The 134,867-nt window shown below is 39.0% G+C and overlaps 9 protein-coding genes and 1 long non-coding RNA gene across 13 annotated transcripts; 6 read left to right on the forward strand and 4 right to left on the reverse strand.

Annotated features, from left to right (window-relative positions):
• Positions 1 to 2,509: 2,509 nt before the first annotated feature.
• On the reverse strand, positions 2,510 to 15,292 carry lamp2 (lysosomal-associated membrane protein 2). 3 transcript variants are annotated; one of them, XM_063494512.1, is made up of 10 exons: positions 15,122 to 15,292; positions 12,122 to 12,234; positions 10,199 to 10,409; positions 9,944 to 10,105; positions 9,514 to 9,854; positions 9,306 to 9,416; positions 8,895 to 8,949; positions 8,641 to 8,808; positions 4,713 to 4,887; positions 3,602 to 3,711 (listed from the first exon to the last, which is right to left on the reverse strand). In XM_063494512.1, the coding sequence occupies exons 1-9, from the start codon at positions 15,159 to 15,161 to the stop codon at positions 4,745 to 4,747; spliced, it is 1,344 nt and encodes a 447-aa protein (XP_063350582.1). In that variant the 5' UTR covers positions 15,162 to 15,292; the 3' UTR covers positions 3,602 to 3,711; positions 4,713 to 4,744. The 3 variants fall into 3 exon arrangements, with proteins under 3 accessions (XP_063350581.1, XP_063350582.1, XP_063350587.1); XM_063494511.1 differs by lacking the exon at positions 4,713 to 4,887 and having other exon boundaries at positions 2,510 to 3,711; positions 15,122 to 15,288; XM_063494517.1 differs by lacking the exons at positions 3,602 to 3,711; positions 4,713 to 4,887 and adding an exon at positions 5,036 to 7,484.
• A 1,047-nt stretch (positions 15,293 to 16,339) lies between these two features.
• Positions 16,340 to 32,770, reverse strand: cul4b (cullin 4B). Its single transcript, XM_063494533.1, has 20 exons — positions 31,844 to 32,770; positions 28,168 to 28,283; positions 27,975 to 28,078; positions 27,820 to 27,889; positions 26,347 to 26,420; positions 26,095 to 26,257; positions 25,796 to 25,885; positions 24,532 to 24,614; positions 24,381 to 24,448; positions 22,985 to 23,103; positions 22,700 to 22,892; positions 22,488 to 22,592; positions 22,294 to 22,404; positions 22,097 to 22,182; positions 20,400 to 20,507; positions 20,189 to 20,302; positions 19,992 to 20,097; positions 19,727 to 19,899; positions 19,490 to 19,642; positions 16,340 to 17,662 (listed from the first exon to the last, which is right to left on the reverse strand). The coding sequence occupies exons 1-20, from the start codon at positions 32,310 to 32,312 to the stop codon at positions 17,567 to 17,569; spliced, it is 2,601 nt and encodes an 866-aa protein (XP_063350603.1). The 5' UTR covers positions 32,313 to 32,770; the 3' UTR covers positions 16,340 to 17,566.
• Positions 32,771 to 35,776: 3,006 nt separating this feature from the next.
• mcts1 (MCTS1 re-initiation and release factor) lies at positions 35,777 to 39,460 on the forward strand. Its single transcript, XM_063485923.1, has 6 exons — positions 35,777 to 35,956; positions 37,991 to 38,143; positions 38,399 to 38,496; positions 38,601 to 38,734; positions 38,833 to 38,900; positions 38,990 to 39,460. Exons 1-6 carry the CDS (start codon positions 35,946 to 35,948, stop codon positions 39,069 to 39,071), a joined length of 546 nt encoding a protein of 181 aa, XP_063341993.1. The 5' UTR covers positions 35,777 to 35,945; the 3' UTR covers positions 39,072 to 39,460.
• Positions 39,461 to 43,063: 3,603 nt separating this feature from the next.
• c1galt1c1 (C1GALT1-specific chaperone 1) lies at positions 43,064 to 45,990 on the reverse strand. Its single transcript, XM_063485936.1, has 2 exons — positions 45,871 to 45,990; positions 43,064 to 44,673 (listed from the first exon to the last, which is right to left on the reverse strand). Exons 1-2 carry the CDS (start codon positions 45,971 to 45,973, stop codon positions 43,709 to 43,711), a joined length of 1,068 nt encoding a protein of 355 aa, XP_063342006.1. The 5' UTR covers positions 45,974 to 45,990; the 3' UTR covers positions 43,064 to 43,708.
• A 2,573-nt stretch (positions 45,991 to 48,563) lies between these two features.
• LOC134636119 (uncharacterized) lies at positions 48,564 to 50,749 on the forward strand. Its single transcript, XR_010094998.1, has 4 exons — positions 48,564 to 48,741; positions 49,584 to 49,632; positions 49,801 to 49,863; positions 50,246 to 50,749. It is a non-coding gene; the product is annotated as an uncharacterized LOC134636119 (long non-coding RNA).
• A 2,887-nt stretch (positions 50,750 to 53,636) lies between these two features.
• On the forward strand, positions 53,637 to 56,406 carry urp1 (urotensin-related peptide 1). The gene is made up of 5 exons (XM_063483141.1): positions 53,637 to 53,739; positions 53,893 to 54,021; positions 54,137 to 54,177; positions 54,388 to 54,493; positions 56,207 to 56,406. The coding sequence occupies exons 1-5, from the start codon at positions 53,637 to 53,639 to the stop codon at positions 56,236 to 56,238; spliced, it is 411 nt and encodes a 136-aa protein (XP_063339211.1). The 3' UTR covers positions 56,239 to 56,406.
• A 112-nt stretch (positions 56,407 to 56,518) lies between these two features.
• clic2 (chloride intracellular channel 2) lies at positions 56,519 to 62,079 on the reverse strand. The gene is made up of 6 exons (XM_063494546.1): positions 61,783 to 62,079; positions 59,628 to 59,737; positions 58,916 to 59,041; positions 58,724 to 58,824; positions 57,800 to 57,981; positions 56,519 to 57,128 (listed from the first exon to the last, which is right to left on the reverse strand). The coding sequence occupies exons 1-6, from the start codon at positions 61,834 to 61,836 to the stop codon at positions 56,967 to 56,969; spliced, it is 735 nt and encodes a 244-aa protein (XP_063350616.1). The 5' UTR covers positions 61,837 to 62,079; the 3' UTR covers positions 56,519 to 56,966.
• A 5,148-nt stretch (positions 62,080 to 67,227) lies between these two features.
• On the forward strand, positions 67,228 to 74,203 carry si:ch73-335m24.2 (protein eva-1 homolog C). 2 transcript variants are annotated; one of them, XM_063485965.1, is made up of 8 exons: positions 67,228 to 67,390; positions 69,198 to 69,403; positions 69,527 to 69,650; positions 70,964 to 71,116; positions 71,359 to 71,502; positions 71,615 to 71,686; positions 71,773 to 71,853; positions 73,003 to 74,203. In XM_063485965.1, exons 1-8 carry the CDS (start codon positions 67,294 to 67,296, stop codon positions 73,386 to 73,388), a joined length of 1,263 nt encoding a protein of 420 aa, XP_063342035.1. In that variant the 5' UTR covers positions 67,228 to 67,293; the 3' UTR covers positions 73,389 to 74,203. The 2 variants fall into 2 exon arrangements, with proteins under 2 accessions (XP_063342035.1, XP_063342027.1); XM_063485957.1 differs by lacking the exon at positions 71,773 to 71,853 and having other exon boundaries at positions 67,229 to 67,390; positions 73,003 to 74,200.
• A 1,636-nt stretch (positions 74,204 to 75,839) lies between these two features.
• Positions 75,840 to 94,517, forward strand: ocrl (OCRL inositol polyphosphate-5-phosphatase). Its single transcript, XM_063494558.1, has 24 exons — positions 75,840 to 76,244; positions 76,752 to 76,831; positions 80,187 to 80,278; positions 80,637 to 80,675; positions 81,003 to 81,116; positions 82,850 to 83,017; positions 83,107 to 83,350; positions 83,477 to 83,650; positions 84,188 to 84,289; positions 84,402 to 84,516; positions 84,716 to 84,832; positions 85,137 to 85,318; positions 85,539 to 85,650; positions 86,433 to 86,542; positions 87,056 to 87,191; positions 87,328 to 87,438; positions 87,517 to 87,682; positions 87,986 to 88,221; positions 88,930 to 88,953; positions 90,956 to 91,075; positions 92,971 to 93,055; positions 93,262 to 93,389; positions 93,494 to 93,605; positions 94,015 to 94,517. Exons 1-24 carry the CDS (start codon positions 76,203 to 76,205, stop codon positions 94,137 to 94,139), a joined length of 2,934 nt encoding a protein of 977 aa, XP_063350628.1. The 5' UTR covers positions 75,840 to 76,202; the 3' UTR covers positions 94,140 to 94,517.
• A 1,886-nt stretch (positions 94,518 to 96,403) lies between these two features.
• On the forward strand, positions 96,404 to 122,678 carry vimr2 (vimentin-related 2). Its single transcript, XM_063485978.1, has 10 exons — positions 96,404 to 96,513; positions 98,627 to 98,771; positions 98,877 to 99,035; positions 99,227 to 99,346; positions 102,566 to 102,661; positions 108,241 to 108,369; positions 110,356 to 110,481; positions 114,918 to 115,028; positions 115,121 to 115,245; positions 121,762 to 122,678. The coding sequence occupies exons 1-10, from the start codon at positions 96,404 to 96,406 to the stop codon at positions 121,802 to 121,804; spliced, it is 1,164 nt and encodes a 387-aa protein (XP_063342048.1). The 3' UTR covers positions 121,805 to 122,678.
• The last annotated feature ends 12,189 nt before the right edge of the window (positions 122,679 to 134,867 follow it).

Consider the following 134,867-nt stretch of genomic DNA (forward strand, 5'->3'; position numbering starts at 1 on the left):
TCAGACTTTTTGAATCGTTAACCACAAAAATTGAATAAAAAGCACAGGACATGGAAGCAGGTTGAAACATTGGCTAAAGAAGTCCTGAAATGGATAAGGGTAATACAATTGCAGGCATCCAGGAACTGAAGAGTAATAAGAGATTAACAAGAGGGGGCTCTACCAAAGGGAGTATCGTGTTTTATTTTATACTTCTCTCTTAGCTTTTCATGCCCCAGTGCAGCAGCTCTTTGTCTCTCTTTTGTCAACCACAGTTGTTGAAAAAAAGAAGGGGTACCACTCAAATGCTTTTTCTACATTTTTGCTTCAAGGTCAGATAAAATGTCAGAAACCCATTTATACAAAGTCAACATTGATACTCGTCTCCATATCAGTTCAGCATTGTGCAACTCCAGGGTCAACTTGTTTTCATGTCAGTAGCTGGCATGAGAGTCCCGGCTGTGTGTGCTTGTTACAGGTTATAAAAAGCAGGTAGCCAATCAAAGTCAAATGCACAGTTTAGGCCATTTGATTGTTCAACAGTGTGAATGTTTACGCCCGTTAACCTTTGAATGCAGTTTAGTCACAAGACTCTCGAGCTTGTAGGGAAAGTTCCTACGACACTGGCAATAGTCACCTACAAGTTCTAATGATGTTATCGAGCACATGTTTTAATTAATTAATTATTCAAAGAACACAGAGAGGGTAGTTTATTTTTCTTTATATAATGTTCCTAAAATGTTAAAAGTTAAACTAAGACATCACATTCTCCCTGCAGCATGTTGAGGATGGCTTGGAGTACCAGATTATACTCTAATCTTTTATGAAACATTCCCACAATGATATTAAGGTGGGAAAACATCCTCCAAACAACATTATGAAATGAAAATGAAAATTAACAGATTGCGTTAGAGCAGTGGTGTCAAACATATGGCCCAGGGGCCAGAAATGGCCCAGCAAGAATGCCAATCAAGCCCACTAGATGGCTTTTTATAACATTTTAAAACATTTTCAACTTTATAACGTTTCCAAATGATAAAGGCCTCCACCCTTACTACACCAAAGTAATTAACTAAAAGATGATCAATTAAAGGATAGAAAATTTCCAGTTTTTTTCTGAAAAAAACATTTTTCTGTCAATTTACAAAAGAAAAAACGTTCTATTTTATAATGACAGGATAGTCCGGTGAATGAGCAATTTCACACATTTATTTCTTAGCAGCAGAGATGATTTGCATTTCTTTTTTGTGTATTAAGATATCTCAGGGATTACATTTGAAGGTAAACATCTTAACCTGACAGAAAGGAGTGTTTTGCATGTCTGGCCCACTTAAAATGAAAGTGGGTCGTATGTGGCCCACAGTATAAAACGAGTTTGATATCCCTGCATTAGAGGAATGTTTTTTTAAACTAGCATGTTGGTGATGTAGCAGCTCATGAGGTTCACAGGTTATTTTAATTTCTTAAGTACTAAAAGTAGGGTAACACGTTTTCTTGTCACTGGTTGACAAGAAACTAATCAAAATTACAATCCACTGACACACAGGTTGGGTGAAGTCCCATTAGGTGTTCAGTGTGTCTAAGGTTGAATGAATCCTGACCATGAAGCTATGGTGATAGGTTGACTGATGAGGTCAGGCATGAGTCTCTGTGGACTATGATGTTTGCAGATGACATTGTGGTCTGTAGGGAGAGAAGGCAGCAGGTGAAAGAGCTTGGAGAGATGAAGGAATGCTCTGGAAAGAAGAGGAATGAAGGTCAGTGGAAGCAAGACAGAATACATGTGTGTGAATGAGAGGGAGACAGGTGTAACAGTGAAGATGCAAAGAGTAGAGGTAGTGAAGGTGGACAATTTGAAATACTTGAGGCAAACCATCCAAAGCAATGGGGAGTGCATGAGAGAGGTGAATAGAGTGCAACCAGGATGAAGAATATCAGGGCTGATTCATGACAGAAGAGTAGCGAGACCAGCTCTGATGCATGGTTTGGTGATGGCGGTACGGCCAAAATGTCAGGAGGCTGAGCTGAAGATGAGGGAAAGCGCAGGGTGAGTGACTTGGAGACAAATTTAGAGAACAAAGCCGAGATGGTTTGGATGTGTGCAGAGGAGGAACAGTAGATATTTAAAGATGGAGCTACCAGCTAGGAGGAAACAAGAACGACCACAGAGAAGATTCATGGATGTAGTGAAGGAGGACATGCAGAGGGTTGGTGTGACAGATGTGGAAGATGCTCAGGTGATCCGTGGTGGCGATCCCTAAAGGGAGTAACTGACAGAAGTAGAAGGTAATGTTTGCCAACTTTGTGTGAACATTTTCTGAAACATTCTTAGTTTTGCATGATTACAATGGAAACAACATTATCACTGAAGATTTTTTTTTTTAAAGCAGGTTATCACCAAAGACTTTAAAATGATCCTGCTTTAAGCATCAATAGGACAGTCAGGACATGAGTTTTCTAGCTAGGTCTGCACCTTGACAAGTAAAGCAAAGTAGAAACAGTTTAAAAAAAAAATAAAAAATGACAATGATACAAAACAAGAACCAAACTTTATTTAATTTGTTCCCCACTTGTGTCAAACAAGCTCATCACATCACATCACATTCTTCATCAGATGGAGACAAGCTTCAAGCAAGCAACTCGAGAGGTGCACAACAGAAAGGCACGAAACTGTCGGGGAGTGACCGGACGCTCAGAATCACATGAACGAAACTGTGCGACTCGAGGAAACGTCTTCACACCTGAACTTCACCTGTCGTTAGTGTACTATGACATGGATGGGGTAGTATGCGGTTTGATCCGGGTGACCGGTGTAAGCCTGAGTCTACTGCGTTTGTTGAGCTTTTTCAAATATCACAGGGTTACGAGGGAACACCACCATGATTAACTCACCAAGTACTCATGTGTAAACAAATGTACATTTCAGGAAAATATAAATCTCCTACCATGAGTGAGAAACAACTCATTAAAACAAACAAAAAAAAAAAAACACAAAGGTGGTCCCAATGCTGGTTAAGTGTCCTGTTATCGTCCCTTTAATTGAGCTACAATTAAGTGACCAAGTGTGTGCATCAAAAAGAGGTTCATGTTACATGGAGGTCAGAGACTCAGTGGAAAAATATGAATGTCTGGGAAATTAATGACAGTGTCTCTATTAGCTTGCTCGTACATTCATGTCATCAAAAATCAGTGTCATTCATTCTATACAAGAGAGTAATTTACACATATACTATTATACAGCACAGAAACCGAGAGCAAAAAGCCTCTCTGGGGTGGCGGAAGGGAAGTGAGGAGGAAGTGGAAGGCTAATCACAGCCATAAATTTAACTTTTAAAACATGCAATCTATAATCAAACGATGCAATATCGATCATAAATGTTTTGGTACTCTATTCAGTCACTGGCATCAAAGCAAAACGGAGGGGATAAATTTGAAAGTGGGTTTGCGAAATAAGCTGAAAGGTTATTTATTTTTTTAGGAAGACGCTGCCTCACGGGAAACGGAAAAGAGCATAAATCTGGGCAGGAAAGTGCTGGGAAGGTGTTTTTTTTAAAGAGCTGTAAGGGGCAGAAGACGCAGCGGGGTTGAATTATACGGACTGGTAGCCAGTGCGACTCTTCCTCCGACCAATCAGGTAAGAGATAAGCACAAGGATGATTAGGAAGCTGAGTGCCACGCCAACTGCGATGGGCACCAAAAAGCTCAAATCTGAATCCAGGAAGCACTCTTCAGCTGACAGAAAGAGAGACACACAGAAAGGACAGGTTAGTGCTTTAGGAGAAAAACACTCAGAGGGGAAGTTTGGGTTAGAAATGCAGCAGGAAGCAGGGAGAAGAAGAACTGCAATCAGCAACACGACAGTAGTGTTGATTTTGGTGGTGGTGGTGGGGATAAATACGTCAAAACACACAAAAAGGGATTTGAGTCAGTGTAATTGTTATTAAAGTAAGTGCAGTAAGTGATGGAGGTTTGGAAAATACACAAAAACGCCTTTTTGCCAAACCCAATTAATGCCGCTCTTATACCTGCTGATACAAAGCTGGTCAGCACAGCTTAGCATAAACACTGGAAACTGGTCATGTCAGCATCTTTAAAGTCCGCTCATTAACAGGTTAATCTGAACAGACCGTTAATGCAACCTGTGGATTTTAATATGTACAAGTTGTTTGTTGCCATGAAGAGGGAAAAAAAACCAAACAGGATTTCTGAATTAATCACACCCAGCCAAGAAATTTAGTCCCTCAGATTTATTTATTCCGCTTAATTTGTGCATCTTAAACATTTGATTTTTTTTAAAAACCATTTTCTGCAAGAAATGGTCTATTTTGTACATGGTGGCACTACTGAACTGCCTGGTTTAAGCCATGATGGGTGAAGTATGCAGAACATGGCACTCATTACATTAGATCAACATCACACAGCCTTTTTCCTGAGGAGCTGGCAGTTTCTGTATCAGCCAAAGTGTGGCAGAGTTCAGGGTAGGAATCATGTAGAAAACCAGCTCAAGTGATCTTTTGAGCTGCTGGCACATAGACTTCTGTTAAATCTAAAGATGCAGTCTCACCGTTTCCAGTCTTTATGCGAGGCTAAGCTGTAGTTTCAAATTTACAGACAGAACAGCGTCAACTTGGCTCTCAGCAAGAAGGCAATCTGAACACCTGTCAACACTACATAGACATCAATACAACACATAATGGTAGTTTTTCCCACAATTAGTCAAAGGCAGCAACTACCCTTTGTATAGCTGAAAGCTCTAAATGAGAAATTAGAAAGACTGATAGCCGGTGGCCATGCTTCTCCTTCTTCCGATGAAGTAAGCCAGCAGAACAATAAGAATGAGAACAAGCAGGGCAACTCCGACAGCTATGGGAACAAGGAAGCTCTCCCCATCAGCCAGGCATTCCTCAGCTAAACAGGAGTGAAGAGAGCAGAGAGGTGAATGTCTCACAGGCTTAACAGAGGACAAATATAATATATGGTTACTGAAAGGACAGCCGAAAGAAGTGGTCTGACAAGGAACTCTCCCAGGTATTAAAAGCATAAACATTTACTCAAGTGGGTCAACAGCACATTCTTTTATTTCTGTAGAAAACACTAAAAAGCTCCGCTGACACAATTTGAAATCCAATTTATTATAGCTAACAGCATGAGAGAATGCAGAGGAAATCAGTTGCATCCACATAACACACAACAACAACAACAACAACTGAGATTGTCTTGCAGCACAGATTCCCTTTATGTGTGTGCGCTCTCCTCCACGAGTGGAGGGAAATTAAGCAGCCAAAAAAAAAATCACGCAGCGAGTAAGCAGTGAGTTACTGAATGCACAGGACAAAGTTATTGAGCAAAGCTTGTTAGATGATTTGATAGGTGTCTAATTAAAACTCTTAATGCTGCAAAACCATCTTCATCATTAAGGCAACTTGTACAAAGCTGAAATACAAACAGCAACAATCACAAGCAAAAGTCAAAGCTCTTATTTAAGTGCCATTAACTATACACATATACAGTGACCTGGGAAAAGCAAAATTTCACAAGCATCTTGGAAAAAAAAAAAAAAAAAAAGTAATGATTTCTGGCTGCGACAAGCTGGAACAATAAACAGTACTCTGCTTGAATTAACATACAGCTACTGTTGTGTCACACAGCCTGTCTGTCATTACAAAGAACACATTCTGTGGCCTGCAATACGCAACTGTGCTACTCTGCTCCAACTCCCTGATTTGAAAGGTCCTGAAAACCTACTTTCAGCCTCTTTAAAAATCCATTTAATGTCAATTTATCACTAATTTCAGCACACCAATTAAAGTTATCCTGGCAGTTGTGTGGTTGTTTGCACATTTATTAGAATAATCAGATGAAACTACAGCCTGATGAGGTCTTAAAGAGACAGGTAAGCTGAAACCTAACAGAAACAGTTTGGCATTTGGAAAACTGGACTGACTTTGTTAAGAGTTGTAGCACACAGATTAACCAAACATGATATGAACGTGTCAAGTTGTGAGCTAGAGAGATGCAAGAGAATTGCAAGTTTCCCCAACACGTCAAACCATTTCTGCACCATTTTTTAATCATTCCTACTCAATCAGTTCAGTGACATATCTAAAGATGCAGAGTTCTGAACCCAAAGTTTTCAGGGGCTTTAACACCCACTGATCCAGCAGCAGCCACCTGCAGAGCTCAGGCCAAAGCCCAGAATTTTACACAGGTGAGATCATGTGACAGCAGAGTCAACGTAAGAAAATATAAAGAGTGTTTAAGTGCATTTACATGTAAATATCCCCATTTCAGAATCATCTGTGCTGAAAGCGAATATCTACACAATAGTACGATCCCTTTTCTAAACATAATGCCAAAATGTCTTCTGAGGGGGAGGAAGAGAGAAAACCGCCCCACACAACTTTCAGTTTGAACAGAGCATGTGCAAATGTAATGACTAACAATGACTTCATCACACACAGGTTTGTCACTCTGGGGGTCTTCATAACAATCTGTTGGTGAGCCATTGTTAAAGTCATTAGCGCCATGTGTGCTTTTACTCTTACTTGATATGTTCAATGACATGACTGGAGCCACATAACCAGGACAAATATCTTATGTTTCTCCTGCTCTACAGGGGCAAACATGGACTAAGGCATATTCATCTACAGCCTTTTAAAAGGAGCAGACATTCATCTGTGTTAATGAACTTCCAGGGAGGGAGAAAAAAGCGAGGGAAAAAAAAAAAAAAAAAAAAAAAAAAAAAAAAGCTGCTGTGACATTGTGGAAATCAACTGAAAACCTCAAATTTTCAATGGGGGGTTTAAAAAAAAAAAAAGAAAAAAAAGAAAAAAAGAAAAGAAATCCAAACAAATGTGTTTTAAAGACAAAAACAAAAAGGGGAATGTCTGCTGAGCGAGTGCAGGATCCTACAGAAACCAATTACATGGTCACACATCTTGTGCTAGAAATGTGGAAGACGTTCAAGGGGCTTCGTTTATGAAAAGGTAATGGTAGGCTTTTGCATGATCAGCTGTCCAATTTAAACAAATGCTTGATGGATCTTGCACTTGCCCATTAACAAAAAGCACAACAGAAAAGACATTCAGGGGAAAACAAAAAACAACATGAGGAAACAAAAAGACACCACAAACACTTGGGGGTAGACAAGTCTGGTCCTTGAGTGAAAATCCTGTATCTTTATGAAATAACCAAAACTTTACACCTCAATGATCAGACAGTAAATTTTGATTCCCCCTCCACACTGATGCCATTTCACAAAACTGTAGATTTAGTTTTAGACCAACTCCTGAATGTGTGACCATGAAGGCCAAGGACCAGGCTTGGGAACCCCCATAACATCACAAGATCGACTGCAATATGAATTTAAAGAGTCTGATATCCAACGTAAGTCTTTCTTCGACCAATCACGTAAGCAATCACTACAATGAGAATCAAGCCAGCCAGAGCAGCGCCAACAATGATTGGGACTAAGATGTTGGGGTCGTCCACTGAACATTCATGGGCTGCAGATAAAGAGAGAGTCAGTCAGCAGGTAGAACAGTGTGTTTGTGATTTAAAAAAAAACATTGTTAGACAGACATGTGAAGCAGCAGGACAACAGGTCAGATTATCTGTAGTTTTTTGTTTTTAGAGCACACAACACCAAAGTCTCATTTCTTTCAACTCAAGACTTAATGACAGATGTAATTGTAGATGTTTATGAAGTAATTAGGTGGATGAACCAGACCTCATTTTCATGTTGTTTAGTGCTTTAATTTCAGACTACAAAGGCAATAAAAAGCACAGCTTCCTTCAGTGATGTCAGTAAACTGCATGTATAAAACTCACTCTGGGGCACCCAAATTCTTTCTATATGCAGGAAAACCTGATATTTAAAGTGCTAGCACTGCCTGTAGTTCTCAAAAAGAACCAATATTGATAGTAGTTACGATTAGATATTGATTTGCAACAGCACGGATCTTTACCTCTTCCATCTGGAATTTCAATGCAGTCACACAAATGTTAACCTAGCCAGTGCACTCATTAACCATCAAATATAAAACATAAAAGTCAGTCTGTTACAATTAAGAGAGCAGTAATGGCTAATCGGCAGCAAACATGTGCAACAGTGAGTGTTAAATTAACAGGATAACAAAACTGTGTGTCTAAAGGTGTTGTGTTTCTCCTAGATTGGATATGATGAAAGTCTTCCAGCAATTAGACATGGTGGCGATTACCTTAAACATTTTATCAGCAACAAAAATGCAATGCACCAAAAGCAAAGCACTACACGGGAGATTTTTCAGCACTATGAAGAGAACCTTACAGAGGTTCCCTTTTTTTGTTTTGTTTTAAATTATGCAAGACAACTTTTGTTTTAAGTCACCAATCTTATGAAATTGAGGTCTGGGTCCAAACTCCAACAGGTAAAACTAGCATGTCACAGATCCACAACTACGCACAGTTGTGTGAGCCTGGTTTGGGAGAGGATGATTACTGAACAGTTCTCAAAACACCACTAAAAAAAATAAATAAATAAAAAAAAAAATCCTAATGTCTTCCCTAAATAATAACCCGTTAACCAGCACTGATAAATCCATAAAACATTTGCCTTATTCTGATCATGATCACAGCCACTGTCTGTACACCAGGTGATAAGAGATTTCAAAAATAACCTACCTGTACTGAAAACACCTTTGTTCACTCCAAAGGGCTGCACATGCAGGCTGAAGGTGTAGATGGTGAGTGTGTCGGTGAGGTTGAAGGTCTGCTCCTTGTTACACATGTAGGAGCTGCCGATGGATGCCTCCCACAGATTGAGGCTGGAGTTCTCGGCAGAAAAATGACCTTCAAGGAAGAAAGACAGCACAGAGTTGGCCTTCTTCTCAGTGCATTGCCTGGTGTATGTGATTATACGAGAATCTTTTAGTTACCAGAGCCCGTGCTGACACTGATGTTCAGAGCATGCAGACGGAATTTCTTTGTGTCCTGTAAAAGTTTAGAAACAGAAAACTGAAGGCTTCATTTTGAAGTCAACGGCATTCCCCAAAAGCTCTTAAATACCCGTCACTGACACGGAGTTTTAAAATAAAAGCACTTAGCATTTTTCCTTTTAATTAATGAGTTGTATAACTTCAGGTTTTCATACTTCCTGTCTGTGAAGTAAACACTGATAATACAAGGTTACATAACCACCCTTTACTTTTTCTTTTCCTGGAAGTGGAGTTGTCACGTTAAGGACAGTAAAACAGCTAAGAAATAAGTATATGTGCAGTGTGACTCTTAGAAAGTTTGACAACATTGATCTACCACATGAATAAATGATTTTACCTCTGAGGACTTACATTGGTAAAGGTAAACTTGATAGTCATTTCTTTAGATGCCAAGATAAGCTCACTGCTGTTGACAGCACATGATCCAGAGACATTGGCCGTATTGGGATCCAAATTCATTTCCTGTAAATTTTAAGCCAGACAGAACAGAAGCAAACTCAATAAACGATAAATTATCTGTGAAAGGCGGGGGTTACAATTGTGAGTATATGAAACCTACCTCGCCCTTAATACCAATGCGCAGGCCAAAGTTGGCCAGCAGACAGACTGTGCCATTTTCATCAGCCCTGATGCTGTAGTTCCCAGTACTGGGTACAGGGAGAGTGGGTACCGGGGTGGTAGTAGGGACAGTTGTAGTTGTTGTGTTGGGGGCAAGTGTAGTTGTATTAGGGGCAATTGTGGTTGTGTTGGGGGCAAGTGTAGTTGTATTGGGGGCAATTGTGGTAGTATTAGGGGCAGTGGTAGGGACAGTTGTAGTTGTGGCATTAGGGGCAGCGGTAGTAGTGGTATTTGGACCAGCAGTTGTACTTGAGACAGGTTGATCTGCAGGACAGGAGCTTACTGTGCGAGGAGAAAACAGAAGAACACGTTAACAGAAATGTACAAAACGCTACAGCCAGGATGAGCTGCGTCACAGCACGCGTACTTACTTTCAGAACTCTTGTTGCCATCACTGATAAAAGCCTGTATAAGCACATCCCACAGCGTCACGTTGACATCACCACTTTCGATCAGGTATTCACTTTTGCACGAGTAGCAGGTATCCATGCCTATGTTTTTAATGTCAGGAAGCCCCGTTGCCACACTAGGTTCTAACAAATCCAGAAAAGTCCAAGAAGTCAGTAAGAAGATCTGTCACCAAGGTTTTTTTTAAATAAATACACATCAAGAGATGTAGACGTTACCTTTTGATTTAGAGTTAGGGAAGTGGACAGGGTCGCCGAGATTGTAGGTAAAGGTGATTACGTCCACCTCGTAACTTTCTCCAATCTTGGAAAAGCTCATACTAAAAGAGTGACCCTCTCCAAAATTAAGCATCAGCACTGAGCGCGTGGCATCACATGTACTTTCAGTTGAATTGGCGTCATCAGTTAAAGCAAACACAGCTGTCTGAGTCTGAAAGACAGTGTAAATTATCATAGGAACTTAATCTGAACACACTTGACAAGTTTAACATTTAACTTCTGAGATGGGCAAAACAGAATACATTTCAAATTAATAACAAAATGAATCCACAGCTAATCAAGCAAGGGGTAAGCTCAGACAGTATAAAAGATGGATGCAGGTCATCAGAATGGCTATTGTGAATCCTCAAGTTGAGTGCTGTCACAATCACAACCTAGGCTGAATAGTCATTCTCCAGGGATCGGTCATTGACTAACCTTTTGTGACCAATTACCAAAATAAACTTCAATCACATGACAGTGTTAGAAACCATGAAGTTATCATGAAAGCGTTTCCTGATGTCACAGAGCAAGGGACAGAAATGTTTTCAACCAGGAGGCACCCCCTGCTGGTCATTAAAGAGAAAGCCGTGTCAAGGCATTTCTGCTAGGGCTTCCCTTTTTAGACTCAGAAGCTGCATCCATCTTCTATACAATCTATGAGCAAAACAAGAAAGCTAATTTTCAGTCAGTGATTATTGACCACCTCCAATCAGCTTTAGATTTTAAATTATGCCAACATGTCCATATTTTTTTCCCCTTTTTAAAAAACAAATACAGATACAAGTAAAACATACAGTCAACGCCAATGATCAGCACAAAAGCAGATTCTGAAAACCACAAGTCAAAATTAAGGAACCAGTTCTGTCGTGTGCGTTCATAGAGATTAGAAATGAAGCTTATTTAACACTAGCAACTACTAGCCAACAGTAGCCTAGTCTATTAACACTTGACAGGAGCAGTTTTACATTCGTTAAATCATGACTAGCACCCATCCTTCATCCTGCAGGCTTCAAGAGCAGTGGAAATTCGTTTAAATTTCACCTGCCCTGACAAGCCCGAACAGCACAGAGTTTGTAAATGCCTCCTGATTTGCAAACAGGGTCTCTCCCCTCCCCCGTTGATTACAGTCTTTAGAGGCATTTTAATGGACTGATGTTGACAAATGTAGGAAAAAGTACAAGTTTTAAAACAAAAATCATTTGTGGGGATCTGTTTTTTTGTTTTTAAAATGACAAGCTATTTAAAAAAAAAAAAAAAAAAAAAAGTGTGTGTACCATGTTTACTTATCTTTGTGGGGACCGAAAATTGGAATGTTACTGTACTTATGGGACCAACAGCCCTTACGGGGACAAAACGACTGTCCCAACAAGGTTGAAGGCATTTGAAACTCAATAGGGTTTTAGTGTCAGGGTTACAATTATCCTAAACCTAACTTTAACCTAAGGGTTAAGATTAGGCATCCTTTTTATGGTTAGGGTAAGCAGCTAGGGAAAGCATTATTTCAATTAGATGTCCCCACTAAGATATGAAAACTGTGTGTGTAAAAAGTAACATTTTGATAAACAGATCAGATTGTAGGGTTTAAAAGAAAGAACAAAAATTAACTTTAAGAGATTACTTAAACAACACCTCACAAGACAACACTGCAAGAGCAGGATATCCACCAGGAAAACACACCAACTAAAATACTGAATAGCAAAAATTTGTTTTTTTTCAGGGAACCCCCTCATTTCCTCTTCACATGATGACTGGAAAAAAACACTGTCACAGCTAAAGTGGTCTGATAAGAGCAGAGCTGCTATCACACGTCAGCACAGTATTTATATGGACTGCTGTAGACTTAAGAATCGTGATTCACATCGCTAAGACAAAAACACTCACCTGGTTGTCAAGATCTTCATAGGTGACTGAGAATGTGACCCTCAGATTGGCATAGAGGCATAACTTTCCATCTTTTGTGACATTGAACTCAATGCCATGTGATAGCTGGAACACTGGAAAGAAAAAGAGTATACTTAGCATTTTCTTCTTCTGTACAAACAATTCTTACTCATAAGAAACATTAATTGTGACATTTTATGCTTTAAAAGGTCGATGAGGGGATGGGAGTCAGTCCCTTCAGACCAACAAGTGGGCAAAGTTATGAAGATGACATCACTCAATCACAGGGTCTCACAAAAGCCACACCAATCCACCCTCATTTAAAAAAAGAAAAGAAAAAAGAAGTCCAATACCAAGTGTGCTGTCACTTTAATGTGACTGGTCATGTGTTCAGGAAGCAGAAAGCTGTGGCTCATGGAAAATGACCAAAAAAGCAAAGCACATTGCAATAAAAGTAAAGCAAATGTGTAAGAGCGCCATGGAGCACACACACTATAACAGTTTCATAATTTAATGATTAATGTTGATCATGTATGTCTGCTGTGGTGGAACTACAACACTGATAAGATGGACTACAAAAATCACCATGTTGTTTTATGCAGGTCATGTAAACATAACTTTATCAAGGCTGGGATCTCAGATAAATAAGACGTTTTCTAAGTTAGTCGTTCATCCTGTCCAACCTGATTTTGTCATCCTGCTGGAGAGATGACCTATAGTAAGACCTGTCTTACAGCCTTCTCTGAATGAGGTCAAACTCATGATGACAGATGTACAGCAACAGATGTAACTAACGCAAGCCTAATCATGGCAAACCTTAAATAATAATTCCTCTTCTTCTTCTTATAATAATATTCTTCACCCTTAGAAGCAGCTAATTTTTAAATCACAGTAGCTTAGGCCACCAAGCTCGGGGTTTAGCAAAAAAAACAAAACAAAAAAAACCAAACACAAAAACACACCCCCCCCCCCCCCCCCAAAAAAAAAAAACAAAAAACATTTGATTTAAGACTTGCTTAAACTTGTTCTGCATCACCTATCAGTTAAACTGATAGTGTGTTTTCCTGAGCGGTCTGACAGTATTATCTGTTTTCCTTCCTAAAAGATGGTTCCGTTTAGTATCTGTTAAAGCACACACTGAAGCACCTTTTCTTTAACATTTAAATACCAACAGCTATTATTGCAGGGTAGCCATGAACTTTCCAAAGCATATATAAATATTTAACTCCAGCCTAGATTTTTAACCCCCCCCCCCCTTTAAAAAAAAAAAAAAAAAAAAAAAAAAAAAAAGAGAATCATGCGACTCCAGAGTGTCAGCATTATTGTGTCCAAAGGTCTCAGCCTCTGAACACAGTCCTGGCCTTTTCAAAAAGACACACAATATAGTGGCCTTGAGTAATATTTCTCCAAGTTTTCTAAAAGTCTTTCAAAGTTTCTCTTTAGACATGTCACTCATTTGTAGTCCAGTTCTTAAACTTGACCATTTTCAGAGAAATGCTTGTCCTTTGTGAAACCACCTGACACTGACCTATGAATCATCCAAGCATGACAAACAAGTCACCCGACTCAAGAGATGAACCAGTGTGGTGTCTACACAGACAACTTAAGAGTTGCTTTCTGAACACATTACTGGTTTACTGTCATTTGAAATCATTTTATGGTGAAATAATGGAAAAAAAAAAAAAAAACCAACCCTCCCACACAACTACAAATACAGACTTAAATGTTCAAGATACTCCGGACCACAAAAATGTGCGTGCAATTAAACAAAGGCTGAAGTCCAGTTATAGGCCAACTATGGTTTTAACAGCATGCTCTGTCATCATCTCAGGTCTGCAGGTAATGTGATAAACCTATAAAGTCCACAAGACACAGGTGTTTATGAAATCTCTCTTACAGGCAGATATACAATCTCAGCTATACCTTAACACAAATTTCAGGGCACTGAAATACCCCCAGTATTATCAGAGTAAGAAAGTACACAGCATAGTTGCAACAGGGCTAAAAAAAAAAAAAAAAAAAAAAAAAAAAAAAATCCGATAAGGTGGCATATTTTCGTATCAGCTTGCAATAGATGAGAACTTTCCAGAAAAACTACTGGAAAACTATTAGACAAACAGCGATCTATCCAGCTAAGCCCAGCAATTAGAAGTTATCGTCACTTCAAATAAGCGTCTGTAAAATCAAAGACTCTTAAATAATCCAGATCTGTAGTTCTACTCTGTATTTGCTTAGCTTTTTATGCTACACTTTAGCTCTACGGTAAATCGTTTCAGCTTCACGGTCACGTGCCAATTCCCAGCAAACTGTCAAAGAGCTAATGCTAACTATCGGAGCTACGGCTCGTTTCATGTCGCACTTTCTAATGCATTTCTGCTCTTGTAACCTTGACCTGTTTTAGGCCAGTATTATCCAGCAGAGGATAGGACTCCGAAGGGTTTAGGCTTCATGATTAACTGGAACTTTCGCTTCCAAACCTGGTGTTATCTAATCACCAAGTCATCAGACACCAGCGATAGTTGTCCAAAACATTAGCTGCAAAATTAACGCGGAAACAGCTACTTTTTATTTCTGAGTTTTGTTGCTTTTTTGTTGTTGTTTTTTTTCTAGTAATAAAACAAGCAGCAGCGCTATATATATATATATATATATGTGTAAATTTGAAAGCTACATGCGACCGTTTGGCTGCGTTTCAGTTTAGTGTTGACGTATGTAACAATTAGCCATGAAGCTACGACAGCTAGCCATCACGACTGAACCGCTTAAGGCCTGTACTTTATACTCACTCTAAGCAAACACGTTTATGTCTGTGCAGTTGAACACATATCTTCAACTACGTTTATACTCTGCAATTTTCCTTTCCAGAACAGCAGTAAGATTTAGCCCTGAAGCGACAGGCCCGGCGTGTCCCAGAAGTTTAATCACGCCACTTCTCAGAAACAAAGTGCGATTTTCCCCCCTGCCCCCTTCTTTACGTTAAGCTATTTTGAAGATACTTACCGATTCCAAACACAAAAAAGAAAAGGCAGCGAGACATCATGGCTGGGCAGTTTGCAGGGTCAGCCACTGGAGAGAAAACAACCGACGGAGACGCTCAGTCAGTGGTGTTTGGATGCAGCTACCACCGACGATACCAGGAAATGACAGTCATATGACAGACACCGACGCGCCAGCCCTATAAGAGGTGTGGAGCCAGGCCCTATTTAAATCTCGTTTATGGAGACTAATTATTGGTCCGTGTGCATTTTAAAGCTCACACGAACCTAAGTGTTTAATGGCGCCTCATAAAATCTTTACCAATGATTTCATACTATTATAATTAGGGTGACTAGATATCTCCCTTTATGCCGGACTCGGCTTCTCAGTTAACGAAAGTGAACTCTCACGAGAAATACGCTGCTGTGCAAACGTTTTGAGCTAACCTGCATTTCTTTACATTTTGGAATTTTTCAAAAGTGGTCTTGAGTAATAGTTTTCCAGACTTTCTGAAGATCTTTCAGAGTTTTTATTTGGACATTGACCGCCTTTTCACTCATTTTCAGTGCGGTTCCTGGCTTGTTAAGCCACTTAACACTGACTTATTAATTGTTCAAGCATAAAAAGGGACCTAACTCGAGGGATAAACATGACAACTTGGAAAAGAACCAATTTCAAACTGTGTCTTTAGGCAGCTTGTTACTAGCAGCCTGTCAAAAAAATGCATATCATTTGTTCTCGTGTCTTTAGTTGGATCTAGAAAAAAATGCCAGTTTGGCATGCATAAAATTGGATTTTTACACCGACGAGATTCTAATTCTCAAAGACCTATTAGCTGAAAAGTTGGTATATCTCGACATGGTGAGCAATGTCCTTTGACAAAGATTTGAGCAAATTGGACTAGTGCAGGACTAAACAACCTGGAGGCTTAAAACTATCTACAGTCAATGGTCACAATCTGAAAGTCATGTCCTTAAGAAAAGGAAAAAAAATTCCCCTTATTAACTGTATTTCTATGTATGTTTACTGCCTCAATAAATCACAGCACCTATTTCTTACCATGCCTCAAGACCTTTGCACAGTACTGTATGGCTCAAAAAAAGAGATGTTATTTTCTGTGGATTGATGGATAACAGTTATTGCAAAAAAAAAAAACGTGAGCAGACAATATAGAAAATGGGATTATAGAAGCCATCCCATTAAAAACAAACTTTAGCTTCTATTTAAGCTTATGAGGTGTAAATTGCTTTAATATAAAATATTCCATCTGTCCATCACATAATCAGCATCACACCGATAGCATCTGTTTAACTTAGACTCTCTTTCCAGCTTTAGTACCCAGTCTCACATAGTCATACGCTGAAATAGTTGGGATCTGGTCACCCTAAATATAATTAAACGTGTTTGAAAACCAGTGATTGAACATGACATAACCCACTGAAACAGTTATTTTAATCTGAAGAAATCTAACAGACTCATACAAACAACGGCATATCTGATCAATCATTGTCTGCCTCATATGTTGAGGCATTTTTCATCCACTTTTCAGTAAGCCTCATAGGGAGACTTAAGAAAAAAAAGTGTGTAGTAATGACATTGAATGTGGACTCTCATCGTATTGTGCTTTTAGTAAGGGTCATCAAAAACCTAACACAAAGTGGACTGCCATGTCAGATTATTTAAAATGCTTTGTGGTGCATGTACAAAAATGACCTTCAAAGAAAAAGCAAGAGAAACTTAAATGTGTTTACTTATACAAGTGGGCTGCCTTAGCAGCTTCATTATAGCCTATAACAACAAGAAGTGCTCCATTTTTGGCACATTTTGTGTGATTACAAACATAGCTATATAATTGGGCTACATGGCCTTGAAACTGTAAAACTTTGCTGATGCAGGATCACACATTTGCCACAGAAATTCCCCAAATTACCAGTTCCCTACTTTAAATGTTAGTCCCACTTTTGACACTGACAGAAGAAACAAGCATCAGTTTAATTTTTATCCTTTTTTCTCTCTCAAACATGTGGTACATTTAGAGCATTGTTAGGTGTGTTAGCATTTGCCTGGGATACTGGATGAACAAAAAGGAAGAAAAAAAAATAGTGACTTGATAACAAAGAGCATATTGATTCAAACCATGGACAAAGAAGAATCTAAGTTTGAAAATAAATACTTTTCCTCTCCATTTAAAAAAAAAGAGCAAACTGAACAATATCTGTGTGTCTTCTTTGTCCCAGCTCTCTCAGAGGCACTGACAAATATGGACAATATTCTCTTTTCAATAGGCATGCAGTCCACAGGATCACAAGACCCCTGACGAAAAACCCTGTGGAGCTATAGCCATTCAGTTGTCGGTCGCTGGGTTGAAGATGATAATGGATAACATCCACTGGAGCAGACGATTTAGAGACCGAACACTCAGAACGGCTTTCATCCTGACTGGACCACCTGCATCCACCTTTCTTTCATCTAAGCCACGTAGTTGTACTGGTTGGAGTTCTCCTTGTCACGCTCCATGTAGTCCCTGTCAATAAGAGACTCTATCCTCTTTTTCAAGTCAGCAGGCTGAGAGGAGAGGACAGAGAGGAGGCATGAGTTAGAACATGAAAAACATGCCAGCATTTCATATTTTGATGTGTGATATAGAAAAAAAAAAAGAAGAAGTGAAAAGGCAGATTCATGTTAGTCTTCCCGAAATTTATTATAAAATAAAAAATAAATTAAAACACCTTCTCCTTTTCCTCTAGACCTGTATAAAGGTGACCCTGTTATAGGTTGTTTTTGTTAGTTTTTTCCCCCTATTTGATACATGCTGTTACACTGGAGGATGCTGATATTAAACACTACCAAAGTTTAAAACCCTAACCCCCTAAGAACGTAACAGCAGTGTCTAACATTGTTCCCACACAGAGCTATGGAGACCATTATTTACATGTTTTAGGAGGATTAAAAACATGTGAGACAACTGGTCTCTTGACACTCTTTGTTTGTGGCATAGCTGCTTCTTTAAAAAAACAAAAACAAAAAACAAACAAAAAAAACAAACCATGGAAATCCCAGACTGTACAGTTCCTCTAGTGGTCACCTGAGGCTGGCACCCAAAGCAAGTCAATTCCTACAGAGTCCCATCTTAAAATGCCCAACTTTTCAGCATTAAAAACACATTTACAGCCTTGTAGATAAACAAATTTTTTTTTTCTCATGTAGAACTAATTATCAAATATTTGTGTCTGTGCGGCACACCCGTACTGCATACGGCTGCAGCTTATAGTTCTTACGAGAAGAAAAAAAAAGAAAAAAAAGAATAAAATTAAACAGTACAGTGGCCAAAAAACACCAAAGTTAAAGCTTTTAAATGCAAAACTTAAAACCAATGGGTGACCTCACAATCATGTGAAAAAGCGCATTTTTATAGGAATGGAGAGAGTCCCCTGAAAACTTTTTCACATGACTGTGGATCTTTTATCCTGTACGTGAAGAGCACACGTGTTAAAATACAAAGAACTTCTTTGCTGTGAAGTGAAACTTTCAATGCAGCCACTATCTCGGCTTCTCATTTTGGCTTCTTGATCTCTGACTATTTTTCCGCACTCCTTCCTCTTTGTGGTAAACACTGAAGTCACCCCCTATCATGTCCAAGCAAACTTTTAAACCGAATCAGCAATCCGTCACGCTGAAGCGTCATTGCTGTCTGGCCAAGTCCTAGTGGGTTTTTTTTGGTTAGATCTAGTTTAGCTGAAATTGTCGACTGTGGAAGAGCGGGGGTCTGTCCAGCAAATGAAAGAAACTTCCTTTACTGGAGGACTGAAAGTAGACGAAAAAGGAGAGGGACTGAAATGGTAAGTGAAAGTAGTGAATACCCAATACAATATTCACATGTAGGGAGCCCCACAGCCTGTAAGGTTTCAAAAGCTACATTCGCTTCTCATTATTTCTACTACTAGATCATGCATTAAACCCAGTGTAGTCCTTCTGTATGTTAAAAATACTGGCAACTACCAGTGCTATTTCAGCCTCCTAGTGGACACACCTATGATATCAACTTAAAATTAGCTTATTCTCAAGTTATTGCATTTACAAGATTTTCAGAAAACTAAACCTTCAGGTCGAGGTCACTGAGATTCAAATTCATCTGAGACTTGTAGTAGTTACACCTATGGTATCAATTTTAAAATCCTACGTCGCTTCGTTCTCAAGTTATTGCATTCACAAGATTTTCAGAAAACTTGACCTGAGGTCAAGGTCGTAGATACACTTATGGTGTCAATTTTAAGGCCCTACATTGCCTCATACTCGAGTTATGGCATTCCCCATCAGTTTTTATGACTGAGTGGTAAAAAGAAAAACAAACAAACAAGCAAAACAAAACAGAAAATCAGTCGTGATTATCACCTTGACGGGGAACTTCAGCTGACTGTACACTTCAGACATCAAAAGATTATGGGTCAGAGTCTTCCTCATCTTCATGATCCGCACAATGGCAGCATCGATCTGGTACTGACGATCCTGAAAGACTCTCTCTGTGGTGCTGGCTTGCTCCTCCACCTGAGTAAAAGAGGCAAGTTAAAAATAATTTTCCAATCCTTGAAAGATAATTTAGGCTGCAAAATACGGTAAGAGCAAACATACTGTTTCTTTCATCTGGATCTGGTTTATTTTGATCCTGAACAGCTTGTGTCTGAAGTCGTCATTGCAGGAAAACTTGTCCCCATCTTCCACATCTTTGCTTTTTGGGATTTTGGTGAGGACACGTGCTTTACCACATGCAAGTGACTGAAGAGTCCGTCGTAGCTCACTGTCCTCTGTGGAAAGGCCCAAAGATCAGTGTGGCTGGGAAAAAAAATAGAGGATCCCATTTCTTCATGAAAAAGTGCTTTAATGTGTTAATACAAACCTATTCCTGTTGCCACTTTGATCTCTTCCAGGGTGAACTCCTCTCCCTCATTAAACATCAGTAAGACAAGGGTTTGGAAAAGTGACACCTGCAGCTCCTTCTTGCCCTTTTGCAAGAAACATCAAGACGATTAGCATTAAACTTGGCTCACTGAGTGAGCAAAACACACAAGGTCATTCTTAGAAAAGAGTTCAAACCTCTTTAAATTCAGCTTTTAAGACACAGTGGCCTAACGTCGACTGCCACTGCAGCTTCCTGCCACTGTGTTTGCCCAGGTAGAAAGTCTTGAAGATCTCCTGCAGTCGCACCATCTGGACAAAGATAAGAGAGGTGTTACAAAGCGATGCTCGTTATATTGAAAAGTACAAAATCATGTTGGAAAACCCTCAGTATTTGCTCAGGACTAACCTCAGGTGGCAGGTGCACTTCCATAGGGACGTACGTTGGCCAGTAGCCCATAGTGAGGATATTCACTGTCAGCTCGATATTGCCGGGAATGTTTTGGCACTGCATATACTACAGAAATACAAAGACATGAGTTTTTATCTACCCACAAAGAAGTTTTAATCTCAGTAAACTGAAACTAGCAGGAAACTGAATCCATTAGCAGGATTTTAGACTGAAAACAGGCAGTGTTGGTGAGGGTCCACCCTTTCAGTTTTATTGTAATTACACAAGTCTGAAGACATAAAATCAAACTACAGTGTAATTATATGAAGAAACACTGAATTTTACAACACTGGATACTAATTTCACCAAACCCTCAATTTACAGAGCTATTTTAGTAACCAGGTATAACAGAGATACTTCTATTTTAAATGGCTCTATTTGTGTTTATCCCCCCCCCCCGGCTCTGTTTCCTTTATATATGTCAGATATTTTGCAATACTTTAATGTTAATACTTTCAGTTTTCATTAATCTTTATACATACAGGAGTTTTTGCCTTTTTCGTGTGTAGAGAGAAAAAAAATTAACCTAAGCTATGTTTGAGTAACTGTATCGTAACAGCAATTTAACACCAATGACTCTGTCACGCACAACAACAAAGTACAATGAAGCCATCATAGTTAGTGTGTTTTCATCCACTCTCACATCTGTCTAAAACAAAATTTATACAAACATCTTGTGTCTAGTTTCAAGCTGTGTGGCTCCCTACAAGTGAATGTACCAACAAATTAGAATAAAATCCAAGCATGTAATGCTAAAGAAGTTCCTGTTTCTATAAATAAAGTAATAAAAGCTGCAGCAGGAGAAGAATCTCATGTCAGACAAATGTACAGCTGGGGTCACATTATTCAGACACCGCAACTCCTCTTTGCCTCGTCAGTAAGGCATCTGTGTTTTTTATGAGTTTGTCATGTTAGTCCTTCTCGTGGTGCAAATACAGTCATCCAATTCTTGTAGTCATCAGCTGAATGATGACAGTTTTTGACATAAGCAACTACACTGCTGCTACTGTTAACAAAAGATAATATTGCTGCTATTTTTATACATGAATTCTCATACTAGTGTCTTTTTTCCCCTCTTTGCACTGTAATGCATACATCATATTTTTTGGAGTATAAGGCGCACTTAAAATACTTTAATTTTCTCAAAAAAATGACAGTATAATTCAGTGCGCCTTATGTATAAATTCTGCACCAATAGCAGGAAAAGTTTGTTGTCTGCATTTTTAATACGTCAGAGTTTATATGCGCATCCGTCCTGGCTGACTGTAGTTGATGGTTGTCTTTCTGACGCACCCACAAAACAAAACGTACGTTAAGCCAGCTGCCTACTGTCTCACACCCCTTCCATGAAACACGTTGTTTAACTGGAGGACTGGTGCAAACCACCAGACACTATTCTCAGACTGAATGTGCCCCAGGTTTTATGTTATGCTGACAGCTGAATTACATCTTTTTGATTTACCATGTCTATATTTCAAGCCCTCAGGGAAAGCAAAGGTAGGCTAACATTTTGGTTGCATTGTCGGCATTTTTTTCTTTTTGATAAAACTTCAATGAAAAGATTTGTCTTTTTTCACCATGTAATGCTTCAATATGTGTGAACAAAACCTTTTCCATAACGTCATATTTGCCTATTTACGTAGGCAAAGTGTTACCTGTTTGAACTGCACCATGATGTCCTTAGAAAGCTCCATGTCCTTGAACATCCCCTCCAACTTGCTGGTGAACGCTGCTCCACATTCTGAAAAACAAATGTTGTGAGCCAAAGTTCAATCAGTCACTGTCAGGATTCCATCATGTAGTGCCTGTGTGTACACGTGCTAAGAAATGGCACTAAGGTATGAAAACTGACCGTGTTTAAGCTTTGACAGCATTGATTTTTCAGCATCAACAGAAGCACTTTTTCCAACCAGCAACCTCTTAGCCAGGTCCTTTTTGTAAAACGCCTCGAAAACATCTTTTCCTGCAAGGGCATCAAAGTCTCACAATAAAGGCCGCACAAAGGACAAAGTACTGTACTTACACAAATGTGACAGTAAACATTACCATAGATGAATCTAAAGATAATCATGATCTTATCCAGCATCTTCTCCAGCTCTTCATCCGTGGCCTCTTTGTTTCCTGCCCTCAGCTTTGAATCCACATGTTTTGCTATAGAGAAATGTTGATTATTATCATGTTGGCAGAAATGTTGATTATTGTTATTTTTCCCCGCACTGTGTGGCAGTTATGAATGGGGAACATGCTTAGTTACAGACCTATGAGCTCTGCAGGTTTATTTGGCCTTTTGTTGATGAATGTTTCAAAAGCTTCCTTCATGGCATTAACAAATTTCTCATTCTTCATGAAACACACATCGATGATGTGATCCACTTTATCTTTAAAGTCCAGCAACTCCTGCACCATGGTTTTGTCTTTTTCCGGATTGATTACGATTGTGCTTCCAAAAGCCTGAATAAGTATTTTCAAGACATTAAAAACAATTAGAAAACAGTTCATTGATTCTGTCTTCTCTTCAGTCTTTCATTTAAAAGCTGCCATACCTTTATGTATTCTATCCAGTGCTGCAGGAGCACCTGAACACCACCACGCACTCGACTGAAGAGCTGATAGAGGAGAGACAGATCCTGAATTCTGTTCTCATCCAGCAGGTTGGTCAGTCCTGCAAGTTTCAAATAACAGTTAGAAGTCAATCAAGACTCAGTATGAGGTGCAGACAAGACAGTCACATATCAGGTACTTCCTGAACAGTAACTTATGCTTCACTAAGAGTAAAAAACTAGGACAGCAGGTTGACTTTAATTTCATTCCTACCGACTGGATTCATTGCAATCACTCTTAGACTGATTGCCAAAGGTTTACAAATAACTCCAGTCTAATTTTTCATGCAGATTGCAAACATGTTGCAATCAATATCAGTCAGTCTGCGCAGATGAGTGCAAATCGCTTGAGGTCCATCTCTTTGTAATAGAGGACTCGACTTAACTGGTTGCATTCTGATTATATTCCCACAATTCCACATCAAGGTTACTCGGCACCTATGTCATTTTGCATTTAAACTGCCATCCTGCAGTAACTACAGAACTATTTGTGAAGGAATTTTTATTTTAAATTTATGATGTTCTGGCTAAACTCTGAATGTAAGTAGTGAATATGATTTTCTTTGTATGTAGACAACAGCAGATTTGTTTTTTTCCCTCCTAACTTATCACAGTTCATCACTGTATTATCACAAGCAGATTGCATGTAATTGCTAACTTGACTCTATTCAGTTGCATACTGATAGTCCTGTTGCCATCTAGATGCACAAAAGTTGTTTTGAAGACACCGACTGATTGGTCAGAGTGCTCATAGACCTGGCACCCATTTTTGAAGCTACCATATCATCACAATCACTGCACACAGTTACAATAGGTCTCTTTTTCTATACAAAGCGGTGAAAGACAAAGAGACTTAAACAAAAAACTCTGGTTTTTGCATTTATAAAAATTACACTAAATATCTGCCTTAATGAGGACTTAAGATTTGCCTGCTTTTTTGTAAACCTTGTTGTTCATTGACTTTCATTCAAATTCTTCACAATGAACATTACTGTCTGTTACCTATGTAATTGATTTAAATTTGCCAAATATTGTGAGCTAAAAGGCTGTCTTTATATTCTGTCTTTAGATTCTGACACCCTTTTAGGACCTAGAACTGGTCCAAGTTTAAAAAGCTACTATTCATATAAACAACATAAAAACAAAAAGACTAATGCAACATTATATGCAACTAAAAATGTCTTAAATCAGACACACTAAAGAGAAAATCTTGTTATAAAAGTGCCACAATTTAAAATATGTTGTAACAATGACAAAAAGGTACATTTAATAAGCTAAACCCTCATTTGTTTTACAATAATTTATTATTATATAGTGAACGTTTATATCAAGTGTTTACCTTTTTGCAGAGTTGCCGTGAGATGTTCACCAAGCAGCTGCTTCTCCACAGTAGCGATGAGCGGTTTTCTGAGAGGAGGAAAAAGCTCAGGTTACGCATCAATCTCTGTCACCGTTTATTTGCTAAGTGGACGCTTCAGTCCGACACTCACTGTGTGCTCTGGTCTAGGTACGTGATTACTCTGTCAGCCTCCTCCTCCAAGCGCTTGTTAACATGATGGAGATATTCTGGTACCTAAAAAACACATTTACATTCACACCACAGCTTTTAATGCTTATTCTGTAATGCAGATGAAAACTACCCATCAAAAGATTACATAACAACATATAGAGTTTTTTTCTTGCATAGAGGATAATTTGGCACTCTTCCCAGAGAGGTTTGAGTCAAGGCCAAAGGGGAAAAAAACAAAAAATAAAAGAACAATAGACACTGCAGCAGTTTCATTAATCTACAGCAGCAAAATAGACACTTTTTGTTTGTTTATAAAATGGTCAGAAATAAGAAAATGTACATATTTCTTTCAAATAAGGCTCATAGGATCAGCTTTAGCTGTAAGCAGATTACATGCAGGGTCAAAGCCCCCACGGGGGCACTATAAACCAGGAAACAACAAATCAAATGGAACACTTACAGGCAGAAAAATGTATCAACTGAACGGGTATGAAAAGATTATAAAACGTCAAGAAATACAAAAGGAAAAACTCTACTTAAGTCAGAGATAAAAGATAAACCTGTGAGAAATACACTTTATGATTATAATTCACTTCTATCTGCATACATGTAGTTTCATTTTCCCTATAGTTTCTTCAAATTAAACTATAAGAATTGAGCATTTGCAAAACAAAGTCTCTACGCTTCACCTTTTGTAAAAAAAAACAAAACAAAAAAACAAAAACAAAAAGTCCACATAAACTAAGCTTCCAGTTGCAAAGTGAATGTTTTATATACGTTCTGGTTCAACCAGGCAAATGTTTTTTTGCTAAAAGCTTCACTCAAAACACGTTTACTGTGCCAGACCTGCTTTCCGCTTTACTAATGCTTAGTTCAGTGGCTACATCTGTGTTCCTCCTCTTCTATAATGAATTTCTTCATGTGGTTAAATGGTTGGCTTTTTGTAAAATTTCTAACAACATCAAAAAATATTGAATCCCTTCTGAGGCATTAGTTACTTATTTATTCCTTAGAAGAACCAAAAAGGCTTCAAATCCTCACATCTGACAAGACAAACCCAGAGAATGGCTGGATGTTCTGTTAGAAGTAATTAACAAGAATTCTAAGAACAGCTGCCAAGTATTTTTCATGGGTTACTAAACTAATGACTTTAACAATCGGTTTAGTCAGCTGATCAATGAATCGTGGATAACAGACGACAAAATAAAAAGAATGTGTTTTGAGTATGAGGTTATATAAATCACCTCTCGCTCCTGCATCAGCCTCTGTCCCTCTGCAGCGTACAGTCGATTAGTTTCCTCCAGAAAGCGTTGCTCAAAGGACTCTTGATAAATCTGCCAAGGAGGCCGACAGAACACAGGTTTCATTAAAAATATTTGTCAACAGGAAACACACACCCGTGTGCAGGTGAGCCATGCAAACAACACACTTTTGTTGTGGTACAAATAAACGGAAGAAATCCAAACAATCTGTGCCTTCAAACACACATTTACACACTCACTACTTAATATCTGGATTATTATTTGAAGAGTTGCCCTATTACCTGAAGGTCAGAGAGCATGCTCAGCAGGCTCCTCAGCAGACTGCGGTCTATCGCCTCTCCGTTTCGCTCCCTCTCAATGAGCCGCAGAATCCCGTCGATGGTTTTGCTCTGAACCTTCAGATCGCTGATGATGTAGAACCGGAACAGCTCCAGACCCATGTCCCTGAAGACCACAACAGCCCGTTCACCATATAATAAAACAGAAATCAGCCCGAGTACGAAGCTAAAACCACAACATGGCTGATCACTCACCAAATCGATGGCAGCATGGAATTCTGTAAAACGTAGGTGCGATCCAAAAACAGGAATATACTCCTAATCATGATCTGTGGAACAAAGATACACAATTAATCACGCTTTCAATGTTCAGATGACCTCCTCCAATCTTACATATGACGTTTAAAGGTCCTACAAAGCCTGCTGAGATTTCTCAGATGTTGCAGCTTCATTTGTTGATGGTTAAAAAGTTAAGAAATGGAACAGAAATCACTTTAAGACGGATAACAGATCGTTAGCTCTTTCAGTTTGGGGGATTTTAATTCCCTGAATATCCATGTGTTGTTTAGGATGTGAAGAAATCAGTCAGAAATCAGGATGTGCACATATTTCTATACTCATTGCCTTAGCTGTAAGCAGACTAATGTTGCTTTTGCACATAGTCTGTCCCCAGAGGCTCATTCTGAACCAGAGAACAGTAAATCAAATTGATAACTCATAGGCAGCAAGTTTAAGACACATATGAGACAACTTGGCTCAGGATAAATACTCGAATAAATGTATATATTGTTCAGTTAGTAACTCAACCTGCCGGGGAGATTGAATTTCAATCAATATAAAATCCTTCGAGCAATAAAATATGGTATTACAACCTTGGGCCAGTAAAACTAAAAAGTGGATCTGTGCAATCCTTTTTACTGTTGAGAGTAGTAAGAGTGCTGTAGAGGCAGTAAGAGTAATGTATTGTGGTATTAGTGTTAGTGGAAGGATTTGATAACCTGCAAATAGTAAATTTATGGATAACACATGGGTTAACTGCTGCTGACTACCCTAAATGTCAAAACTATCATTATGGGCTGGATGGTCTGTTGTGTGGTGGCATTATAAGAAAATTCTAATTTTTTACATTACATTTGTTTCTCTCTCTTCGCTGTCAAATACTCTGGTTAGCACAGATGCATCTGCTCCATACTGCTGTATGTAAATTGCCTACTATTATTGCAGTTTCATATGCTTGTTATGCTAGTTTTCAGGACCACACCCACTTCCTTCGATACCTGATCACTTTCACTTAAACAGCTTCTTTTTTATACAAGTGTGTGATTAAGAAACCGTTACTGTGCCAGCAAGCTGGATGCCCTGTAGCGATTCAACTTTAAACACTAGCGTAGGTAGCAGACTTAAGATATTCTATAGTAATGTTGTAAATTTCCATCTCCTCTAGCGTGTCTCACTCTGCTGGACTGGCTGCTTGCAGGCATTGCACAACTAACCTCATACAAAATCCAAGATAGTAATATTTGCAAAACAGTCCATTTACAGGGCCGGGGTGGGGGGGTGACTAATGACAGATGCATTTGAGTTGCACTACTTGGAATGTAAGAGCCAGAACACTTTGTCTATGTTTATAATCTTTCATTCACAAGCCCCCCGACCAACTCTATTATAAATCAGTTTTAAAAAATTGCTATGTTTAACAGTTTTTAAGTTTAACAGTATAAAACATACCATTTGTCTACAGTGATCTTGCCAGCACTTGTCAATTTTCTTCAGGAAAAGCACGCTGTCCAGGGCATCCGTGAGAACAAAGTTAAGGCAACAGTGGACACAAAATAACAACACCTTCTCTATGCGATTCAGCGAGCGAGACCATGAAAGGATATTCTCTGAACTGATCGATTTGTGCCTTGATGTGGTCTTCACACACGGCCCTCAGCTGTTTGTACAACTTGGCAGAGATCTTATGGAAGCAGAGGTTTTCCACAGCCTGAGGGGAGAAAACAGGGCTGTCGGAATAATGATAACGGCACATTTGCTGTTTGCAGATGGGGGAATTCAGCGGGTCTGTCCTGATACCTGGTAGAGCTCCTCTAGATTGTATTTGATTGACGTGCTGTTCTGTATGGCCTCCACCGCCTCCTTCAACTTCTGCCAGGTCTCCTGCGTGTAGTTCTCAGGCAATTTGGGCTTTTCTGTGAGAAAAACAAAAACAGAACTGTGTTACCAGTCTCACTCACACTCAGAGGACTGATTATGAGTAAGCATAATCAGTCTGTCTAAATGAAAGTGAATACGTCTGTGATAACTTTTTAGACTGAATGTAACTTATTTTTGGTAAGCTAAAATCCCAATTAACTAGAATTAAATACTAGAATTAATTAAATTCCAGAATTTTCATTGGTGAGAGAAAAATGCATTTACCAACCAAGAAAGATAAATTCATTTGTGAAATAAGTCGCAACCAAATTTGGGTTCCTCAACACAGATTTCCCTCTCTTGTTTCTGTGTCCTTCTGCATGTGGTCTCTCATGTACTGATTTATGTCCATGTACGCAAAATTACCATTTTTCCACTCTTGCTTTGGAGAATGATTCATTCTGCTCAGCTCAAGTCGTACACATGACAGATTTTTATGGATTATTTTTAATATACATTTAAAGAATGTTATCATTATGAACACAATCTGGTTTAGTTTTGGGCCAAAATACCGAGGTTGCCACGGTGATACGAACCCCACTTTGTAACATACACGTTGCTAAAATGAGGACTACCTCTTATTTAAATAAATGTTACAGTTCATGTTCATAAACACTAACAGACAGACTTTTTCACGTTTTGCTCTGAGACCACACTGTAATACTCCTTTTAAAATTTTCTCTTGATTCTCTCATTTCTGTCTTATAAATATATAAGACATCCCATGAGAGCACTTTAAAAAAAAACAACTAAAAAAAGAATTGTCCAAAACTTCTTTGCAATATACTTTTTTAAATGTTTGAGCAAGATTCTCACAGTTTAAACTTCTTAAATCTTTTTTTTTTTTAACTCTGTGGTTTGATTTGCTGTGCTTGTGTTTTTGTCTGGTCACCTTAAAGTCAAAGATGGTTTAAGTATTTATCACAGTATTAATCTGTTTTTTTCCACATATTACACCCGGTCCCAGTCTTCATTTACTCATCGTTGGCCATCTATAATAACTGTACCATACAAGCTAAAACCACAATATGAATTTTAGTGTATTAAAAAAATGCACCTCAGTTTTTCTCAGTTTACTGATACTCGGCCAAATATTGTATTATCAGGTCTGTGACACACATTTGCACCAACAAAATGTCAAACCTAAAGACTTCAGTTCAGGTATCTTTAAAGTGAAGATTTCTTTGTTCTCATGGAAGAAAAATGGGTTGGGGTGGGCAATCAATAACGCAGTTTAAGAGAGTAAATATGTTTACTAATATATATACAAATATATTCCATATGTACAAATGGGTAGTTTTTTAAAAAACTTTCCAGCAATGTATCTGATAACTTAGTCGCCTCAGCATCACTGTCTGTAATAAAAAACTGAATAAAATAAAAAAGAACAATATTTATTTATTTGATATTTGTCTTGGTTAAAACTTGCTGCCTTTGTTTCTACAGTTTGAATTATTTGTTTAACACGTGTAAGGTAGGATGCTACTCTAACACTGGTTACTTATTGGTGTCTTGTAATCCAGTTTGGGCTGAGCCTGAAGACTACAATAACAAAATACAATTAACTGATACTCTATGTGTGCTGCAGCCCAGATTTCAGGGTTTTTCCTGGCTTAGAAAAGACCATCAAGGTGTGACAACCAGAGCTATTACAGTGTTGTATTCTTTTTATTAATTTATTATTACTTTCCATTTTGAATTTTCATTTTGAATTTTTTTTAAGCTCGGTTAGCTTTTTATAATAATAATTATTATTACTATTATTTGAGAACGTTTAGTTTTAGTTAATTTTAGTTAATTTTCAGTGTTTGTTTTAGTCTGTTTTTAAAATATATATATGTTATTAGATTATTTGCCAGGGGTAAAATTCTACGAGTTCAGACCAAAACACTTGACTTACAGCTAAGTGGGCATCCCAGTCTCACTAAACAGCTGCATGTGTTGACCATATTAGCGAAGAGCAGATTTTTGTTTGTTTTTTTTAAGGACAAAATCTTGAATTAGTCAATTACACAGAAATTTAGAATGTAAACCCATATAATCGAATACACATAAGTATGGACAAGTATAGTAAGCTTGTCTCCGTGTCTAAAAAACATTGTTATTTTAGGGATCAATAAGCCACACTTCCAGGTTATCATTTCAAAATTTTGAATTGGGTTCTTTAAAATTCTCAACTTAGTTTCAGCCAGTAAGTCAAGATTTCGAGATAATAACTCCTAAGGTCAATTTAATGTTCACTTTTAGTTCAAACTATCCACACAAGCGGTTTGATGAAAGACTAATCGATATTTTAATGAAGACACTAATCATACATGACGGTACTGCACGCATAGGGAAAATATGGCCCGAGGACAAAAACTGCTCTGGGGGCCGACTCCTGATGTCTTTAAAGAATAATCAGACCCGGAGCTTCTGGAAAACAAAGTACAAAAAAGATTTATGTTCTTGGATTTCAAAACAACGACTGTGAGAAGTCAGTGCTGTTATTTCACTCGAGTTGAACAGACGGCACTCCACTGCAAACAACTGTTCTGTGATGAAAAGCAACACCTTCAACCTAATGGTAAATATATCAAAATACCAGAAGGCCGTACAGCCTTTAAGAGGACTGTTTTATTTCAAATCTAATACTTTACTTGAATCTATTAATAGAAACGCCACCAGTGGCCCAGATGGACTTGAGGCTGGCCTAACATAGTTTGTTTTACAGCCCATCGATGGCATTGAACCCTGCAATAATAGTCTGTCAATGTTTACCATTACTTTTTTCCCTGGCCATTTTATAAACAAACGTATTTTATGCTCAAATGAAACTTTAAAAAACAAAACAAAAAAACGGTTAAAGAACATGTTACACCTACAGTCATTAATATTTGCCGTTTGGTGGGATGTCCACATACCTAAGTCCTCTTTTTTTTGGTATGTAAGTGGAAATGGGCCTCTACTTAAACAAGTGATAATGTCCTCCAGTGTTCAACTTAACAGGCCAACAGATTAGACTGTTACTGCCCCACAAAGAGAAGCCAATTCAATTATTTTAGTGGAGTGGAGTACATGCTTTTCCTCTCTTTAGACTCACCCCTCCATGGTGCAGGTACTGCTGTTGGAAAGAGAGGATGGCTGCTGTCAGCTCGCAGCAATGTTTACCAGAAATCTGCCATATTTAAAGATCTGGCAGATTTAACTTTAGCTCCTGATTTTGGATAGGGGCAAGTGAAACCCATTTATAGGTTTAAACTATCCATACAGGTGGTTTGATTTAGCAAAATCAAAGGGACTTCTTAACTTATTTTTAGTTACCAAGATTACTAATCAAGGAAATACACATTTTTCCCAAGTTTGCCAAAGCCTGTGATATCTTTGTCCTATGTTATGGTACAATTTTTAAGCATTAAACTCTAAGATAGCTGTTTAAAATCAGCTCTGGTCTCTGTTATGTGTCGCCAGCTGGGACAATATCATTGTGATATAGCAGGGATTTGTAAGTTTAAAGTGTGTTTTTTTTTTCTCTTTCTTTTTTGGAGCTTGGACCCCATCATCCACCAGTGTCTACCTCTGAAGTTCTTGATGACTAGTTTCTTGGCAGCACCGGGTTTACTGTTGGAGAAGGTGGTGGATCCTGCAGTTTTCGTCAGTCCGTTTGCGTGGTGCCCCACGCCGCCGGGCAGGAACATGGCTTTGCTTTTGTTATTGGAGCACGAAGCAGCAGCAGCAGCAGCCTCCTCAGCCATTTTCACATCGAGTCCAATGAAATCCACTGAATCCTCAAACCTCAACTTCTTCTGAATGTGCAGCGGAGTGGGAGAGGAAGAGGAGGAGGAGGAGGAGGAGGAGGAATTCAGGGTCTTTGGAGGCGAAGAGGAGATCGTGTCACTAGTGTCTTCCCTCTCGGAGCCGTTTATTTTCCTCTTTTTCGTAGATGTGATGTTACCGCTGTCGGTTTTGACATCAGTAGCCGCGGGTCTAGCCTCCTGGGTTGGCGGTGGTGGGGGATTAGGGGAAGATAAACCTGTTGGAAACATGAAAAAACGGGAATACTAATTCTTAACAGTCAGTCTTCTGATCGGAAACTTCCAGGGTCGCCGGGAGGGGGAAAAAGCTCAGCGTCCGAGAGCTTTTATCTGCCTTAACGCGGAGAGGTTAAACCCAAATCCTCTATCCTGTATAAAACAGACAATAAATCACAAACTACAGAAGCTCCACTTGAACCTAGCCTCGTCGCTGTCTTGTTATTGCTGGCAGGAGACGAAAGATGGTTGGCTATTGCTTCCTCTTTTGCCTCGCTTGTCTAAGCGCGTCGCAAAGTCGTGCAGAGAGTGAGCGGTTTGAGGAAAGCGGCTGTTAAAGAAAAATATTTACAGGAGAAACGCAGAAACTACGAGAACACGCTCACATGGGAGGAAAACAGCCGTTGGCGAACACGGGAAAAATCCGCTCAGAAAAGCTAGTCCGTGACCCCACCGGAAGTACTTTGTACAAAAGTAGTTTTTGCACAAGCGTGTTTCTTTTTTTCTAAACCAACCCAAGCGCTGTGATCGTTTCGGCCACAAGATGGCGCCCAGACTCGACGTTTGACGTAAGTGTTCACGCAAATAAATAAAAAATAAATAAATAAATAAAATAAATAAATAAAAACTTTAAAAATCGATGAATTTTTTTTAGTTTTGACCCATGACAACTAATTTTCTTGTTTTTTTTGCCCTATATGTTTTGAATGGTCGACTACTTGTAATAAAGTTAATTTCAATTTTTTTAAAAACAAACAAAACAACAACAACAAGGACAAATAAGTTTCAAACTTCTGCTTCTTTGTTATCCGGTCTTTTTTGTCTTTATTTAGAAATGACATCAGTTCAAACGGCACCTTCTGTAATTCCCACACTGAGAGTGCAGTCAATCTTTTCTGGGAAAGTACCCATGAGTTTTGGCACGGGATTTGTATATTTATCTTGGATTGTATTACTTGCAGCTTTAACTTTGGCTTGAAAAGCTTACTTTGTAATATATCTCACAATATTTCTGGCAAGATTTTATATCTATAAATGTACAAATTTCCAGTTCATTCATTTTGGTTTTGGGTTTCTTTTTTTCTGTCTTCCCTGATTTTCTGTCCCCCTTATATTAACAAAGTTAAATATTTTAACTACAATGTTCTTTTTGCACTGTGGTGCGAATGTTAAAGTAATCAGAGTGAAGTATATATAAACTGAATTTTTATTTTAAAAAAAATATGTTGAAATGATCAGGGGATTTGAACCAGTAACTTTTGGCTATGAAATGATAGTACTAACCACTGCACCAGCAATACTTTTCAAATAGAATTTACTAAGTAAGACTTGACTGCATTCAAAATTGATATTGATTATAGATTTTACCGCTCAGAAACTCTAGATGTTCAAATAAACATCTGTGATACAATATTTTATTATTCAAGATGAAATTATGAAGAACACACCATTTATCATACAAGTATTTTTTTAATGAGGGAAAATTCCAATTCATGAAAGACTTTCAATATAATACCATCGCCATCTTAAAATTCAAACAACAAACATTACTTTATTAAATGATTATAATATGCTACAATATATGGTAGGTGACTGGCTTTTCTTTCATTTTAGCAACAGGTATTTCACAGAAAAGCACAGAAAAGAAGATCAGACACCAGCTAGGCAGGATAAGAAAGACAAACGCAACAACATTGTCATCCCCTATAGCCGGTGTATCAGAGAAACTCGGGAGAGTTTTCTCCAAGCACGACATCCCAGTTTACTTCAGACCCAGCAACACACTCAGACAGAAACTGGTTCATCCCAAAGACAAACTTCCTAAACACAAACTTAACAATGTAGTGTATGCTGTACAGTGTAGTGAGGAATGCCCAGACCTCTACATTGGAGAGACCAAACAGCCACTTCATAAACGCATGGCACAACATAGAAGAGCCACCTCCACAGGACAAGACTCGGTGGTCCTTCTGCATCTAAAGGACAAAGGTCACTCTTTCGAGGATGCCAATGTACACATTTTGGACAGAGAGGACAGATGGTTTGAAAGAGGAGTAAAAGAAGCCATCTATGTCCACTGTGAGCGACCATCTTTGAACAGAGGCGGTGGCTTACGACACCAACTGTCTGCCATCTATAGTCCAGTTTTCAGATCCCTTCTCAGATGCCTTAACACCCACTCACATCCTGGGCCATCTGACCTCAGGAAACCACATGATAGGGTGGGGCTAGGTTTCACAATGAGCTCACCTGAAACCTTGGCTGATTGCGACCTACACCCGTTTTCACACCTTGGCTCATGTGATTAGGTAGAGGATCATTAGGGGGTCCATTGTCCCTCTTGGGGGGGACACTCCCACATGGCTTAAATCTGGGACTCTCCACCATTTGACCTTAGAACTGAAGAAGCTTCTCGGATGAGAGGTGAAATGTCTTCAAGCAACTTAAAGAAGTCCAGAACCCAGAACCTTCACAGACATGACACATGTCTTTCATTTTGTAATCATTGTTGAGAAATTTCACATCCACTAGTCAATACAGTCTGGCCCCAAACCCTTTACCTTTACTGCAGCACTCAAACAGTACACCATTGAATATGTGAAAAAAACAAAACACTTCAGCAATATTTTAAAGCAAGTACATTTTTTTATAGCTTGAAAGTTTCAGAGAGACTTTGGCCTCCTCTGCCTGGTATACGTTTTTACATGCTTTTATAGGTGTTGTTAAAACTATATACATACTCAGTTTTTTAAATGTTTCTTACTTATTTTCTCTATTTCTATTCCTATTGTTTTTCACCAGTGTAGTTATGCTCTTTATGAAAATCAAAACAGTTGCAGAAAAGTCCATTCTGTACATTCCCTAATAATGTACTTCTGAGTTAACAAAGAGGACACAGCTTCACAACCACTAGTGAGCTTCACAACCACTAGTGCATTTTTTCCTGTTGCGCTCCATAAAAATATCTTCTCATATACTTTGTAGTACTCTTTAAAATCATATTATTTTCCACAATATATTAAGTTTATATTCTTATGACGTTAGAGGTGGTTAGGGGAGAGGGCAGTGGACACAACTGTAAAAATTTTTTTTAAATAAATAAATAAATAAATATATATAAATATATATATATATATATATAGGGGATAAAGCTAATGAACCCCACAGATGCAATGTTTGGATTGAGAGTGTAGCTAAAGAATACAGAGAAGCTCAGAGTTACAATATCTCTTTATGGATATAGAGAAAGCGACCTCACTAAAAATTACAATTGAAGTTATTAATGTGACTTACTAAAGCTGCTCTGTCACCAAGGAAACACATGCAAAATATCACACTTATTCCTGGTTAAACTGTTTAAAATAAAAATATCGGGACTTTGTCGTGATAAGAGAAACGGTTGTGTTACGAATATTACCTAGGTGACGCGCCTTTTGACCTGATTTGCCGTGTGACGTGAAAACTGTCGCAAAGTGGCGCAACCCACACACCGCTGGCCCTCCACTGCTGAGCAGGCGTGGGGTTGCATTAGCTTTACTTGATAGATGTTTTTGTGACTTTTATCTTATTTCTCTGAACGTAGTCTAAAGCAGACACCGTGACACAATTTGACCCACTCGAGGAACGCTGTAACGACGACCAACGACGATGTTTAAAAAGTACGTTATTGGTTATTTTAAGTGTTGTAGTTAGCAACAGCTAGCTCACTGATTAGCATCCTCGAATTTTTAAGTGGGCTCAGCTAATAAGACAAGCAGGCTCAACTTATGATAATATGTGAGATATTTTGTTGTCGATATAAATTTTAGGCTGCGGCGGACTAACAGAAAATAAAGGTTGTTTAAGGGTGCTGTGTGATGTCTGAAAATATGCAGACGCATATGGTTTGCCTGTTATGACTGAGCTGATTGAGTTACTTACAGGTCCTACTTGTCGCTGTGTGCTGAAAGAACGTGAAAAGTGACATTTCAAACACTGAAACTAGAAGTGTTTTGAAAATATCCATGACCATTATATTAATAAATTTAAGCAGATTTACGTCGAAAATTTTTACTTGAGCTTACACATATTGGCGACGAGGGAGATAGATGGATGGACAGATCGAGGTACAATTACTTTATATGATAAAATCAGGTGTAAGTTGTTGACGTAAACAGGCCAAGCAGGATGCCTCCTTAATCACTTTTATCTGCTCTCTTCTCATGCTGACTGTGTACTAGGGGGATAATAGGTTTAAGACTGTTTATAGATGCATTTGGATTTTGAAACATACCTCCTGTGAGGAATCCATGGAAAAGTTCAGGGCTGGGGTGTAATCAGCATATGAGAACATTTGTTGCCAACTTTTTTTCAGTTGCTCTCTTTTAGGGATTAAAACAGCACGTCTCCTGTGTCACACCAATCCCTTGCATGTCTTACAGTATAAATCTATGAACCTCCTATGTGGTCTTCCTGTTTTCTTTCTACCTGCCAGCTCTATATTCAGCATACTCTGGCCAATATATCTACTGTCCTTCCTCTGCACATGTCTAAACTATGCCAGGCATACCATACATCATAACCCCAAGTTTAAGATAAGATAAGATAAGATAAGATGACCTTTATTAGTCCCACACGTGGGAAATTTGTTTTGTCACAGCAGGAAGTGGACAGTGCAAAAGTTATGAAGGACAATTAGAATAAAATAAAATAAGAATAAATACAGTACACATCTGTACAGAATAGAATAAAAATAGAATACTATATACAGTAGAATAAAATAGAATAAAATATACAATAGGATAAAAATAGAATACAAATGCTATATACAACAGAGTGAAAAATACAACGGTGCCAAAAATACAACTGCCGCAATCCAAGATAGCGGCAGTGAACGTAGTAAAAGTGTAAAACTTTTAATCTCTCTGCCACTGTTGTGCATTTGTGACTCACTAAATAAACTATGTGGATCACTAACCAGACCATGAATGTACTGCAGCAGTGTCTTTCAGTGCAAGTCGCCTCCCACAGAAAGCATTGTGGGTTATTGCCACGATGCTGATGAATGTTGCTTGCTTGCTTATGAGCAAAGCAAATCCAGTTTTTCGTGCTTTTCCAACCTTGCTAGTGGAACGTGCTACCTCGGGAGTGCCATCACTCAAGTTCTGGCGTCTGAGTTCTGGGATAACTAGAAAGCAGCAGTTAGACTTCACTCTTGCTGCTAACCTTCTGGCAAAAATCGCCCATAATACTTTCCCCCCACTCCTGCCTCTTCTTCAGTTCTCTTGTGTACCGTCTTTAGTTTATGGTAATTGACTTCAGGGACTTAAACTGATCCACTTAGTTCCAGAGAACTCCCAGCTATGGGGACCAAAAGCCAGCACACTCATAGGGGCCATTCCAAACCTGGATAAATGTGGGCTGTGTTAGGAAGGGCATTCAGTGTGAAATCTTTGCCAGATCAAAGATCACAAAACAGCTATTGTGTTGACAGCAAATATTTTATTCAACATGATGTATATCTATAATGTGTAACATGGGTCGAGAGATATTGGTTGTTTTCTAAAACCATGTTTAAAAGGTATAAATCTAATTTTTAATGCCTGCATACGTTCCTGATGTTTGCTACAGCACAGTGACTAAATACTTTAACTTAAGGCTCAGTTTCAGTGTTTTTTTTCTAGAGTTAAATGTGTTACCTTTTCTCCTTTCAGATTTGATGAAAAGGAAAATGTGTCCAACTGTATCCAGCTGAAGACATCAGTGATCAAAGGTATCAAAAATCAGCTGTTGGAACAGTTCCCTGACATCGAGGCATGGCTCAATCAGATAATGCCGAAAAAGGACCCTGTGAAGATAGTGAGATGGTATGATTGCTCATTTTAATATCTGTTATTTTTATATGTGGTGTGATGCCACACATGGTAAACATCGCCCTGTCTCAACTTTTTTTTTTGAATATCTTGCTACGTCAATTCAAACATTTGATGTTTTCTTTTCTCTGTGGTGAATAATAAGATTTCCAAATCATTGCATTCAGTTTGTATTTACTTTCACACAACCTTCCGAATCCGAACTGAGTTTGTAGATTCATCCCTACATTTGCTGTTTATTTATTGCAGCCATGAACACATTGAAATCCTGACAGTGAATGGAGAGCTGCTTTTCTTCAGACAGAGAGAAGGACCTTTCTACCCAACCCTCAGACTGTTGCATAAATGTATGTGAGACCTAATGTCGGCTTATTGCTCGCTGTATTTTAATTTCCGCCTTCTGATGACCTTTCTGGGTTTTTTTGGTTGTTGTTGTTTTTCCTTCTCGTAGATCCTTTTATTCTTCCACACCAGCAAGTAGACAAAGGGGCCATTAAATTTGTCTTGAGTGGAGCCAACATCATGTGCCCCGGGTTGACATCGCCAGGCGCTAAACTCTACCCAGCTAAGGCTGACACAGTTGTCGTATCCTTTCAGACGTGATGCTCTGTCTTCTAGGTTTAAGCATTTATTCTATTTTATGTGAACTCCCCCATTGGTTTGTCTTTAATAAGTGAATTCAGGCCATCATGGCAGAGGGGAAACAACATGCACTTTGTGTTGGCGTGATGAAGATGTCTACAGAGAACATGTAAGACTTTACTGAGTAAATCCCTCACTAGTTGCTGCTGCTTCTTTTTTCTTAATTGTGCTCAACCCGCCCTTTTGTTTTGCAAACAGAGAAAAAGTCAACAAGGGAATCGGGATTGAAAACGTCCACTATCTGAACGATGGACTGTGGCACATGAAGACGTATAAATGATAACGCCAGCCATTTGGAAGATGTACGGAGCTCCTGATATCGAAGCATGAGCTGCCAGTCAACTGTTTACACCTAGAGACTTAGCTGTGTAATCTACTGGAGGCTTTGAATCAACCGTCACTGTCATGCAAAAATAAAAGAAAGAGCTTGCTTTAAAGTGTATCTCAGTTGGCATTTTGTATTGCGGGAAAAAAAATTGTAAAATGAACCACTTAAACAAAACTTGAACATGTCAACATGCTCTGATGTGCAGTTGCAAGAAAACGTTTGTGTGAATGCTTTGTAATTAATAAAGGTTTCTTGATTTGATTTCTCATGAAAATACAGTCTGCTCTTCATCTAAAGCCGTAATTACGGACAAATACAATCTGATTAAAAATGCACAAACAGTTGGACTTTTCCTGTCTTTATTAAACGGGCTGGAAAAGAACGTTGAAATTAATAGCTTGAACCTCCATAAAATTTTTCTCATCCCCCAACTGGTCAAAGTACATGGCTACCCCACCCTGAATCTGGTTCTGATGGAGTTTTCTTGCTGTTAAAAGGGAGTTTTTCCTTCCTACTGCCGCCCAGTGCTGTGGGTACTTCCTCTTTAGCTGTACTGTTTACTTCTGTACGTTGTATTATATCACCTGATGTCCCCTGAGCATCAGATAGTGGAGTGTTGCCACATGCATAAACATTGTCATTTTAAGCATGCAGACCCTGAAATAACCAGGAAGCCCCATACCATGATGCTCCCTCCACTGTGCTTCAAAGCTGGTATGAGGTCTTCCTCTTTGGTCTTCCATTAACACAAAGACAGATTTTTCCAACTTCTCTAGAAAAACAGTTGTTATTGAAGAATGGTTCACATAAACCAGACTTCGTGAGTGCGGTCTTTATTTTTATGGATTGGCACCACTACAGGGCACAAATCCTATATCTACTTAACTGTAATGCCTGACTCCAAGTAGCACTGGGAGAAGTGATTAGCTCAGAGATTCTTACCTTTCCCAGCCTGCACTGAGAGCGTTTTAAATAACAAATCTGCTTAATAAAAATATTGAAATTAGCTACTTTCAGTTGCTTCCTTGTGGCAAGTAGTCACCACAACATGTAGCACAACATTTGATTTGGCAGTTTTGCACCAGATGACCTTGCTGACGCACCCCTTAAAGGGGATTTACACTTATTTGATTTACTGGAACTGAACCAGCGTCACTTTTGTGTTAACCATTACAGCACTGGAGGCACTCACAATAAAGAAAGAGATGTTGGAACTAATTATGTATTATTTTCTGTCATCTTTATTTGCTGACTCTGATAAAGATCAGACCACAATTTCTTAGTAAGCAATTCAGAAATCTTTGGAGAAACTCACCTTTTCATAAAGCAGCATTTAATGATGCAGTTTGTCACCTCAGGATACAGGATGTGAACATATTTACATATTGAGCAAAGGCGTGTCAGTGTGCGCAGACGTTAGACCTGTTATTCTGCCTCTCTTTATTGCATGAACCTTGCCAGATCTACATGACAGGTTAAATAACATTCAAATATCCACTTAGAACTGATGCTGTTTACAGCACTGCAATAAGTGTTACTTTAATAGATCTAATAAAAAAAAGTTTTAAAAAATATAAAGTTCTTTAATTTAACATATGCTCTATTTCAGTCCATCCAGTGCTGGCATCTAACTACCAACACTTTCCAGTTGCTCCTGAGCCACTCCCATACACATAACTTATCCAACAGGTTTTTCATCTATCTCCAGTAGAGGGTACCTGGAAAACCTCTAAACAGAAGCATTCGGATCAGATGCCCATATCACCACAAATGACTGCTTTTGACATGAGGGAGCAGCACCTCTACTCTGAGCTCCTCATATCCCCAATGCTGAGCGCAGCAACCCTACAAAGTAAGCTCACTTTGGTCGCTTGCATTCAGGTCACCAAGGGGTTTGCATGTCCCTGTGATCCAGGAGTTTGTGTTGTCAGGAGAGATAACCCCTGGTAAGGTTTCCAGAGCAAACTAAGGGGAAATCTATGGAAGCCCGTTTCTGCCACTAAAAAAAAAACAAAAAAACAAAAAACAAGTATCCATAACTTGAAATTTCGACTTATTAACTCTAAATTTCGACGTATTAACAAACATAACTCGAAATTGGGAGAAACATAACTCGAAATTTCGAGTTAGCTCTGCCAATCAGTAATCTACGTGAATGAGGTCACTTTCTTGTTACCTGGAAGCATATGGCGCAGAGTGACGCGCACTCAAAACCAGATCGCAACAAATTGGTGCTTTCGCGAGTACTTTTGCTGATAGTAACGCCATATGATTCAGCTAATAACACAAGGATTTCATCATTTTTGAAGCCACGCTGAAAATACTCAGCAATCTGTGCATTCATGACTGGATGTAATACCGCTAGCTTAGCTGTAGCATTTGTACCTGAGGGCTTCAGCTTCTGGGTAACAAGGAAATGACGTCATTCACGTAGATTACTGATTGGCAGTGCTAACTTGAAATTTCGAGTTACTTTTCTCAAAATTTCAAGTAAATAAGTCAAAATTTTGAGAAAATAACTCGAAATTTCGAGAAAATAACTCAAAATTTTGAGTTATGAATTCTTTTTTTCCCCTAAGTGGCGGAAATGGGCTTCCATAGAAACCAGAGTAAGAGCAATAAAAAAAAAATTGCCAGTTTAGCCAGACCTGCCAGGATTTGTGAGGCGTAGCAAGATAAAACCCAGAAGAAATAACATGGATCTGCTGTCCTGGGGACCCACAAAGTGTGGTTGCAGGCACTGAGGTCAGGAGCAATCAGGACTGAGTGTCAGGGGCCTGAGTGTGTTGATTCCTAGGGATGGGTATTGATAAGATTTTCACGATTCCGATTCCGTTTTCGATTCTGTTTAACGATTCGATTCTTTATCGATTCTTATTTTTAAAAAAGGAGAACACTAAGGTAGATTAGCTTAGAACTTTGTTTTATATCTTCTCTTTGAACAAGATAGAAATTTAGGAGTAGCATGGCCTTACAAACCCAACAGTGAGATCTTAAGAGATCCACAGCCTACGGCTCTTCAATGGGGTGTCACAGGGTCCCCAGGAAAAAAAAACTGTAAATGTAAAATAATAAAATAAATATTCTTCTGTAGCAATAACAAAGTATAACATAAATTATTCTGTAGCAATTACAGAAGAATATCCAGTAATGTCCCTGCCCACAATAAAACACATTCACTTAACGAAAATCGGGGGATCTGCTGTGGCAAATGGGTGCAAGCCTTTTACCACAAACTTAGTCACTGCTCGGTGACATTCGTCTATCCTGGCCTGAAAGGAGACGCTACTGGTAGACTGCAGCGAGAACTGCCAGCATCTGAGCCAGCCAGACTCTGTCTGTCTCTCTCATCATGGTCACCTAAATGCAGCGCACAGTAATGGCAGGTTTTGTAATAAGGCAGATCGCGCTAACATAATATGCACTGTTAGTTGATTTACCTGCCGCATTAACGGGAGAGGACGTGCAAACGTTACCACTGCTGCTGGGTTGAGATTCACGAGTCCGGAGCGGAACTCGTGAATCCGGAGCGGAACTAAAAACACGACATTCATTTAAGGTCATCGCTTGTTTTGTGAGCAAATGCTTTTGCATATTCGTAGTGTTTCCTCCCTTAAATGAAATATCTACTTTGCAAGTATTGCAAGGTGCCCTGTTGTCATCCGTTCTCGTAAAGTATAACCAAACTTTGGAGCGTTTGAGCCGCTTAGGCGCCATGTTTCCTGCCAGGTAAATGACGCTCCGCAACATGGTGACGTCATTCGGGGCGACTGGAATCGATAAGGGAATCGTTTGCAAAAAATGGCAAACAATTCCAAGGAATTGAAACAGTGGGAACCGGTTCTCAACAAGAACCGGGTTTCGATACCCATCCCTATTGATTCCCATTCCCACAAATCTTTGCTGGCCCATTCAACACAAGAAATCCAAATTAAGTTTGTCTAATAATTATTTTTTATTTTGCTTTTTTTTTTTTTATACAAAAGTCACCTTATCCATTCACCTTGACTCCCATGTGATTTTAAAAGAAATGTGTTTTAACACTAAGATAGCCTTTAATTTGTTTATTTACAATGTCTTCATATGTTGAGATAACCAAGTATAACATTGCCAAAAAAGAAGAAGAAAAGTGTAGTAAACTTAGAGCTGGACTGCACAATAATTGGTTCAATACTGATTATTGGTGCTCCAATACATTCTTTAAATCAGAAAGGTGATTCCTTAACAAAAAAAAAAAAAAATAGAGGTTGTTCACTTGTGAAGAGTTAAATAATTAAACTCTCATTTACTTCATACCTTTAAGACCAAAAAGAAGACATTTTAAATACAAGATATGGAGACGACACATTTTTGATATGTTACCTGTCTTGATCTGCCTTCAAAGGATGAAACTTCTATTCAATCACACAGTAAAGGAATGGGCTGCTGATTGTGCCAAGTGCAAAAGGTACAAATTTACACAAAAAGGTTAATCCTACCCAGGATCCAGTTTTATAAACAGCTTTAGAAAAACATCTCCCCAAAGTTAAGTGTGCCGTCATAGAAGCACCACAGTTAAAATACCACATAAAGCTTGAAGAACTGAAGCTCTAATCGTTGTCCGAATCTTTAGGGGGATAAAACGTTAACCAATCATGAAAGTCGTGCCCGTAAGGACGAAGTCTGTAAACTCCAAACATCATAACGTGCATCTGATTTGGGGACATCCCGCCGTAAGTGACCGCCATGTCAGGGCAACAGCCCTCCACTACATCAGTGGGATTGTCCTGCATGCTCTGTTTTATCATGTTGACCACATTCTGCTTGTTGAACAGGCCCTTGCCATGTCTATCTTCGCCATTTTCCGCAAACACACCGGCATATTTCAGGCACAAGGCCAGCTGCTTGTCTTCACCCATCTTCCACAGCGTATGGGTTCTTTCAGGACATTGGCCTTCATCTTTGAACATGGTCATCAGCCTTTTCAGAGCTTCATAGCTTAGTACAATCCCACTGCTATACTCCACATACTCGAGCTCTCCTGACTTGACCGCATTTCCCAGGTAGAAAGGTTCATTGGGATCCTTTGCGAGAATGAGATATTTCAGATTCTCAATGATGGCGAATGTGGTGGGTTGGGCCACAAAGAACCAGCGCAGGTCCCCAGCATTCTCATACGCATGTATGAGAGCTTTGCGCAATCTTGCCCAGTCATCTTTTTCATTCAGGTCTACGGCTTCAAGTGCCTTGGAGCTCTCTGAGGTGTAAAACACAGCATTGTCACAGTGTTTGCTCCAAGTGTCCAAAACGGTGGCCCAGTACACAAGAGTCTTGGGCTGTACCATGATGATGCAGTAGACCCGCACTTGATTCTTCAACTCCTCCACTCGACTGTCAGAGAGGCGTTTCAGCTCGTCTTTAGTGGGAGCGTAAATATGGTGATGATGATGATCTTCTGTTGAGGACTCAGAGCTGAAATTAAAGCTGCCCAGGAACGACAGCACCAAGCAGAAGACGCCTCCCAATAGCATCCCCTTCATGAATGAGCACCCATCAGACAACATGATGGCAGACACTGGAGGAGTAAGAAAATTCATTACTAGGGTAAAGACAAGCATTTCAATATTATCCTGAAACCTAAGGGCTGTGATACAAATATTTTAACCATTTTTATAAAAGGAAGGTTTAAAAAGCATAAAGCAGACTCTTTTTTTAAAAAAAAATCAAATGCACAAACTTACTGCTTTAAATATTAATTGTGCTTGTTTGAGTAGTCACTGCCAAAGACCCATTTGCACCAGGAAATAGGCTGTAGATTGTGTTTAATTTTTAGCTGTAGTAAATAGGATTTCTCAACTTTTGGGATAAATATTATATCTATTTTAGTCATCTGTGATGCTAACTAGGTTTTTAATTGTTCAGCAGACAAAACAAGTGAGCTGAACAGCTTTCATTTTATTAATTTGAGCTTCATCTGGATAATAATAAAACTTCTGATGCCTGATGCAATTTGTGCCTACTCAATGTGGCACAAATTGTGGGGAAAACAAACCTATCTAAATGAGTATAAATCTGAAAATATACTCATAACTGTAAAAAATGCCACATAGAGATCACTTCGGACTCAACCTTGAAATTACTATCCAATTGAATTAAATCTATTGTTGAAATCGATAGTTTTGTTCTTCTCCTCTTTGTGTCTATTTGAATACACGCAGTATGGTATAACGTTACAAGTTATTTAAAGGAATGGGAGTGGTTCCTGACTATTCATTCATATCTCTGCCTCAAAATTTTGAGCACTAACTGCCACTCAAAATTTTGTACTGTTGCTCACTCCTGCCACTTTATCTCATGTGCAATATCCCATCGTATGGAGGAAAGACCTAATCAACTCTATCATCAAGGCTTGTCAATCACATTGTTTGACGCAATCAGCTTGCACTTCTAGTTTGACGTGTCTTCACTACATAGAGACTCTCAGCTTTACATCAGGTTATTTATAAATTAATAATAAAAATGATTAAAAAAAACATCATACTTGTTTAGAAATACTTCGAGACAAACGACAAACACCCAACAGGCTAGCAGTGTTGTTGTCAAACTGCGCAAAATCATTCTAAATCGCTGATTCAACGTCGATAACTTTATAACAGCACTGGGAACCAACTGTTAGCTGTTAGCTCCCTGCCTTCTCAGTCTTACACTACGAGGCTCACTCGGGGGTCTTTCTAGCACCACCACTACAACAAGCAGAAGGAATTTACTGTACCTAGAAGCGTTACTACTGTCGTGCCTCCTGTTGTTCTCCTGTCTTTCCAGTCTTTATTCAGCCAGCTGTCCTGTTTGGAATGACTACAAACGTCACCCAGCATTAGAGCCAACTGTTCTTCTTCTACGACCTCAATAAAGCAGACTAGACGCTACAGCTGCGTGACACTGCCACCTACTGGTTGTTCACTACGCGTGTCACACTCGTCTTCTTCTTTGGTGGCTTATAACCCATATAAGGGTGTATTACGGCAACCCACATGGCGGCAATTTTGCACTTAATTTCAAAACCCAGTAGCAGACGTGGGCAGATTAAATACTGACAGTATCAATACCAATGACTGATGTTGAGAATAGCACAAAAAAGGAAGCTGATGTCAATGACATACAGTATAAAAAGTGGGGGTTATCTTAGTATTTCTTTACTGGGTGTAAAGAGAGGTAGCTTGTAGCATGAGGCAGTCTCTGCAAACTTAGTCTACAATGCTATGAAAATTCAATAGAGAGAGGAGGCATGCAACTACAGCAAAATGGTGTTTCTTTAAGAAGCTTCAAAAGTGTTTTAATCAGCAGAACACAAACACAGTATTAAGGAAAATGAAGATATATGGACGAGAAAGGCCCTACACCAGACAGAAGATTAGGGACGTAACTAGTTTCAAGAACTCCTGTTAGTGTTTGTAAGGACAGCATAGGCGTTGAACATCACATCCACAGCTGCAGGATCCAAACTGCAGAATGTGCGACGGTGATGCTGAGACCACACCTTGCAGCAATCTGTATACAATGTTAGTACAGTGTACTGGAATAAAAGTCCTGAAGATGGTTGAGAAGAAAAGGGCTAAGGTTCAGTGGGACTTCTGAGTGAAGGTTTCATTTGGCCTTTTGAATCCCAGGGAATAAATAAGATAGCTTCCAGGTGTGCTGGCTGGAACAAGTGGCAGGAGCAACCCCCACCCAAGGGCAGGATAAGACTACAGTCCTACCCAAACCTGAGAAGAGGTGCAGAAAAGGAAGAGAATGAGCAACATGACACTGGTGAACTTTGCACCAGTGTCCTTTTGCTTTTGTTAAAGACTAACATAGGTGTCCTCTTTGCTTCCTTTTATTCCATAGTTCCTTCTGCTCTAGTTTTCTTTAATATTGCTTATGACGCACATTAACATGAGACAAACTAACACTGGAGGAGAAACATATAAAACAGAAGCTTGAGACTGAGGAAAAAACAATTGGATAAACTCTGGGGGAACTGAACACACAAGAAATTAACTTAAAGTAGAAACTGAAGCTAAATAAACACCAAATATTTAAGACCTCTAGAATGATAAATTATATAGACTCCATGAGTAGTTATAGTATAGAGGAACTAGAAATGAGGTAGGTGTTGTCACTTGCTGCACTTTCCCCCCCAAGGGGACACCACAATGGACAATGCACATATTTAAACTGGAAAAAAATTTATGCAACCCTCCTATTTATCCAGTTTTGGCACCTTCACTAAGAGTGTGTCTGCTTGCGTTTCCTCCCAGGTGCAAACCAGGGCCTTTTTGTACTCCAGACAAATGTGATAACCACTTAGCTGTGGAATCACCAGATAGAAAACCAAACAATAAAACTAAAACTCAGCATACTGTAACAGTGAAATCATGAACCAAAACACAGCAGCAGAAAAAAGAAAGTTATTACTCTGACAATCATGCATTTTCATTTAATCAGTATTGCTTTCAAAGTTAAAAGTCCCTAAACAGGTACCAAATTAAGAAAATGTATATATAGTTGCTGCTGTTCAGCTGTTGACCAGCTATAAGCACTCAGATGCTTCTCATAAAACATTTTATATCCTCTCTCTGGGACACATCTTCAGTGATATTCCTTGGATCATGCGGTGTTCCGGATCTTTTGACATCAGACACCATGGCCCAGGTCAGCCAACCAAAGCCATGAGTTGTGTCCTAGTGGCTTTCTCAGACACCTTCTGGGCTTTCCTGTAATTCCCAGTTGCTTAAGGACTTAGAGTGACCATCCTGCAAAACCTCTACAGCCAACCCTCTATCGGCTCACTCAAAGTCTTCCAGCCTGCTATTTCTTCATCAGCTCTGGGTACTTTGCATATTTCTTCTTGTTTGCGTCTTCCAACCTTCTTCCCAGATCACAATAAGCTCCAGCATTAACAGGGTTTTGCCTTGGAGGTGATGATCATGCCTGGGTGGAGTAATGTCATGACAGTGTCTTGTGGAGATTTCATCATGATCAAAACTTTCGAGTTTTTCACAGGTTTCGAGCCAACTTTCTTTTTTCAAGAAAATTGGCTCGAACTAGACTATATTTGACTGAAAACAGTCAAATATAGTCTCCAGCTCAAGATGTAAAACAGTGATCTAAATTCTACATTATGGGAATTAACAGATAACTGATGTATTCGTTTTTACAGCACTTATCTTTTATTTTTTCTTTACCTTTTTTTAAATAATTTGATTTATTTATGCATTTGAAACTGCACTGTAAAATGTAATATTGTGTTTAATTAAAAATATTAAATAGGCTGAACTCAATTTTTATCAATTTGTTATTAGAACTCAATTTAAATAACTTACCAGTACTTTTTATGCAAAAACGCTGATAAACTCGATTAATTTGAGTTGTCCTAACTTAGAAAAACTAAGTAAGCTGGAAGTTTTGCTTCTCAGTGCGGAAGGATGAAAGATGTGTTTTGAAAATGCCACGTGACTACCGTCCTCCTCCCTCGCGGATCAGTCCGCATGTTCACGGTGCCAGCATTTGTTATGGAATATGTTGAGCAAACCCGGAGAAGCGTCAGCTCAAGAGACTATTGTTGTCATTACTTTGGATCTTTACCTGATACACTGACTTGGTGAGTAAATGTTTACTCTTATTCAAACTGATTTTGTGGCTTCTCTTAGTTTAGCACCAGGTTTAAAATCTTGCTAGCTAGTTAGTGTTAGCCTAGCATTGCTGCTGCCGCTGGGCTCATGTTACTTAAAAATTAACACCACAGCCTTAAAAACCTTACATAAAACTATGTCGGTGAAATTTTCTGTTGATCGTTTGAAATAAAAAAAGTGAGATAAGAGCCCAGACAAAATTCTTTGGGAGGTGCAGCCGTTAGGGGTGGGATAGGGTGTGGGGGGTGGATAACAGAGCTCTCCGAAAACGTGGAAGCACTTTTGCAAATATGTGATATTTTGATAAATTAAGTAGATATTTGAGCATTACACAGCTACATTCTCGCCTGAAAATATCTTAAAAGGTTATTTTGTGATCCAGAAAGGGTAGTCTGGGGAAAAGGAGGATCGCATTTGTCGGCCACGGTTGTCGGAGCCTGTGCGTACTTGTAAGCGCGGCAATGGCGGAGGAGCGCGGCTAAAAAACTTATTACTTTTTCTGGGTCACAAAATAAACTTTTAAGATATTTTCGGGCGAGAATGTAGCTGTGTAAAGCTCAAATATCTGCTCGATTTATCAAGACATCACATATTTGCAAAAATGCTCCGACGTTTTCGGAGACGTCCATTTTTTTTATGCTTTGTGGCAACTTTAGAACATCTGTGGCATCTATTAATGCCAAATCTAGCCTTTATTTAACAACATAAGCAAACTCTATGTTACAGTGATTGCACAGCCATTAAGGATCAAATCAGTTTCTGAAAAATGTTCTGTTTTTTCTCCCTCTGCTTGCTTCTTACTGTCTTTGAGGCTCGGGACCAGCACTCCTGTTGTTGGACAGAAAGACATCAACTCAGTGGTAAGTATTTTGGTTTTCCAATATATTAGCAACTGTCAGTGACATTTATATTAATCAGGCTGAACTTTAATCATACTTTAGATCAGCCTGTTTTACTTATTGTTTTATTTGTGCTTTGGTTTGGGGAAGTTGTTTCTTTACTGATCTTTTCCTGTCTTCTGTTATTAGACTTGAGATATGACTGCACTATGCTGTTGCTGTGACTCCAGTTAATTCTACAAGACATGCTGTGTAAGTAAACAAACAACAACAGTTTGGTCTGCATTTCTTCAAACTTAGTTTAGAGGGTCTACACTGTATATAGTGAAGTCTGCAAGTTTTCTAACAGCAAAATTTGTTTTGTGCCCAAATCATTTTGCACATCATTAGAATGAAAGTTATTGCCCATGTTTGCATAGCCCTTTTTAAAATGATGCTTTCATGACATTATTGTGTGTTGGGTGGTGGTCAGGGCTATCCAGACTGACAATTGGGACATTGAATGTCACCCCTCCGGTGGGGAGGGAGCCTGAGATCGTCTAAATTTGAGTCTGTTTTATACCAAATGCAGAAAAAAAATGTTTTAAGAAAGCAATTAAGTTCATGTTCCAAAAATATGATTGTTTGCTTGCAGGACAACAGGAGAGATGAGTCCTCCGTCACAGATGGTGTGGTCAGTGAAGATGGTCGCCTGCAGGTTCAAGCTCATTGCATCTCCAACCCACATCCACTGCCACTGTACTTAAGGGAAGTTAAAGACTTTCTTCTGCACTTACATTTGGATCACCTCGATCCATGACAGTCATTCAGGCAGTAATGCCTGGACTGGAAACAAGCCATCCTTAAAATATTACAACATTCCAGCTCCTGTGTTAGAATGAAAAACAAATGTGTTGTTTAAATTAGAGACTGCACTTGTGACAGAACAACAAATATTTTATTTTGATTATATAAGTGAGTACAAAAACTTGTGGTAGGCCTAAACTTATTTTCAGAATAATTACATCTGAGACTTTGTTTCATTGTAAGATTATAACAGTGATGGCAACATAATTGTTTGTTGTTCAGCAGAACAGTGTCCAGTATGTTGGCTGTTGTACTTTGTTGTGTTTGAAAATAAAAGTTGGGCTCATTTTAACATCATTACAAAAATTGTTGTTAATTATTTTTAATCATATTCAGGTTACCACAAATTGTTTTTTCATTTAGTTGAACTTGAAATGTTTGTCAGTAGGTAAACAATTAGCATTGTACAGTCAGAAATATCAAGTTATTCTTAATACTGCAGACTTGCAATGTATAAGTTGTCCTAACAGTCATCCTAAGTAAGCTTTACTTAGTTTTTTTGAGGCAACGAGTTTCCATAATTTTTTTGAGTTCTGGGAACTAACAAGGCTGTACAGTGTACTCAAAATGAGTAAGTTGCCCTAAATTGGTCATCTTAAGTAAACTTGATCCAATTTTTTTGAGTTCTGGGAACAAATGAGCTTGTACAGAGTACTCAAAATAAATAAGTTGTCCTAACTTAGTCATTTTTAGCTAAGCTTTACTCAATTTTTTTGAGGCAACGAGTTTCCATAATTTTTTTGAGTTCTGGGAACTAATTAGATTTTACAGTGTGAGCTTTTGGCCTTAAACCTGAACCTTTGCTGTGTCTTTGCTTCTTTCCATTCATTGCTCAGTTGTCAGATGCATCAAATGTTGTTTTCAGCTGTAATTTCAGAGACATGGAGACAATAAATCACCTGAAGCCATGCACACTCATCTGAGCATGAGGAATCTTTCAGTTTGACAAAAGCCCTGCAGGCTCCTCAAACAACAGAAAACTCTAAATGTGCCACTCTTGTTGAGTTTGCCTTTGATTTATAAACTCAAATATATTGTATTGTAAACTTAAACTTATAAGTAGTAAATAATTTATCTCTAATTTATTTATAATTTAAAGTTTGATTTAAAAGGGATGATGCAGTTTAACTTGGTTCTAATGCAGACATCCATTCATTTTAATCAGAGGTGCAGGGGAGGCTAGAGCCTATCCCAGCTGTCACAGGGCAAAAAGTGGTGCACAGCCTGAACAGGTGGCCAGTGCATTGCCAACCTAGCACAAAGAGACAATCATTCCCACCAATAGAGAGTCACATATTAATCTAACTCTATTTCCTTGGACTGCAAGGAATCAGGAGAACCCAGAGAGAACCCATGCATGCTCCACAGCCAACCAGTGGATCTGAAAGACCTTCTTGCTGTAAGGTGACAGTGCTAACCCCTGCATCACCATCCTAACATAGGCTGTGACATCCAATATGTACAAGTATTAGTTTACATACGGTAGGTGCAAAACTATAACTTAAATTCCCCCAAATAATTTTGCTGATCTGAGTTGCCTTTAGTCAGGGTTCACTGTGAAAGATTTGCTGCCTGTGATCAATTTCATTTCCCCTGTTTGTGTTCCTCATAGATGACAAGTTGTTTGGGTTTTTTTCCCCCCATAAAAACGGGAATGAAATCTTTATTACACAAACCTGAAACTGCAAAGTATTACTGGCTCAGGTAAGTGCTGCTCTGCAGAAACGGGTCAAGGTTTTCAGACCGAGAGAAAAACATAAAAAAAATTCGAGTGGTAGAGAGCCGGGAGGCAGGTGAATCAAATTGTTGTCCTTCAAGCAGAAGGAGGACTGCTTTAAAAAAAAAATGGGAAAAAAAAATGTTAATTTTTTTTATGTGTGTCCAATAACTTCTAGTGATTGCCAACAATGCATATTTAATTTTTTCTAATGATAATTTCCAACATTTTGGCATGTTGCACTTTATAACGCATGCATACAGAAGGGAGCAGCATTGTATTATTATTTATATCCAGCACTTACAATGTCACTTCCTAACATGAGCTGCACCTCATATTCATACAGAAATGGGAGAAAACTGAGTTCAAATACTTTGGAAACACAGAAAATATGAAGTCACACTCTCTTGTTTCACTAGAACTCAATTCAAAAGGAATTTGAATATGTATATATATATTTGAATATATTTCAATATATCTATCTCTCTCTCTCTCTCTCTCTCTCTCTCTCTCTCTCTCTCTCTCTCTCTCTCTCTCTCTCTCTCTCTATATGTGTGTGTGTGTGTGTGTGTTTGTGTATGTGAACACACATATATATGTGTGTTCTTTTTGTGTGTTCTTTTGTACACACAAAAATATTCAGAACACAGTGAGACAGTCTGTTTAAAGAAGAATTTAATGTGATAAGATAAACATTATTTATCCCAGATTTGATACATATCTTTTGCTACAGTACAAAAAACCCCAAAAACAAATTGCTTAAATAAAACAAAATAAAATAAAATAATGCATACTGTTTAAAGTTTATACTTCACAATAAGCTGGACTTAGTTTTCTTTATAAGTGACTTTTATTTTGAAAGGGTAGCAGCGTACATTGAAGCCTACAGAGATTAGAAATACTCATTCAGAAATTAAAACTGAAACAGCTGGTCTGATGTCTGTACAGGGATGACAAAAACAATGACACAAGTATAACTTGTATTATGGTTTATAATTCTAGTATTTTGTATATTGTATTGTATAAGTATTATTTATAAGTATTGACCTCAGTCATAACTGATGGCCTCACGAAGTGACTCAGAAACCTTCAGTGACACACTTCCACCAGCCCAGTGATCTCAGACATGAGCAATGACACAATCAGGCAGCCCATCACGTAGAAATGGTGTCACACACAAACCATCACGGCGTCTCTGGACAGCCTCTGATTATTGTCGGAGAGTAAACATTTGTTTGGCTGCTCTGTACAAGCGCAGATAGGCTTCAGATGGATTGACAGGGTCCCCTAAATTGTGTCTATGACGCCTGATCCATCGCGTCAAGACCATTAAGAAGGAGGCTGGGTGAGATGATAGTGTATCGATCAGGTCATGATGGATGGGCCCTGAGAATATATAAGTGAAGTTCTCGGTCGAGTAAAGGGAGATGAGTTCAGATCTGGTCATCAACACAGAGACACCATGCTTTCTGCAGCTCTGTTTTACCTTGTAGCTGTGATTTGTTCAGCAACATGGACACACGCTCTCCCCCTTTACCCCGAGTCCAACCTGGAGCCACAGACAGGTAAGACTGTTTTCTTCTTTTCAGGTTATATTTCTCCTACTGATTTCTTTTTGCCATTTTTAAATCTCTTGACCTTTCACATTGTAACTTATCAATGAGATGTGTGATTAAAAAAACTGAAAAATGAATGAGAAATATGTTTCATCTGAACAGATTTTATTCAGAAACTAGTTTCAGAAGTGGAGGACGGCACCAACGCTGCAGAAGGCGAACAGAGAGATGTGAATAATATTTATCCTCTACTGGTGCATCACAATGGAGGGAGGGACTCATGGAATAAAGGTTAAAAAAAAACCCATAAATTTGCACGTAAAGAGGAGCATTACAAAGCAAAAAAATCATCAAATTTTGTGGTGAAAGCAGATTGTATAACTCTAAATTTTATAACTCGTTTCAGGGGTGAAAGATTCAGCACAGCAGGATAAGTTTGCAAACATGGTAAGTTTGATCATCTGCATATTTGTACACTAATAAGGCATAGACAGAGAAGTGAAAGATGCAGAAATGTTGAAACAATGAGAAGCTCAAAGTATCATAAAATAAAAAGAGTATTCTGAATGTGTGGGTAAAGGCGAGTTTGTGCCAGTGAAAACAGTGTCCCTGTGAACGCAGGGTCTGCATCTAATTCATCATTTTGCTTATTTTTAGGTCGAGGAGCTGAAAGAAGTTGTACTGAAATTGGCGGCCGCTGAGAAGCTTCGGTCACAGGGTTTCCTCAGATCAGAGCAGAGCCTCCCGAAAACGAACAAAAGAGGTGCGTGACTCAAATGCCACACCTGCTCGGCAACCAAAACGCAATGATCGAGTTAAAAAGAATGTTTAATTTCTGGGATGGAGTTTTTAACACAAGCAAAGATAAATTATTTACACTGTAAACAATGCCAGATGTATAAGCTTTAAGCATTTAACATCTGCTTTATAACACATGTAGCATAGCTTTTGCATGATATAAAGACATTTTTTATTAAGGTGAGTACAGATAGAAAGGTTAAAACATTTCACTAATAGATATTGCCATGAAACTCCTCCAGCGGATTACACGCATTAGGAATATTAATATTATTTCTACTGCTACTACTATGGTGTATAATAAAAGGCAAAGGGAAAAAGGTAAAGCTATAAATCTCCAAAACTTTATGCCTTCCTTCATATTTGCTAAAGCTGTTAAGTGGGTTGAATGTTACCAGGCTGATTCTGGTCCCAGGGCCTTATATTTGACTATAAGACCACAGTACACTATGGTCATAAAAGACCATAGTGTCTCCTGCCTCTATAGTGATGATTCTTACTTTCTCAGTCTGTCAGTCAGTGTTTGCAGCCATTCCCCAATTCTCTGTGAAAAGTGCTCGTGATCATTAATCAGTTTAAGCCACAACAGTTTGCAAATCATCAATGAGAAAATGAATGTAAAGCTGCTGATTTTGCTTATTGTACAACTTTACTGTTTATAAAGTGAGCGAAACCAGCAGTCAGCTGAGACTGAAGATGTGGGTTGTATGAGTTGAATTTGCGATGAAAATTCTGCTGCCAGGTAAACAAATGATCTTTCTAACATACGCAGGTTATACTTTCTCTATCTACATTTGGACTCACTTGCATAATTTCTTCAGAACCAAAATCCAAATATTGAATAAAACGATAAAGTGATTCTGGAAATCCCATGTTATAAAATAATCCATAAGTAAGACCCAGAATGATATCTGAACATCCCCTGTATTTAAGCATTCAGGAGATATGCATGGAAATTAAAATGGAGAGTTTGGTCGTGATGAGTGCTGCTGAAGTGAAGATTTCTACCTGAAACAATGAAAAAAAAAATCTCATCTTGACATTGACTTGAATTGGCTTTATTGTAAACATCCATACATTTTCACTAAAAACCACCAGGAAAAAATGTCTAAAAGATATCACAGTGAACCTTCTAAAGCTGAATACCAACATACAGCTTTCTGAAATGTTATATTTAAATATGCAATAACTATGATACTACGTAGTTTAAATACAGTGCACCAGTAGATAACATGCAAATAAAATAAGGCATTATCATACATCTTCTTTCAAACTTTAACATTATCAGATTTTTTGTTTGCATGCTATCTCTTTGCTGCTGTATCACTGGAAATGTCCCTGATGTAAAGTGAAATAGTAAATGAATAGTAACTGAAATAGTAACTGAGTAAAACAACAAACAAAAAAAAGGTCCGGTGCATTAAACAAAACAGTGTACAGTATTTGTATTGTATCTGTAACCTCCCTGTGAATATTTAAGATAATATTTTATCCTGCAAAAATGTGCACTACACTACAGAGGAGTAAGTAGAGTATATAACAGATATTAATGCAATTACAAATCTCAGACATGTTCAGTTAGTTTAGAAAAACAAGAAAAATACCTTGAAGGGGAAAAAACTGACAAATAAAAGATGCGAGTAACATCTTTTTTTTTTCTCTTTGATGTCCCCAACAGCATGTTTCTGGAAATACTGTGTGACCAACTAGAGCTCAGAGACAGTAAGTACGATGTGGTTTCAGCACGGCCTGGTTTGAAGCGCTCTCCCTCTTCATCACCAGTTTTGTTTCCCACCACGTGGTATATTCATCGCCTGCACCGGATCAACAGAAGATATATTTTTGAAGCTGTAACATGTTTTTTTTGTGGCTGAAAATAAACTTGAATATCAGAAATGCCGATTCGTGTGGCCTGGTTTTACCCGTGAAAGTTCAAATGAATGATAGAAACCAGATTATGACAAAGAAATGTGGTATTTATTTTCATTAGTGTGACAGTGTGTGACAATTCAGTGAAACTGTATTTGTACACAGTAAGATATACAGGAGTGTTTTACATAAAAATGAACTGTTTACGCAGCCGTTGCTCACACTAACACAATCATACATATTTCTATGTGGCTGTTTTGATTGTAAAATGCAAAAAATATTGATATTTACACTATAAACAAAACTCTACTAAATATAAATCAACAATCAATTGCACATATGGCCTTTTTTGTCTGTGAGTGACCTGGATAAACAGTAAATGCCAAAACATTTGACTTTAGCATGTCTTGGAGCTCTAAAGCTATATGAGCTTGAGAATTTTAGGGTGTCTGGTTCACTGCCACAGTTTATTTTTGAAGTTTGCAGTGCCCTCTACAGATCACCATCTCTACACACATGGTTACAATTGATTAAAGAAAAAAAAAAAACAGAACAAAGGAGTGAGATGTTTATTTCCTCTTGTTGGCCACGCTCAAGTAAGCCTTCTCAATTTCAATGTCGGCCGGGCACGTCTGTTTGAACTCGTCTCTCTCGTCAGCGTTTTTAAGGTATCTCCACACGCCTGTGAAATGGTCTGGAATCTCAAAGTTGCAGTACTTTTTGGCAGCAACCTAAAATAAATAAATGGAGAGGAAAGTGTTTTAGGAAGTCCAGGGATCGGTTAAAACAAGCACTTATCTCATTCAAAGTTTAGTAGTTCGCATCTTAGGTTCAGGCCTTCTTCAAGATAAAAGAAGACAAATTTCAAGACTGTTAGATGTTTAGTGATGTATGAAAATAAGCCTAACACATAGGTCACGTACTATTCCTTTAGGTTACTAACACAAAATATTAAAGAGGATGCTTTTAAACAGTGTTACAGACACATATATGCTAAAAGCAGGTCATTTTAGCCAGTTGCTAGGTGGTTGCTAGGCAATATAATCATAGCATAATATTTGATATAGTCGAAAACCTTCAATAGTTCAGAAGCAGAAGTGTGCCAAGTCTGGTTGCACAACTGATGGTCTGGGAGAAGTTTGCAGTCAAACACACTCATGAACAGAGATTTAGCATTTATTAAAATGAGAAGATCAGGAAAACTATTGAGTTTCGATCTGAGGTAGTTTTTTTTACTGTATTTTGCAGTTTAAATGATAATAATCAGGATTAAATAAGGATAATAAAGTGTCCAGCTATCTGTTCACACAGGGATTCTTCTAATCCACTTTAGATGATCAGATTATGTTTTCCGTCCTTCCACCTCTGTTTTCTTTCAGCCATTAGTGCACAAATGTCTCACCCTGATAACGTGCAGTTTGGGCAGCAGGTTGCAGTCAGCTAAGGTGAGTCGGTCGCCGTCCAGGAACTTCCTGTTGGAGACGGTGATGGTTTCCACTGAATTGTGGTCGATCTCCTCGGGGAGGGGGCTGTTCAGGTAGTCATCCAGACGCTTGAACTCCCGCAGCAGGTTTTTCTCTTGTACTGTCAGAAACACAGAGACAGGTTTCATGGTGTGCACCTGTACTTTATGTGAGCGCTTCAATTTTATGCTGCTTTATGCATTTGAGGGAAATACTGTCCTTGTTAACATTGACACCACTACTATATTTTATGTAGTTCCAAACTACTTTGCATAAAACCTCTATCTAATGTGTAAAAACTCGGTTAGCATGTCTCATATATTAGCACAGCTGTGGTGAATCTTGCTGATGCTGAGATGCACAACCTTTATACATGATGACAATGTCAGGTCAATGTGGTTAATTCTTCACAGCAGCAAATAAAAAAGGGGGCTGAATATTTTAGCACATATAATAGTTTATGTGAAACAAAATATATTTCAACAGGTTTTTGAACATGTTTTGAAGTCCGTAAAGGAATTTAATTGTCCAGAGGGTTGATCCAAATAGAGGTTTTAGGATTTTTCTCTTTATGAAAGCTTCATCTTGGTGTATGTGGACTGTCATGTTTCCATGTTTTGATTTGGAGGAGCTTTTTTCTTTTGTTTGCTTTGTGGGTGTGCGTCTGGTTGTTTATTTGTTTCTTCTGTTGTAGAAAAATTGAAAATATGTTGGGAAAAAAGTTTAGAGTGAGTGTAATGAGAAAAAGCTCATTTTAACTATAATGACTTGACTTGAACCAATATGCAAACATAAATGCAGTTCATTACTCTGCAACATAGCAATATTGTATCAATGCTACATGTCTATTAAATCTAACTTACAGGCGTTATTTGGGCTGTTTTTGATAAAAGCGGAGAACTTTGCAAAGATGTCAGCTCCCACATCAAAGGACTCTTTGTTTACTGGGCTGAGATGAGGATACCTGCAAATCGAGAGCAGAAAAGAGCGCATCGGTTCAGTGAACCGTCATCAAAATCATAAGATGTTTGTGTAATGATTAAGCGTGACGGTACCTGGGAGGGGCCAGCGTTTGTTCGAGAAACTCTTCAATTTTGATGAAGTCTGTTTTGAGGGTGCCGTTGTAGAGGAGGAAAGGAGGGTTAGTCCCAGGGGCCAGGTCTTTGAGCTCAGCTGGCTTCCTGGAGATGACACAGACTGATGAACAAAGGCACGCCAGGAGAGAATTTGACTTGTCTCTGCTCCACGCTAAACTCAGAAGGCTCTTAAGCATGCCAAAATAGTAGTTTATCAAGACTGTCAGAATCAAATATTGTACTCTAAATTAATGATTCAACACTGGCTATTAGTTTAGTTATAAAAATACACAGTGATGGGAGGGGCCGCCTTTTTAAAGGCCTGTTTTGTGTGTGCTCTGAATCACTTAATTATCTGTATCCTTTCAAAGTTTCCTGACCTTGTTTGCTTGGCACGTAGTGGCCCTGAGAAATTCACGCAATAAAGCCTCAATTAAAGAAGGTGATTGTTTGAAAGTGACACAGAGGTCTTTGTACTCTCCTGCCTCAAACTTCTACAGAACGGAGTGAGTAAAACGCCTATTGACTGATTAGTCAATAGGCGTTCAATTGGTTTGGATTACTGACATACACACACACACAAAAAAAGGTTCTCAATTTCTCCCTCGCTTTCCGCTTAATCGAGTTTTGTGTGAAAGTCCCCACGACCAGATGCTCAGGAAGTGTTTTTTTCCACTGGAGCAGTGCTTACTTCCTCATATCAACAGTGGTCACTGTAAACTTCACTCCTTTGAGCCACAGCACCATGAAGAGCCTCTGGCAGAAAGGGCAGTTCCCCACGTTTTCACCGTCATGTCCAGCCTGAAAAATACAAGAAATAAATATCCCATGAGTCCAAAATGTTCTGTTTGAGTGACTTCTCTTTTTCTCTATGATCTCATCTGCAGATTAATAAAGTTATTTTGGAGCTGAGAAGGTGTGTCGGGGATACACACAGTCGATTTCCTATGTGGAGGAGGGGAAACCCTGGCATTGTGTTGTAGCGCAAAAACAACCGACACCAACGCAGAGAAGTTTAAAGGTCCACCACATATTGACCATATGTTAAATAACAGTGTGAAATTTCTGGAAATGATTTGCTTAAACGAGAAAATCGAAGACACTCTCGTGTCTGTGTGGTAAACCTGAAGAAAGCTGGCATCTAGTTGGCGTAGCTTAGCTTATAATGACTGCTAGCTAGATGTGTATTCGCCTCTTCACACCAAATACAAAGCAACTGATATGAATTTGTGTTGTTGACACAAATTAAGGCAAATCTACGTTAACTTATGTGAACATTTAGGGAGCTCCTATCAGTCGAGATTCTCTAGATATCACTGACAATCTCAAATAGAGCACACACTCATTGCTACAGATTCTGTCAGCCTGAAAGGTTTGAACTGACTTCTCTTTTAAAAGAGAAAGAGAAAAAGGAGAGCGCTAAGAGAAAGTGAGAGACTCAGATGACTTCTTGGTAAGTTTTGAAATACTGTAACTTGATTCCAGCTGTCGGTTGTGTTCGTCCTACTCATATTGGCTGTTTTGAGTGAATATTTGGGGGTTTCCAAAACCACTGCAGCAACTGGACTGACAGGAGTGATATGCACAGAGTTTTAAAGATGGATGTAGCCTTTGGGTCTGAACAAAGTTCTTTTTAAAGGCCACCAGGGAGCAATATATGTGGTTACAATAGCCTTCTCTGGGGACCTGTGTAAACACTCCTGATGAGCTTATGGGCTTTCAGGCTGTACTGGATAAAATATGAAATTCATTCTAAGTGTCAGAAAGGAAGATTAAACTCACTGATCAGTGAGCGTGTACCACGTTCAGTTTCAAAGCGCCAAGATGCCGACTGCAAGGAAGTTCATTTTGTATCTTTAAAACAGGACTTCACAATCCAACATGTGACATCACGCTGCTTCCATCTTTATCCTGTCTATGGTAACATGTGGTGAAACTTCACTTCCAGAAAGATCAGCGGTCAGCTCTTTTTGTTTCCATTTGTTTGAATTTGTGCAAAAATTGTAAAAATTATCACTTATAGCTTTAAGCAGGTTTATATTCTGGGCTCTTATCAAGTCTCATAAACGACAACATGCCATTTTAGACTTTGTTTACATTCTTCAATATATTAAGTAGAAAGATATAACTCATAAGTGCTCTTTAGAGGTATTTTTCTGCTACTTTATGGACGGTTATTACAGTCTTTATGCTAAGCTGATTGGATTATCTGCTGGCTCCAGCTCCACATGAGAGTGTTACTTAACTTTTCATCCAACAGCTGGCAAGAAGCTGCACGTTTAAGTGGCTGAAATATGGCACGTCTACCACACTATACTGCCTTATTTTGTTTTTGCTATTCAGCTGCCTTATTTTATATTTCAGAATACACTGTTTCTCTGCACTTGTGCCTTAACTAACTAAATCAGGAAAAAAAAATCAGAAGAAAAAAAGAAGTGAGAAAAAAGAAAATGAGAAACTTTTGTTTATGTGACTTTTACATAGATGACTGTATCTGAATGTGTGCGTAACTAAGGTGGGTGTGTCTGTCCAGGCTTGAGGCCAGTCTCCATATGCTTCTTGCTCCTTCTGGGTGTGCTCTGATAAGTTGGAGAGCGTTTCCGATAAGAAACCAGCTATGGCCCACACCGAGGATACAAACACCCCAACATCTGCAGCGTATGGTATCTGGGGACAGCACCAATCAAAAATAGAGCTGTCCTCTGATTGTTGCTGCCTCTATGGCAATAATTGTGGACCATTGTTGTTTGACAACACTCATAAATGAGGAGCAAGCCTTTGACAGAGTGCCCCTTTTCTTCGGAAGATTGTTTTGACAGGTTTAAAATGGACATGAAACGACTGACCTTGATGAACAGCTCGATGCTTGGCTCCTTATCTGAGTTCTGTCGAAGTGCCATTTTATCCCCCAAAAGTTTTTGTTTTGTTTTATTTAAAAAGTCCAAGCGCTCCTATTAAACTTTCCCCCGAAGTCAGCGGTTGCAAAAATCCACAAAGCCGAAGAGAGGAAGCTGAGAGTGGTGCTGTCGTAGAGGCACTCTCCTCTGGTTTCACGTGCTTTCTGTGGTCCTGGGGAAGTCTCACACCTCAGGGCTGCCTGTGTTTGTCTGAGGGCTCCTTGGAGGCTATCGCTCTGAACATATTTTACAAGTTAGGGGGAGAGGGAGGATCCGAGTAATGGGCGGGGTACATGCTCCACACTTATATACCCAAAGCCTAGCTCTATGAGGAGAGAGCTTAAAATAGCTCTTCTGCACATTGCAATACACAGGAAATGATAACACAGGGTGACTAACACAAATTAGCTCAATTCATGAGAGCTCCTCATTCCAACAGCATTTAAGATAAAAGAATTCTTTTAATGGAAAACATCCACTGTGTTTTAAAGGGCAGTAGTGAGACAGAACCGAGTATGAAATGTTTGCTTTAGTCATTAACAACATGTAAATATGCTTGAAAACATTTTTTTTAAATAAAACATATAGATGGCTGACTGAACCAGAGGCAGACATATTGTAGTAAATAATAGAGGCATTTACTTTTACATGGATATTTATGTGGTACTTTACTGTATTCTACTCCACTGTGTGCCATAATGAAAATATTTTACATCCTACTATTTCACAAATATATGATTTCATTTTAAACAAGAACAAAAGAAACCAAATAAAAATCCACATTTACATAAAAGAAAAGTCAAATTTAGAAAAACACAATAAATAATAAATAAATACAATTGACTTTTTGTTAGAGCTACATCCCCTCAAAAATGGGCTGCAGTATATGTGCTGTTCCTCTATGTGGAGGCTTTATCAATATTTGTCTTCTCCAGTGCTCAACATTTACTCTTCACATTTTTTCGAAAACAATAGTATTAGCAAACAAAACAAACAAAAAAAAACCCAAGCTGAAGTTCATTAATGTTTAATCATTTGTATTATATCTGTATCCTTCTGATTAGGAACCAAGCAGGTACCGCTTTTTTATCACATCAAGGTGCTTAACACTGTAACTTAAATGGACTTTTAGCTGTTATTTCTCAGTGGGACCCCTATGTGACCCCTTTGGAAACTTAATTGCCCACCTCTGCTGTAAGGTAAAGACCTGCAATATTAGAGGGAAAAGACGAACAATGAGAAGATCCCCTTTGATCAAGCATTTGGCGACAGTGGAGGAAGAGCTCCCTTTTAACAGAAATAGTGCTAGGATCAGGGAGGAGCAGGAACCTGCAATGTAAAGATGCAGGTAAAGAGTGAGTCAAAGGAGAAGAAAAAGGAAAGGAAAAAGGAGAGGATAGAGAAACCGGGACAAAATACAAACTATGGGAGAGAGTGGACTAATGTTAATGGCATGCAGCAGTAGCATATGAACACACTGTGAGAGATAATAAACCATATTAACTCTATCTTAAGTCACTGAACAGTATTAGGTAGTGGCCTGTGGGGATGAATATGATCTGTGAAACACTGACTGGACAGTCCTGATGTTTTGTTCTCCTTTTAGGCGTTTCAGGTCAGCTTTTTTATCTTTATAATGTCGTTCCTATCAGTCTCAGCTGAACGTACTGTGCTAGTCTAAGCTATTAAAGTAAGATTGTGAATACTGTAAAGCGAACAGCTGCTGAAAAGCTTGTTAGTACTATCACTATGAACGTGTTACAAATGAGTTCAAAATCTGACCTCACAAAGATGTTAGCATTACCGTGAACTCTGGACTCAGCAACACTTGATTTACTGTTTTTCCTGTGCCTGTTTTCTTTACAGGGCACAAAAACAGTAATAGAATAAAAATTCAACCCAAAAAAAGCAAATTAAGAGAACAGAGACAGTCAGTTTAGTCACTACCTTTACTTCCACCTGTTCACTTTGTTTTTCTAATAATATTTTAGCAAAAGTTTGACTAATGTAGCCTTACATTGTCATTTCTATACCTTCACAAGTTCAGACTGAGAGGGAAATAGTTTTGTTACAGATGCTCGCATAAAATATAAACATGGAAAGTAAAGTAGACTCTATATTAAAAAAATAAGTACTAATAAGTCACTCAAATTGCAATGTTAAATTAGAATTAAATATTAAAGTTAAAGCAATATTATGTACAATACAGACAAGATATTGCAGACTAAGTGAAAATAGTCGTAGGTGTTGTAAGGAGCAGTTATAAAGTTTGATGGCCACAGATAGGAATGATCTCCTGTGGCTTTGAGGTTGCGTCATAGTTGAATTTCTACAACCAATGACTGTAGTGCGTTTTTAGCTAAACGTATAATGCTTTCTAGAAAAGCTCTGAATGGGCTTTGCCCTCTTCTTTAAAAAATGATGTGATACTTTGGGGGTATTCTGAGGATGCTCTGAGTAATGAGCTGTGGTTGTGGGAATTCCCCTCAATAATAAAATAAGGGCATAAAAAGGGCCAACTTACACTGCTTGAATAGTGGTGTTTGGAAATAAAGAACATTAAAATACTTTAAGATTTAAAATTTTAGTGCTAAAGGAATATCAAATATCATGACATTTTTCAGCTGAATACAGTATATGCTTGCCATATTTTAATTAGGAGGTCTCTTGGTCAATTAAAGACTGAAAGTGATAGTTTGCACTTAAGAAGCAGAGACGGGATTGGAGGGGCAGTCCGGTGTTTATTGTAATATGGCATCACTTACAGTAATTAGGGGAAGGGAAGTTTTATGACAAAATCCCCATGCTGCGGTGTAAACTTCCTTAAAGAAACGAACAACACTGGCGAGATTGTGAAATCTCGCCACAAGGAATTGAAAAAGAAGGCTTTGTGCCACATTCTCATTTATCTGCTTGAGAGGATTTGAGGAATTTGCATCACAGAGAGCGAGGATGAAAACAAACCCATCACAATGAAACTACCAACAAATCCCGGAAATCTGGCAAATAACACCCCATCACCACAGGAAATATAACTCAAAAGGAGAGAGATGATGAAGAAAAAGTCCTCCTCCTTTTTCTTTTTAAATGTCTTCAGAGTCATGGAGGTTACTTTCCAAGTATTTGGAAATCTGATGTCCATTTCTGCTCACTCATAACACATCCTCTAAAAAATAATCACCACCTCTGGGAGGTGAGTGGAATTTTACTGCAGCACGGTGGGAGTGCCTCTCTCATTTACTCACATGATTAAACTACTTTTCAGTGGTCAGTCTTTATTATTGCATTTGCTGTGCTGTGACAGAGGGTGTGTCCATTGAAACCTGTGTGACAAAGGGCTGGTGTTTTATTAAGAAATTCAATAGATTCGCTCTCACAGGCGGCTGTAGTTATCGATAACGTCTTGAGGTCGGCATGGGCTGATTTCATGGGTATTTTGTGTTGGTGTTTGGTTGCTATGACGACACCGTGTTGAGAAAGAGGGGATGAGTAAAAGGGAAATTAAGGTTAAAATCACAGCCATTATAGTAAACTGAAACCAACTGATTCAGCCCTGCCAGCAGGGTTATTCAACAGGAGAGTTTTCCAAAGTATCCCGGGAGTGTGCATAGCTTACTAATGATCTTCCACTTCCCAGGAAAGCCCTATCTCCTGGAGACAAATACACATATCTCCACTGGACACACACACAGCAAATGGAAATGGGGGGGGGGGAAGAGAAGTGCCTTATCTCTATGAACAGAGCTCTCAATGTGGACAACCAAATCCAAGAAAGTGGAACTGGATTTTGCCATTACAAACACACACATACGCAGCCACACAAAAGGTCAAACTGTTATCCTGTAAACATAATACTCTGCTGCTCTGTGGTGGATTCCAGACTCCCTCTTTTACACAAGAGGAACGTTTTGATCTGTGAACTTCAGACATTCATAAGCCTAAATTTCAATAAAATTTTAAGTGGGCGACACGATGAAACTAATTCCTGGACAACAACTTCTTGGCAAGATGGGTGGGATACCAACATGCTTATATACAGATCTTTTCGAAAAATGGCCAGCAAACTTATGTTGCACACAGAAAAAATATCAGGAAACTGTTGCAACATGTACTGTCCCTCCCCTCAAAATCCCAAATGGCAGTTAGTCAGTTTTATAGTTGTTTCCACATTTTGTTTATGGTTCAGAGACAAGCTGTTTTTTTTTAAAGATAGAAAACCATCATACCAAAAGCATGAGAAGAAGAAAATATCTCCTTATTCAAGTTTAGGAATAAGCATGAAGTATTTAACGTAAACACACAAAATGAAACAGCACATTTTAATCCCAGTCACATGTTGCCAGAGATAGTCAAAAATAGTAAAATTACAAGTTGTGCTCAGTTTGAAGTTGAAATCTAAAGATTTCATGTTGAAAATTTTGCTTTTACATAAACTGATCAGCTAAGGCTGAATCAAAACAATGCTGAAGTTCAACAATTAGCGCTATATAATACATAAAGACACAGTCAAATGGTGTGTTGTTACCCAGTGGTTTGCAGACTTCCCTTTTTGAGGCCTGGAGTTAATTTCTCATCCTCGTCTTCTTTATTTTTTAAACCAGACTTCATGATTGAGAGGTGGATCTGAAACAGGGGACATGAGGACAACTTCTCAATAACAGTTGTAACAAGGCATATCCTACTTTATGCTTGATTTGGACATGTTTACAAAATTTACCAAAAGAACATGTTTCACACATAACGTTAAAGTATTGATTAAAGTACATTTGGAAATTGTTTACTGAGGTCATAAAGCAAGTGTAAATTTGGGTCACATTGTTACAGATCTCTATATAATTGGATATCTTTGATCAACCACAGGAGCCAGCCTCTGTTGGATTTAGAAAAAAACAAATACATGTCCATGTGACTTTCTATGGTGTCTGCTTGCCATGTTGCTGCAGATGGCTTCCTTTATGGACAGGTCATTTGGCTACTTCAACCTTTTATACCGTGTCTGTCAGTCCGATTCACATGAACTTAATATCTCAGGAAAGCAAAATCTGGCACAAACAGCCACTTGATCTCAGGGATGAACTAAGTCAAAGTCAAACAAAGTCAAACGTCAGCAGGACCACACAAATACATATTTTTGGCCCTAACTCAAGAATTCATGCATAAATGATGACAAAATGTTTTGCCCAAATGTGTGGTAGGGTAACAGGATAAAGTGATGAAATTTCATATGCAGCAGGTCAAAGGTCAAGTCTGGTTAGACATGGATGTAAACTTGACTGATTAGCGATAGAACCACATAAATGCTTGGCAGTAATTCTAGTTTATTGCTTAGCAGGGCCAGCTGTTTCTTGTAAACACAATGGCATCATTGACCTACTGACTGCTCTCTCACAGGCTGTCAATCGCACAAACAGCCTATTACTACACAAACCCTGTTGCAGGGTCTGTTGCAGGATATTCACAATGACAGCGTCTTGGAGTTTCTGCCGCTCTTTTTGTCTCCTGCCTCTCCTCCTGGCTCTGAAGATGCACACTGCACATTCGGCTCCTGATTTCTCTCGTAAGTCTCTTGGTTTTGAAATCAATAGCAGACTCAAAATGCTGATGCGTTGCTTTTCAGCTGCATAAAGAAGCTTCACAATGACATTTCCTAACAGATTTCCACATCCTGCTTCATAAGCAGCTTGTCATAATCTTGCGGAGAGACCAGAATCAGGGTGAAGAGGCTGCAGAACAGATCCTGAACTTGGATGTCCACTTAATACAAACAGATACTCCCATAGCAATAAATAAACTACAGCTGACCTGTGTTTATCATCTGAGCTGTTTTCCTATTTGGACTGTGTCACTACTGACATTATGGAAACAATGGTACTGTATGTTCAGACACAGCCAAAGGTAGTTTTTGTCTCAGACACCGTTCTGTTTGCATGTGTATCTCTATATCTGATCACAGCAGAGATCTTTTGTTTGTTCGTGTGTGTGTGTGTGAGAGTGTGTGTGTGAGAGTGCGTGTGTGAGAGTGTGTGTGTGAGAGTGCGTGTGTGAGAGTGCCTAATAATAGCTCATTGTGAGTGAGCGCCTGGTACTGTGTCTCGTTTGTTCCCTAAAGCTTTAAAACGCCTCTGTGGAGCACACACGCACACACACACACACAAACACACACACACGGTTTCCATCATGTCACAGGACAAAACACTGACTTATATTCATGTCCTAGAGATGTAACCATAACTAATAAATAAACTAGCCTTAAACTTTACCCTAAACATATATTAAGTCTTAATTCATAATAAAAATTTGCATTATAAATCTTCATAAGGCGAGATATACTGCACGTACACACTAGCACAATACAGTACAGGAAACACACATGGGAGGGGAGACTTCACTTCAGTGTCTATGCGCTGTTGCTGATGATGTTTATATGTGTGGTCACAGTCCAAAAATTGTCTTGGCGAGCTACACCCAGTGAGTCGGACACCACCCTGTCGACAGGGGACTGAGCTGTTGTAGGGGCTAAAAAAAAGCTCTAAATAAGTCAAACTGTTGACTTGCGACAATGAAAGGGTCACAAATTGTGCATGAGTAAAGGTAACTGAGTCATCCAGTCTTTATTAGTTGGCTAACAACAGAAAGAAGACCCTTTATTTCTTTCTCTTTTATCCAGGTTTTCTGAGAAATGTTTTTCGCTTGTTAAGCTACTTAACATTGACTTACGAATTATTCAAGCTTAAAAATTTCACCCAGCTCAAGGGATGAACCAGTGCTGTGTCTACACATAACAGAGAACTTAGCAAGAAAACAATTTCAAATTGTATCTTGAGGTACTTTGAGCCGCATGTCACAAAAGCACATGAATTATTCCCATTTTATTTAGTTGAATCTAAATGATTATACGGTTTGAGAAAACTGGAAAAGCAGAGGACAAAAGAAGAAGTGTCAGGTCCTAAAAACTTAAAAAGGTCTTAAAAAAGAAGTAATTCTTAAGAAAGGGAAACAGGAAGAAAAGGCTGGCGTGTATGACACTATACAGGAACTGAACTGAAAGTGGAATGATGAATCAAATTTTCCTTCAAGAAGCCTGGAAAACTGTTCCTGAAGACGATTTAGAGATATTACAAGAAAGTCTGCCTAAGACAGTTCAGGCTGTGTTGAATGAAGAAAGGTCGTGGTACTAAATATCAACTTTCAAGCTTGTTATATTTGTGTAAACTCTGCTTTTGCTTTATATACTTAATTCCCATTTTTCTAGTAAAATATAAAGAAATAAAGGGGGCTCAAGACTTATGCACGTGACTATAAATGAGGTGTAAGATGTGTTTGAAATGATAAAATAGACATCATCAGCTCTTTTTCTCTTTCAGTGTATCTTCACAGCATTCTGAAAAACCACACGGCTCATGCTTGTGAAGGAGAAATTCTCATCATCAAGTGTCCCTCCAGGACGTCTGTGGCCATCCTATCAGCCTTCTATGGACGCCGTGTTCCCAGTCAGCATTTATGTCCTCCTGCAAGCACAAACACAACTGTGGAGGAGGACACAGAGTGCACTTCCTCAGTTGCTATCGAGGTATACATAGCAACACTGACATAAACTGTGAACTCACTGCATGATCTGCCTTAATCAAATGCTCTTATGGGCGACTCCTGTTGAAGATAACAGTGGTCCACATGTATTTTCCTGTGCTTGTAGAAAGTGCTGTCAGAGTGTCAGGATCGACGGTCGTGCCACATTCCCGTCTTAAGTCCGGTGTTTGGCCAGGATCCCTGTCCCCTCACCACCAAGTACCTCCTAGTCTCCTACAAGTGCAGACCAGGTGCACTACTGAGCTGGACAGTCCAGTCACTTCACCACTAGTGAACACATGACTTTTAAATTTATGTTAGCTAACTGACAAAGAAAGACTCCATCACATAATTTGTGCATAATAAAAGGTGTGCAGAAAACTATCAATAAGAGGGACCTTGGCCTGAAAAAAGAGCTGCACAGTAAAGTTCTTAATTAAAAAAATCTATTAGCATATAAAGCTGGTAAATAAAATGAACAAACTCTTTTTCCTTTCATTTTTCTATAATTAAGTAATCGTCTTTAAATTATTATTAGTTTAAAATATCTTATTTATGTATTTTGCATGCTCACAGAAATCTAAAACTTAATAAATATAACGGTAACTTAGAAAAGAGGAACTGAACTTGGTATCATTTATAGTTTCTGTAATATTCTTCCTCAGTCAGCCTCTGGTTTCAGGCCTGTTAAGCAAAACATAAAAAGGAACTTACATTTTTTGGGGGTATTTTCAAAAAAAATGGGCAGTCACACATAAAACACAAAACTGTACATTGAAACATTTGCATTCCAAACTGAAGTGCATATAAAGTCTGAGTTACATAAAATTAAGTGGGAGTCTTCTAAAATTGTGATTGTAGCTTTTAAACAAAGCCACACAATCAGTCCACTACTGACTCTTATAGTCTCACATCAACTTCATATGCACTTTGACATATATTGTCGCATTAAATTACCTCTTCTATAATAGGTTATGACAGGATTTCCAATAATCAGCTTGAACAGGAGGAATAATAAATAAATAATAAATGTCTAACATATAGTAACAGCCTTTTTAACGTGTTTCCCTTCCTTATTACTGGGTCAGACCGGGGTCACGTCTTTTTTTATTTTTCCCTAATTCTTAAGACATGACTTTCAGATACTGTTCATCTGCTGTCCATAGCTCATAGATTAGTGTTAAGTAGCTTAAAAGACAAAAACAAACAAACAAAAGCCATCGTCTCAAAAAGAGTGGGTATAAGGAATGCTTAGAAAATGAGTGAAAAAGCAGCTAATGTCCAAAGACCTTCAGAGAACCTGGAGACCTGTTGCTCAAGACTACTTTGAAAAACAAAAAACAAAAAACAAAACTGGCTTGAAAGCAAAATATAAAGAAATGCAGGGTAGCTTGAGTCATTTACATAGCTCTCTAAACAGCTGTCAAACAAGGTTATAAACTTTTGAAATAATAACAATGAATGCTTTCAGCCATCAGATTTTCTTAAAACAGCTACAGAAAGTTCTTGTCAACTTTTAGATGTTCTTCAAAATGCTCTTTGTGCCATTTCATCTGTTTTTCAGAGCACCACCGCACACGACTGGTGTGCGAAAATGAGCGTTTGAGGCTGATGTGTAAAAATGAGACTGTCATCGCAATCTACTCTGCCTCATTTGGACACCTGCTGCACGGCAGTCCTCACTGTCCTCAGGAACCGGGATCAAAGGCTGACATGGGTCTGCAACAGCAGGGGGCTCAAGTGCCATCTAGTGGCAAAAAAGTGGAGCTAAAGTCCTGTATAGACATGGAGAATTACCACTGTACTGTATTTAATCATTCATATAAATATGAATTATTTATTCATATTCATTAATTTCTAGGTGCTCGGGGTTTAGAGAAACAGCTTTTTTAACAATAAAATGTTACTGTTGTCTTCTTCATTACAATCATTGGTTTCATTTATATTAAATTATTTCAGAGTGTTTGTCTCCGGCGGCCCTGAGGAAAGTGTCACGCAGGTGTCACAGCAGAGCAAACTGTTCACTAATAGCCGATACTCAAACCTTTGGGGACCCGTGCTTCCCCGGCACCAGGAAACACCTGCGGGTGTCCTTCACTTGTGGTAAGTGACAAATCTTCACCTACTCTTTTTTTGGCTTGGATGTAGATGCATAGTATATTTTCTGTATTTGCATACAGCTGCGTATTGTGACAGTGTTTCATTTCCTCTTTAGTCCCCAGATATCTCCTAGAAGATGTGGGTCAAGGTCCAACAGATCCTTTCATGATCTCAGATTACACACACGGTGAGTGTGAAAACGAACGTTCACAGGTTTCATTGCATGCAGCAGACTTTGACTGGCTATTGAGCCCAGAACCCTCTCGCCTGCAGGTGGATGGTACACTGGCCCCACCTACAGGCCTCAAAATGTGTTCTTAACCAACTCTCTGGAGATCTTTGACAAAATACTGGGTATGTGTACTGATGCCTGTGGATGTCAGGCTACAGCCACATATATCTCTCTCATGAGTGCTGTAGTCGAAAAGAAGTGTCGGTGTTCAAGCACGTTGGTGGACACAGTCGAGATACTGAGCTCCAAAACGACATGGAAAAATTAGAAGAGGTGTTGAATAAAATGAAATGTATTGTTTTTAATTTGATTTAGAGTAACTGGAAGCCTTTATATACCACCTGTCTATTTTCTCAATTGCTTATCTAGCCTAGTGTTGCGGGGTCTGACATTTATCTCAGCCGTTACAGATAGAGAGGTATGATACTGGACTGACATTCATATAGCACTTATGTACTCTTTACTGGCCACTTTAAACCACAATCCACATTTACTCTTTATTCTGCTCACTTTATGCAATTCATCTACCTCACGTCTACAGCTAATTTACACTCACCAGTTAACCTAATATGCATGTGTTTGTACTGCTGGAGAGAATCCACACAGGCACAGCAAGGACATGCAAATTCCACACAGGAAGGCTCCAGCCAGCCTCTGCTTATCAGTGTGAAAGCCACTTGTCTGTGCTGATAAGTAGTTATCTAAAATTTGTGTACATATTTCTGTCTTATTTCCATTTTCCAAATCATATAATTATTAGCTTATTATCTTTAAAAATATTTTTCCTAATTTCAGTCTTTATTGTGACATGTTATATTCAACTTGGACATACACAAAAAAACAGTTATGTTTTTTTCCTTGGATCATACATTAACCTGCTGGTGGAAAATACAAATATTAGCCATTATGTATTCTGACTAAGATAAATAATCATATATGGTTTTTGCAGGGATGATCCTAATCCAGAGCCAATACTGTGTCTTTGTTTTTACAATACTGCACTGCCCAGGAAGATTTTTCAGCTAAATCAGTTTCTAATATTATTAATTTAAATAGAAAAAAAAAATTTATTTGGATATTTGAACTGAAATAGGAGCACTTGCAAATTGATTTTGATACATTACTCACATGAAATGAATTTAGTGGTTTCTTTGAAAGGTCACACCTTGTATTAATAGTGTTTTCTAAAGCAATTTGAGAAAGATGAGCTGAGTGGACACTTGTGGCTTATGTTGGCAAATTTTTAATTTCCTCACACATCTCTCTTCCAGGTCTCCCAGAGCGAGTTGCTCTCTACTTTGTCTCCGGCATCTGTGCTGGTCTCGTGTTCCTGCTCTGCCTGTTTGGTGTTCGCTCCACACTTGTGAAAGACGTTAAAGATCTGGTTTCTGACCTGAATGATGAGCTGAAAGCATCTCGCAGACGACGCAAGGAGCTGATGGAGGACCTCTGCGAAGATGATGTCTCTGACACATCGTCTTTCCGCCGCCTCACACAATCCTACCGGACAACTGACATCTTCAGTCCACCCACTTTAACAGTAGAGATGGTTGAGTGGGAGCAGGAACAGACTAGGGATCTGCCCAATGGAGACATTTGGCCACACAGAGACTCCAGCCCTTACGCTATTCACAAGATTAAAACCTACAACAATTGAGAGTAAAGCATCAGTATACTGCATTAGAACGATAGTTTCTAACTGAAATCATAGTGAGATAGTGCTTTTACTGTAAATTGGACCTATTATGCTCATTTCCAGGTCCAAACTTTCATTCCTCTACTCTTCTAGAGGAGCTTTGCATGACTCAAAGTTCAAGATAATCCTTATTTATCTTGAGCTGGGTCCTTAGTTCATTCACAGTCTGAAACGAGCCATATGAACTTCTCTTCCTCCAAGCCAACTTTCTTCTGATTGGGTGCCCCTCACAAACTCAAAGCTTGAGCATTAGGTGGTTGGTTCCTAAGTGCCAGAGATGAATTAGGGAATTCCCTAATTTTTGACATTAGGCAAAGCCAAGAGTAGAAAATAAAGTCTGAATTTGAGTGTTTAGAACAGCCTGAAGGGAACCTCTTGTACATACAATAACCTCATTATTTAAAACCAGTTTAATTTGAACACAAATGACAGTAATGAGGTATATGTGACAGAAAATAAGGGAAAGGATGATAACTTCTCTTTAAATGTAACTGAACCTCTTAATCTGTCTCTATGCATGATGACACTACTCCAGTGCTGCTGTGTTTCATGGAATAACAGTGGACGGTGCCACTGATTTAATTTTAATAACTTCAATGCATTTTTGCGGTTACAATATGGAAAACCAGTATTTTCAGTGCAGTGTGTGACTAATAAATCATTGGGTGAGTTAATGCCATTTTTAATGTTTCATTAAAACGTACAAAAATAAAGCTGCTCTTTTGTGGGGGAAACATTTCATATTATTGCTGAAGGATGGAGAATTAAATGTAGAACAGTGCAAAACAAATTCTCAAAAATAAATATGTAAATTGAATAATTTCCAAATATCTACTAACAACTATATTTTGATTCTTTGTTAAATTTTTGTGCCTTTTTGAATTGATAAAAGTGATTATATCTGATTAACTGATAGAACTACAACACAAAAGTTGTGCAAAAATCCTGACCCACCCTTTATTTCTTTATATTTTGCTTAAAATTTTTTTGGTCTAAGCAATTGTTCTCCAGGCTTTCTGAAGGTCTTTCACAGTTTTTCTTTTCACTTATTTTTATTCCAGCTCTTGTACCTGACCATCTTCAGAGGGATGTTTTTTAAGCATCATCAGAAATGTCTCAGTGGTGTTGGTGGTCACAATTTATGAAGTCATGAATGCAATTGCACATGAATTGTACAAGTAGCCTGGAGAACTTTAAAAAGTTTTTATGATGAAAAAATTAGTCGGATATCAGATATTGATTAGTGGGTAGAGGGATTTAAAAGTCTGGATCCAGGAAATGGAAAAACATACTCAAAGTCTTTGCACAATTGCTCTCAGAAATACATCAGCTGAGGAAAGAACCAGTGTTTAAACTGTGAGGACAGTTCAGCTGAAGTCATTGTAATCATTAAAATCACAGTCTGGGATGAATGAAATGACTGTTAGTGAAACTGCTCTATCACATGACGTAGGGTGTGATAAAGACTGCTTAATTTGAAGGGGTCACAAGTCAAAGCGGATGAAACCTGCTTGTTCAATTGTTGTGAAACGTAAAACTGATCAGAGGTCAAATGTGACTGATGTTTGAATGCAAACTGTAATGTGATATTTAGAATCACTACATACTTGTATCCTTTCCTAAATTTTGCCAGTACAAACACAGAATTTTATGTAAAGTTTTAAAGATAAAAGACAGTATAAGTTTTATCTTATTTGAACTGGAAAATGAGGTCCAATATTTAGAATCCCTATATTTCTATATGTTGTCAATTAAACCAATGGCATTAAGAAACATAGTTTTAAATAGTTCTATAACAATATTACTTTGACGTGAAGATCAGTCTATTTAACTTAGAGCTCGGAGTTCAAATTTGACATATTCTAAATCTTTATATGGGCATTTTTAAATGTGGTTTCTCAGTTTTGACAAGTAAATCATCAGCGTATTGAAGACATCGAATGATGCAGGCCAAATTTGAATGGATTGTTTAGATGACCACACAATACACTCCTACAAATTGTATTAGAATTGATTAAAAATTTTTAAAACTATCGTGTTTACAGAAAGAAGGAAACACGTAAAGACACTGCCAAAAAAACCACATAACCTCCTTGGTGGCGGTAATATTAAAAACATGTAAAAGCGATTGTATTAGTTACACCTCATCCCTATTAATGTGGGACAAAACACCTTCCGGACATTTTTAATCCCCCAAAGAGGATGTGTGAAACTGGAAAGTAAATTATATGCAGATAATATTGTTTTACCACACGATGTCGCAGGGTTTTCTTTATATTTGTCAGGGCTGGGAGGCTTACTCACTTAGCATTGCACTCCGAGGCAGAAGATGGCGTTATTAAGCTCATACTCGAAGCCAACTGCCGCAAAAAAACAGGATGATGAGTGCTTAAACAGGGTGAGGAGCGGCAGGAGGAGGGAGTCCACCACATATCAAACTCTGTGCTGTAGCATATGCGGCTAAATCATAAAACTGCCAGCTAAAGCTATGTAGCCTGTGCAACCTGCTCTCTGGCATTCACGGGGACACGAGAAGAGCCGGGGTTTTCTCCTTTCTTTTTAAAGTTTCTAACTGATATTTTTAATACTATCCGGGAACAGCAGCAGCAACAACAACAACAACACCATCAGCTGGCGTTTAGCATTAGCAGCCAAGCTTCCCGGAAGGAGGCCGCCGCAGCGCCGGGTGGAGGTTTAACTTTCCCTGCCCTGACGTCCGCACCGAAGTGATATAAACCCAGATGATAAACTGATACTTATTTCCTCTCGGTAAGAATGGATTCCTCTTTGGGGATGTGCGGCGAGGAATGCTTGGCAATATCCTTTCTGAGTTATGGTATTTTTTGTTTTTTTGGCTTTAGCTTGTTGGCTAACGTTAGCTTTTAGTGAAGCCCATTAGGCAACGTTAGTAATTCAGTAATATGGAGATATTCAGTAACCGTGCACTTAAATAATCATGATATAAAGTAGCTACGGCTCACTTTTATTCCAGTTCATTGCTAACCGCACAGATATATGCCCAGTGTCATGCAATTAACGCTAATTAAAATCACTTGTACAGAATAACGTTAGCCATCCTTACACCTTTACATCCTTAAGCTAAAAATATTACCTGCACTGGCACCAGCAAACCCAGCATCTGCGGTGCTTTGTCCCACCTCCTGCTGTTTTCATTTATAACCTTAAGTTGCCCACCTTTTAACTGGCATGGCTTGTTCTAACCCTTCGGAGTATCTGTAGTGTAATCTCAGTTTACAAAGCCTGGGGTGACAGTCACTAGTTTCTCATTCTCAGTCACAATAATTCCTTGATTGTTGTGCTCACACTGTAAAATGCCTGGAGCTGAGGTCTGGCCAGAAGGATCCCAGACTCCTGTCACTAATTGAACGCGGTGGAGAGTTTATGTAAGTATCAATGAACCAAATGACTGAAAAACAATGTGATTTTTGTCAAGCAGTAGATAAACTTATTGAGAACCATAAGTAGTGGTAATGAGTTGTCGAAACAATTTGAACACTCTTAGGCATATACTGCAGCACCCCTAGGTTTGTGAGAGCTCGTAAAGCTGTGGTTTATAGCATATCTGAGGTGTCTGCCCTACTCTGGGTTTGTCTGTTATGTTTCGTCCTATCTCTGACCCACAATTGCTGTGATATCGGTATGGTTCAAAATACACTCTGTTAGGTCAGAAAGGTGTGTGCCATGATATGATAGCGTCACACTGAGTACTTGGCGGGATGATGGATAATTATATAGTTTAACTGGCCACTTGGTTAGGTACTAATAAGATGGCAGTTACTCAGTGCATTTAGGCATGTAAATATGGTCAAGAAGCCCTGCTGAAGTTCAAACTGAGTATCAGAACACGAAAAAGAGGTTATTTATGTAACTTTTATTGTAGTGTGGTTGTTGGCGCCTGATGGGCTGGTCTGAGTATTTTAGCAACTGCTAATCTACTGGGATTTTCCAGCACAGTCATCTTTAGTGTTTACAAAGTTTGGCCTGAAAAGGAGAAAATATCCAGTGTGCTGTAGTTCTGTGGGCAAAAGTGCCTTTTCATAAGTCTGAAGGGAATGGCCAGACTGCTTTTAGCTCACAGGAAGGCTGCATTAAGTCCGATATCCACTCATTACAACTAAGGTATGCAGAAGAGGATCTCTAAACACAGAGAGCTGAACATCATTTACACACCACAGCCTTCCTGCATATTGTTGCTGACCATGGCCACCCTTTATGAACACAGTGTATCCATCTTCTTATGGGTGTTTCAGGCAGGATAGCAGACCATGTCACAAAACTCAGATCATCTCTAACTGGTTTATTTAACATGGCCGTGAGTTTACTGGTACTCAAATGGCCTCCAAAGTCACCAGCTCTCAATCCAATAGAGCACCTTTGGTATTTGTTGGAACAGGAGGGTTGCATCATGGATGTGAAGCTGACATATCTGCAGTAGCTGTGTGATACTGTCATGCCAGTATGGAGCAAAATTTTTCCAGCATCTTGTTGTGTCTATATATAAAGAATTAATTCTGAAGGCAAAACTGGGTCTAGCCAAATATTTGCAAGGTGTTCCTAGCAAAGGGCCTGTTGAGTGTAGTTGGATTATCTTTTTAGGGTTGGGCGTTATCTAACCAATAGATCTTCCAATAAGAAAAGGAAAATGATGCATGGCTATGAGGAATGATCTGAGAAGTGCTCTTCAGTGGGGCAGGAAGAAGTACAAAGAAAAATAATCCAGGAATAATTGATAGATTTTATGTGGTACATGTAATCATAAAACATTACTGTCTACCTAAAATGATAAGATAAGACTTACTTAAAAGTAGGGGAATTCCTGTCTCAGGCTTTTTCATGGTCCCTGATTTGATTTTACCTGAGAGAGTGCCTCAGTATGTTTCTGTTTCTGTTTTTACTGTAAAATATCTATCCAGATTTCTTGGATTTTGTTCTTTGTAGATTTTATAGTTTCCCAGGCTAAATGTAAAAAAAAAAAAAAAAAAGCAAAGTGCAAACCGCCAGAGAATCTGAAATTTTTAGTGTCAGATGTCATGCAGCACAGCTAAAAGAGTGAATGCTGCAGTTTGAGTGACTCTTCATGGAGCTCTTCCTCTGAGTTCAGAAGGACACTTATAAGGACGATGCTGCCCGTGGGGCTGTGGTGATATGGTTGAGTGTTCAAGTCCCTTCAGCTGATGTAAACTTACTCCACACATACCACACCACTGCCTAGTTAGAGTTTACTCAACAATTTGTGTGTAACACTTAGTTTGTGTACTTTTTACACCCCTAGTATTTGTTCAGGTTATGTTGTGACAGTGTGGGGTTATTTAAAATTGTCACTGTGGCTTGAGTTGTTAAGCATCTTTTGCACCAGCAGGCAGCTCACTGCAGATTATTTAGAATTCCTTTGCTTCCTAGGCTGTAATGAGACTCACATGAGCACACAAGCTACATGCTCAACTAACTCTATTAAAAAACACACTAAACTAAGAAGTAGTCCTTACAGGGAGAAATGACTAGATAACCAGATCCTGTGTCAGCTTTAATCTCTTAAATCTTTCATCAAAGTCCCCCAGATACCACTTATTCGGGTTGTTAAAATGATTGGCTCAAGAAACTTTAATTTAAATGGTCACCAGGACATAAAGTTTGCATATATCAGATTTCCAGTCACATCTAATAATAAATGCTTAAAATATTTGCTGATAAAGATATTAATCAATATTCATTTTTAGGCATTTTTGTGGCATTAAAGAAAGCCATGCTTAATTTTTTTTAGATTTTATTGAGAAGACTCTTTGGTGAGGACGTCTGTCTTCTTAGCCAGTTCACTGTTTTCATTTACAATAATGAAGAATCGTGTATTTGCCGCAGTTTGGTGTTTTCTATGCTCTCAGCTATAGTAGAGGTGCTACACCCAGAGTGATTAAGGTTATTTTTAAAGATTTTAGACATCCAAAGTTGGTTAAATAGAAATGGATACTAGAAAGTCAGATAAATACGTTTGACAAATCTGAGCATCATGAGGTCCGCCACATATTTTATTCATCGTTCTGTGTTGTATGGTCATTGTAGTATTTTGTATGTTCCCCTGAGGGGTTTTCGATTTTCTCGGTTGTTGATTGTGTAATTTTCAATATCAGACGTTGATTCTGGTCAACTCCGAGTTCCTCTGACACGTTTTATTTCTCGCATGGCTGAATCATTTTCCTCTCACTATATGCAATTTGACTTATTGTGAAGTGGAGGGGAAGCGTGGGCAGTTTCCTGAGCGCAGTGTTGACCCCGATTGTTAGTCAGCAATTGTTAGAAAGGAAAAAATGAGCCTGCCTACATCAAACCACATCACGGACTTGAGGCTGATTAAGCTGAATGTTTATTGACGCAAAGCTTGTGCAGCTCCAGTGGACTTTTGTCAGCAAAACCCGAATGACATACAATGCTTGTTTGTTAATCTTTAACTGCAGATAGACATACGTTTTGCATGTGTGCATGTGCTTGTTTTAATCACTTGATAGTTATAGTCCACCATTAATCTACCAGCATTGCATATCAGATGTTGACTTTAATATTTCCATACTGAATGGTGCATGAAACTTGCTGCTAATTGCAAAAGAATGGCTGTTATTAGAGTGTTATATTGCTTCAGGTTGTCTGTATGTTTCTTGTGTTTTAGTTTGATTTACTTCTAAGCTTATGTGATATTAAGCACCACAGAGCTGATTTTAAGTGGGAGTTTGTACTGTTTTGATCCAGACTGGGTGTTTTAGCCAACCCTGATGCTGTTGTGTCTCGTCCAGTGGCTCAGCTATCGATACCCATCAATGCTAACTTTGAAATTGTACGAGGTATGTGACCCTTTTATTATTCTCTATTTCACTCTTGTTTTATATCCTGAGTATAATCAGTCAGGATACGTTTGTGTATTTTTCTGTAAGCTCTCTCCGTCACACCTCACTTTCTTTGACCTCTATTCCATGTGAAGTTAATGTTTAGTCAACATCACATCACACCAAAAGTAAAAGTGAAAGGAACCTTTCCATTGCACCTAATGAGAAAGTGTAAAAATTTCCCACACAGTGTCACAGTATGGTAAGCAGTGGTCAACATTAAAAACCTGTAGAAATACTTGTAACAGCACTACTAAGTTTCCCTCTGCCGACTGTTTGAATGGCACTATTTAAGCTCTCCTTTTTTTCCTTTCAGAAGCTGAAGAAGCTCTTCTTATTGATTTGTCAGTAGATCGTAAGTAGTTTTTTTTTTTTCTTTCTTTTTCTCTTCTGATATGAGATTTGAGTCAATATCATGTGTAAAAGATCTTCTAAAAAGGTGTTGGAAGCCAGGCTTTCAGAGGTGAATCATGACATTAATTATAACACAACACCTGTCTAGCCTTACTGCATTGTTAGAGCATGCCTGCAGCTTAATGTCTTTATTTAGTAGTACACTCAGGTCATGAGTTGTCAGGGTTTTCTGAAAGAACGCTGAATTGGTTCACTTCTAAATCAGTTTGTTTTGTTTGTCGGACAGTTTGCAAGTCTAAGGATGTGTGCTTTCTGTTTCCTGCTCAAGCTTCCGTTAAAGTACGAATCAAAGGAGAAAAAGCCCCAGAGCTGCTGTTGGAACTGCAGGATGATGATCGCACTCAGACTTTCCTCACCCAGGTGAAGAGTGTTCAACCAGTAGGTAAGACTCGACTGGTTCAGCCATCTAAAGCAGTGGGATAGTTAATTATTTAATGACTCATCTAACATTTATTTACAAAGGGTGGATTACACCTCTTGCTCATTTCCTGTGTATTCTTGCTGCTGAAATACTGGTGGAAAGACTACTTGGCCTCAGTTTTTGAAATCAGATCCACCTCCATAGGTGCAAGCCCACTTCTTTGAATGCAGCCATAAAGGACAAAAAACTTTGTTTATTGTGATTTCACTCTTAGATTTATTTTTTAGCCTTATAAGCTGTGGCCAGATGTGTTCAGATATACTTATAATGTATAAAGGTCTTAAATGTTATAAGCCTCTGTTATGTTGGGAGCATGAGGAGATTATATTAAATGGTGTTCATGCGTTGCTTTTGCTTTGGTCTGCACCTCACTGTGAGTGCTGAAAGAAGTAATAAAGTAATCTTATCCACACCCATCTGTAGTTTATCTTCATTTTATCTGGATATCTTAACTGGAGAGAAGAGCTTCTAGGAACCTGGATGTATAGAAGTAATTCACATGCCATTGTTGAACTCTTGGCAGCCTTTTGGCTAAGAACACTGGGATAATTGTATTCAGTTACATGACCTAATCTGTACACGTAAGTCCAGGGTGGAGACGTGTAAAACACTGCAGGATGTGTGTGTTTGTTTTATTTAAAATCATAAACAGTCAAAGTGTATTAAATTTGAAGCTGTGAAGTCTTTTTACGTATAAGTAACCAGTCAGCTGTCTATTTAAAAAAAAAAAAAAAAAAAAAAAAAAAAAAAAAAGCTTTGTATTTGTTTTTTTTCCCCCTTGCTTGTTTCTGAGGTTCATATCTGTTCCACACAGATTATAGATGTCATGCATTTGTAGCTGACAGGTTTTTGTGGAACGCACTCTTAGAAAAACCCAGCGTGTGCACTTGCATCCAAAAATACAAAGACAAGGAAATGGCCTTGCATGCCTAGAGTGGTCTGTATTATAGTGTGACATAAATGTAAAAGAAGATCTGTTATTTCCTTAATTTATATACAAAGTAAATTAAAAAACGGTCTAATTTACATGGATTTTTCCTAATTGCTTTTGTGTTTAAACCGTGGCTTTAAAAGTCTTTTGCTTTTCCTTTTGCCTGTTTTTCAAAAATGCAGTAGAGACACAAGAGTTAATGTGCTGGAAAATGTAGTCCAGCTGGCCAAGAGTTTAATCCATACACACCCTAACTAAACATCCTCCCTGGCTTTTGAATCAGCGTTTTGGTTACGAGCTCATTGACCAACATCTTGCTGTGACAAATATTTTGAAGCAGGATGGTGGTGGCACTCTGAGGAGCTGTTATTTCTCAGAACCTGTTCATCCAGTTTACCGTCATTTACTGGTTAATGCTCATCATATACTTCAGTAAAAGAAGTACCAGAAACCCTTTCCTTATTGCTCTTGTCATAAGGCGCATGTTCATGTGATGACGTTTCTCTTGTGATTGCTGTTCGTCTTAACAGGATGTTTAATGTGGTCTTTCTGCCCCTGTTTCCAAGACCTCATCTCTTTTCGTTTTACACTTGATTATATTACACAGTTTTTTTTTTTTTTTAATTTTAAGTTGCTTATCTTGTAGAAATAATGCTGACCAAATTTTGGTTATGATCCTCTTCATCTCAACGGGGACATGTATTAAGAAGCTAGATTTTGCTCTTTTGTGCTACCATCTAACGCTGCTAATTGACTTTCTTAGTCAAACCTGCCAAACCAACAGCGATGGAGCCCATTACACCAACACCACAGAGAACTCCAGTACCTGTCCCTCCACAAAGGATTGCTAAGACAGCTAACCCACCCAAACCCACTAGTGCAGTGCCCCCCAGTCTTAATAACAACACTCCATCAACTCTGAATAACACAAGTAAGAATAAAAGCACTCATAATAGCTGATACAAAAAAGTCTTAATTCTTTTTAAGTTTACTTTTGTTTTTCACTTTCTCTGTCTGAAGATCCAATTCAGTCACTTGTTCCAGACTTTGGCTTTGAGAACAACCACACTTTCCAAGTGGAAGAAAAGAAAAATCACCAGAATCGCATAGTTGCCTCTAGGGAGCCTCCACCTCTCCCTCCACTACCTCCTCGCAAAGCTTCTTCTATTCCATCCAATCCTCCGCGGCCTGCTCCAGTCCCTAAAGACAGAGCTGCCTCCTTACAGGCCAAAGACAGCTCTTCAGTCACTAGCAGCAAGTCAGAGTAAGTTAACCTCTGTCACAGCTAAGTAGATTTACTGTACATTAAAACTATTTTGATTAGCAAGCAAAACGTTTAATCTGTCCATAATACTGCTGGTTTGAAAGTATTTTTTCCCTGCTTTTTCAGTAGTTTTAGGTCAGGGTTTGACCGTGCAGACAGGCCACCATCTTGGTGTGAGAGCCCCACCACTAACAGCATGAGACAGGCCATGTTCTCCACCCAGGCAGGTCAGAGAGAATACCTCATCAAACACCGCCTGGGCAAGAAGGAGAACGAGTATGTGGATATCCGGCCCTTCAAGTAAGTGAAATTCATTAATTTCTTTTTGTTTTGATGAGAAGAAAAAACTTATGTGTGAAAATATGATTTAGACATTATAGTTTAGTTTAGAAATGAGAAAAAAAATACACTAGGTGCTTGTCTCTGATGTTTTTTTTTTTTTATTTTCCTTTGCTTTTTATGTGCCTTCAAATCACATGTTTAATCTGCACGAGGTCTTCTGAACCAAAGATTGATCCAATTCTTTATACAATTATTGGTGTGCTGAACTTCTGTAAAAAAAACAAGAAAAGAATCATAAAACAAAAAAACCCAAACAGAATCTTCACCATTTTCATAACACTGAGTGAAAAGTTGCATCTGAAACATGCTGCTGCATATCTGGTAGAATTGCAGTCATTGGCTGTATTGGTTCGATTAATCTATTCCCCGTCGTGAAAGTAGCACTGATTGCAAGAGCAAATCCACTCTGGAAACTTAGCTGAAAGTGAACAGAAACCAAAAACTGAAGAATACTACTTTTGTTGGCATTAAATATATAAACTGTATGTTTCCTAGGTTTTTCACAGGTACGTGGAATGTGAACGGTCAGTCTCCAGACAGCAGCCTCGAGCCGTGGCTCTGCTGTGACCCTGAACCTCCAGATATATATGCGCTTGGGTCAGTAAGAAATAATCATACAGTACATTTTTGGCAAGAAAAGAAATCATGTCTTGATGTTATTCTCATGTTGTAAAAACAGCCAGTGTGATGATTTGGGTTATGCTTCTAGTTTTCAAGAATTGGACCTGAGCACTGAGGCTTTCTTCTACATGGACTCATCCAAAGAGCAGCTGTGGGTCGATGCTGTGGAGAGAAGCCTGCACTCAAAAGCCAAGTACAAGAGGGTGAGCAGAGAGACTTTCTAAAAGACGAGTTGACCAAAAAGTGAAGCCTATACTCTTGTGTATATATAAAGCCCTAATGTGGAGCACAATGGGAAAACACTGTGGAATAAGTTGAACTCCTCCACTTTGCGCATGCATCCTGCCATATTGATGAGTAGGTGGGTAAAAATATGAATTTTCATTTTTTTTATTTCTTCAGGTTCGGATCATACGACTCGTTGGGATGATGCTTGTAGTTTATGTTAAAAAGGCATACAGGAATCACATAAAAGATGTGGCTGCTGAGCACGTGGGGACAGGAATCATGGGAAAAATGGTATGTTCACACTAAGACAAAATACAACGTGGCTGAAAACCATAAATGAGCCATGACTTTTTTTAAATTTTTTTTATTGAAGTATTAAAGATCATGATGAGTATGTAAACTGTCTGACTGTGAGATATCCCTGCTATCTTGCACCTTTAGCTTCTTGGGTAATGTTTTTAATGAACGTGAAGTTGTTGGATCACTGTTTTGGATTAATTAAATACTAAACGTTATCTGCAGTTTGCATTGATATCCTACCTGGGTTTATCTACCCGAATGTCAATAAGTCATTCTTGCTTTATTTATGTTTCAGGGGAACAAAGGAGGTGTAGCTGTGAGGTTTGTTTTCCACAACACTAGCTTCTGCATCGTTAATTCCCATCTAGCAGCACATGTGGAAGACTTTGAGCGCCGCAATCAGGACTATAAAGACATATGTGCACGCATGACCTTCCACTTACTGGACTACCCTCCTCTCAGCATCGTCAAGCACGAGTGAGTGCCTCAGTCATTCGCATCCCGAAATAATGTGCAGTGGATGACTTTACTGTGAGCCTTAGGTTTTGTTTACCACTCCTTTAATTTAGTTTGTTACAGTAACATTACATAACCAGTTTTGTAATGAAACTACAAATCTCTGACAGAATTTCTGAATCATCATATTCATTACCAAGACGCTATTTAAAGCACTTTCTGTTTCTTTGGTGTGTTTTAGTGTTGTAATCTGGCTCGGGGACCTAAACTATCGTCTATTTATTACCGATGCTGCTGACGTCAAACAATTCATTGCTCAGGGTGATCTAAAGAAGCTTCAGGAGTATGATCAGGTAAGAAACTGTTACCTTGCTCAATGTTTCCTGTGAAAGTGACATAAATCTCACTACTGTTTTGGCTGCCTTTTAACATTTAAAAACAGGGACAGTTCCTCTTTTTTATTTATTTTTTACTATTAGGAACAGAAGAATGCCTCCCTCTCTGCTTCTTACCCTCGCTTGTAATTTTAAAGTTTTCGGAACAAGCATGAAAGAAGTTAAAAATGTCCACTCACTGGCCACTATTAGATGCTCATTCGCTCATCAATGCAAATATCTAACTAAATATAGATGGATAGATAGAGATATATATAGATAAAGATTTGGATTTGATTTTGAAACTGAGAATCAGAGCAGGGAAGAAAGGTTATTTAAGTGACTTGTACTGTGGCATAGTTGTTGGTGCAGGTGACGGGGTCCAACCTGATACTTGCAAGGTGCAGATAATAAAGTGACCTATGGGTGTATTTTAATTTTATCCTTGTCAGATTCTTATCTGCAGTTGTTCAGTTCTTAGTATGTAAATAAAACAGTGCTTATCAGGGTAAGTAGACTGTGCTTATGTTTGCAGTTTGTCAGATGTCATCCTGACTGTTAAGTTTGGAAAAATTAAAACAAAGTATTTCTTGATAAATATAAACTGGGAAAAGAAATAAGGGAAGCTGATTGTCAAACAGTGTTATTACTTACCGTCAGGTTGTGTAATCTTTCAGTTTCTTTCGCCTATTTATTTCCAAGCAGATGAGCTCTGTTTTGACTTTTTGAATAAACAATATTTTCCTATTTCTAATTTGTAGCTGAACGTTCAGAGGCAGACAAAGAAGGCCTTCACAGACTTCATGGAAGGGGAGATTACCTTCATTCCCACATACAAGTTTGACCCTAAAACTGATCGATGGGACTCCAGGTAAAGCTACGTCCCTCTGTTGAATATAGCAAACACAGAAGCTTTTTCTTGTTTGTTTTTTGTTTGTTTGTTTGTTTGTTTTGGTTGGTTTTGTCCAAATTTGCTATTCATAGATAAAAGTAACCAAAAGTCATCATACATGTAACACATGTTAAACTACAGTGTGAAAGGGTTTTCAGATAGACCGGACACTTCACATATTTGTATAAATTCAGTCCTTTGCTTCAGTTGTGGTGTTCTGTTTTTCTTGAATAAAATGTCTTATTTTGACTAATGTCAATGAGGGGTTTTTTCTGTTAAAACCTTTAAAGCTTTTTTTTTTTTTTTTTTTAAGTATCCCAAGACCTCTAATTCAAACAAATAACCTTATTCAGGATTCACACATTTTGAATCCTGATTACACTGTTTTTTTCCCCAGCCTTTTCGTTACACTAAAATACAGTGTCAGCATTACTGTATTTGTGAGATGTGAGATTCCTGACTTGGCCTTGAAACTGTGCCTGTTTCCTGCAGTGGGAAGTGCAGAGTCCCGGCTTGGTGTGACAGAATCCTGTGGAGGGGCAGCAGTGTCAAGCAGCTAGAATACCGGAGTCACATGAGAATGCAAACTAGCGATCACAAGCCCGTCAGCTCCCTCTTTAATATAGGGGTGAGGATCTCTGCAGTCACATAAAGCTGGCAGTCTTGCGTTTCATGTTTTTTACACAAAACAAATGCTATTGCATGAATAAAAATTACATTAATATTTGCATTCATGAGGTTTGAAATATGCGTTTGTGTAACAGGTGAAGGTGGTAGATGAGCAACGCCACAAGAAGGTGTTTGAGGAGATTGTTCGTGCAATGGACAGGATGGAAAATGACTGTCTTCCATCTGTTTCTCTAAGCAGAAGAGAGGTAAGAGTACTGTTACACTATGGGTCTGTCTTAAGTTTATTCTTAATATAATATTGCTTCTCTTCCTTTGCTCTGCAGTTTACATTTGAGAATGTCAAGTTCAGGCAGCTTCAAAAGGAGCGCTTCCTAATAAAAAATGACGGGCAGGTACCCTGTCACTTCGCCTTCATCCCCAAACTTAATGACTCGCAGTATTGCAAGCCTTGGCTGCGTGCTGAGCCCAGCGATGGAATGCTGGATCCAAGTGAGTCCCATAGATCCCAATAACACTCTTACTTTGTTAAACTCCTTAATCTTGTTGGTTCAAATTTTAGACCTATAACCAAGATCTGTGAAGTACTTTAACAATTGGTACTGAATGCATCTCGTTGTATCCTTTTTTTAATGATCACTAGCTGTTAAATGCACTTAATGTTAATGTTGTTAAAAATGAGTTTACCACTTCTCTATGCCCCATATAAGTAAAAAGTAGATCATTGAGGCACAGTTAAAAACATGTTTCCCTGCAGGAGAGTTAGCACTAATCCTCCCTTATTGTCTTGAACAGATGAGACCCTGGAGATCTATCTGGAGGTGTATGTCAGTAAAGACTCTGTCACACTGCTCAACTCTGGAGAAGACAAAATAGAGGACATCCTGGTGCTTCATCTGGACCGTGGCAAAGACTACTTTATTACAATCTCAGGCAATTACCTGCCCAGCTGCTTTGGCACCTCGCTGGAGACTCTGTGCCGCATGAAGAAGCCCATCAGAGAAATCCCCATTACCAAACTCATTGACCTGGTAAGAGGAAGCTAGTCTGGCAATCTTGAAGAGACGGATGCTTTTAGTACAGTGTAAACAGATGGGATTAGTGAACAGAGACATATTTTCCTGAGATTTGTTCAAACTGATTGCACAGAGCAGATAGAGTAGTTTGTTTTTTTTTTAACAACCTGAACCCTGGGCTAGGAGGCATCAGGGGTTCTTCTGTCTCGTAGGGTAAACTCAGTCACAGAGAGAGCCTATATTTGGAGAGTGTAAAATATCTCAAACTATATTTCTGGCTATGAGGGGCCAAGGGAACAAGGAAGTGGCAAAAACATAGGAAGGGAGCTCCTAAAGAAAAGGAAAGACTGGCTCAGCTTAGACCCACTTTAGTTTCGTTCACATAAATAGATTCCTCTAACTTTACATGATTTCCTCTGTCTGCTTCTATTGTGCTATTTTGATCTAATCTGATCTGGGTTTGGGATGTAGACCTACTGTCACTGAGTACTTCTTTAGCTCTACTTTAAGCTTTTTCATTTTCCTGCCGCACTACTGATTTGATCAAATGATTTGTGCAAAAAAACCCAATCAAGAATCTGTCACTTTTCTGACACTTTTTCTGTTTATCCCTGGTGCTTCTCTCTACTTTCTTTCCTCCTTTGTTTCCCTTCATCGCCTCTTCTTGCCTTGATCATTCGTTTCCAACTCTTCACTGTGGCTGTGGGCTGACTTCTTGCTCAGGGAGAGGACAGCTACATGGAGAAGGTAAAATATTAACACGGATACTGATCACGTATCAGGCACAACAAGGTCACTTTAAGTTGAGATACAAGACCACCTCTTTTATCAGCTTTATGGGGCATTATTAATCTCCCTCTTTGTTCATGTTATATATAGAAACTGGTTCCTATACTATAAAGGTCAGTCCCATTATTAATGTGTGTTATGTATGAGGATTAACTTTTTCCACAGCAGATTTCACAGAGGTGAACCATTTGTTGCCAGTGGACATAAAATTAATCAGAGTGACTTTGATCATGAAAAGAAGTGATTTTTAATGGAAAAAAAATATGATCTGTGTCCAGCTCCTGAATTGTGTCGGCATTTCAGACTTTGCATGTAATCACTGAGAGCCACAGGTTTGAGACAGCTATAAAGATTCAGACAGTTTTTTCTGCTAGTGGATCTTTATGATGTCAGAGAGAAAGAGAATTTATTATCAATAATTTACTAAGACAGCAGCCACCTACTGCACGAATCTGTTTGCAATGGGTAGCAAATCAGAAGAAAACTGACTGAAAATGAATGGAGCTTAAATAGCTTGTTTGAAACGATGTATGAGCTATACACAGTATAAAAGACACATGTAGCCACCAGGATGCCATCCATTGGGTAGTGAAGTTTGATTATGAAGCCACAGAGTGTTTTCATCATTGAAATCTCTGTGTTTTGAAACTGAAAACTTAAACTGGGAAACCGTAGACACCGAGTGCCGTTTAGCAACCTGTGGTTGACAATTCATTAGCCAATAAACATAATCAGAACAATCCTCCATTCTGACTCTAGTTTGATGTCATAAAAACATGTAGTGACTCAGCTCATAAAGTCATCAGAAACGTGTGTGCTGGTGTCACAGAGCGAGGAAGCTACAGCTATACAATCAGAAGTCTTTTTGCACCTCATGAGTCGCCCCCTGGTGGTCATTAGAAAGAATGCAGGTTTGAAGCACTCAGCTTTTGGTTCTGTCAGGGGACGCCAATGTTATGTCCATCTTTTAGACTAACTAAATTGAGCCGAGAGACTGCGTCAGTGCTCACTATACTGTAAATAAGGATTTTTTTTGAACCGTGATAAACATACTCGGTAGATGGCTGCCGATTAGTCAAGTATAAGTATCCTTTATTTTTGTTCAGCTACCATTTTTAATCAGAAAGTGAATCAGTGTGTGCTCGTCTCACATCTCCCAGAGCTGACACAGGCAGCATTTGGTAATCCACAGGCAATCAGAGACCGGACAAAGCTTTAGTTTGGTTATACTCTGAGTGTGATTGTGTGTGGGGGGTTAGTCGCCTATTAAATCTTCCATGGGCCATTGAGAGCAGAGAGGAAACATCAGCCTGGTGAAAGTCCGACACGCTAAATCTCATTTCACAGCAGGCTTGCCTTGCTGCACAGCTCCTTTATGCACATGACTAAAGCTAATGAGAGGGAGTGTTGAAGCTGAGACATTCATATGAAGTCTAACTGCAGGCCTCCTCTTCCTTTTTATGACTTGATGAGTGAAAATGGGGAAACAGAGAACCACTTAGAATATAAGCATGCTCCATTTTCTTGACACTGGCGCAATGTAATGCATTTTATGTAAAAGCTTTTTGGCCTTGATTGCTGTAAGATTAATTACAATGTAAATATACTTCTCACACCATATTACATTAGTTCTGTATGTTAGCATCTTCCCAGCTGTTCTCCAGTTTCCTCTGCCCTCATGTGCAGGCTCAGTAGCTGGGGTTATTTTTAGGTGCCTCTCGTGAGTCTCGGGGATCCATTTTCAGTGACAAAAAGGATGTGATATCCAGCTCTGAGTAAAATGGCTTTCATACAAGTCTCCAGAGATGATACTGACCTCACTGCTACACTAATTGATGTGATTTTTCATGTGAAGCCATTATTATGTGTTACACCTGATCAAAGCGGTATAAACGCTGTATAACAATAGTACTCTGCTAGTGTTTGTCAGAATAAGACATTTTGATTTTTGTCCAAACAGGAAAAGTCCAAGATGAACTTCCTGATGGTGGATGGAGCCGGTACTGAGGACAAACCTCTGAAGATCCCCAAGGAGGTGTGGATTCTGGTCAACCACCTCTACACAAAGTCCTGTGATCAGGTGAGAGAGCTTCAGCTCGTTTGTGGATATGCCAACATTTTTTCACCTCTAGGAAAGAGTTTAGATTTACATAAATTCTTGCAGTGCTTACTGTCTGATACATTTCTTTATTGCCAACTGAAGCTAACATTACTGTGCTAAAAATCACATAATTGACATACTTGATAAATAATATTATTAAAGGGGACCTACTGTGTTTATTTATAGGTGGATGATATTGTTATTGTTATTGTTGTTATTACTATTATGATTATTATTACTACTATTATTGTTGCACTCTGCTAGGGTAGCTTAGTATGATAGGTCTCTTTTGGAGAATGTCTGTGCGCTTGAAAAGGCCACTGACACACTGAAAAACAAATGCATTTTAGAGAGGGAACATCAACAAATACAAATGATGAGCAAAAACTTAATGGTACTGTTATCTTAGAATAACCTGAAATGACTGATAATGTTTCATACGTTTATGCAGCGTTTTGTAAAACAGTGTCGGTGAAACCATTATCTTAAAATATCATCTGTTTGAGGAAAAACTTGCTCCTGCTTAGTTTTGTGCATTTTCAGATAGAGCAGGGCGATATGACCAAAAATATTTATCACGATATACATTTGAAAATTTGCGATAACGATATAACTGACGATATAATTGACACTAGACAAAATACTTTACAACTCCTCAACTTTATTAGTGCAACCCCCCCCCCCCCCCCCCCCCCCCCCAAAACATCAATGTATTTCCACTTAAACAAGCAGCTGTTTTTTATGTGCATTAAAGTTATATAAAAATTTAACAGTGCAAATGCAAATTCCTTGCTGACAGTTTAACCAAAAGGCATTTCCAGTGGAAATTGGCCGACATATCCTCAGCATAACCATGTATAATATCCACAAAGCTTAAAAAGAGTTTATACACACACAATACGGTAATATTATGTTGAAGCACAGTACGTATCACTCCGCGAGGCTCCTGTCTACATAGCCGTAATGCTCCGACAATCCATCAAGGGGTGCGGGTTCGTAGCTTAGCAAAGTTGTACTGAAACATTTGATAGATTTCCGAGCGCCGTGTACCACATAAAATCGTTTCGAGGTCAGTAAACACAACCAGAATTCATACATAAGGCACACGGGATTATAAGGGGCACTGTCGATTTTCAGAAAAATCAAAGGATTTATTTTAAGTGTGCCGTATTTTCCAAAAAAACACGGTAATAACGACGGCCCGCTAGCATGCTCTACCAAAAATAGTGCTTTGTTGTGTATCTGACGGATGAAAGCCAAACCAGTTCCACACCACTGAAGTTGCAGCATTTTTACAAACCAGTTCTGGTTCATCGTTTCATTCAACGATCCGCTTTCGCTCTTCTCATTCTGCGTTGCCGCCATGTGCGTATGAAAACAAAGGCACTGCGCATGCGCGTTTTACCCATATTCTATCGCGATATTTCATTTTCTTATCGTTGCCCAACATTACACCGGTATTACCGTGAAAGGTATGATATAGCCCAGCCCTATTTTCAGATAACTCTAGTTTCTGAGTCCTTTATTTTGGCCTGTAGAATAATTAGTGCAGTAGATGGTCTGTTGAGTAATGGCAAACATATATAGGTTGTCTGTTTTACTCTGAAGGGAAAAGACCGGAAAAGAAGTCAATAAATAGGACCTTTTTAGTTATAGGAGTTAGACACAAAGGGCATATGAATTTCAATGTGAAGAGCTTGAAGCTCCAGTAATACTAATAGTTACGAACATTATTGTTTGACCAATGTGTTTTGGCGTCTTCAAACTTTATGCTCAGCTCCATGCACCTTGGAAGTGGGTGGAGTGCCAGAAACCTTCAGTCTGTTTCTACATCAGGCCTTAATATTCCTCATTTGTCCCTGGTTGTCTTTCAGGAGGACTTATTTCAGACACCAGGCCTACAGGAGGAGCTGCAGAGCATCATCGACTGTCTGGACACCAGCATCCCTGACTCCATCCGTATCCTATAAAGCCCGTTCTAAAAGCAGAGCAGATTACATAACAGGGTTTTTTTTTTTTTTTTTGTGATCCGTTGATGGCAATAAGTGTTAAAATCCATGTCACCTGGTTTACAGCTGATGGTAAGACGTTCAGGCAGGAGCAGAGTTCTGAGACAACATTGTGAAAATATGGAACAACAAGAATTTTCTTAACTGTTGGTGTAGCTGGTTGTAACCACTCTGTGGCTGAGGCACTGCTGATCTTCTTGGAGGCTTTGCCAGAGCCAGTGGTGTGCTATGAACTCTACCAACGGTGCCTAGACTGCTCTAACGATACCCGCCTCTGCAAACAGGTACAGTCTGATTTATAAAGAGTGAGGCATCATGTTCATGTACAGATGAGTACAGTTCGTTTTATGATGTGGTTAATCTCTGTGTTGACCTTGATTTTTGACAGTTGATCTCCCAGTTGCCCCGGGCTCACCGCAATGTGTTTCGCTACTTGATGGCCTTTCTGAAAGAACTTCTCAAACACTCACAGAACAACAATCTAACAGCCAGTCTCCTTGGTAAGGTCACCTCCGTATATCATAATACAGAGTTTATTTCAGCAGATTTTTCCATCCCAACTATTTAGTTTTGAATTAGCAGTATGACAATATTAATTTAAGTTAATTGAATCTTTTCAAATTAAGAGCACAAATCAGTGAATTTTAAAATTGTTAAATATATAAAATATTACATTGTGCACCACAATACAGTTATGCTGTAACCAAATCAGAGATGGAGCTTCCAGGCCTTCATATAATAAAATGCCAGTATTGGATTGAATTTATACATATATTGGATTAAACATTTGTGACCTAAAATGCATAATGTGAGTAACTAATAAATTTGCATTTTGATTATGTTAAATGTTGACCTGTTATTTGCGGTCAATGTCAATCACTGACATTTTTTCCTGTTCTTATATCTTAGCTACCCTCTTTGCCAGCCTCCTCATTCGACCACCTCCCAATTTTGTGGGCAGGCAGACGTCACACGAGCGCCAGAAAGCCATCGATTTTGTTCTGGGTTTCCTAATGGCCGGAGATGAGGAGTAACATTGAGGGTTAATTATGGTGTCAGTTTGGTCTGGAGCTGATTCCCAGCCTGGCTCTTCGGTTGTAAAGGACCTGGTATTTTGACATCTACTGGAGACCAGTGCAGTTCTTCTGCACCCTACCTTTTACAAACTGTCGTGTTAATATGTAAGGTACCGAAGACTCTTATTAGAACTGTCATATCTTCAGTCCATGCACAATAGGACAAGTTGCAGGATTTGGAAGCATTTGGGAGAGGTTTGAACTGATGCACTTTGTGATGACCTAAAGGATCCGTGCCTCCTGACTAGAGTTGACACTTCTTCATGTAGGTGCTCTTGCCAAAATAACCCCTAAGCCGTGAGTGTTATAAATGTGAAAACACTATATATATATATATATATATATATATATATATATATATATATATATATATATATATATATATATATATATATATATATATATATATATATATATATATATATATATATATATATATATATATATATATATATATATATATATATATATATACCCATAGATGCTAAATAGGAGACTCACTTACACTAAAGAAATGAAGAGACTTCTTTAGGTTTGAATAAATGGACTGAAGATGTTTAGATATATTGTTAAAATAGTTTGAAATGGGATGATCATGGAAATCTGTCACTAAGAATGTTTATGCTTAAGATAAATCATGACAATCATTTGTTTTGCAGCGTTTAGCTGAGGGGACAATATTAAGATACCTTTGAGCTTATCCATGGTATTGTAACTGTTTATTTATGTTTTTGTTTTCCTCCAAGTTTGCACCATGTGAACACTTTGGTTTCTACTGCAGTTTACTTTCAGTTTTAAAAATGTTTAATTGGGCGTCTTCTTGCTTGTTTTTATCACCCTGTTGTAGAAAACTCTTGGTTGTGAGTGTTTGCTGTGTCTTGTGTAACTTCAGCGGTCAGCCTTACCTCCAGTTTCCTCATTTCCTCTTGACTTGCGAAACAAGTCTGTTAACACACTAACTTCCTGGTCAATCAGAATCGGGTGGAGATCTCACTCTTTTCTGGTGGTGTAAATAGTGACTGTTTACCTGTTTCCTGGTTGTTTGACTGTCTGCTGGTATGAATCTGTGATGGTGTTTAGTTTGTCCTGAAGGTGGTACTGTTGGTGTGCGTCTACATGTGTTTACATCTCTTCTCCCTCACTTTTGCCACATCTTAAAGCTCTTTATTCATTGTTTTTAGGCAGTTCTGTCCCCTTAGGGTAAATCCAAAAGACTAATGTTCTCATTTGAACTTATGCAGCATTTTCTGGGTGTGAAATTAGCAGATTCTAATGGCTCATTACTCTGCAGGAAACTGCCTGTCTTTGTGCCACAGAGGATCATTCTGTTCTGCAGCTGATTCTCTGTAATAAGGAACTTCTAAGGCCCATTTCCTCTGATACGGTTTAACCCATAAGCTTTTCACATTAATGACGTAATAATTTAACCATGATGCCAGAAAAACCAGAGTTTTTTTCACATATGCCCCAGAACCTTTGCAGACGACATATACAGATGATGCAATGTGAAAATGCTGACAATCGTGACTCTTGTATAAATAACTGTTGGTCTGAAGTAGCTCATTCTGCCTTATTAACATCCTTACTCCAAAATCCTCTGTTGGCCTTTTTCAAACTGAGATTTGCCAAACGGTGGCATGAGTCTATGGAACAGTTATTTGTTTTTTTGTTTTATATATAGATTTGGGAGAACTGTTTTACAACAACCTTTCATTTTTGTCTGTAGAAATACAACCTTCATGATGTCAAACAGAAGAATCAGTGTAATCACTACCCTCTGATTTTTATGTGTTGTCTTATTCCACTATACCAACTGATGTTAACAGTGTGTGGATTCATTGTGGTTCCTCTTTTCAGTTTTGTCACAAAACTGAGGTACGTTCAAAGGTACACAAGGATACATTTGTTTTCAACTTCTCAGATATTTTTTTTTATTTTTAATTTATTTAAATGAAATAAAACTGTGTATAAAGCTGTTTTGTGCCACACCTCAATCTCATTCTCTTGGAAATCTTATGTAGACAAACGGTGACTGCACGGCAGGTTTTTGGGCCTTACTCTTCGGGTGCATGTGAAATCGTCACTGGGTGATGTTCAGGCCAAAGTTAGTCTGCTTCACCTGAGTGCAACATTCTGTTTTCCTCCAAGTATAAAATCCTCCTTCGATCTGCTGCCTCCATTTGGTTGTTGTGTCTTATCTCACTCCGAAGCCATTCAAAGCTATGGCCATGCTCAGAGTGTCTTCTTACCGCAAGCTGTTTGAGGACGACAGCTGGAGACGAAACGGAGGGTTGAACGTGTGGTGTGCGGGGCAATACCGGGCCTCTGTCAGGTCAGTGTGGGTTTTGCTTACCACTTTTAAGATATTAAGGTGTACAAACATGTCCACCAGTTTGTCTGTGAGGGGTATGGCATTTTAACCTGAAAAATGTTATAGATGAAATACATGAATGAGAGTTTATTTAAAAGGGTAAAATCTGAAATTTTCCCCTTATGATTAAAACATAGTGTACTGCTTTACATGTCAAAGGTTTCCTGGTGGATGCTGAAGAACCTTAGTGGTTATAATAACATCTGTATTCATCCCAAAGTTGGAAAATTATTTGTTATAGTCCTTAAGAATGAAGTTAAATACAAAAACGATGTATGACATGTACGTTGAAATTGGCCTCCCCATGACTGACTGTGAGGTTGTCAGCAGAACAGCAAAGATTAGGTTATCTGACAGATTGGTCAGATGTAATAATGTCACTATCAGTCGAGTGCTTTTTTTCCAGAATTCAGGAAAATTTTTTATTTCTGCTGCCAGTCTCACACTTGTGGTCATAGCAGCTAACCTAACAGTAGTAAACGATGAAACCCATACATTATATATTTGAGTAGCTGGTCTAAATGTTAGGATGTGTATTATTTGTTTTGGGTTTTTGTAACAAACAAACAAACCCTACACTAATAGAAAGAAACCCCAACAATCAAACAACCTTGGTGACAGTGGGAAGGAAAAACTCCCTTTTAACGGAAGAAACCTCTGGCAGGACCAGGCTCAGAGAGCTCAATCATTAGCTGCAACTAGTTGGGGGTGAGGGGAGGAAGGCGAAACAAAAGACACACTGGAAGAGAACCAGATATTAATAATAACTAATGATTAAATGCAGAGTGGTGTGTAAATGAATAGTAAGTGGGGGGGAAGGTGAGTGAAGAAGAAATACTTGGTGCATTGTGGGAAGCCCCTAGAAGCCCAAGTTCTATTGCAGCGTAACGAAGGGAGGAGCCATATTCATCATATTCATTTTCACCTAAAACTAGTGCAATGTGTTAACTTCATTGACCTGAATTTGCAACGTAAAAATTTGAAATTTTTTGGAAAAAAAGTGTCCTGTAATATGGTCTAATAACACTCTGAAATAAAATAAGTTAGAATTTGAACAGTAGATATAGTAAAAACAAGAGATATAAGATGGCATTTTGATGAGAGAAAATGTATATGGGCTAAAATCTGACATCTGGGTATGACTTGAACCTGTCTCTAGGTAATATTAATTAAGCTGTAAACTGTAATCTCATCAACAATTATAACTTCAGATGTTTGTGGTCTGAGACAAATTTGAAAATTCCCAAAACACTGATGTGTCAAAATGTGCTTAACAACCTAAAATGCATGTCTACATACAGCAATCAATGCATAATAGGTAGGTAAAGTAATCAGCACTGAGGTACCAACAACTGGTAGTGACAAATGTCTCTTTTGCGCACAGACACCATAACAGGGTGCAATCTTTATTTGCTGTGACGTCAAACGCAGTCGAGCATTTCAAGTACAAGAGCAGAGACTACATACCTCTGCCAAGACTGAAAATTCCCTTCACACCATGCATGAGCGGAGTCCCTGTATCCAGAATCAAGAGATTGGTTTGTGATATAGATAGAAGTTGGTGTTCCTTATCATCATTTTTTTTTTTTTTTTAAGAGTTGAGTGTTACCCTGTGTTGGTGAAGAACAGGGAAGAATCCCTCCATGAATTCCTGCATCCAGATCCAGACTGATTCCAAAACATGAGCACCTCGAAGCCTGACCTCTCTTAAATGTATCATGCAAATCCAGAATTATGAGTAAACCTGCTAAGAAATGGACAAACTGAACCAATAACTCCATGATGTCATGTTTACAGTGAAGTATATTCAGTCTGGATAAATGCCTTGTTTGGATGCCCACGAAAAACATCTCATACATGAAGTGAGAGCAATATATGACATGACATAGTACACAGAAATAATGAAAGAAACACCAACAAAAGAGAATCAAAAATCACAAAATAAGCAACATTTCAGCCTTACAAAATAAAATGAAATGAAAGAAAATGAACAGGGATAAACTTGATGAAGCCTCTCTGTATGCGTTTAATTTATTTCTCTAAAACTTCTTTGGTGCTTTGTGCCTTTTCTCAGGGCTGCTGCTGTTGATGAGTGCGACTGTGATAAGTTAGACTTTGCAGCTGCCAGGGCTCAGAACAAAGAAGGGCTGGACCAGTTTGTCCAGGACCGCACCGTCATTGCTGCCCTCAATGACCGCCTGGTCAGGCTGATTGAGCTGGTGAGGACAAACACTAACTGCTGCCTTGACAAATTAGCACTTTATTTTCCTCTCTGCTGGTTTCTTCTGTGTATACCTCACTCTATTTAAACCTGCTCCCTTTAGGCTCGTTGTTTTGAGGACGACAATGAGTCTCTTGAATGTCAGATCACTGAGTTGGAGGAGAAGCTGAACAATCGCCAGGCCTCTTCCAGCATCACCTCCACTGTGGCGGTGGCCGACCACAGCCTGGATGCTGTGGTGGAAAGACTGCGCAAGCAGAGGGTAGGTGCTGTTGGGTGTGCTTGCTGCATGTCTCTCCGTGCGATGGCATGCCTAAATTAGGTTTTCTCATATCAGTCCGCAAGCACGTCTCACGTCGTGACATCAGCTGGATCACACTTTGCATAATTGTGGGCAGGTCTGATTTACAACCTTGTCAAGATCCATCAGTGTCTGGCTGTTTCTCACCACAGGATGAGATTCTGAATGACACACAGGAGCTGCAGAAAGAGCTCAAGCTCCTGAAGAAAGACTATGAGAAGGCGTCGCAGCAGAGGATCTTCGTCCGGCAGGAACAACAAGATGTGGCTGAGGTAATTGTATTTGGTATTTGGCAAGTATTCTGTTGGTATGCATGGAAATCCCATTGCTGCTTCAGAAAAATGGTCAGGAGGGAACTCTGCTCGACAAATAAAGAATAATTTGTGCTTTTTTTTTTTTGCTTTTTTTTTTTTTAAGGACTATAAATTTATTTGAAGATTTGGTTATAACAGTAGGTTCAGTTCCAAAAACCTAAGAGAGCACAAGCATAGTAAAATTCAGGGTCACATCAGAGTCAAGGATGTTATTATTTGAGTGGTTATATTAATGGATGGTTGATGATCGAAGGAAGCCAGCTCTGGATTGAGCATCAGACCAAGAGGCCTCCTAGATGAGGAGGAGACCCTGAGGAAGACCCAGGACACACCGGAGAGATCATGTTTCGTAGCTTGATGCATCGGTGTCCCCCAAGAAGAGCTGGCCTCTGCTTTGACTGCTGCCCCCATGTCACCGACCACACAAGAGGCAAAAAGAAAGGATGGATGGTGATCATAGGCCCAAACACAAACGTCAGGATTCCTCACAGGGTCGTGTTATCTAGTCTGTCAAGGCTACAATTTCACGTGAAGTAAAATGATCTAATTAGAGCTCAACTCTTAACTGAATTTACTACTGTTGATCAAAACTCATAAAACAGAGGCCAGTGGATACTAAAATTACACACGAACACACACTATTGCATATTATTAAAAGCGGTTTATTTTTCTGCCACTACTAAAATATCAAATATTAGCATTATAACATAAGCCATCTCTAGCTATTCCTAATCACAATTATATCATAGAACTTGGTTACACAACAATGGATAAACTGAACTTATCAGTTAAAGCAAACAAAATGCTAATGAGTTCAAAAATTGTGGTTTATTTGATAGCTTTAGTACTTTAAATGGTTTCTAAATGAAAGGCGAATGAGTCATTAGTTTTGCACAGATAAGAAACACCAAACATACAAACTAAAAATAACTTGACATGAAGTTAGAGCTTTGGATTTTACCTGAGATGCCCACATTTTTACCACCAGAGTTACTGGATAAATTTTCTGTAATGTCACAACATCACTTTCTTAAGACCATGCACTGTGCTGGTGATGCACAGTTTTTAATTTTGCAAATGTGAAACCTCAAGCAGCAAAGTCTATAATGTATAAAATTGCCCTTTAAATAAGTTTGATGGCTGTGTCTACTTAAATATGTTAGTATTAAATCACTTACTTAAAACTTGAGTATGAACTTAAGCGTTTTCTCTATGATCTGACCGTGTTGCGATAATATACTTTGAGCACTAGGTGGCAGGGCTGTCAAGCATCTCCACCTCCCCCTCCATCCAGCTGACACCTGGCACAGCTGTTCCTCTGTAGTGCTGCCCAGTGGGTTTTGATCACCAGCAGTCACACAGTCTGGGCTGGTGGCCCACTGCAACCTGAGCCACCAAACTTTTCTTCCCTCACGCATGCCAGAGCCCATCGTTTCCTTTCCAGAACCAGGCCAGATGCGAGGGAGGCTTTCATTTGTGCCTCACAGATGTAACGCAGGCTGTGATATGGTGCCGTAATGTTCCTGCTGGCTCTGTTCTGCAGTTCTGAATTGGAAGCAGCTGCAGGGTGACAAGACTTGGTGGGAAATCGGCAGGGAGGTAGAGGAAGAGCAGAGATGCGGAGGAGAGGAGTGAATACTACACAGATCGGCCCACAACAAGCTGCATCTCTGTCAGCATAATGTAAAAAAGCCACATTTGGTTTGTTTTAGAGCATACCGCTGGCTTTCGTGTGGTTTCTATCCTACTCCATCATCAAGAATTGCACATTTCACCTCCTCATTTTGATTTTCTGTGGCTACAGAAAAACAGAGTGAGTGTGAGTGGATGAATTAATTTAGCATATATGGAGATTAGATTCATTTAAAGGTAAAAACAAGGTCAGAATTACATTAGAAGACTTTCTTTTGGTCAGAATTTCAGCTGGTTTTAATCCTCATTGGGATAAAATAAACAGATAAATGGAGAGCACTAATCAACAACAGAAGAAAAGCACACTGGGTATCACTCCTGTCAGCTAAAAACAGGATATGGAGGCTACAATTCACACAGGCTCACCAAAATTGGGTTATATAAGGTTGGAAAACTTTCCCTGGTCCGATGAGTCTCAAGTTCTGCTCCAACTTTGGATGGTAGGGTCTGATTTGTTCTAAACCAAATGAAAGTGTGGACCCATCCTGTTGGTTCAGGCTGATGGTGATGGTGTAGGGAATATTTTAACGTGAGCATCCTTGAAATGCTACATGAGTTTTGTATTTGATAACAAATTATGTCACAAAGCTCAACTCATCAATAACTGGCTTCTTAAACATGTTAATGAATCCATTGTACTCAAATGGTCTACATATTCATAGATCTCAATCCAATCCAGTAAAGCTGACAAATTTGCAGCAACTGTGTGAAGCTATCATGTCAACAAACATGTGTAAGACACTTAAATTTGACCCAACATGCTTTTGCTTATTGTCTGTTATACAGTATTTTCAGTTTGAGAAAGTCAGTTGGAGCTAAAATTGCTACATAAACAGAAACGGCTTATTTTGAACAGTGAATCATGCAAAGTTACCCTAGTAGAATCCAAGAATTAAACTATGAAGCTGGAAATGGCAACTTGAGTAAAAGAAGTCTGTGACTGTGTGTGAACACTATGGAGCAACTACACAAACTACAACAGGTTTTTTCTCCAGCTCAGAGTTCAACAGCGGCAGCAGCAGCCAGTCCAGTCTGTTTAATCTGCTGCAGTACATCACTGACCCTGCCACCCTCACAGCAGGAAACCACAACTTTACCACCAAACTCTCTCTTCCTGTACCTAAATTTAAAAGCAGGCACAAACAGTAATTGCATTCAACACCAATTAATCCAGTTCTTTAAAAAGAGTAGACGAATTCAGAACCCCTGCCGGCAAATGGATTGGGTGACAAGGCTTTTGTGTCTAGTTAGCCTCCTTCTCATCTTCCTCCTCCTCCTCCCTTTTCCTCTGCATTGCGGTGTGTACTTGCTGTTCAGTGACAGAGTGGCTGGTGCTGATGGTTCTCAAAATTGGTCTTCAGGGTGGAAACAACTTTATGTTTTTTCCACCTGTGGTTTGATTTAGTTCGTAAACTGCAGAGCACTCCTCAGACACCTCCAGAAATTAAGTTCAACTTCTCTGTTAACTTTACTTTCTTTTAACAGGAAGTGGATGCTGTGACAGCAGAGTGTTTGGCTCTGAGAGAGCAAGTGACTATCTACGAGGAGCAGCTGGCCAGCATGGAGACCCTGCACAGGACGGTGAGAGAAAGGGAGTTTGTAGCTGCAGGCTGATGAAACAGGAACAGTTTATAGTCACAGAAATGGCTCAAAATGTAGCACTTAGGTCAGACAGGAGTGTTGGAGGAATGCCCAGATCTGTGTTGACAAACGCAGCTCTCGCGACCTTGGTCACCTTGCTGAAGAGTTGTAATCAGAAACGGCCACAACAACAGAAAAATATGAGCATAGCATTCAATTCTAGATTCATAAAATGAATTTTTTAAGGGCTTTGTACTAAATGCAGTCATTACTAGTCTTTTAATAGGAAGGAAGGTGTTTTTGGACTGTTACACTTTTTTTTTTTTTTTTTTTAATTTTACCTCAGGGGTTAAAGTGGGATTTGTTTAAGTGGTGGTGGAACTTAAAGATGGGCTGTTGAAAACAATTACTTAGAAATAAGTCATCAAGTGATCAGCTGCTACTCTGGTACTTGCTGTTCTTTGTGGATTTACCCAGCTGAATTCAACAAGATATAAGCAGTTATTTCATGAACTATATTCCTCATTTTCCAACACATAGACATTATAAACCTAGTATAAAAGTTATAATTCAGTGACTGAATCCAATCAGCATTTAAATATAAATGCTGAATAGCCTTTAAATATAACTTGATGTTTGCCATCTTTGATGTTACTGCATATTGTCCATGAACACCACAGCCTGCTCTGTATGAGTCCAACATGGCATCAGTTACTGTAAACTTCACCACAATACTGCAAACTAATCGGTATAGCATGCACTAAACTGTTAGTAGATCCACAGTATCCTCATGCAAAGTTTGAACAGCATAAATTGAGTGTTTTGCAAAAATATTTTCCAAAAACATAATGCAAGAACACATAAATCAAATACCTGATTTAAAAACTTTAAAATGAGTCAGGGCATTGCATGTAAGATTTAAATTTTCTGTAGAGCACCGACTGCCACTTTGCATCTGCACCATGAACAGATCACAGGGATGAGAATAAAACAGGGATGTGTTGATTGATATGTGAATGTGCCAAAAATTGATTGTCCGTATTTAAGCTGTTTACTTCTTGACCTATAATGTATCAAAAACATCCCTCTCCTGAATGGTATAAATTCATTTTTGAGGCAGATTGAACATTTCTGTCTCAAGGTAAAAGCTGCAGTCAGGGTTTGGCAGAGTAACTTTTATATTTTGTTTATTTATCGAGGTAAAAAGTCTCAGTGAGATAAAAACTCAGCAGTAATAGGCACCAACCTGCAGATTTAATTCCTCATTGACCGAAGATGCAGGAACATCTTCCCACTGTTCTGGGCATTTTACAACAAACAAACAGGATTTGATTGAATTGCAGACTTTCAGTTAAAACAAAAATATTGCACAAACCTTTGACGAATTACAACCAATTTAATACACAAATATAAAATCACAAAAAAGCATGTTAATGTCCAAAAACTTAGTCATGTGAAAAAGAGAGTTTTTACTGGAGTCCTGTGAAGAACCGAGTACACTTAGTGCTTCACGAGCTTTAGCAACAACAACTTAAAGTAATTGTTTTCTGTGTGATTTTATCAGTCTCTCACATTGTTGTGGAGGAATTTTGGCCCACTCTCTTTATAAAACTGCTAAGGTTTCACCATAGCATTTCAATCAGGTCGAGGTCAGATCTGAGAATAATATAAAAAATATGCCCATATTTTCATATCTGTATGGTAAATATGAAAGAACAACCAACTCTGGGTTTGTTAAGCATGACGTTAAGCATGAAGTGGAAACAGGAGATTGAAGCTGACAAAATCTGCTTTCTGCCGAAGCTCACTTGCTGAAACATCAGTGTAAGAATTCACTGGTTTATAAAGGATTTTGTGCTAGTATCAGATTGTCATTTTATCCTCTAACTCTCGAACATGCCCCACAAAATAAAATGTATTAAGTAGCTTCTCTCCACTCAAACAACCACAGTCCAAAAATTTTCAACTACTCCTTTAAAAAAAGCACATGCTTGCAGCCATATTCTGTACATATCCACACACACCCCCAGCCCTCTGCACCTTCTACAATTTTCTCCACCTCACCAGGAGATGACAGACGCACCCTGGTATCAGATCTAGAGGCTGCAGGCAGAGAGAGAGAGAGTGAGGCAGCTGAAGCAGGAGCAGCTCCATCACTCTGTGTTTTTCCTCTGCAAAGCCGGGCCGCGCGGCGTTTAACACACTCCCTCTGGGACACGCTCGATAACTCCCCGTCCGGGAAATGCGGCTGAATACCAAATGAAAACAGAAGTTCCCTTTGTTTTATTAACTGTTGTTATTATCGGCACTTCCAGATACCCCACATTCCCCTGACAAATCGGCAGCCATGTCGTTATGTAGGTGCAGGGAAGAGGAGAAAAATGTTAGTCTGCCGCTGCAGCTCTGTAGCAGTTCATTTTCTCTGTAACTGATGTGAGGCTGCAGACATGCATGTCGAGGCCTTTGGTCTCTGTGTGTTTGTAGCAGCGTTTAAGACAGAAAATTTACCTGAGTATACTTCTACTGCACAACACACATTTACTTGTTCCTAAGTATTTTTTTTTTTACTGTTGTAGGGGTGAGCTATATCACAGACCATCTGAAATACACTAGGCATCTATTAGGGGTGCAACGATACACAAAATTCACGGTTCGGTTCGGTTTGATACTTTGGTGTCACGGTTCGATATTTTTTCGATACAAAAGAATGTTCATGCTTTTTTAATTTGTCATTTATTAAAATTATAAATATATATTTTAACTCAAAAGTACAGTTTTTAAATTTAATGTTGCAGAAACGACAAAGTAATAAAAAAATAAATATCTCATGGAAAAATCCCTCATCTTTGGAAAAGAGAGTTTATTACAGAGAAATGGCTCTTTCCAAAATAAAAGCTATACTATACCCTTCTTCTGGGGTATACTCTAAGCAGCATATTAAACATATCAGGTCCCCATAAGGAGAATCATGTGCTAACGGCTGTCTAAATGACTCGGGTAAAGTTTGTAGCATGCATGCTTGTTGTTTTTGTCTGCTTCCACTTGTCTTTGCACTAGGATGATGTCGGAGTAAATGTGCAGTCATATTCATTGTGTTCCCACTAGTGCTGTCAGCGTTAATCTGAAATGACGTTAACGCCACAACAAGGCAAATCTCCGTTAACGAGCTACCGCAGATCGCCCCGTGCGTGGGGCTGGACAGCGTCAACACGTTAACGAGCAAACTGCGCTAACGCACTAGTTCCCACCCATGTAATTGAGCATTGCGTGGCACATCCGACATACTGTTTTACTTTTGTCCATGATGCGCTTACCTTCAGGGTCATACTTCACATGAAGACCAAAATAGTTTCAAAGGCCAGGTCTGAATGAGGGTGGGGGAGGTTCAATTTGCCATGCTGCAATGAGCTAAGCTTCTGTCTTGCTAGCTTGCGCTGCGCTCAGTGGATCTGCGCTCGACAGTGCAGCCTAGGCGGAGTAGTCGAACGCAGATCCACAGCATCGTCAGAAGAAAAGTTGATAAAATAAATTAAAAATTTTGTATTGTTCGATACACATGCGTACCGAACCGAAAGCACTGTATCGAACGGTTCAATATCGATACGAGTATCGTTGCACCCCTAGCATCTATGGATATAATAAACATACATATGTGTACTAATTAGTAATGCAGCTGACACATTTTCATCAGTAAAGACAAGGCTCAATTTTAGAATGTAATGCAAGAAGTCAGAGCATTGGTGGTTAGGTGTAATTGTAGCAAACATAAGGTCATATTGACCATCTATCTCAAAAGCACATACAAGTAATCACATTACTCCTGTATTTCTAATCATTTTAGACTTGTAACATGTTTCTATATAAAATTGTTTTAAATGTCAGGCATCACATTAGGTGTCTGCCCTAGTGTGCACTTCTTGCAAGAACACTTAGGTTTTGCAGGGTCTTATAGAATCAAACCACATTAAATCAGTCATACAGGTAAATGGACAATGACAGGGACTTACTTATAGAGAGATAGTAGCTCTCTACATCTGGGGCTATTGAGAAGAGCCCCATCAATAAGCTTATAGAGAGATGAAACTGATATAAGTTCAGCTTATTTGCATGCACTTCCATAATAATCCTACTTTCTCACGTGGCCCCGTTGGGAAAATTAATTGCATGCACACCCCTGGTTTAAACACATAAAATATGTAAACTGATGAGCTGCAAAATTATAACAAACACATTTATAGCAGCACACCTGTTTTAAAACAGGATTTAGTAAAAAAAAAGTTTATTTTTTAGCAGAAAATGAATCCAACGCAGAAAAATACACTGCAGTACATTGTGCAGTGACTCTATGATCGTACAGATGGGATAAAATATTACACTTGGGTTCAAACCCAGGACTCCTCCGGAATATTTCCATATTGGTGGTCATATGGGGGTCACTGAAAACACTGGGGTGACACACCAAAACCAGAGTTTCCAGTTTTATTATGCTGTTTTCAAACAGGTTACTTGAAAAATATGGCAAAGAAGAGAGAAAGAAAAGAATTACATGTCTAGTTGATTTCCTGTTATTAAAGTTGATATCACTAAAAGTACATATGAAAACCAAGTAAGAGTTTGAAATCCATGATAATCTTTTTTAACTTGACTTTTAACTGCTTGACTTTAAGTCCCAACCATACTTTAAGGATTCGTCCTCTCTCGTGTTCACATTTATTAAAATTATTACCAACATAGGACAGTCTTGCCAGGTGGGGTCAGCAAATTTTGGGGGGTGGCCAGTGCCCCCTCTGGCCCCCTCTTTGTGGCACCCCTGTTCAAACCTCGGGAAGCTTCAGTTCACATGTTCTCCACACCCTTGTGTGGATTTTCTTTGAGATCTGATTTCTCCTGCCACTGGAACAACGTGTTACATTATTACTTATTGCCAGGGCACTCCTGCAAATAAGATTCTTAATATCAAAGGGTTTATGGAAGCTTGTTGCCACCACTGTTGTTTTGGTTCGTTTTTTCCAGAAGTTTGAATTAGTTGAAATTTTCCTTGCTTAAAAAATGTTTTAAAAAATATGTATTTGTACACAATGTTCATTAATATTGCGTTCACTAAGAACAAATAGATCTAAGTGTAATGTTGCAGTAGTCTAAATTTCATACAACTGTACCTCCCAAAATGACCTGTCATACCTCAAAATCATTGTGAAGTTAGATGAGGCTGCTTCGTTGTCCTTTGCATGATCAGTATAAAACCTGTGCTTGTTCATGTTTCATCTTAGACATCCTAAAAGCTCAGACCACCTCTCAGTCAAAGGACAAAGGTTGAGACAGAGTTGATTTGGACACGTATGAAGAAGAGATATTGGGTATCCTGGGAGAAGGATGTGAAAAATATAGCTGCCATACAAAGAAAGAGAAAAGTCATAGATGATGATTGTGGATGTATTAGGAAATATTAGGAGCTGCATTATAAAGAAGTAAAGTAAAGTGCAAGTCTATTAAAACTGACATTAAGAACAGCGTAATAAATAAATGTGTGTTGTTACATCTCATTCTTGTGTATTTGTATGTGTTTCGTGTATGAGCAGACAGTGGGGGATATGCTGGAGCCCAACGAAGGGATCACCCGGGCAGCAGTGATTAAATTTGGCAGCCCTGACATTGCTCCGGCTTTGGATGTAAAAAAGTACTACTGCCAACTGGCTGAGACACTCCAGGTACAACACAGAGTACATAACACACAAAACCCACAGAGAACCACACCAATACCATACACTGGACGATCCGAGGGGCTGCGTTAAGGCCCAGTTATTAACTGTGAATCATGTAAAACTTCTCTAGTAGAGCCCCAAAATGAAAACATGGAGTCAGAAATGAACATGGTGGTTTACAGGGAAAAACATGTATTCAATACATTACTGAGGCATATAATAACAAACAAACAAGAAAATGACATATGTACACCACTGTTAACAGCTGCTAATTCTCCAGGTGTTAAAAAATCCTTGTGAGAAATATAACAAAGTGGGTCTAATTAGATGTCCAGGATAAGAAAAAAAAAGCATGTGAAAATATGATAAATATGCATTCATGGCTTCACAGGCTGGATTAGTGACAGACATCGGTTGCGGTCTTTCAGTGGCTCTCAAACTGTGGGTCATACAGTCACTACATTTTGAGGCTGTACTACAAAAGGAAGTTTTGTTGAATGAACATAATCTTTGTGGTGAAAACTAACTAAAAACATACTAAATGAGTTTGTTAATGCTATCATGTTGACAGTGTTTCACAAAAGGTAAACCTTGTTCCTTTAAAACTTGTCAGGTAAGTGGGAACAAGCCCTTTGTTTTTTTTCTTCATATCTGGGATAGGCCACAAAAGGTTTGCAGAGCCACCGGTGAACACACATGGAAACACACATCACAGCTGCTTGAGCGTTTTATGATGTCATGATCTCAGAAAAACTAAACAGTTGTCAATTTTTTTATTTTTTTATTTTTTTTTGGCCATGCATCCTAAACAGGGCACAAACGCTTCCAACAGAAATTTATCTTGTGTGGTTTTAATTTCACTTGATGATATGCTCCCCAGCTCGCCAGCCAACCTGTGCTGAGTGATTTCGTGACAGGATTAAGTAATGTGTTACAATCTCACTGTGTGTATTGGCCGGACGATACCATGGAACGGAGTAATGTGAACAATAAGGTTGTGTTACTGGGTTGTTTTTTAATACTTCTAAGTACCTTCTGCGGTTTATATATTGGTGCAGGTCTTTCACTTCCTGTGTCGGTTATTTTATTATTCTTGAACTGCTTCTATTTAAATAAGAGATCTGAGTACTTTCACTTCTGACACTCTCTCCAGTGACCAGTTCCTCATCCTCTTTACGATTAACCCCAATATTCTCACCGCACCACCCTCCCTCTGTCCCTCTCAGCTTTCACAAATCACACAACGAGGCTCCTACTTGTTTTCTTTACCTCTTAACACAACATCGGGGAAGAACTTGGAAATCAGAGGTGCTGTTCTGGACCAGAACAGAATGCCTTTGTCCACCTGTGTGTGTGTGTGTGTGTGTGTGTGTGTGTGTGTGTGTGTGTGTGTGTGTGTGTGTGTGTGTGTGTGTGTGTGTGTGTGTGTGTGTGTGTGTCTTGCAGCACCAAGGTCCTGCACTGGGGTCAGACTGTAGCTCCGGTGGGTCTGACCCTCTCTGAGGTGAGGATGTCTGCCTGGTTCAGAGGTCAGGGCTGCAATCAGACTGCAGGCCGCCTTCCCAGGCTCCTTAGCTGCACTGAAGTGGACGCTGGTGTGTGTGTGCATTTAATTTTGAGACATGACTAAGGGATATCTGCCTGTCTACGTGTGTTTCTTGTTCTTTAAAACGCCATCTATTTACTTTCTCCCTCCCACTCAGGCTCTTGCCTCGCCAGCTGGACACCGTCCTGTCTGTGCCTGGCCTCGATTACGAGACGCAATTGTCTCGATGCTAAAATGATTGCTATTGGTTGTGAGCAGTAATGGTGATTGCTGGCGGACTCCTACACACCTGTGCGCCCTCATGATTTGGCTAATCATGAAACTGGTGTACGCAAGGAGAGCTAGTATGAGAGACTCTGATTGCTCCCCCTGCCAAAGTGCACTTAATTACTCAAAAGAGAGCAAAGATCCCAGCAGCACTGACTTCTCATCTTGTGTCTCTTCAGTATGAGTGCGGTGCAGCCTCCTCTGCTGTGGTCCACAGTGGTGACGGAAAGGAAGTGGGAGGAACTGGAGGGTCAACGGTCAAAGACTTGACAAAGATAAAGGACGTCGGTGAGATAAAGATGCTGGTGAGTGTTCTCCCCGTGCCCTTTCTTTAAAGAGTTAGTTGAGCCAAATTACACAAAGCACAAACGCTTAGCATAGTTTGTTTGGAGTAAACTTGAGCTTTACATCAGGACAGGGCGTTTTGGTTGCATTTGCCAAGCTTTTAAGTTCTTCCGAACTTCTTGCATGAAAAGGAAGCTAGTTGATCCAAAAAAGGAAAAAAAATAAAAATAAAATTTACCCATTTTATGTAGGCCTACAGCAACTTATACCTGGAACAAACAGTCATAATTAAAGCCAAAAGATCATTTGCAGTTTATAGTGTAATAGAGCATAACATTATGTGATTGTTATGTTTCATATCTTTGTTTTGGCCACATATATTTGGAAACCAGACTATGATTAACATTCTTTATGAATGAGTTATATATTAAATAACACAGTGAATTGTTCTTCAACATATGCTTTTGTTTGCCACTAAGACATGGCCTGAAACAACTCATGTTAGGGAAACCATCCAGCATCATGTAGTAAGTTCTACAAGTAAGTGTAACAAGAATCATCCCCCTGCTTCTTTTCATAAGTAAAGAAGTGTGAGGAGAGCAGATATGACATGTTTAATATTTTCCCGGATGAAATCATACCAGACACAACACACACCAATGGCAAACGGGGTCAATTTTAATCTTTTTATACATATACCTCTGATCTGCTTTCATATCAAAAACATGTGAAACAGTAAGTACCAAGTTCAACATTTGCAAACCACCTTTAGCAACGTGGACTAAAAGTAACTGTTTTTTTAGGTGACTATATCAGTGTCATCGTCATTGCTGTGGAGGAACTCCTCAATGTTGCTTTGGTTTATTGAGATGTGCATGAATTCCTTTATGTACAGCTTTTTTTTTTAGGTCCCACCACAGCATTTTAATTGAGTTGAAGTTTGAAGTTTAACTGTATAGCTCTGTTGTAGATTTGCTGGTGTGATTGGGATCATTGTCCTCTTGCGTGACCTAGTTTCAGCCAAGCTTGAGCTGTAGGAACGTTGTCCTCACAATGTGGATGAAGAAAAAACCCAAATGATCACCTCTCAGAGTGACATCTGATAGGCCGTGTTTGGTTTTAGGTGAAATATGGAACTGTGGGTTGTCCTCAGAGATTTCCACTTTGGTTTTGTCTGTCCAAAGGACATTTTTTCAGTAGATTTGTGGTTTGCTTAGACGAATCTTTGCAAATCTAAACTGTGCTGCCATGTTGTTTTAGAGTGAACAGGCTTTCTTTTTGAAGTTTCTTTGAGCATTTCACAGTCTGACTTTGAGGTGAATTTGCTGGGAACATTCCAGGATTGTGTTAACACAACGTTTGTCTCCAGACCAGGAAACTGCCCAAACTTTTGCTTTATAGAGGTGGTCACATTTGGTGACGATCAGTAAATTAAATAATATATGATTAGCCACACCTGGCTACTACTTACTCTCTTGATATGGAAGCACTAAAGATGTACTGAGCAGTACCGTGAAAGAGCCCTGTAAAAACTTTTCTCTTTCTTCATGACTCTATGAGAGTGATAAAATCTTCTCATGTAACTCTTGGCATGAAAATTATTATTTTTTGTTTTTTTTAATGCTTTGAGCTCCATAATCAACACTCACTTGACTTCTGCCTCCACACCTGTGAGAAATATAAAATCAAAACGCTCTGCAGGGCTGCTGATTGCAACAGCCGAATGAGAGAATATTTTTTGAGGTGAAAAGAGCTTTACACATCATTTAAGTCCTTTAGTTACTGCCTTCTGATTGTGATCTTTCCATAATACATTTTCAACCTCTTTACTGAAAAACAAAAAGGGTTTTAAGATCTATCAGCTGGCTCTGTGTCGGTCATCAGCTCCTAAATCAGATGTAATGGTGGAAATGAATGGTTTCCCACAGCAGGCAAAGGGAGTTGAGGGCGGCTGAGTGACAGCAGAGCAACAGAGTGGGAGATCCTGCTGACCAGAGTGTTTACTCTGCGGACATTTTCAGCAGGAGATGTGAAGAGCTCGACTGCAGCTCAGACAGGATTTATTGCTCTCTGTGTCCTCAGTTATATTAAGTACAGTCTTTCAGAGCGCCTGCAGTGTCATAGACGTCTTAAAACTTCTCACACACACACTGAGTGGAAAGGAAATAAACCTTAATTTGTCATCCTGCTAGCAAAAAAAAAATTAAAAAATACCGAGGGAGCAAAGAGGCTTTGAAGGAAACGTACAACAAAGTGAGACGTGAATGAAAAGACAAACCAGGAAATGGTGACTCAGGTAAAAACACCTCTTATAGTCCACCCTGGTCTTATTAGCATCCGTCAGTGGTCTGACCACAGCTGGCACCCAACCACATCTGTAGCAAACATGGTGGTTTGGTTCTCATTAGTGTGGCTCTACCTTTCAGCTCTTTAAATAAACATCAAGCCTCTGTAACCTCAGCACAAGTCTCCTAACATCATCTACTTTTCTTTAATATTCAGCCTCACTTTTGCTCTGTCCAGGCTGACGGATGGACAGCACGGCCTGATCTGCTCTGTTTCCTCTTCGTCTGTGATGGATGCCTCGGGTCTGGTTTCTCACTGAGAGACAACATGGCCAAACAAACAGATTGCAGTGAAATCAGGCCTGACACACAAATGTATATAATAGAACAGGCTCTGATGGGTTTATCCGCCACCGCTCGCGTATACATACAAGGCCAGGCTCCACTTATCATGCCAAGGAGAGTAAGTGAGTCACACAGTTTGGGAAGTCTCCATCAGCCTGTGAGTAGTAATCGGGTCGTCTTCTGGTCACATGATCTGGCTGAAAGACGAGCAGGACTGCCTGGATCCCCATCTGGCTGTGACAGCTAATTGTTGAACTTCAGTGATTGCTGTAATTACTCACGGCGGGGGAAGGGATGCTCCTCAGTTAGTTTGTGGTGAAAGTAAAGTAACCTGTTCTGTCTGTGTTTGCTAGATTAATTTGCATACTTCAGTTGTAGTTAGAGCTCAGTTTAAATCCATGTTTTCAGTTAGTAATGATGAAAAAGTGCCACTGGGACTGATGGGAGTAGCTTTAAATCAGAGGTATGTAGTTGTTAACTAAAATACAAAATTTTGCCCAGTTAATGTCAAGTCAGGAGGGTAAGGAAGTAATTATAATTCCTCCTGAGGGGGGTCATAATTGTGTGAACCAAATTTCATGGCAGTCTATCCAATAACTCCTCAGATATTTCCTCTTAAAAACGTCAACTTTGTAGTGGTGCTAGAAGAATTGTCAGGGGATCACCAAATTCTGCAGAAGTCGCCATCTGGAATCAATGAATGTCTGTTCAATATGTCATGACAATCTAATATACACTGATCGGCCACTACATATAATATTGTGTAGGTTCGACTCATAGCACCAAAGCAGCTCTGATTGGTCAGGGCATAAACACAGGTCCAGATTTTGATCTGGGGAGTTTGGAGGCCATGGAAAGGTCACTGACTCTGTGTCATTTTTGGGGGGTTCAATAGACCGTTATGTCCCACTAAGGGAGGTTGCTGCCATCAGGGGGTGATATGGGAGACATGGGTTGTGTGTGTAAAGGTTGGCGGCAAGTTTTAGGTGGATGCGAGGTTTCAAAATAACATCCACAGGACATTTTCCAGGAGAAGATCGCATTGTTGAGAGAAAGAATTGTACTATTCACATCAACTGTCAGTGGTTTTAATGTTTTCATGTTTCCTAATGTCATTAGCAAGGACCCTCCCAACCCCGAATAAAATAAAAACATGTATCTGTAATGAAACAACAAGCCAGGTGCTATGATTTGGAGAATGCCTTACTTGCCAGTGGCTCCTTGGCCTGGCGGGTCTCTCTCATATCATCCAGCTGATGCATAACATTCAACTTGTTATGGTGTTGGCTGCCATGTTTATAACTATCAATTTATTTTTAAATATCTAGCAGCAATGGATAAACATTAGCATTCATCTGAGTCCTATTTCTGGCCATCTGACAACTACAAACTGACGACTAACATCTGCTCTTGTTTTTGGCCTCATTTGTTGATAATTTTTCTAAAGTTCAGAAGTGAAACCACAGCCGAAACAATCCCCTTCCATTTGTATCTCTATAATTGCTTAAATGCCCCACATGTCTATTTCTTCACATTTCCATGGCTCCACGTTTTTCTCAGTTTGTAACTCAGCCTCAAAGCAGTCTTCATTTAATGTGAAATGCAGTTTAAGGCTGATAAGAAGGTTGCTATTTACCAAAGGTTAAAGCTCTTTGTTGTCTTACTGAAGTGCTCCTCAGCTGCTGTTCTTGAACTGAACATGAACATGAGGGCTCTAAAATGTGGTGGTATGGGATTATTACATTATCGGTAACAAAAGAATTCAATATACAAGTAATTTTGCAGATATGTGTTCAATGAATAACTCCTTCTCTTTATTCCTGAAGATTTCAGAGCTACAAAAGGAGCTTGCTGAGCTCGAGAAGCATAACGAGGAGTTGGAGGACGAGGTTGAAATGAAGAAGGCTGCATACAGGGATGAGATTGCTGATCTAGAGGTATAACAGGGGAATGATTAATGCAGTTGAAACCTATATTCTGTCATTCAACTTCAACCTCTGCTGCTCTGTGTGGGTGTGTGTGTTATTAGGCGACTATAGATGAAATGAAGTGTCAGAAGGCCAATTTCCAAGAACAGATGAAGGAGCAGTGTGAAGACTATAAGTTCCTGCTCACTCAGAAGATGGCCAGAGACATGGAGATTGCTGCTTACAGGTCAGATGGTTCATGTTTTTAATTATACTTAATAACAGACAACTCTGGCTTCAAAATGCAAGTAAAATTAGATAATCTAATCGGTTTTGCATTGTAATAATAGATAGATAGAGCTTAAAAACTAGAAATTAAAAGTTTTGGTTGACCTCAGGGTCAGGCCATGCAATGCTCATCTAACAGCTAAAGCTTGGCTAAAACTGAGTCATGCAACAGGACAATGATCCCATGACTGAAATGGCAAAAAAAAAAAAAAAAGGTATAAAAACACCTTAACAGAGCTGTGGATACATGAATGCCTGCAAATCTCAGTGAACTGAAACAATAACTTAAAGAAGAGAAAAGAGACATTCAGAGAATGATAACATGGTTCTACGTGCTGTTGAATTAGGAAGTGTACTTTGTTTTTCACAGGACTGCATAGACACCTGTAGAAACTTTATTTTTCACATGACTGTAAGTCAGGTTACAGTAGCAGCCTCAGAAGGGTATTCCAGATGTTCCTTTCCTCAGCAGCGTATTCCAGTTCTCCAGCATCCCAAGGCTCTCCCAGTCTAGACAAGATATACAATCTCTCCAGAGATTTCTGGATCTGCTGTAGGGTGTGATCAGAGCTCCGAGCTCCCTCTGGATGTCTGAGCTCCTTACTGTATCTCTGTAATCCCATTTTATATTACAGTGAATTATAGATGCAGTCTAGGCATCCATTACTAGTATGAAGTGATAATGCTCAGATTTACTCTCTTGTTTCAATACTGAAGGTTTTACAACAGTAATCCACAAACCAACCACATCACATCGTGACAATATATTAATGTTGGATACAGTCTATAATGGAGTCGTATATAAATGGTTGCAATTTTGTATCCCTATAAAGCAACTTGTTACACTGTATATTCAATCGTTATTATTGGACTCTAATGTAATAATAAAACTGATAAAATGGTTCAAATGGTTATGGTAAAAATTATAATAATTTAATAGTTTATTAATTGTAATGCATTGCAGTTGATAATTAATTAATTCATAATTGATTTTAAGCGTTTTTAATCATATCAAGGTCAGTATTCTGCTTTGTTTTTCAGATCATGTTTTTCAGATATTGACTTTATAGCAGTACTTTAATTTAACCTTAAAACTTAAAGCACTATGATGGACTGTAATGTACAAGTGCTTATCCACGCCTCTTTTGCACATTTTAAAATGAAGAGCTTGCATGAATATGAACCTCTGTGCCTTCACGACCCTCATTTCAGGGCTGCGGGTTGTTATTCTTAAGGGAGACCAATAAAATTTTAACACACACACTATGCCACACACGAGAAGACTTTGGGATGACTTGGTTTAATTGTTAGTGAGACTGTCAGTCAAGAGGACAGCCGTGTCTGCTGGAGAAATATTCCAAGAAAAACACTGCATCATTTGATTTCACTGATTAGTTTGTCATTCCCTGTTAAAGGTGCTGAAGTCATAAAGTCAGCTGCCGTAATATCTGATTGCAGTTAATATCTACAGACTCTGAGGCATACAGTGGATTCTCATCTCTGTGGTAGAGGCTAAAATGAAAACAGATGTCCGCTTCAATGCTCAAAAAGGTGCCACATAATATTTAAACATGTCAGGAGAAATGAGCTGTTCGGGGCAAAGCACATAATGGCCTTGAGACGATTTTATTAAACTGAAATTAGCTCAAAGCTCTGTTTACATTTGGAATTCTTCAAAGATGAGAAAATCACCAATATCCCAAAATCTTTACATGTTCGCCCTCTTTTTCTAAAAGCTCTACTGTGAATAATGCAAGGAGTGTTTCCCCAAATCCGGTGTATAAGCCCAGTATTGTCAAGCGCCTCATACAGTGCCACCTGGATATCCGTGATTTCCATTAGAAGATATTCCTGAACACAAAAGGCTGACATCACGGGCCAACTGGGTTCACAGGAAATGTGCTGTGGTTTCCTGTGCGCGACCTTGAAGACGTTTCATGTCATCCCCTCTGTTCATTGAGGTTGTATAACCATCTGCCATCCTGGTATGTGGAGTGACGCACTTCAACCATCCCTTCCCGCTGCCACAGGCTTCCTCCTGGTCCTTCCATCACCCATCCAACTGCATCTGACCCCAGGGGGCCCCCAATGCAGGCCTGAGCTCAGACCCTCAAAATACCTCATTAGAATGGGCAAAGAGGACCTCACACTGACAGCACTATGTGCTGGGCCTCTGCCAGCTCTTCTCCATGCCAGCCTGTTAATGTCAGTTCACCCCCCACCCACTCCGTACACACATTTACAAATTCGCCACAGTTTTAATTCCCTCTCATTACCCAGCAGACTGTCCCAAAGACACACGGGCGATGCCAACTTCTTTCCTTCCTTTCTTTATTTACTATATGTTTTGTCATCCGTGATTAAAGCCATGAATAAGAAATGAAAATGGGGATTGTTTATTCTCTCTGTGCCGTGGCAAACTGTCTGCAAAAAAGACCCTAATGACCCCGGGCTGCCGTTACTGGGTGGCTTATCGCCTGTGAAAGCACCTCAGAGCAGTTTGGGCAGATGCTCCCTACTTTTGCTTACTGCTAATGTGATCCATATTACACTGTAATTCTCTCTACTGTTCTTTGTGGTCTGCTCCTGCTGCTCCATGACACAGCAACAAGTAGCTCATCTAAGGACAAGATCCTTTATTTACTTTACTATAAGAAGTTTAGTTTTTATATTACCGATATATCAAATGACTCCCCTCTTCCCCTTTTGAGCTTCTTATTTTTACTTTCTATCTAAACCTAACATATTCAAAATTTTGTTTCAGTTTCTCTGCTCTCATAACCTGTGTTGCAGTTATGTAGAAAAAAGCATAGAAAAGGTGCTTGTGTGAATGGGTCAAGTTGTATAAAGGGCTTTAAATGCCTATGTAGAATAGAAAAATGCTATAGAGAACTGGTCCATTTACCATTTACATTCATGGCCATGACTGTCATTGCAATATTGGGCTTTTAATGAACTGTTGTTTCTATGAACTGTTACTTTGCCTGGGTGGAATGATTGTACAAAATATGTCTTCAATGACTAAAATGGAATTGGAATTTATTTTGGATTTTTTCAGAATTATAAATACAGGCTTAAATATGTGCATACACACTCACTAATATTTGGTTGAATGCCCCTTAGCAAATTGCTCCTCAAACAGATACTTTTTGTAGCCACCAGCAGAACTCAGTAGTAATAACCTCAAAAAGAGCTTGGCTTGGTATGAAAACAATGGCAGGGCTACAGACGAAAGGCAAAAGTAATATTACCTTAGAGGGGTTTACCTCTGACAAACATCTGGCAGACAGTCTTAACAGTTTTTACCTTTGTTTTGAGAACTTTGACTGTTCTAGGCAGACCAGTACACTGAGGGAAAAGACTATCACTCCCCCATCATTTTGTATTGATGAGAGGGGGGTAGCTAATCTCTTTAGACACACTAAAAGTAAGAGTCCTGGTCCTGACAACATCTGTGGACAGGTACTGAGAACTTGTGCTGATCAGCTGAGTGGGATTTTTCACCATATTTTCTCACTTTCTTTAGAGCTACAGACAGTACCTAAGATTTGGAAACATGCTGTCATTGTTCCTGTTGCTATGGGCAGTTCTCCTAAGGTACTGAATGATTTTAGGCCTGTAGCTCTGACTTCTTTAGTGATGAAGTCATTTGAGAAGATAATTAAGAAGGAGATTTTAATGCATGTTGAACACCATCTTGACCCCTTCCAGTTCGCCTATAGAGCAGGAAGAGGTGTGGAGGATGCTGTTGTCACACTCCTGCATCTCTTTTATAAGCATCTTGAGGTCCCTCACACCCATGCAAGATTATTATTTGCTGACTTTTCATCAGCATTACAATTCAACCCTTCTTACTTGCTGACAGGCTTTACAACCATTTTAAACTTGACACTAGTCTGGTCGGCTGGGTGACAGACTTTCTGACTAATAGGTCACAATGCGTGAGGGTGAATCATGTATTTTCTGATGTGCTCTCCTCCTCTACTGGATCACCCCAGGGTTGCTGCCTCTCTCCCCTTCTGTTCATTCTGTACACAAATGAGTGTCGCAGCAATTTCACGAACAGACACATCCTGAAGTTTGCTGACGACACAGTGATCATCAGTCTTCTTGTGGGGGATGAGTCAGGCCATGGACAGGTTGTAGATGATTTTGTGAATTGGTGTGATGAGTCCTTCCTTTCACTTAATGTGTCAAAAACTAAAGACATGATTATTGATTTTAGGAAGTCCTCTTATAGTTCATCACCTACTATCATTAAAACTGCTGATATTGGGATCATTGAGAGTTATAAATATCTAGGTGTGGTGCTTGACCATAAACCATAAACTGTGTTTTGAATCTCATGCTGACGCCACTACTAAAAAAGTTCAACAAAGACTGTTCTTTTTAAGGAAAATGAGATCTTTTAATGTCTCATCTGAGATGTTGTCTTTGTTTTATAGAAGTTTTATCGAATCTGTGATGTCCTTTTGTATCACTGCCTGGTTTGGTAACCTGACGGTGAAGAATAAGAATCAGTTGGGACTTCTGGTAAAAACTGCTTGCAAAATTTCAGGGCGCTGGCAAGATGGACTTTTGGCCATCTACAATAAAAATGTGCTTAGAAAGGCTCATTCTATTATTAATTGTTTGAACCATCCACTTTTCACAGTGAGTTTGAGTTGTTGCCTTCCGGCCGCTGTTTCAGAGTACCTGTGAGGAAGACTAAAAGACTCCAGGTTTCTTTTATCCCCACTGCATCTTGTCTCCTTAACGGCAATTAACCGTCCTTGGACTTTCTATCACTATTGTTGTCATTATTATTTTATATTATTGTTCTATTTAATTTTATCCTGCTGCTAAACTAATTTCCCCTTGTGGGACAATAAAGAAATTGAATTGAATCGAATCGAATAGAATAGAATAATCCTTTAATTGTCCCACAAGGGGAAATTTGGTTGTAACAGCAGCCAATCAATCAGAATCAGCAAGCTTCTTGGCAGAATTGATGGAGTTCATTGAAATTGGTTGGTGTCCTGGCACAGGCTTGACTTTTAAGCATAGTCCACAATTTTTTTTCTTTAGGGTTGAGGCTGAGGCTTTGGGCAGGCCATAGCAGAGGCTTAGTATTAGCCTGTTCTGTCTGCTCTAAAACACATTTTTATGTGTAAATGGGATCATTTTCCTCTTGGAACATCCAACTGTGTCAACCGTCTGGCTGTTAATTTGAAGTAAAGTTGAAAACAGCCCCAGAGCATAATGCTACCACCACCATGCCAGACAGTTGGAACAGCATTCTTAGATTTGAAAGCCTCATCTTTACTTCTACAAACATCTTGTCATTGTGGCAAAATTTGCCTTGTCTAAACATACAATCTTTCTGCAGGAAGATTTTCTTCCTGCAGAAAGATTTTGGCTTGTTTTTGTGGGAAGCTGCTGATTTCAGTCAAGCTTGAAGATGCTGATTTTGGAGCAGAGGCTTCAATCTGGTTTGGTACCCTCTCAATTCATGATGATATAAAACTCACATCACTGTAGACAGTAATGCAGTTTCCAGTTCATGGCAGGCTTGAGCTTTAGTGGTTCTTAGGCTGTTTTTAATCATCCTAACCAATTTCCTCTCATCTGACAGTCTTCCTGTCTTCCGCCTGTCTGACCTACCACATTGACTTCACCCTTTTTGTGTATACAGTCAATGCAGTCAATATTATCCTTGGAGATGAAAAAGTGTTCAACTTAAATCCACATTAAATCCATTCAAGTCGAGAAATCCATGATTTCAATTTCTGATGGTACTCTATATGCTAGTTGTGGAACTGGCAGCTTTATAAGATGATAATATGTCATGTTATATGAGAATAACATAAAATGATGGGGAAAAGTCCTGGGTCACCGCAGCAGCTGCTCAGCCATGGAAACGCATAACACAAAGTTCCCGGTGCACAGTTTGTGTGCTGATGTTAGTGATGGAGGACGTTTGGAGCTCTACAGTTACTGAGTCAGCAGAGCAGTGAAGGTGTTTGTGCATCATGCCCCCTCAGCACTTGACGATCCTGCTTCTGTTTTCTTGTCAGCTACTTTGGTCTGAGTGTCTATGTTTCCTAATGTCTTCCGCTTTGCAATCACTTACAGTTGATGATGAAATATCTAAAAGGAACAAATTTCACAAACTGACTTGTTGCAAAAGGAACTTCCTGTTTAGCGAGCTCATTTGAACAGCTTGATCTTTCACAAATGTTTGTACAGGCTGCCTGCATGGCTAGGTGCTAAGTACCTTAGCTTATTTGTGTAAACTCTTTTTAGGCTTTTATTGAAGTTAAGCATGTTATTAAATGAGTGACGAGCTGTTTACTTGGCTTGTCCAAACTAATTGAGTAACTGAGAAAATAATGTTCTATTCTGGATCTGATAATATGACTAATTAGTGAATGTCATTCCTGCTTCTGTGAGTTATAACTTGTGTGTTGTGTTTTTATGTGCTTCTGTTGTTCAGGAGTCTAGTGGAGGAAGAGGAGGAGAGACTGTGCAGCCTGTGACTTAAGCCTGAGCAGTCAGATCGGCTGTCCTGACTGTGGTTGTGCTCCCCAACACAGACAAAAGACAAACGCGTAAAAACAGACCCCAATTCTGCACTTCGATGAAGCTTAACGCAACGATTTGGCAATTTGAGCAGACGTAAACTTAGTATGACAGATTAATGCTGTCTGGAGGCCTACAGTAAGCTGGGCCATTGATTACAGGTCTCTGGCAGATGACCCTGATACTCCAAGAACGATGGAGCTGTCTAAAACTGGTGGGGGCTGTGGGATGAGTGTGTATCCGTGCAGCGTCTGGAAGGGATATTTCGTTAAGTGGGGTTTTATCTTTACCAGCTCTCTGATATGACTCATAAATGCTTTGTCCCCTCTTTGTTGAACAAGACTGACACGCAATCGCAGATAAACACCCACACACACGCACACACCCTCAACTGTGCGGCTCCGTGGAGTCATTCCCGCTCTGATATCACCTCGTCCATCACTCAGCCTCTGTCTGGCTCTTAACCTGTGACCCCGTCACTGTTAACAAACATATTGACGGCTCTCTCTTCAGTAACTAAAAGCATTTCGCCTTCCCTTTGCTTTTTCAGCCATACATTTGAGTTGGTTTTGACGGCCGAGAGTCCAGCGTGCTGTGTTTGCTTTTCAAATGGTTCATGAAGTTGTTTTTCTGCAGCTCTTTCAAAATGAGCACCTGGATCTTTCCACAAGAAAAACTCTGTGTGATTAATCATTGCTTCTTTCAAAAGCAGTGTCCCAATTTGCTGTCGTTTCGGAAATAAGCATTCGGTAGTACATTCCCTAGTAATCTTTTCCTTATTTTCTACACAATGTTAAAGCCGTCTGTGATAAATCATTTTTGGTTGCTGCCTCTGCACAAGCATCAAAATGTACTTTAGATTTAAATTGAATAAAACTAGTTGCTTGAGAGATCAACCCACGCTGTGTGATTTCTTTTGTTAAAACTCCTGGTTCATGAGAACCCCTTGTGAATCCTCAGGCTTAAGACTTTCTCCCATACTGTAGAGCACAGTGATTTATGTTCAGTGAACCTTCTTCCATTCATCTTCATGCTTAATGTGAGATTTGCACATTCCCAGCAATTAGCGATCTCAAAGGCTTGTTAGCTCTGCCACAAAGATGAAAAATGCTGCTAATAACTGATCAGATAAGATTAGCCACACTCCATGAACTTGAGCTCAGTGACTGGGGAAGTGGTTGTGTGGCATCGGTGACTTCTTTAAATGTCCCGACATGAAGAATGGATGGCTCAGAAAGTGTTTTCTCAGAGAATAGGAAACAGAGGTTTTTTTTTTAAAGTGTTTTCTAAAATTTAAAGCTTAACAACGTCCCAGTGCTTCCAAAATATTCCTCATACTAAAAATGTAGCAGGAACTACACCCTAACATGCCATATTTTAGGAAAGTCACCCTCTTTCCTGGTCTTGTGCATTGTTGCTATGTACAGGAATAGTGATGCTGTACACATCCTTACCCATTTCCTCACACAGAACAACAATCGTTAGTGATTATGGAGTAATTTTCCTCCTGAAATGTAGAGACAGGAAGACAGATGTAAAAAAAAAAAAATGGGACTTTGGGGAGAATGTATTGAAAAGTAGTTCCATGTGCAAACATTGTGTGAAAAACGTACATCAAAGAGGAAAACACAATACTCATAGAAAAAGAATCCCACAGCAGAACGTTATCCGGAAAACAAACTTGGAAAAAAAGCCTAGAAATAGAAGAGAAGGGGAAAGCACTCTAAACTGAACTAGTTTTTCTCATCACCGATGCTTCCATACATGCCTAATGCTATTAACAAGTGATGCTAGTCTAATGAATCGGAGCTGGGATGAATACAAATACACTTTAAATTTAAATTTAAATCTGCTGCAGATGTTCTATCGTCATTATTAGCGAGACTAAATAATCTAAACTTAAGCCCCACTCGCACAGTCCTAGAGGCCAGTTTGTGACCAATTTCAAAATGACTGGAATTAACAAATTAATTTATGTGGGTGGTGTTGTATTCCTTAGTGACCAGTGGTTGATCTCTAGGTCTCAGTGACTGAAGCTTCACCTGATTTCATCATATAGAAACAGAAAACTATACTGTGTAAAAGTCTTGAGCCACCTGCTTTCGAGGAGCCAGACTTTTTGATAATTAATTAAAGTGCTCTTGATCTGTAGTTCACCAGGCTTTCCGCATTTCATTTTAAGTTTTGCTTTAGACATTGGATGCTTTTTCACATATTTTTAGTCCCATTGTTGTACCTGATCATTTGTAAACATTTAAAGGAATGTTTTTTTCATTTGTTAAGTTACTTCACAAGTCATTTAAACATGAAAACACCTAAAAGACAACTTTTATGCGTATTTCCAAAGACCTATTAGCTGAAAAACTGGCATCTCTCAGGAGACGGTGCAATGTGTGCTAAAAAGTTTGAGGAAATTGCATAAGTGGAGAACAAAAGAAAAAAGTGGCAATCCTAAAAATAATGATATAACCATCTAAAAACATAAGATAAGATAACCTTTATTAGTCCCACACGTGGGAAATTTGTTTTGTCACAGCAGGAAGTGGACAGTGCAAAAGTTATGAAGCAAAAATTAGAATACAATAAGAATAAATACAGTACACAACTGTACAGAATAGAATAAAATAAAATACTATATACAGTAGAATAAAATAGAATAAATATACAATAAGATAAAAATAGAATACAAATGCTATATACAACTGAGTAAAAATACAACGATGCCAGAAAAGATTATTGCACTTAGTGTTATTGCACATGTACAGCAGATGAACATCATCTGAAAGTCATGTCCTTAAGAAACAGGAAAAATACTCACACTTGTATTTTATTTGCATTTATTTATTTTCATTTGTTTGCTTTTAAAGTCACTACATCAGAACTAAAATTGACAATTACATAAAGTTTTTATTAAACACATGTTTGGTTGTTATGGTTCCTCGATAAAAAGCTCAGCTAATTACCATAATTGAACTGGACTTCTCCATGTTTGTGCTGTTAGCACCACTTCAATGGAGTTATTTAACATAATATGTCATTCTCTCTGTGTTACAGACCATCCAAGGAGACTTTGTTTGACTTTTAGTCTGTCATGTTCTTTTAGTTTTACCATTTTCTTAGTTAATTTGCTATCATTTGTGACTGTGTTGCACTTGTATGGTTTATTTTGCCTGCTAACCAAGCTAGCTATCGTTAGCTAATAACCTAGCACTGCACCCTTTCATCCAAACACAGTCACTTCTGACTAACAGAGCTTCAGCACTAAGGCCTCAAAATCAATGGATGTTTATGCAGTCTATCGTTAACATGAGTCATTCCTGTGTTCCCAGGGTCCTACGTTCTCCAGATTTATGTGGCACATAATCGGAACATGACAAGAGATCCTGTGTTCCCAGGGTCCTGATGCATGTTCCCCAGCTTTATAGCATATATTCAGAACCTGAAAAACACATTACCCAGGTCTGTATGCACTTATGACATGGGCTTTTGTGGGAAGTGCTGGGATTTTGATAGCCACCGGTGTGTATAGTTGTTTTAACACTACCCCCAAGAAGTAAAAATATTCAAGGAGAGGAGTAATGAAATCTTTTAACTTAAACTGAGTCAAAATGAAGTATTGTAATGGGAAATATGGCACCCGTAAATATAGATATGCTCCATTATGCTAACAGCTGCTCCTTAGCGTCATTTTGTTTGTTTTTTAGACTAAAACGCGTAGATTCAGTCGAATAATAAGTTAAACCAATGCAATGAACATCCACAATAAAACATAAGAATGACCCACAAATAAAGAAAATACTCCATAGGTAGAAAAATAAACACAACTCATGATGACTTAACTCTGATCAAATACCAATAAATAAACATTATCCTGAGGTAGGTCAGCAAACCCACCGAGATGCCTGACAAGGTCCACTGGAGCTTTTAAATGTTGTTTGCCTTTGGAAAGTTGGTACTTTCAGCTGCTTTTATAACACAATTAAGTATTTCAAAGGCTCTTGATATTTGGAGAGCAGTGACCTCTGTGCTCCTCTGTATTCTTTTGCCCCCATCACACGTCCCTGACAACTGAGAAAAATGTGCATTAACCCCTCAAAGCTGGTCGGTGACACTGCGTGGCCCGGGGCAGGCACCTCTCCTCCTTGAAGCCGGACAATTTGATTTGGAGGTGGAGACTTTCAAAGCTGAGTCATGGATCAGCAGTCAGCGAGTGGCTTTGCCTTTTTCTTTTTCTTCCCTTGATGGTTGTTTTGGATGAGGGGGTTTGAGAAAGCTGCAAAAACCTGACCAACACCAACAAATAAAGAAGCCACTGCTGGGAATAACTGAAGATTTGGTCACTTTCGTGTGAGATTGAATGCTTCGGTGTGATTTTGGTGAAAGACATCATTATACACAACATAGACTGTGTGAATCAAGTTCACATGGTGCAGGAATGTCTTTAAATCAAGAGTGGCAGAGCTCGGCTGATAAATTATGACACCCGAGCTCGCTGTATCAGTCGACATATCTTCAATGCGCAGCAGAGGAATCTGATTAAGGCCTGAGGTAATGGAAACCAGGGTCAGCTTGTACAGCTCAGCTCAGCTGTCACCTACACATAGGTATTCCCAAAATACTCATATCCCTTCAGGTTCAGTCAGATAAATAAACACTGTCCTCACTAAGGACAAAAGTAATTTTTTAAAGTCTCTTCATGGCAGCTTGAATGTACCAAACCAATCTGGTGTTTAGAAAGCAAATAAATAAGAGAAGACGGGGTTGGATCAAGGAAGAAAATAAGAACAGTAAAAATAAACAAAGGAGAAAGAGCTATTGAGAAAGTATTTCCTTAACAAGAGGGGAACAAATAATAAATTATGGGGCCCCTCTCCCTTGAGGCTGGACTGGCATGCCTCAGGGTATAAGGAAGTGGGCATCCTTCTCTTTTTATAGGGGTCGCGGACAGGCCTCCACTGTGGGAGCATCACATAACACAAGGACAGAGCCCTGAGAGAAAACGGCTTAAAGGAATGTTTGCACACACAAACACACAGACCGAGCTCGTCACAGAGTTTATAAGCCGTGCAGCGCTGAATGAAGACGGTGACTGCGTAACCCTCGTGTCCCTCATCATGTCATCACTGCAGTTTCTCCCCTTCTCATATCTGCAGTCCCACTTGGCCTGTATAACTGAGAGGCTGCTGACAGCCATGACCCCACATTTACCCCACGCTCCCCTCACTTCTGTCCCAAAGCAGGTGGCAAACACCACCAGCATGAGACTCTTCATCTTGATTTGCTGTCTATGGTCATTTTTGATATGTTGGATTTCTTGGCTAACATTTGAGAGCCATGAGATAAAGGAAAGTAGCTTTTTAAAAGTTTCCTCAAACTCCAAGCAGTGGGTTAGTCACAGCCAAAGTTGATAAAAGCTTCTGTTTTGTCCCAAATTAATCAACTTCACGGGGCATGCTGTATGGAAGTGGATAAAAGCCTGGCCTACAGGGCACAGCCAGGATTTGTATTCCATACCCATTAAAGCATGCTAGCACTTTTTAAGCATAGCGACTTTATTTTCAGCTTAGGGCTTACACAGATCCAACCATTTGCTATATTGGATTCTTGGCAGATGGCCTGCAAGGATCTTGGCCACCCTTGAATTTAGTTCTCATGTTAAGCTTGACCGTGTCAGTAAATGGGCTGCTCCCTGCACTTACCCTAAATATAGAAACTTACATCGTGGTTGTAATGGTTTCTTATCAGTTGGGGAAAAAAGTATGTATGACATAGTTGCTGATATAAGTCCTCCCACCTGCTTTAACACTAGCACTGATTATTTTCCTGGAATTTCTTTGTTGATAGCATACAGCAGTCTGCAGTGAGTGCACATTAATGCACTACATGAATGAAAAGGATTAACAAAAATACTGTTGTCTACTACTAAAGTGTTTATTTAAAGTTCATTCGACCTGCTTTTGTGCAGCACGGTGGTTAGTACTGTTCCCCCAAAGAAAAACTGTCCTGGGTTTAGTTCTACTGGCTGAGGTCTTTCTGTGTGGAGTTTTCAAGATCCCCCTGTGCATCTATGGGCTTCTCCCAGAGACATGCATGTAAAGTTTCCTGATGATTCTAATTGGGCCATAGGTGAGAATGGTTGTCTGTTATGGAGACCACAGGACATCCAAAGTTCTTGCGACAAAATTCCCATTTTGTTGCCTTTGAAGTTGTTGGTTTAAAGAAAGGTCAATCACTTGCAGTCAGTTAGGATTTTCAAAGTGGCTTTGGTGCATCAAGACATCAATTAGATTCAGTCTACTATCAGTCTGTGAGTGAATGGGATTAAGTTGGCAATTACTTGCAATCTCTTTGGGTTAATACGATGATTAACTGTGAAAAATTGACAAAAATCACAAATCTGTTGCCATCTACATACAAAAAAATATATAAAAAAAAAAAATCATATTAACTACTATATTCTGCTTCTTCTCTTTGAAGTTGAGTACAACAAAGCGAGTCAATTTGAGTCAAAGAGAGACAGTGCAGAGAAATTTCTCTCATTGCCACAGTCTGACATAGAATGATTACAAAGTCCTGGCAGCCTGTCTCCATTTATATCCATTTGTAAAGTAGTTGGTGATCATTTGTAAATATCCACCAATATGAGAGTGACTGCAGTCACTTTGAGTTTAGAGACAGGTTGCCTCTCACCAGGTGACCTTTGTAGTTGCCTAGTGTTTAAAACTAGTACTCAAATATTTATCCAGAGGTTGAGGGTGCTGCATGCTCAATTTCTGGGCAACTTTGTTGCAAACTTCAGGCAATCATGGATCGTCCATAGTCACAAGGAGGTTGCTATTTCACTTTATTGTGACTGAGCCTTTAGCCCTGTGGCAGAGTGATGAACTGTCTAGAGAAAAATACCTGGAAACACAGTATCCTCATCTGCTAAAAGGTAGTGTTAGTTATCTTAAGGCATGCTAAATTATGCAGCTAAGGAAATCCCCCCAAAATGGATTCTGTTCATCTGAACGTTGTGTTTTTTCAGTGGGAGAAATGTCTCGTCACTCATTCAAGTGACTTCTTCAGTCTCAGCTGACTGCATGTTTCCACAACCTTATAAACAGTACATTTGCATAATGACTGAAACTAGAAGCACTGAATAAACAATGGTCTGTGAGGTCAGTTTTCATGATCATTAATATGCAAACTGTCACTGATCAGTGGTCAGGACAATTTGCATTACGTCATTATGCAAATATAACTTGGATGCAAAAGTCACTTGGATGAGTGACGAAATGTTTCTTCCACTGAAAACGTATCATCCAGATGAACAGAATCAGTTTTTTGGAACTAGTGCTAGTTAGTGTGTTGCTAACTTGTCTGTCATCCATTTAATGAATTGGTAGCATAAAGTGGGTTTTCAAGGCTTTTTGCCTGAAAATAGCTGCTGATAACAGTAAGATTGAAGCAAAGCAATACAGTTATAAATCAAAAAAAGACCCTAAAAGACACTGATGTCAAACTAACAAACTGAAAGATGCTAAAAGGCTCTGTAAAGCTAAAATACAAAATATGGCTATCGCTATAAGTATGCCACTTTGTCATTGCAATCAACACCTTTCAAGTAGCGGTCCTTAATAAAGATGTGTTGGGATTTACATGATTTGCAAAGAGCCTATAAAAACATTTATTTTTGTTACAATCTGTTTATTTCTTTTGGGCTCAAAACCAATTTCTCTTCCAGTGCCCCTGACGACTCGGAGCCAGAGCACCAGTAGTCCAAACTATTATAATTTGTGCTGGGAGTAAGAAATCACATGTGCCACAGTTTATGTCAGCAGCGGTAGCCTGAAGCAATGGCTGGTTCAGAATTTGGAACAAACTACGAAATCATTTTCTTTGCACACCATTCATTCATCTTTCCCCCCTCGACACCCAGACATCTCAGGCCTGCTTCCTCTCAACCTGACATCAGCGGCAGGTAAGCAACATTTTCCATTCCTGGATCACATGCAGGTTTTTAAAAGTGTATTTTAACATACATTAAAATGTAATCTTATTGCAAGTTGAAATGATTTCCACATCTTGAACAGAAACCTTGACAAAAACCTCTTGGTGTCACCTAAAGGACAACAACATGGACCAAATTAAGATGATATTATACCTTTAAGTAAGTTATCCACCAGTTTAATCTTGGAAGTGTCATCCAAATGATTTAAAATGGGAGGACACTTTAGATCCTCCTCATCTTTAATGTATTCTATTACAAAGTTCCCTCTTTGTTCAACTTCACTCCCGAAAACCTTTGTTCATAAGTGACCATTAGATGGATGGTTGAGTGTTCAGCCACCAGTGAGCTTCAGTAGAGCTACTTAAGGTCCATATTGCCCTTGTGCCGTTTCACCTTAGAGGCTCACCAGAGGACCTGTCAGGTCTGCGATGTTTTACAGCTCAGTTTGCAGACAAAACACCTCACAACCAAATCCCCTCAACAACATCTGCTGCCAATTTAGCGGAGGCATTCCTGCAGTCTGTGCTGTTTAATATTCACAGGGGTTAGGATCTGCTGGGACAAGGGTAGCTGGGGACGATGGAGGATGGGGTGTGGGGGGAACAGCTTCTAAAATCCTTTGGTCCATGGTCCAGACATGGCAAAAAATGAGGGGTTAACAAAGAGTGAGCTGGAGCAGAGGCAGGTTAACTGGGCTAATTTGCAGGGATAATAATGGTGTTCAAGCAAGGCCTTTGGGGAGCAGCACAGTGGAACACAGACCTGACGGTGCAACCACACAGGAAGTTTACAACATGGCCCGGCAAATCAAAATGTATTTAATCATCAAACAAGCAACGAGGAGCTGGCAGCAAGGCCAGAGCCAGCAGCCATCCTGTAGATGAAGACAAATGTTTGGAGACGGGGGCCAGACAGAGCGCCAGATCTGCACCTCAAAGATTCAGAGCGCTCAAAACCCCTGATTTTATTGGCCAACTCTAAGCACAACATGTCAGAGGTGCATATTTTCTTCTGCTTTGCTAGTAGCCTAGAGCGTGGTATGAACAGTATAGGGCACGTTATACATGATTTTAATTAATCTCATATGAGTATCCAAAAACATCTTATACCATGAAATGAACGATAGACCTGGATGCATTGCATTGTGTTTTATTCGCTTTAATCAATGTATCCGGTAAACAAAGTAGCACATATGTGCTGCCTGGCTGAGTTAAGAGCGAGTAATAACCCAGTTAATTGATAATTAGAGCCATGACCTGCTTAAAAACGGCCACACATTGTCCTTGTGAATTTTTATGGATGCATTCCAGGCATCGCTAACTTTAGAAAGAGAAAAAAACTCAAACAAGCTTTCTCGCTGGAGGAAGTTTATCTGTTTATTTTTATTTCTGTGAGAAAATATATTTGTGTGTGTGTGTGTGTGTGTGTGTATTATGTTTCAGGAAATATAATACCTTGCAAAGAAGGAAACCTTCATATGAGAACAATAACACAAAAAAACCTAAAATACTGAAGCTGAGCGGTTTTATTTTCCGTGGGATGCCTACATTTGTGAGAATATTTATTTTTCATTATGTGTAGAAACTAATAACTCCCTGGCTGTTTTGGGGTGGAATGGGAATTTATGTAAAAATAAATCTATATATTTTTACTATGTGTCATCGTTCCCAAACGACGGCGCCCACCCTGGTGAGTCAATGGTATTTCAGCACAACTGGGGCTGTCTAATGAAAGGGTGGCGTGGATCGTGCAACACCTCTGTAGCTCCCTCAATAAAGGACACCTTTTGCCATGGCAACTGCATAAACATCTGTCTTCCTGTTGAAGAGAAGGTCCGTAGAGAATAGTGAAGGCTGCAAATTATTATATATAAGACTCTCCTTGTGTCTGTGTATGTGTGGTTAGTGGGCCAAGAGAGATGCAGTTATGGTGAGACAATCAGATATCGTATTTTACAGAGTGCAGTGCGAGCTGTGCTCAGTTTTAGACATGTGTGATGTATATATTTACAAAATCTGATGGCAGGAGCAAGCAAATGATGTGCTGTTAAAGGAGCAAGTGAGGGCTTGTTCACTTATTTAAAGAGAGTCAGATGAGAACATCGATGCCACTATATTGTCTGTGTGCTTAATCTGAAACTACAGCCAGAAGTCATAGACTGACACTGTTTACCTCACTTATTAGTTTGTTAAGACCAACTTTAAATTGTATTTAATGTCCGCACTTTGGCCAGCACTGCGTTGGTTCTTTCTGAGACATATTTGGACAAGAGGGTGGAGTGCTAAGTTATCAGCTAATGCAAGCATGCTATGCAGGTACCATAAAATGTGTGGACACACATTTTTGTTAGCGCTAGGTTGAACAGATCCCAAGAAACCAAATGTGGGGCAAAGATGTTGTTTGAGTGGGACAAATCAAGAATGATGGGAGGTATTCAAATATATTATATTTATATGTATTTCAGGAGAGATTAGCATACAATTTTTTTTTAGCCATATGTAAATATTTTAGTCTTTTTTAACGTTTAGGATAAAGACAGAAACTCTGTTTCTCAGCTTCATTTTATTTGTGGTAGTTTTCATCACATTCAACAAAATCTGCAAAGCTTGTGACTTTTTGGTAACCTTTAACTTTCCATGATCAACACAAGATTAGTAGTAAATATAGTAAATGGCCATTTGACCAGTCAAAATGTGTCTCAAGGTGTGGGTCAAGAAATAAAAATACATTGTACAGTCCTACTCAAAGGGGGATATCTGGTCACCTTAGATAGTATTCCACATTAGTTATTCCCAGTTAGCATTCACTTCCCAGTTAGTGGATACACTCCAAACTTTAAGCTATGAAAAAACTGAAAACAATAAGTTGTTATAAAAAACCCAGGCCTTGTGTAGTTATTATGGAGGGCTTTTTAATGCTGTAAATTTTGGAATATTAACCCTAGAGCCCAGAGTGACTGACTACAGATAGTGTAAAAGATGGGAATCAATCTTTGGTTAAGAGTTCGGTTCTGAAGCCTTGAGATGAACTTTTTTACTGTCACCGTCTTGGTGTTTTACAATCAAATGTGATGAGTGATAGAGGATCTGACTGTGAAATTGCATACTTGCTGGCTAATGATTTGTCAGTCACAAGTCATTAGTTAATGAGCATACCCCAGATAATCCTCCGTTCTCAAATCTTCGAGAAAATCTACTTATCATTTTAGTCACTCATACACATCACAAAAGTGTTTATTGAGGTCAAGTCTGGGGGCCATTTTCCAATTAAATTTTTTAGGGATGTAAATGTTTTGGAATTTTTTTTATTTCCACTTTATTCTCAGACACGAATATGTCCTTTCCTTCTTTTATCTAGGTTTTGCAAACATGTGACCACTAAACATTATGGATATTAATGATCCATTTTGATCTTGTGCCAGTCATGTCAGTCAGTCACAGTGCACCTAGAGACTGGTCTGCAACCACTGTTCATGAGGGAAAAATAAGTATTCCCAAATGGTTGCAAGTGTTTGATGGAGGTTGATGGCAGTCATTGGAAAAATGATTTCCAAAGCCTCACACAGGTCTACAGGTTGGTCAGAGACCCCTGCCAACCACCTGTCGGACAGGCAAAAAGTATATTCCCAATACGCTGGGAATGACATGACATCATGCAAAGTGTGCATGATGTCATGTGAAAAACTTCAATACAATCCACATTTTGTACTCACTTTTGGACCCAGCCTCAAGTGGCCACTGGAGGAACTACAGTTATACCGGCTTCCTTTTTCATCCCCAGAAGCTGCTGCTTCTTATCATTAAGTCTAAAAACTAGAAAATAGCTAATCTAGCTCTATCCACAGGTAAGGAAATAAGCATTCAAGCAAATCTAAAACTCGTTGTCTAAAGCTTTTCACGTTTTATTAAATTTTGTTTAATTCCTGGCATTTTTTCATTGTAGTTTTCATTTTCGCCAGAGCCAGTCTGTTTTTATTTGGTTACAGTCGGTTTGCATACAGATATGACAGCGGTATGAGTTCACTCATCTGATTCTGTCAGAAAAAAAAGGTAGTACATATTTTATCTCAGGCCTTTTTTTTTATCCTACTAGACTGTTTTGATGTGAGTTGCCAAGTTTTAGTTTTAGTTTTTAGTTTGATTGTAGAAATGTTTGCCTTCTTTTGAATATAATAGACATACATCTGTATTACGTCAGCGTACTAAAGGAAGTATGCGACTAGATAATAGAGGAGCTCATCTGAGGGTTTATGTTTACATTCTGTCTCGCTGTCATGTGTATGAGATGAGCCTCTTATCACAGGCAGAATCACCCTTTCTTGAGTCAGTGATACATTTGTTAGATACATTTGAATGTAATTCAGTAGAAAGACCAAAGTTCCTGTAAGAAACTTCTCATAACCGGGCTTGTGAGTTTTACTTGACTCAGTCGGTCATTTAAAAAAAGAAGCCACTGATGCTGAGTTTATAATTTTTCTGTTTTGGTACTTTGAGCACCGTGGGGCAAATGGCATTTATCAAAACTGAACCATCACTTTAATGCACCCAGTTTTAACAGATTTGGAATTGCATTAAATGGATTGCAGCAAACCTTTTAAAGTCCAGGGTTGTTGCTCGTATTAATTATCCTCCCTTATCACACACGATTTATACCTTTCATCTCACAGAGACCCTTTCAGATGATTGTTTTGGTATCTTATTCATGTGTATAATTACTTTTACTGCTTGCTTATTGATGGAGTAGACACTTTACCTGTGGCAATGAGTTACATTTTAACAGTATAAATGATTTTTTTATTGCTGGTGCCTTTAAAATATTTAACCTAAATACCCACATACATATATAATGCCTTATTAAGGGAGTAACCATTGAAAATTTATGAATACCTTGACCTGTAACTGACTCAACTGCCTTTGAACTTTATATATTTATAATTATCAGAAACTGATGCATGTGACTTTATATGTGTTTACATGCTGTCATCCACTGACCTGGAATTAAGCCCTCTACAGACATTTCTCATTTCC

This window comes from Pelmatolapia mariae, linkage group LG2, assembly GCF_036321145.2.
Source record: "Pelmatolapia mariae isolate MD_Pm_ZW linkage group LG2, Pm_UMD_F_2, whole genome shotgun sequence".
Classification (NCBI taxonomy): domain Eukaryota; kingdom Metazoa; phylum Chordata; class Actinopteri; order Cichliformes; family Cichlidae; genus Pelmatolapia; species Pelmatolapia mariae.

Bases quoted from the DNA above. Each gene is read 5' to 3' on its own strand.
- urp1 (XM_063483141.1), top strand. From the start codon at position 53,637: ATGCTTTCTGCAGCTCTGTTTTACCTTGTAGCTGTGATTTGTTCAGCA. The intron at 54,178-54,387 runs GTAAGTTTGATC...GCTTATTTTTAG, and splicing joins AGGATAAGTTTGCAAACATG to GTCGAGGAGCTGAAAGAAGT. The intron at 54,494-56,206 runs GTGCGTGACTCA...TGTCCCCAACAG, and splicing joins CCCGAAAACGAACAAAAGAG to CATGTTTCTGGAAATACTGT.
- si:ch73-335m24.2 (XM_063485965.1), top strand. From the start codon at position 67,294: ATGACAGCGTCTTGGAGTTTCTGCCGCTCTTTTTGTCTCCTGCCTCTC. The intron at 67,391-69,197 runs GTAAGTCTCTTG...TTTCTCTTTCAG, and splicing joins TTCGGCTCCTGATTTCTCTC to TGTATCTTCACAGCATTCTG. The intron at 71,687-71,772 runs GTGAGTGTGAAA...TCTCGCCTGCAG, and splicing joins GATCTCAGATTACACACACG to GTGGATGGTACACTGGCCCC.
- ocrl (XM_063494558.1), top strand. From the start codon at position 76,203: ATGGATTCCTCTTTGGGGATGTGCGGCGAGGAATGCTTGGCA. The intron at 81,117-82,849 runs GTAAGACTCGAC...TGACTTTCTTAG, and splicing joins GAAGAGTGTTCAACCAGTAG to TCAAACCTGCCAAACCAACA. The intron at 88,222-88,929 runs GTAAGAGGAAGC...CTTCTTGCTCAG, and splicing joins TTACCAAACTCATTGACCTG to GGAGAGGACAGCTACATGGA.
- lamp2 (XM_063494511.1), bottom strand. From the start codon at position 15,161: ATGATGTCTCGCTGCCTTTTCTTTTTTGTGTTTGGAATCG. The intron at 12,235-15,121 runs GTAAGTATCTTC...TTTTCTTTCCAG, and splicing joins CTTTTTTGTGTTTGGAATCG to TGTTCCAGCTATCACATGGC. The intron at 9,417-9,513 runs GTAGGTTTCATA...TAAAATTTACAG, and splicing joins GCATTGGTATTAAGGGCGAG to GAAATGAATTTGGATCCCAA.
- cul4b (XM_063494533.1), bottom strand. From the start codon at position 32,312: ATGTTTCCAACAGGTTTATCTTCCCCTAATCCCCCACCACCGCCAACC. The intron at 22,405-22,487 runs GTAATGTTTACT...ATGCCCTTGCAG, and splicing joins TATCTTTAGATTCATCTATG to GAAAAGATGTTTTCGAGGCG. The intron at 20,098-20,188 runs GTTTGAACTCTT...TTCTTGCAAAAG, and splicing joins TAAAAGCTGAATTTAAAGAG to GGCAAGAAGGAGCTGCAGGT.
- vimr2 (XM_063485978.1), top strand. From the start codon at position 96,404: ATGGCCATGCTCAGAGTGTCTTCTTACCGCAAGCTGTTTGAGGACGAC. The intron at 98,772-98,876 runs GTGAGGACAAAC...TGCTCCCTTTAG, and splicing joins TGGTCAGGCTGATTGAGCTG to GCTCGTTGTTTTGAGGACGA. The intron at 99,347-102,565 runs GTAATTGTATTT...TTCTTTTAACAG, and splicing joins AACAACAAGATGTGGCTGAG to GAAGTGGATGCTGTGACAGC.
- c1galt1c1 (XM_063485936.1), bottom strand. From the start codon at position 45,973: ATGCTGGGTGACGTTTGTAGTCATTCCAAACAGGACAGCTGGCTGAAT. The intron at 44,674-45,870 runs GTACAGTAAATT...TTACTCCTCCAG, and splicing joins GACAGTAGTAACGCTTCTAG to TGTCTGCCATCATGTTGTCT.
- clic2 (XM_063494546.1), bottom strand. From the start codon at position 61,836: ATGGCACTTCGACAGAACTCAGATAAGGAGCCAAGCATCGAGCTGTTC. The intron at 59,738-61,782 runs GTCAGTCGTTTC...TGTATTTTTCAG, and splicing joins GCATCGAGCTGTTCATCAAG to GCTGGACATGACGGTGAAAA. The intron at 57,982-58,723 runs GTAAGTTAGATT...TGTTTCTGACAG, and splicing joins AAACAGCCCAAATAACGCCT to TACAAGAGAAAAACCTGCTG.
- mcts1 (XM_063485923.1), top strand. The intron at 38,144-38,398 runs GTATGATTGCTC...TATTTATTGCAG, and splicing joins CCTGTGAAGATAGTGAGATG to CCATGAACACATTGAAATCC. The intron at 38,735-38,832 runs GTATCCTTTCAG...AAGTGAATTCAG, and splicing joins CTAAGGCTGACACAGTTGTC to GCCATCATGGCAGAGGGGAA.